The following is a 144,179-nucleotide window of genomic DNA, read 5'->3' as shown; positions in this document are numbered from 1 at the left end:
TCAACCCCGGAAAATTTGGAGAAGAAAGGAGTAGAAGATCAATCCCACTAAAAATCGAGGCGTGTGTGGTAGCTATTTCTTACACCAAAGAGAGCTACAAACCTTTTTTATGGAAATTTCCAATTTCCTTCTTGGCTAAATTCTCAGACATATACTTATTTATGCATTTGAATTATTTATTAATTTTTTTATAATAAGCTTTTTAATTTTAAAATAATTGTATTTTTTGAAAAAATATAATTTTATGTTTTTATGAAAATATTTATTTAAAATTTAAGCTATGTTATAAAAATTTTGGGTCAAGCCTAATCACAAAGGAAACATTCAACAATAAGCAAATCCAATAGACCGAGACAACACATATGACCAAAAATCATGTAAGTCAGTGCTCCATTGAATACGCCAAGTCATACGCCATGCTTATGGAATTAGGCATCAAAGCATGCGAGGAGCCTACAAGGGGTGTAGTGTGTTATATGTTAAAGAAATATATATGAAAGAATATATATAAACACTTTAAAACCTTTTCATTTGGCATATTTGAGATAATTGCCATATATGAACTAAAATAAAGCCCTTATAACCTTTAATGGAGGACATGGGCTGTCAGACATCAAGGACTCAAGTTCAATTTCGGCCCCCAGTGCTTGCCAAAGTTTAACAATTGGACGGCCTGACATCTTGTTTTGATAAAATTGTCTTGTCATACGTGGCATCATTTGGTGAATTTTGGCACCCCCCTCACAAAAACCATTTACAATGTGCAACCCACCCCCGCCCCCCTGAAATGTCATTATGGTTTGAGTAACAACGCAACGATTAATTCTACCAGGTAAGGTGATCGGTGGTAACAAATTTTTTTAGGTGGCCAGGTCCTAGATGTAGGGCATCTCATCCTCTTAATGGGAATGATAATTGTTTGAAAGGAGAAATCAGTGGCTAAGTCTATAGTTCCTATAATGTAGAGGGTTGTTATGTGTTTTTCTCATACTATGATTGTATAGAAATAAAAGCATGTACTCTTGTTGTTTCAAGAACTCGAGAAATATTCTTTTTAAAGACTAGATAAAATTCTAACAACAGTTGTGGAAAAGCTTTAGTTTTGATTTTCTTATGCATACCATCATTGCCCATGGTTTTGTAATTGTTTTGATAATAGCCTTTCTTTGGGTGTTAAATAATGTCAAAATTTGGAGAGAACTTAATATTCTGCTTTGATGCCATTAAAAAGAGGAGTTCAGTTATGAGGATATTACAAGGGTCCAAAAAATTTTGAAAGGTAAATTAATGAAATGATCTATTGGTTTTGATCCAAATTGCACAAAGATTCTACGAATGCGTGATAGACTTGGGTTAAAATTTTGTGGCTATTTTCACACAATGACTTTAGGCACAGATTCTATGCAAACGAAGGCGAATTTAAAAAAAATGGAACATGGGTTTTGTGCAGAATAGTGTTAGTTAGTTGCATCACTGGAAGTTTTGGAAAATTCTTAGTGATTTGGAAGATTTCCTTATATTTCTGAAAGGTATACATCTAGATTTTGTAATTGAAGAAATGCACTACCAAAATTTGAACGGATTCAACAAATTCGGGATTTTACGATGTATTGGAAACTCTGAAGAGCTCAAGGAAAGATATGAAGGATCATATATGTTAACCATAACTACAAAACCAACTAAGAATGAAGACATTATGAATTTTGTTCAAGATTTTTCTAGAAATGAAAAAAAAAGTTTACAGTCTCTTTGGAACAAAAATTCAAACTACAAAAATTGGACATATAAATTACAACAATCTATGTGACAAGTGAATATCTCGAGGATAGTTTTAAGCCTACCAATAGAAAAGTGAAAAAAAATCCATCTAAGAAGTCGCTTCAGCCTAAATTTCACCCTAAACCCATTCGAGCTTGCTTATGTACATCTAGGAACAAGTGTTCAATTTTGTTTGCAATAATACTTCTTACAATGTTACTTTCTATGTTTGGTTTCCTTTCTACTTCCAACCGTGGTGAGGTTGATGATGTTTATGGTTTTATTGTGACTATTCATAGGTTTATTGATTTGTTATTTTTCTATCCAATGATATAAAATGTTCAGGGGTGAAAAACGGAAGAAAACACACACTAAAGACTGCTTTTGTGTTTCTTTGAATCATTTTCTGCATTTTCTTTTTACTGAATGCATTGATTTGGGATGAGAAATTTTTCGTTGTAGTACCTTTTGGGATTATGTTTTTTATGGTCTTTTATGGTTTGGAATTTCTCTACCCTTGGTTATTATTGGAAGCTACATTAGCTACAAGAAATATGCAACTAAATATCTAGTGAAAACAAGCAAAATTCCCATGCAAATTCCTGTAGAGGGTTGATATTACTATTGTTCTCTACTACTTCCAACTATTTAGTGAAGATTATCACTGGTGATAGAAGATAGACAGAGGAAAAATAATGTTAGGAGGATAAAATATTTATAGGTTAGTGACCAACTTACTATGCATATTTGTGTGATGATGGTGATTATAACATTATAACAAATACATTGAGAAATTACAAAGAAATGTATTGTGCATATGATGAACACACTTCACAACATCTAGCCAATTACATGGAGGAAGATTTTATGACTCATTTTGGTGAGAAAGATACCACAAATGATGAGAAAGTTCTTGGTTCTAGCAGAACTGGTGATTTTAGTCCAAGCAGTGTAAATGATGTAGTGAGAGAAAATACTACAACGAAGAAGACTTTGATGAAAATCCTAATGGAAATTATAGTTTTGAGGAGGTTTCTTGTCTTTGGAAAATGTAGCTAATAAAAAGGGGATCAACATGAACAGTTGATATTTTCAGGATAAATATCATCAATCAAAGGAATAAATTCCAAATTCCAAGGTAGAAGAGTAGCATCAGTAAAACAGTTTCATATTTAAGGTAAAATTCTCAAGAAGCTAATAAGAAAATAGTTGAACACCTAGTAGTAGAGGTTAGAGAATGTTAAGCAATAAATCAACATTCCAATTTAAAGCTTAGGTATTTCTAAATAGGACATATGGCAGAGTGTATTAATTGTTAAATATTTCATTCCAAAGTTTCATGTGAGCAACAAAAATATCATCAGTTTTGAAATGCATCTAAACCAACAGTTTGAGACACATTAGAGGCTATTCAAGATTTGATTTATCTTTGGGGATTTTTTTATTTTGACTCCTAGAACTTAGTTTTTTGTTCCTAAATGTTAGAAAAAATTATTGATTGTAATACTCTATATATTATTATGTTTTGAATGTAAAAGGGTTGGATTTTGATGTTAAAACCTTGTCAATTTGTAAAACTTCTATTACAAAAGTCCTAATTGAAGTATTCTAGCTCCAGTTGTTGACATAAATTATTTTTCCTATTTTTTTCCATTACTTTCATATCTTATTTCGAGATTTGGGTAAGAATAGATTAAGTGTCAATCTCTCTGAAATCCCTTGTGAATTTATAATCATTTAAAGAGATTAATTTTATGAATTATTTGTCTTGTTTAATTCCTCTACGTCAGCTAATTGTTTCCTTTTGTCATTTGTTGAATGTGTTTTGTTTGGCTGTAGAAATATTTTATACGTATCTAATGTATAGTTGATTAAGTATTCAATATGGCTACTTAATTACCATGAATTCTCTTTTATTATTATGTCAAATTCTTTAAAAATTGTTTTATTCTATCAAATTGGACGTTGGCACTTTAACCAACGACTCTGCAAGAGAGGGATTTATTCATGCACAAAGATTGGACAATCATCAACAACCATCCAAAATAAATCATAAATCTAGTCCTTGTGCTCCATAGGTTGTTGTCCAATGAGAGTGAAGAATGTTAAAAAAGGCCTCGTAACTTTTGAGGGAGCCCCGTCTGGTTCAATGGCAATCTTGAAGCTAAGTATTAGTCAAGTTGGTTTCTTGGCATAGTTTTTGCAGCTAAGAAATGCCTATGGGAAACATATATAGCAATTGGCATGGTCTCAAGGGGAGCATATGGTTGCATTATGGATTGAATGTAAATCATTAAAGTGATGCCATATTAGAGGATTTGAATGATAATTATGTTGCATATGACTTCCATGATTTTGTAGCAATGGTAGTTATTATTATAGGATATGATTTAGAGATGACACATGTGTAGGGAGAGAATCTCACATGTTTTTAATTTCTAGTGGTTTATTGATGGAATCATGGTCCATGAGATTGTTTGGAGGAGGTTACAGGATCTAGTATAGGTTTGTGGAGAACTGTTTTGAGTTTGTATGTCTTATATGATTCTCCATAGTTTTGTACTAGTTAGCATGCAGTTGATTATTTGTAGACTGATGGTTGTTTTGATAATTCATCCAAAATTTCCTTTATATGAACAAGTTTTGTATGTTGTTAGTGAGAAAGTTCAACATTCATTAGTTCTAGTAATTAGAAGCCATGGTAAATTTGTAGATGAGATAATTTTGATACAACTATGTTGCTAGTGTTTATGCTCCATACGCATGCCTTTGGATTTTATACTACTGTTGGATTTTGTTACAAATGGCATGATGTTATTGCCATCATATATTGATTCATTGGTCACATGATTTCATACCTATGTTCATTGTCACCATTGAGGATATTGGTTGCTACTTGGCTTATGTGGCATTTAGTAGGTCTCTTTATAGTTCATTGTTATTACAAGTTTAGTGTTGTTCCAATTTGAAGATTATTCTTTGTTGCTTATGCTTGTACTAGTTGGAGGTTTTGCTGATTAAATTTGTTGTTTCATGGAGCCACGGTTCACTTCCATAATAGTCTTAGACTTATCTTTTGGTGTGAAATGTGTTTATTTGATTTATGCTACCTTGAGTGGATCATTGCCTCCTGTTATAAATGCTGCACGTATTTTTGACATTTTTATTATTGTTATCAGATAGTTGTGTTGTTTGGTGTATTATGGATGATATGAAATGATGGTCATATGTTGTTGTTGTAATTTCATGACCTATATTTATCTTTCTGCTACAAATTAGAGTTTTATGTTTCTCAGTTGATGTTCATGGATATATGTTACTGCTACTCATTATTTCATATCTCATGATGATTAGTTATTGCTCCCATCACTTCATTTGATGCTAGAAGATGGTGCCTTGGTATAGATGGATCTATCTTGTTCACATGGATGGTTGTATGCGTGATGATATTTATATGTTCATGATCATTCATCATCTTGTTGATTCAACTAAATTTTTATAGTGTTGGTCAAGGAGCTTATTTCGGTATGTCTTAGAGAGCCATGAGTTTTGGTCATATATTGAAAACTTTGAGTATTATGTAGCAACCACATGTTTGATAATGTAATTCATTAGTTCTAGTCATGTATCATATTTATGAAGCCATGCAATCAAGAGTTCAGGTATTTGAGTTCATGTTATCATGAGTTGGTGTTAGGAAGGTTATGAGTCATGTCAAGTTTAAGTTGTCATGAGTTGTTGTAGCCAACTTTGGGTTGTTGTATATCATGTCATGGTCATTTTGTAGCCTTGTATCTCATTATATAACAATGTACTACATTATATTGCATATCATTGGTCATGGTCATGTTAGAGAGATAGTTTTGGTGTCTAGTATCTATTGACGAGGGATGAGAAAACTATTCATGTTGGTTGATGGGTCATGTATTCTCTATCAATGATATTGTTTAGTCAATCCCTCAATCGTTGATTTATAGCCTTCAACTAGAAGGCATTGTTTATAGGATGATAATGATGCTCATGGGGAGAATGTCTAGTGTTTTGTTGTTGATTAGATATGGTTTGGTCTTTATGCTATGATATATCTATTTTTTGCCACTGAGTTGAGTGATGTTGTTTTTTTTGCTGCTTATGATGTGTTGCTGCTCATATTATATTACTAATGTTTTCAATGCTTATGCTATGTTGTTGATGGAGAGAGTGTTATTGCTCATGGTATTTTGTTGTTCTTTCTCAAGTTATTGATGAGTTGAGTATTGTTGTTGCTAGTTGAGAGTGGTGTTCATGGAGAGGTTTTTGTTGTTACTTTAGGGGGGGGGGGGGGGGAGTTATTCCTAATAAGTTTTTTTTTTATCATGCTAGCATGAGGAGTGTTGTTATCTGTTGTTGCATTATGATCTAACCCAACTATTGTCTAGGGGGAGTATTGTCTATTCAGCTATGGTTACTTGGATGAGATCAACCTTTTTGCATTGGCGTGAAAAGGAGAGTGAGTGAAGAGTTTTTTAGAGGATAGTTGGGTGGTTTAGCTGGGGTTGCCATCAATGCCAAAGGGGGATATTGTTAGCATTGTGGTTCAGTTGTTGGTTGGCATTGATGTCAACCTAGTAGCATTGGTGTGGTGTTGGTTGGAATTGATGTCAACATGGTAGCATGTGATGTAGAGTCTTGTTTATGCACATGGTTGGTGGCTACAAGTATTAGGCTTGATGATTGGTTGTATATTCTAGTGAGATGCCACTTGACTTGTGCATTGGCTGCAGACCTTTGTCCAATGGTTGAATATGTTAGTGCATGTATTTGGATTGTGTGTGGATGCCTTGGCAAGTTGTGGAGCTACTACACCTAGTTGACAATGATTGGAGACTGTCAACCTATGCTTATGGTACTTGGTGTCTGTATGGAATGTTTTTAACTTGTATTCTTAGGTGTACGAACTATCATTGGTGATTTGTAGTTTATGTAGGTGTTGGAGAAATTGTGGAGAAATTTGATGGCTCATGTGCATTCAAGTCAACCTAGTTGGCTTTTGACGATGTTATTGATGTGGAAGTGGTTTTCTAAAGTGTCGCAGAGGTTACAATGGCTTACTAAGGAATTAATGATGATGATCAATCTATGGAAGAAGTTTGGGTAGACTATGAGCAAAGGAACGTTGTTTTTGGTCATCCTTTTCCCTAGTTGCTTGCATGATGGTGTTGCGGGAGCGACTAAAAGTCCCAGACATTGCTTGGAAGTTTTATGTGAGTGACTGAAATCCCAGTCATTTGCTGGAAGTGTTTTGGGAGTGACTGTAATGTAATTCTCATAGGATTTGGCATGTGACAGAGAGAAATAATGAAATTTACTTTGCATTCCTTATGCACATAAGGTGTTTATTTCTTTTTCTAGCTTTTCTGTTAAGGAATCATCATGTAAAGGTCAAAAAAGGGACATTGACCTTCTAGAAGATGGTTAAAAGAGAATATTCATTATTAAGTGAAGTTAGTGGTAGGATTTAGTCAAAAAGAGATTAACCAAACCACTTCCATCATATGAACAAAGCTCCACTACAGAATTTCAATTATTGATTTAACCATTACGAAAGATTATAGATAGATGGAAATCATGAGGTTATTGGTTGGTTGTCTAGAAGAATAAAATTGTCGTAGCGTTTTGGAAAGCTAGTGGTGAGGAGAGTGAATTTGCTATAACAGAGTGTACATGGTGGTGTAGCTATAGAAAAGACATAAGTATGCATGGTTGAAGAATATTTGTATGTACAAGAAAAGTGATAGGGTTAGAAAGGAGTTTGCTAATCTGCTTTTGATTGTAGGGGCAGTATTTTATTTGATTTTATATATGTTGTTGATATGATTGTGATAGATTGGATGTAACCATGTCTCATGTTTTTAAATGGAAATATTATATTGCATGATGTAGTCTTTGGATCTAGATTATTTGCAGCTAATGTATTGAGGCTATGTGAGTTGACGATGATGAGAGGACTACGAGTTGAGTTTGATTAAGTGATTGATGTCTTGTATTGAGACAGATGATCATGCACTATGATGATATTGTTATTGTGATGTTCATGTTGTGCAGATGTAGGGTTCTAGATTGAAAATGCATGAAATGTGATCCATATAGACAAGTGGGGTGGGCGGTCTGACAAAAAAAATATCAAGAACATATTTATTCATAAGTCTATCTTGAGTTGGGAAAGGCTTGATGTTTGTGGAGGTTTCCAATGCATAGTGGTCCATAGATTCGTGTGATGGAGATCATAGTTCCTTTCATATATTTTCCATATTTTTCTCTTTGTGTAATGATTTGTTTTATAGATAACAAAATATATTGAGCAACGCAGCAACAACAAGGGTGGTTTTTGACCCAGAGGGGGTTTTCCACAAGAAATATCTTGTGTCCTCTTCTGCATGTTTCTTTGGTTATTTCATATGGTTCTCATGTGTTTTTATATATGGTTTATGTCTACTGATGTGTTAATGAATGTTGTGTTTCAGTTATTGGAATTCCCAGTACCAAACACATTTCCAACATAATTAATAATATTGTGTATAGATATATATATATATATATATATATATATATATATATATTCTCAGAGGAATCCCCTATTTGAAGTTGGCACATTAACTTTTTCACTAATTTTAGATTCCAATCATATGACTAAGAATTAAAGAGATTGGCATATTTTTGTCATATCCTTTAAGTGAATGGATATACTTTTAAATAATAACTTCCGTACAAGTCTAAATCAATCTTTAAAACGTACTTAAAATTAAAAATTTACAACACATAATTAAAAATATATTGTGCCGCTAGCAATTGACCGCATATAAATATTAATAAAAATTATATTCGCTTACAATGGAATGCAAATTGGATTGATAATAACTATATTCAGGGTATTGAATTATGTAACATCTTTGAAGGTAAAACATGTTTGTGCTTTGTCGTTCACATTCCTCTCTACGAGTGCATATGGTTAAAGAAACATTTTACTCACTCATTGGCATGTTGATGAAACTCAAGAGGAGTATCGCATTTAGTTTCATTTACAACAGTAACTCGTCACCCTGCAATTCTCACATAGCATTATTGTCCATTTGATAATATTAATAATGTTAGGTTACAAGGAAGTAATTTTATAATAATATTATGTTTTATTCATACTTTTGTTTGATAGAAATTTAGTTTTATAATATTTTTTATATTATATTAACTTTATTTTTTATATGCTGATAGGGCTTTGGATTGATAGTAAATGGGTGCATTGTTAATGCACTCCTTGTGATAGATCACCGGTTAAAATTCCCGTGGGTACTTAGGTTGGTCTTAACTAGAAAAAAAACCTTTAATTTTTATATTAAAATAATGTTTCATAATAATATTATTTATCTTATTAATAATATAATAATATATAACATTAAATAATGTTACTATTAATAATAAGTTTTATAATGATTTTATATTTTATTTATAAATTTGTTTTATTATACCGAAAACTTATAATAACTTTAAATTAATGATTATAACAATAATATTTTAACGTTAAATATTACTAATATTAATATTGACACTTATATAACATTAATAACAATATTACACTAATTATAACATATATTTTATTAATATAATAATAATATTCTATATAATAATTTATTTTATCTTAATATTAATGCTATTAAAATATTATTAATAACATTTAATAATATTAATATATACTAAATTATTAATCAAATTTATATTAATATTAAGATATCTTGATAATAATTATTTTCAATGTAATTATTAATGGATTCCAATATGTTTCAAAACCTGTTGTAAGTGTTTACTCCACTCCATTGGCCGCATGTTCCATTTATGCTTCATCCATTCCTTCCCTCAGTGTTTGTGACCTTGATCGATTGGAACAATGTATTAGGCCTAGATCAGTAGGTACGTGGTTTCCCATGAGTTCTGCATTCATTGGCCATTTAATGGTTATGTGGGTTCCCTACTAATGGTTGAATTGACGCAAGAGAATCAACAAAAGTTACACCATTTTCTTAAGCACCCAAAGGGGATATGTAGATTTTAGGTAGGTTTCTTATTTTCTCCTTCTAATTAGATAATTAGATAAATTGTAATATAGGTTTCTTATTTTCTTATTTTGTTTAGATAAATTGTAAAAGAGAAAAGTGTCCTCATTCTGGAGGAATCCAGGTGTATTTTCAGGAATTTTTCATGTATGCGTTTGTAAACATTAAGAAATGTGCAGGAAGTTTTTAGAGAGAGTTCTAGTTTTCTCTTTAACATTGTAGATATTACTTTAAGCCCATAGAATCATAGGTGTTGTGTATAAGGGTGAGACAAAAGGGGAGAGGAGCTAGAATAGTGAGAACTATATAATTTTCAATGTAGATATAGTTTTGTACGAGTTGTTAGAAATTAATGGAGAATAGGTTAGTAGTTATGATTTGCTCCTTATTTTACATTCAGTTCCTATTAATTAGGAATTTGTTTTATGTCTATGTATCTATTTAATTTCTGATGATTAATGAATAATGATGAAGTGAATGCATTTGCTGGAGGGAGCTCCTGGTGATCTGCACCTGTGAGCTCCCGTGTGTTTGGTCCAAACTTCTGTCTTCTGCATTTCTTATCATGGTATCAGAGCTTCAGGGTTGCTGATATTGTAAGCTGACTGATCTGGAGATCTGGTGTGAAGGAGGCCATAGTTGAGGCCGATTTTATTGTGTTGATCGGAGGAGATACGGAGGTCGGATCATCAAGAGGTGCGGAGGCTAGGAGCAAGTGAATCTTTGTTGAATCGCGCCAACCGTGAAAGGTGAAGGGACGACGAGAAATCTGAAGAGCTTGGAGCTGCGTGAGGAGATCGGAAGCATTTCGTTTGTAGATCGGCGTTTTCTTTTGAGACCTCTTCTGAAGTGCTCGTGGGAACTTGCAGACCAACAGAGAGCTCTGTAAGAGCACTGCATTCATCCTCTTGTTTTGGACAGTGAGGAAATTCTTGGGAGTCTGAGTGCTCTGTAACACATTCTACCGAACTAATTTGAGGCGCTTCTGCGATTTCATGATCTGCCATGCTGTAGAGGGCAGACGGTGGCCTCTCTGTTCATTCCCAACATATTCAAAGATTCGAGCTACAGGGCAGGGCACAAGGAATTTTATACATTTTCTACTACTATCCGTTGCCAGGTTTGATTGAGTTTCGATATCTGCGGATGTGGGTAAAGTTTTTCTCAGTGTGAGTCACCAGAAGGCAGGCCGGTTGGCTAGCCAACCTTGTCCAGTTGCCAGATTCGTCTTTAACAGTTAGGAAAGAACCAAGATTCAAGATAGACTCTTCTGCGTGACAGAGTGTACTCGCTGTTGCGGGCCAGCCAGAGGAGTTGCTGTTGATTGCCAAAGTGGGCCTTCGCCTCTGCCTTAAGATTTTTTTTCAAGATGAATTCTCAGATGGCAGATTATTTAAATGAAAGCAGCAAATTGGATGGTTCCAATTACATAAATTGGAAATTCAAGCTTCAGACTTTGCTTGAAGGTCAGAATACCTACAACATTGTCATCGGTGATGAAGGTAAGCCAACTGTTGCAAATGGTGGAACGAATGCAACAACTCAAGAATGGGAGAAAAGGGAGTTGAAGGCAAAGGTCCTACTAAAATTGTCAGTTAAAGATTGCATCATCCCTCATATTCGGGATTGCAAGACAGTGAATGAGATCTGGACAACTCTCAAAGACATGTATGAAATCAAGAACACCAGCCGAACCTTGTTCCTCAGGAAGAAAATCCTCTCAATCAAGATGGAGGAGAATCAGTCTGTTTCGTCATTCTTATCTCGGATAAAGGAAGTTAAAGATAAACTATCTGATATCGGTCAAACCGTGGCAGATGATGATCTGGTGACAATCACCATGAACGGTATGACAAATGACTATTAGATGTTTATAAATGGATTGAATGCAAGGGAAAAGCCTCCAAGTTTTGAAGAGCTTACTGGAATTTTGCTACATGAAGAGGAAAGGAGGTCGTCTCTCAAGCCTCAAGATCTAGATCTTGCATTGATAATAAATTTCAAGCCAAAAGGGAGAGCGATGGCTGATCAGAGGAGGGGCAACGCATCATAAATGACACCACAAGGTATGACCTCGTATATAAATGACTCTACTCCTGAATTTTTTTATTGTGGTAAGATAGGCCATATTGCTAAATTTTGTCGCAAGAAGAAGGCAAATCAAGAGAGGTACAATCAGAAAAGGCATGCAGGTCATTTGGCAGATGCAGATGTAGATACAGACCCAGATCAGAATCTGGATGTTAAACTATTTATGGCCGAGGGTGACACTGATACTGAGGAGGATGAATCAGATACTTGGATCGTGGATTCTGGAGCCTCCTCGCATATGTCAGGTAAAAAGCAATGTTTCAGAAATTTTAAAGAATCCAACACTGGAGTAAAAGTCTATCTTGGAGATAATAGTGGGTACGAGATCAAGGGACATGGAGATGTGCTTGTTACTCTTCCTGATGGTAAGATCAAGAATATATCTGATGTGTGGTATGTTCCTGGCATTAAGAAGAACCTGATTTCTGTGTCCAAGATTACAGATCAAAACCTCAAGGTAGAATTTTTTAAATCTTATTGCATTATTAAATATTTGTTGGATCAGATGAAGCCCATTGCTACAGGTATTCGCATAGGAGGACTCTACAAGTTGGATGTGAAAAGAACGCCTCAGCAAGCCTTGATGACTGACGTCAAATAAGTCTGCTGAAAGGAGCCGGGACAGCATGTATCCATCATCAATGGTACCTGCTGAGAAGGTAATTGGAGCGCTTCAAGTTGAAGGGAAAATTGTAGATGGTTTGAAAGATCCTGATAATGTACATGAAGCTGCAACATGGAGTAGTGAGAGAAATGAATCTGAAAAATTAGATACAGAACTGTTCGATTCTTTGAAGAACTCGACGGATGAGTTGTAGAGGCAAGTAGAAAATGCAACAGAGTCTCTAGCAGAAGCATCAAGAGGGGACACTGAAAAAGAAGAATATATGCCTCGAGCAACGGAAAGCAATTATCAAGGAACCAAGGCGGAGCTAAAGGGGTGCATGAACGATGTGAACAGAATGTACAAATGTCTCTTGGAGCGCTACGGGTTCGAAGAGGAGAACATAAGAGTACTCATAGACACCGATGACAGCTACCCTCAGCCCACGGGAGTCAACATCAGGAGGGCCTGGAAAACACTGGTCGAGGGCGCTCGGCCAGGAGACATAATCTTCTTTCACTACAGTGGCCATGGCACTCGCCTGCCTGCTGAAACAGGGGACCAAGATGATACCGGCTATCAAAATGATATCAAAATGATTAATGTGACAGATACCAAGGCTCTCTTGGCATTGCTCAGCGAGGATCGAACGCTGGAGAGCGTCATCCCCGAATTCTTTTCCAAATTCAAACGCCATGATCATTTCGATATCTACTGCACTCTTGTCCTCCTCATAGAGGATAAGAGAATCTTGAAGCAGTCTCAGCGCTTGGTAGCATTTTATATTCTGCATGATCTCTATTGTGGGGAGCAGTCATTTGTGAATCCATTTAATTCTTTCCTCATTGATGTTGCCTCTGATGACAGTGCTAACATTGTGGAGAGGGCATTTCCGCTTCGACAACCTCCAGCATCAGAGAATCCTATTACAGTTTTGAAATATCGTCTTCAACCCCGTTTTACTCCATTGCCTTTGAGGGTTCGTTTGGTCACGCGTCAAAGTGGGACCTTTCTTTCAATAATGATACAGTATGGATCCAATCCATTTTTACCCTCACCTCTTAAAGATGTGGCTTTTATTTTGACATTACCAGAGGATCCTACTTTATTGAAAGTGTCTCCAAAGGCTACTTTGAACCAGCATAGTCAAGAATTAAGATGGCATATTCCGGAGATCCAATCACAAGGTTGTCCTGGACGTTTAAGAGTTCAGATGCCAGTCAACTCTCCAACTCGGGATTCCACAGTTCGGGCTTCTCACAGGAAAGAACCAAATGTAAAAGCTTTAAGTGCTGAGGACCGTGCTGGTTTGGTCAATGCTTTGAAGGATAAGTTGCAACATCTTGCTGGACAGCAATCTGGTTTTCTTGATTCTCTTTCACCCGTTGTTAAAAACAGAGGGTCAGCTTTGCAAGAGATTCAGAGCAAGCATGATGAACTTGAAGCAAAATTCTTTGAGGAAAGAGCAGCGTTGGAAGCTAAATATCAGATGTTGTATGAACCACTATATGCAAAGCGTTTTGAAATTGTAAATGGTATCAATGATGTTGAAAGTAAGGATGAGTCTGAGAATAATGCTTCAACTGATGAGAACAGAGAAGAAGAAAAAGGAGTTCCTGAGTTTTTGGCTCACTGCAATGAAGACCAACGAAGTGCTTTCTGAAGTTGATGAATTCAGTACATATAGCAGACTATTTCAAAGTATTTGTCAATATGGACATGAGCCTGCACTCTATGGAGGTTGTTAATAGGCTTACAACTGTTGTTGATCTTCCCACACAGGAACCACAATTCACTAAGCCACTAGGAAGACTGAAGTTTGATTTGTTTAGGGACATTTTAGGTGTGTTTAAAAATCCCTTTCTCCATTAAGGGGGATGTTAGAAATTAATGGAGAATAGGTTAGTAGTTATGATTTTCTCCTTATTTTACATTCAGTTCCTATTAATTAGGAATCTGTTTTATGTCTATGTATCTATTTAATTTCTGATGATTAATGAATAATGATGAAGCGAATGCATTTGCTGGAGGGAGCTCCTGATGATCTGCACCTGTGAGCTCCCGTGTGTTTGGTCAAAGTTTTTAGAGAGAGTTCTAGTTTTCTCTTTAACATTGTAGATATTATTGTAAGCCCATAGAATTATAGGTGTTGTGTATAAGGGTGAGACAAAAGGGGAGAGGAGCTAGAGTAGTGAGAAGTATATAATTTTCAATATAGATATAGTTTTGTACGAGTTCATAGAACTTGCATTGTTGTGTTCATTCCTGTCCATATGTACACCAAAACTCCTGTTAAAGGAAAAGTATGTCTATGTTTATTTGAGTATGGAATATCACAACCGATGATGGTGAAGAGGACCGTGGGCTCGAGGTAATTCAAGAAGAATGAGAGTTGGGATATCTTGAGAAGTGAGATTGGTAATTTTTTGGGAAGTAAATCCCACCAAAATTCCATGTATGTATATCTCTTCTAAGCAAAAAAAAATATTAAAGAATTCGCCTTATGAAATATAATTTTCGCCATTAATTTTGTTTGGAGTTTTCGTTTGTGTGTGGTGTAATTATCCAAGACCCCACCGGTAATGAAATCAAACTCTGTGAAAAAGGGACCCGGTGTGAAGTCCGACGAAAGAACCAAAAGAAAATCCTGTGTTATGTCTTGATTGTTCGTTGTCCTTCTATGAATGGTGTATAAATAAATCCTCGTTTATGCTGATTCTTGGCACCTGAGCTATAATGTCCTATAGAAAGGTAGTTATGCTTGAGTAAGAACAAGGTAGTGTCTCATTTCTAACCAACATCAAACAATGGTAAGCGTTATGTGAGAAGAAACTTGAGTTAGGGTAGGAAATTAATTCGAAAATTTATTGAAAAGATTTTGGGACCTCGATTTCGAGGCCATATTTCTTATGCAGAAGCTGAGATAATTTTGTGTATGGTTCTCTGACCTTTCAATGCTAAATAGGAGGTGGATCCATTAGTCGGAGTCAACCTCTCCTGGCCCATTCAACGCATAAAAATTTGAGGTAAGTTGTCGACCTTGACCTCGCATTTTTTGAGCCCACCAATAAGTCAGCAGTTGGAGTAAGGGGGTGTAAATGCAGAAAGGAGAAGGCTGATCAACCCAAAATAAGTAAATTTTGATTTTAAGTCAAGAGCTGGGGCTGCCCTTTTTCATAAACTTCTACGTAAAAGTGTGTGAACCCTAGACAATATTACAGGGATGGAAGTAACACTTAGTAAAATCATGCTATTGACTTTTCTCACATGCATATGGGGCTCCAATCTATAATATAACGGATGGACGTTATATAATAATGTGGATAAAAATTTATAAATTATAAATTTGTTTTATATGGAGTCACGTCTAAATATAAAATGGTCCCCATAACATTATACAAGATTTGGGAGTTATTTTTTTTAAATAAGGAAATGTTTTTTCAAAGGGCTAAAGATTTTGTAGATTTGTTTCACACGTCTTGGAAGATAAAATTAAGAGGAACTCAGAAAAGAAAAGGGCATTGTCATGAGCAGAATGAAGGTCCTAGGAAAGAAAGAAGGCTTGCTGTCATTGTGCTATGGGAGCTCTACAAATTAAAGTAGCAGATTGAGGAAAAAAAATAATAAACAAATCCAACATGAGAAGGAAGAGCCACAAATTTAGGAAGACTACAAATCAAGGTGATTTTTTTAAAGGCTTCGAGGACAAGAAAGTAGGTCTTCCAACTAGTGAAGAGGGTTAAGGAAGAAAAACACGGAAGCATATAAAGACGATAAAAAACAGAAAGTTATTCTTAAAGAAGCAAGAGATATCAGAGGCAAGACAAACTCTAAAGAAGGATTATTGAAAGTAAGGGAGAATTCCAACCAAATGTAGAGCTGGAAATATACAAAAGAATTCCATCCAGAGGCAGAACTTGGAGAACTAAGAGATTGAAATGTCAGAGGAGGAGATGCAGATAGGTACAACATATTTTATGTTTTATGTTTGGCTAAATTATTTGTGAGTGTAGGTAGTAGCATATGCAATTAGAGATGTTGTGCAAAGCAAGGTGAGAATGAGAAGCTTTTCCCACAAAAAGAAGATGATATAGATTGACGAGAGAACCAGTTTTATTTCAAAGACTATGGCAAAAGAAAACCATCACAACATAAAAGCTAGACACAAAGAGAAACATTCCAACTGAGACTGGAAAGAATAGGGGGACAGGGAGAGTCCTAAATGAGATGAGAAGAAGAGGATTTCTCAAGAGGTAAGCAGAGGAGCAACCACCATAGAGGAGCTAGGAATTATCAAGATGTTCCAAAGTAGGGAACCAAGAGGAACATCAATAGCAAAGAGGAGGTGATGTGTTTAGGTAATAAGTAGGGTGAGGTTAGTTATAGGGCTAAATTTCATCCCACAAATGAACATGGAGAAGCTCATATAAAGGAAGAAGAAGGTGACAATTGCTGGTCATGATAAAGGTTCAAGTAAAATCCACATCAGAGGGTTGGAGGATGCCAAAAAAAATGGCATGAGAAGGCTTAGTGATGAAGAATGTGAAAGGGATATGACTAAGTTGAAGGCGTAAATTAAGGCATTCATGCAGCTTCCATAGAAGTGGGAAGAAAAGCGTAGATGAGAACTGATGATGAGGTTCACATTATGTTTCATACATAATAATTTTAAGAAGAAATACCCAAAATCCAAAGAGCTAAGGAAGAACAGGATGAGGCCATTAATGGAATCCTAGATGGAAGAAAAGAAGCTTAGAGCAGTTGAGCTTGTGGGAAGAGTAGCTCATCTCTTCAAACCACTTCTTAAAGAAAAAGAGAGGAAACTAGTGGAAAGTCTCATCAGATATGCAAAGAGTTCAAAAGAGAATGAGTTGTTTTTTATGGAAGGGGAGACCATAGAGCCATGTTTCTTTGAAACTAATGAATTATGTGTGGATTCGTCTTTCATAAGCAAGGAAGCTGAGGAGCAATTAAAGAATCTTGCGGATTGAAGGAATAAATAGATTTTCCAAAGGGAGAATGGGAAGATAATATTTCTCCAAGAAGCCGAGAGAGGTGGTTGGATGTTGAAAGAGATGAAGAATATGAAGTGGCATATATTGCAAATGAGGTTGAAGCACAACATGAATGTTTTTTTAGAAAATGTATATATCAGGTCTGCTGAGTATGAAGGATTTCGGGAGTTCACTTTTGGGAACAAGAGCAAGTAAAAGTCCTACGAGAGGATAATGCCGATTATGAAATGATGATGTGCTTAGTTCAGTGCAAGGAAATAATCCCAACAACATCAAATGAGGAGGAAGAAATTAATGTGTTTTTATCCAATTTTTTGGGTGGATTTGAATTTGCAAGTACATAACACCACGAAGCTCAACAACTTCATGAGATTATGGAGGAATTTAAACTCTAGAAGAGATAAATTATGTTGATAAAGAGTAGTAAGAGGAGGTTGATTCAGAAAGCGTACAACCTCAAGGAACTACAACAGGAGTAGGAGATGCAGATTTATCTCATAAATATAATGTGGATGAAGACCATAAATAATATTAGGCTGAAACTCTTCAAGCACATGAGACGAAGAGTGATTCCACAAGAATAATTAACTAGTTATGCCTTCTCTTATTGTTTGTTTATTGGATCATTTTTAAAATTGTTTTATCATTGGTTGAAGACCAAGGGAGATTGGGAAAGGAGAGGAAAATGCATGTTTCACATAATTGTGGATTGGTTCAGTATGAAGACATTGGTGGATGAGCTAGTGAGAAGCCCTCAGCTGAACATAATTTAGGTAACATAAGTGAGGTTGAACGAACACAAGGACAAAAAGACAACCAAGAGATTTTCATTGACAAAGAGGAGACAAGACTCTCTCATGCAAGAAAGGAGAGAAAAAGGTTGGATTATGAGAACAATTATGAAGCAAGGTACATAGAAGTACCTCAAGGAGAAGCATGTCGAGAGATGGATGAGAAAGCTTATGCAGAGGAAGTCGTGACTTTGTGGAACAATGACAAGAATGTAATCCGTGAATTTTTAGGAGATGGGGATAGGATTCGAGGAAGCACTCATTTTCCTAATGAAACAAAGACCCATAAATTTGTAGCAGAAATTCGAGAGATACAAAATGTTTTCCATAACATTATTTTTGTATGTGCAAATGTGACCAAAATTTTAAATTATTGAGAGAGAAATAGGGAGCCTTTCATAAGGCCAACAAAGGATTTGACATGGAAACCTTGTGTTTTGGAGATAAATGAATAGAAATGGGAGAAGACTCTCACAGTTCTTGTATAGAGTGTTGTTGAGGATGAGAATGAAGATAGAGGATATGAAGCTAGGTGATTAAAACATGAAAATATTTTTATGTAGAGCACACTATTGGCAGCATAGTCAAAGATCCAAAGGAGGAACAACAAATGTTGTCAACAAAATAAAATAGGAAGAATCATGATACAAGTTTGTCTCATGATAATCTATTTCACTTGCAAACAAGAAATATGGTGAAGAATTTTAGTTTTGAAGGAGACCAACGATTCACCATAGTGTATTTAGGCAACAATGAGGACACATTTTGCTATTATGGGTGCATTAAATATGTAGGAGGTTTTTTATATGGTGAAGAATGTAATGAGATGGAGAATGAAATCCTACATCTTTTGGAAATGTTCTTAGGGATGATGACTAGTAGCAATGATTTAAACTAGTAAGGGAGAGGCAATATGTCTTAAAACTAAGGGAGACTAAACACGAACATTGAGGAATTAATGATGTTGATAAAGGAAGTACCTAAAACATGGTAGAGTGGCAAGGAAAGAGTGATCAGTTATAGCACTTGGATGATTGGAAAAGACTACGTCAACATGGAAAAGGTAAGACAATTGTAGAGTAGAGTTTGGGATCAAGGAACGAACAGGACAACCAACATCAAGGTGATTGTGTAATATTGCATCAGTAAAGCAAGTGGCACATTGAAAAATGAGGTATGGGATCCTGGAATACAAATGTGATAGCTAAAATAATAACATTATCAGATGTGTGGGTAGTAACAACACTTTGTTTGGTACCATGGAGGATTTTTACAAACAATTGACGACGAGGTCAAAAAAATTTCACCTGGGGAGTTTGATGTAGGAGGATCAATGTCAGTTGCACCATTTTATGTAAGTCCCTAAAGGGGATATGTGAATTTTATATAAGTTTCATGTTTTCTCATTTTATTTAGATAAGTTGTAATCGGACCAAGTGTCCTCATTCTGGAGGAATCTAGACTATCAATATGTTAGGATCACTACTACATGAAGGGAAAATTTAAGACATTTTTTTAAGACAAAAGGAATATTTTCTCTTAAAAAATAACTTTTTACTTTAGTTATTTTACATTAAAATTTAATATCAATTAAATTATCCTAAATAGAAAATTTTAAGAGAAAAACAATTTGAGACAAAAAATTATATTTAAGACAAAAACAGTTTAAGAGAAAAATAGTTTAAGAGAAAACTTTATATTTAAGACAAAAAAGTTTGAGACAAATATATTTTAAGACAAAACTTTATATTTAAGACAATGACCACTTAAGACAATGGAAATTAAGATGCAACCCATTTAAGACACTGAATAATTAAGACAAAAACATATCAATTTAAAACAATATTAGCTAACACCTACAAAATTACTCTAATAGTGTGTCATAACTCAACGCGCTTGCAAGATTCTATTATCTCGTGCCTATATTGAGGTTGATATTTCACTTACCATTCATGTTATCTTATATACAAACAATTATTTGTTGGGCTCATCGTTTTGTGGGGGTAGATGACTATGAAGAATGCAACAACTTTTCCTAGCAAGATTTTCCAGACATCAATTCCTCTTCTATCCCTTCAATCTTTTCTGATATGATTAGAGGCAACTTGTTTGTCATTTCATTCAGGAATTTTGCACAAAGATTCCATGAGTGAATAGGGGATATTTATTATTTTAATTTTTCAAAATAGATATTCAAACCACATGAAATTTAACAATACCAATTTATTTATTTTTTATATTATATTTTTTCCTTCCCGATTAATCCTTTTTAATTAAATATAAAATTAGAATATGTTAATTATATTGATTTTTTAATTAATTATAAAATTAAAATAGGACACTTCGAAAGGTTACACTATTTTCAACTAATTTTGAAGTATTTAATTTAATGTATATTTATTTAAAAATTATATTAAAAAATACATAAAAGTAATAAATTAAAGATAATTTGATTTCAAAATAATTACAATATACATCACATTCTAAAAATACAATAAATAAATAGCGAAAAAATATTATTTTTTGTCTCGCCTAATGCACTAGGATTTGAACTTTGAATCTCATGCTTTTACATAATACTTCATGCTTTTACATAGTACTTCATGACAGGGTGATTGTCAGTTCAGTTACACGCCATGAGCTAATTTTTTTTTTTTTAAATATGTGAAATTTTTTTAAATGACTTCAAGTAAAACTTTGATATTAATTTGCAACAAATTAAATAAATATAACAATAAAAACAAAATCTCAATTGTTTTCTACTTTTATGGATACAATTAGGATGCCTTGGTGAATTTTCATTGTTATGAAGGTCTTTGGTTTGACAGATTTCCCCCAAATATATTATTTTCGGTCCTAAATTGGCCATGTTTCTTGTTTTGTGGATCAAAATTGTAAGAAAGAGGGTTCGTTGTGGTTTCCATAAAGAAATCATGGGAAGGTAATGCACTCAATGCCATCAATTTCCTTCTATCCATGTTGTTTGAAATGATTGATGGAGGTCTAAAGAAGGAATAGCCGAGATTTATTAAGGTTTTTTCAGGGAAACATCAACTCAGGTCCAGGGGGAATAATGCTCAGGGAAGAAGATCTGATTGGCCAACTTGTGGTACTAAAACTAATATGACTAGCAAACCATATTAGAATTCGGTTCCAGGCTATCACAATGGAAGATATTTATGGTTTTTTAGACTGGTCCTGTCAAACATCTCCTCCTTTCCACCCTATCACTAGTAGGACCTACTCATCTCACTAATAGCCAATGTTTTATTTTTTTCTGATTCTCCCAAATTTGTATGGTTGACCATATTCATGGAGCCTAGGCGACTTTGTTTTCTGATTTCTAATTGGTTCCACTGGTCCTGTTAATGTCGGGGGGAGGTCTCCCTTTACAAACAATTATATAGGCCCTATAAGCTTAAGTGCCATTGCTAATATTTCTCCCTAGTTATGTTTGATCATGTTGTTGCTTCTGGATATAATTGAAGAAGCCATATAATTGAAGAAACTAAATAAAAAACTACAAATCAAGGGAACTATCCCATCATATGAGAGTGTGAGCAGTGTGAGATCAAGATTCCAAAGGTTCATCATTGTAGAGGAAAGAAACTTTGATTGTGCAATGGTATAACTGTACATTTCCCTATACTTCACTTTCACACATAGTTTAGAATTTGGACTTTTGTGCTACGCATCATAATGGAGAGTCGGTCTCCTCTAGATGACTTTGACCTTAATGTGGATAAATTAATTGAGGTGGTGGTGGCAACAGGGTAGAATATTGGTTATGATTGCTGGGTAGAAAACCACCCTATGAGGTCCCTAGTTCACAAAGATGGATCCATTCAGAAAGAAAATACCAGAACAAATAGGGAAACAAAAAATCATATATCCAAACATTAGGAGGGTATGGACAAAGCTTCATCCCTCCCTGAATTTAACCTGACTGTGACCGATTCGCCCAGGAAAAATCAGCAAAGGAAGAGTGGAAAGTATAGAGACAGAGGAAAGAAACTAATTAGGGTGGAGGAGGAGATATAAAAGATGAACCTACGAGTTAACTTATACTAGGAAAATATGGTTAGGTTGCCAATAGAATTTTTGGTGGGTTGATCGAAGTTTATCAGGAGGAATGGGTGCAAATTAAAGAATGGATCTAACAAAGTTGGTCCTCTCTTCCTGGCTATAGTTATAAGGTTAGTGAAATGATAAATGGATGGTTCGGGTTCCATTTTTTGCATGATGAAAATGCTCCTAAAATTGCGGCCCTTCCATGGGTCAAGGGGAGAGGCCTCTTCGTTTCACAAAATTGGAAAATGTGCCTTGATATAGTGATGTAGATTCCTAAATGAAAAATCATATGCGCTAAGTTGCTAGGATTCCCCATTGAACTTTGGACAAAGGGAGTGATTCACGAAATAGCTAGGAAAATTGGAAAACTTTATTATGTTGCCAAAGGATGTATGGGGCTTCTTGAAAAAAAGGTCGCTCGGTTTCTAGTGGAGGTGGACCTCTCTAGTGATTTTCCTATATCTATTGACATTTATTGGGTCACCTTCTCCATCTAACAGAAAATTAAATATTGGGGAGTCCCCTTTAGGCGTTTTAGACATCATAAAATGAGACACGTATTGGTGAATTATCCATTTCACCAGAGTGTAGCCAAAGAGGCAACAAAGAGATGGAGCTCGATACAAATATTCCCTACTCGATAGAAATATATAGAGTTACAAGGGGAAAACACATAACCAAGGTTGGAGTTTGCAACCGAAGTAACTCAATTAAATATGAACTCGCCTTTCAATGACGTGGTCCTTGAATCACATTCCGAACCAAAAAATAAGAACAAAATTAATAGGACTAGCAAGGAAACGTCTCCGTTGTTAAATAAAACCCCTACTAAGAGGAAGGGTTCTACTGCCAACAATGAAGCAAACAAATCCATCAGACTCCCTGGTGTCCCTAATTTGCAATAGGAATATTCAGGAATCCAATATATATACTATCTCGATCGACAGAGATTTATTGGCTCTCGATGGTAACTCAATTTTAGGGTTAGGACTGTTAACCATCAGAAATAATATATTTCAAAATGGGAACATAGTTGAGGGTAGAGGAGAGGACAAGGCACTGTCAATCAGCAAAATGAAAAATGTGTCCAAATATAGGAAAATTACTCCTTATTGTTTTGAGTGAAGGAGACCTTAATTCTTGTTTTTATGAAGTGGTGGAGGAGATATTTCACCTGACCTTTGACCCTAAACCTTGTAATATATCAAATGAATCTCTTGGGACTGCATCTAACTGGGAGCTTAGAGCATCGATTACCATATAATCCACCATCTCTTGAGGATTATGTCCCTTAATGTTAGAGGGTTGGGATCTGCCAAAACAATCAAATCCCTCAAACACTACATCAAATCAAAAAATCCTTCTATTGTATTGCTACAAGAAACCATGGAATCTAAAAAGAAAGCACTGGAAATATTACTCAAAATTTGTCCACCCTGGTGTGCATGTGTCACTAGTTCAAATAGAAATTCAAGTGGACTAGGCTCAATCTGGAATTGATCGACCTTTTATTTTCAGGCCTATCAAACATGTGCAGGGATTCTTCTACTAGATATGGTCTAGGGACGAGTCAAAGAATTTGTACCATGAAGATATAAGCTCCTTAAAACATTAGAAAATCATTTTGATAAAAGCTACAATTATCTAGAATTCTTGATGTTCGGATGATTCTTCTTGTTGGAGATTTAAAATTCACTTTGAATTCAGGGTATATTTGGGGAAAAAAGGCTGCATCAAAACCTTTGGAAAATTACATTGCTGAGATCTTGCGGAGGAAAATTCGCATCGACATTGTGCCTTTCCCATTTTCTCGTACATGGCATAGCGACCAGATTGGCCATGAGGGAATTGTGAATCGACTTGACCATTTATTAGTGGATTCAATTTGGTATCACAAGATTATTCAGCCACATTCATGGAACTTCCACACGGGCATCTCTAACCATGTCGTGATTGTGCTGTAATCGGTTTATTATCAAGAACAACACAAGATTACTTTCAAATTTAATTATGCATGGTTGAGTGATTTTGAGTTTCAGTGTCTCTCAATGCCTCTTGTTCTTGTCTGATCTCTATACTAGAAATTTCTAATATGGTGCTTTAGGTGTAGTTCAATCTCAAAAGGTTGAAATCCGAAGTCAAAATCTAGATTGACAATCACAAAAGTAAAATCAAATAGGAATGAATGGAAATTGAGAAAGAAATAGAATTATTGATGGATCTGATTGTCCCTGGATTATTTTGTGCACACCAATAGAAGTATATCATATCATTGATGTTGAGAAAGGAGAAACTTCTCAGACACCAGGAAGAGGAATGGCACCAAAAAAGTAGAGTGGTTTGGATCAAAAGTGGAAATAGAAATACAAAATGTTTCCACCATGTTGCTACAGAGTGGAAGCATCAAAATTCCATTTGGGGTATAATTCATGGCATAATGGTCAAATTGGCGATGAGGGAATTGTGAATCGACTTGACCATTTATTAGTGGATTCAATTTGGTATCACAAGATTATTCAACCGCATTCATGGAACTTCCACACGGGCATATCTGACCCATGTCGCGATTGTGCTGTAATTGCTTTATTATTAGGAACAACACAAGATTACTTTCAAATTTAATTCTGCATGGTTGAGTGAATTTGAGTTTCAGTGTCTCGTTAATGCCTCTTGTTCTTGTCTGATCCCTATACTAGAAATTTCTAATATGGTGCTTTAGGTGTAGTTTAATCTCAAAAGGTTGAAATCTGAAGTCAAAATCTAGATTAACAATCGAAAAACAAAATCAAATAGGAATGAATGGAAATTGAGAAAGAAATAGAATTATTGATGGATCTGATTGTCCCTGGATTATTTTGTGCACACCAACATAAGTCTATCATATCATTGATGTTGAGAAAGGAAAAAATTCTCAGACACCAGGAAGAGGAATGGCACCAAAAAAGCAGAGTGGTTTGGATCAAAAGTGGAAATAGAAATACAAAATGTTTCCACCATGTTGCTAAAGAGTGGAAGCATCAAAATTCAATTTGGGGTATAGCTGAATATGGGTCAGTGTTTACATCCAATAGGGACATAAAACAATTGTCATTCAAACATTTCACGTCCCACTTTATTAATGATCATATATAAAGTCAGCTTTCCCCATATACATGTTTGGTGGATCAAATCATGCTTCTCTTTAGCTGCTATGGTTATCCTTATCAATGGTGAACCCATCCATTTATTAAAAATATATAGGGGGCTTTGTCAAGGATGCGTGTTGTCCCTATTTATCTTCATACTAGTTATGGAAGCTCTCAATAGGGATATAAAGGCCAAAATCAAGGGAGGTGACATATCAAGATGTAAATTAAATAGAAAGAATATTGTGCCCTACATTTTATTTATGGATGACATCTTATGTGCAGGGGAGTGAACATATGGGGTGTGAGAATATTTCCAATTGGTTCTTGAAAAATTTGGACATGCATCTGGTCTGCTAATTAATAAACATAAATCTAAAATTTTCTTACATAATGTGGATTCAGAATAGATTTTCCAAATTGCTTCCTTTTTTGGGTTGAAAATCAGCCCTATATATTTAGGTTTCAAGTACTTGGGTTTTTTAGCTCAAACCTAGTAATTATAACATCAGTGACTAGACATGGTTGTTAGACAAATTTGAAAAGAAGCTGACATGTTGGGATCAAAAGTGGCTCTTAATTGGGGGTAGGGTCACCAAGATTAAAGTTGTGCTGCAAATTATCCCGGTCTATTGGATACATCTATTATACATCCCTCAAGAAATCATTAACAAGGTTGATGCTCTTATCTCCAAATTACTTTGGTCCAGAACTAGACCTAATTACAAGATCCACCTCATTTGCCTAAACATGATTTCTAGGCCCATTCAGTTGGGAGGATGCGGTATTAAGGATTCTCAAAGGTTTTACTTTGATCTTTTAGCATCCAATTTATGGAGGGATTTCAAAGAAATAAGTCTTTGGCATAGTATAATTTTTAGGAAATATCTTCCCCATCACGAGATGGAGGAGGGGGTGTCTACAAGAACGCCAATCAACCCCTTCTCATCTGTCATCTGGAGAAGTTTCAAACATGTGACTTTGCGGTTTTTTAGTAATCTTCACTAGATGGTGGGTAATGGCTAGAGTTTTTATGTTGGTATGGACACTATCAAGAGCCTTTCTGGATCCCATATTCTCTCTCTTCACACTATTCACCAATAACAATGTAAACTTTGAAACGCGAACTAATACTGTTACCCGTTTCGTAGACATAGCAAAAAAGTGACCCGATATTGAAAAGGAGTGACGCATAACCCAAACGCTTTTTTAGAGCATAGTTTTTGGCACTTTAAATTTTTTTTATGTAAATCGCATTTTAGAATAGTAGTGATTTTCATGCTAATTTAAAAAAGTGGTAATTTTGCATCAAGCCCTTCTTTAAAAGACCTATCTTTTTACTTTAAATTTTCTAATGTATGAAATGTACGTAATTATTTTCTAAATTTAATAATATTTGAAGTGGTCTTCTTCTTCATATTTTCTTGTTTTTATTTTAATTTTTTTCCTTGAAGTGAGATTTTAATTGTTTTGCATATTTAAAGAAGAAGGTCCATATTTTGAATTTATGATATCCTACATACTTTTGTACATTGTTAACTAATTTTTAAATCCACATGAAATAATTGTCTCTAAAAAACAATAATTTTTAACAATTGACATAAAATTAACCATTTTTAACATAGATATAACTAAAAAACTACATGTTTTGATAATTTTTTGTAATTTTTTGCTAGAAATAAGATGTGAAAATCACAATTTTTATAGGAAAATTTTAACCAAAAATGGTTAAATAATAGTTTTTTTAATGAATTTCATGTCAAAATAATAATAATAATAATTTTTTTTCAAAAAAATAATGATTAACACAAAAATCTATGCGAAAATCACATAATAAAAATATTGAACGCATAACAACTTTAATTGAGTGCTTATTATTCTCATAAAATGTCAAAGTCAAAACTCTACAAGTATAACTGATTAATAGCTACAAAAAATGAGCTTGATTTCCAAGAATAACTTAAATTTAATAAAGAATGTCACGTAATCCAAACTCTTCATCCTCTAGAGTTTCATCACTGTCTTCTTCCACAATATTTTCTACTTCATTCTGCTAATTTTCCTCTTCTAATTGATTTTTGATGTCTGCAAATCTCCCAATGTATGCCTTTCCAATCATTCCATGTAATGGTGGTTGAGGTTCCTTTTCCTTTTTTTCCACATGTGATTCACCAAAGTCCCCTTTCTTCAACCCAATTTCTTGCATTGCATCTAGAAGAAATTGAAGAGCATTCTTTGCTAAATAAAATTGCACTGTATTGGATTTTTTCAATGGGAATGCAATTTCTTCCTTTTTGAAGGCAACATGCTAGTGTTGTACCTAATTATCAAGCACAAAAGAAATAATGAAGTAAATTAGTACAATGGCATATAAATTAAGAAATAACATATTGAAATTCAATTCCATATAATAAAACTTACTTGAGCTAGAAAATAAATCCAGAACCCAATCTCCTTCATTTGAACATATGTCTATTAGATAGTTCATTAATAACTGTGGTTTTTGATAAATGTTAACTATCTCTCTTTTTGTTTCTTTGTCTTCATATGTTAGTTTTCTCACAACAACATGATAAGTTAGTATTTGGCTATGACTCTTTCCATCTATCCGATTAAAAATCATAGACATATAACTATCATCTTTTGCCCAACAATCAATATGGATGAATTCACAATCATTTATAAATAGTTGATTTTCACGGTTAAGAAGATTTGACTTTTTCTTGTAACATGAAATAGTAAAAGTTCTATTAACTTGTACAAAAATTAATTTTTTAACGTTAATCAAATATAAATTTTAAACTACTTACCATGTAAGTTGCATCCTTGAATTTGTTTTCCCCTTCAAGCTTGACAATAACATTGCCAATTGTGTGTCTGAATGAAATGTCAGAAATCTCCATAAAGGTGATAATGTGATTTCTAAAAATCCCGCAACCACTTTAATAAGAGCTTGATAAGTAGAAGGGTCACTATCATAGTCAATATTTGGAATATTGAAACCATGGTGAATATCTGCAATAACTAGGGCATAATCCCTTTTAGGTATGAGTTTAGCAATGTCTTCATAGTCGCCTTGTATTACTTGATGTTGAATAGTGGCAATCCCATTCCAAATGAAATGAGTAAGAGTTGGATCAAGTTCAACATTCTTAAGGCATTACTTCTTTAGTCTTTCAATCTTAATTTTTTCAATAAAGGTTTTGAAACTATATGGTGTTCCATTTGCATCCTTCCTCACCTTTTATAAAGTAAAAAAATATAGGTGTAAGTTATAAATTAAAAATAGTATACAGATGAATAAAAATAAATGTATAAATCAACATAGCTTTTGAAATGCAAGAGAAAAAAAATTTAGTGTTGATGTAGAACTTGAATGTGGAAAGATGCGTACAACATCATCCCAACTATCTTCATTCAACAATTTAACCATTTGTTCTTGAATTTTCATGTAAACTTTGTGATTGCATAGATAAAGTAAAAGAAGTTAATATGATGATATGTATAACAAATACTACCAAGAACAATATGTTATATTTAAAAGAAAATTATAATCTAGAAATAAATAAAAATAATTCAACAAACTTACTTTTGAAATTCCTCAAACATTTCCTCCAATGATAATTCTCATGACTTCACGTGAGATAATATTGCTTTCACAAGTTTTTCATCCTTCACTCTTTGTAATGCTATCGAAGGTGTGATAGTCATATCTTCTAGAAGTTGCTTTATTTCAAAACTTGATTTATTGTTGCTACATATAAATGGTTTAGACCTTTTCATGTTCTGGTTTTTAATTCTAATGTTCTCCCACATGCTAGAAATCTCATTAATCAACTTTCATATTTCTCTAGTTCTAAATTCCACCTAGAAAATGTTATCAACACCTCTGTATAAATCACTAACTTTGTCACCTTTACTGCCTTTCGAATTGATTTTCTCTTCAATTTGATAGCCTATTTCCATACATCATTCCTTTTAGAAATCTATAGTAACATTTATCCTATCCCCACCACATTTTTCTTCAAATTCACTATGAATAAATCTAACCCTTTCAATGAAAGTCATAGACATCCCATATTCATTATCTAAATTATGATCCCATGCCACTAACGTTGCTTCCATATCTGATAAACCAACATAAATGATATATTTCATTATTTCAAAATGTGGATCATTGGGATACTCCTCCATCAATTGTCTTTGAGCTTCTACATAATGGTTCCCCCCAAGCACATAATAATTGTATTCAAAACATTTTTCCTTATCAAATGCTTCTTTGTGAGGAACCTGAACTAGATCAACAAGAAGCACATAATTAACCACATGAGCATATGGATTATACCTCATCAATGTCTTCAAGTTTTGAACATGCAGATGGTGTGGCTTTCTGATTTGATATTTAGTTTGTCCTTCACTTGCCTTATAGATTTGTCTGACATTAAGTCGAAATGTACGACCACCCTCAATTAAGTTTCTCTTTGTCAAGTTCTATCGAATGGAATTTTTTGTTTTGATAATGCCATCCTCTAGATCATCTCTTGGTGTAATGATTTCTCTACTTTCTTTTGAAGTTTCACAAGGTTCTTGACTATTGGTAATGACTACCTCAAAATGTTCAACTTTAATTTTCTTCCTCATAACATTCTCATCATTAATTGGAATAGATTTATTCTTGGGCATTGTTACTTTCGGTCTTTTATGAATCTTCTCAGTTCTAATGTCATCCTCAATAACGACAACATATTCTTCACTGCCAGTTTCAACTTCCTCGTCTTCAAAAGTAACTTGTATACCTTTGCTAGATTTATCCAGCAGAGGCTTTTTTCTGATCCCTTGGATGTAGTTTTGTAGCATCATGAATTACTACATTTTTCTTGTTTGCCATATCTTCTTCTGACACTGAGTATAAACTATTGACAACTTTCATAATATCATGCTCTATGAAATGAATGCCTCCCAACCTAATTGAACAACCTTCAACAAAATTCTGCCAAACAAAATATCATATGTCAATAAAAAAAAAGTTATAAAAATATAGTGAGACCATTACAAGAACACAAAACAAAAATATAAATAACAATACTTATGATATTTTGTGTCGTCTCATTTATGATTTCTTTACACGACTTTTTAGATACGTCTCTCATGTCATATAATGAATATGATAACTGGTATTTAATCCTTTCATGTGCCTTAGATGGTTTTGTAAGTATGTAAACAACTTCACTGTCTGGTACCGAACACATGTCTATGACCTTTCCCATCACCTTATAAATTCCATTATCATTAGGTATATCAACATATAGATATATCTGCACATTTTTTCTTTCTCTTTCTTCCACATACTAGACATTTGATGGAAGTTTCACTTCTTTTGATTTCTTCCAGTATGAAATCATCTTCTTATCATTTGAGGCACTTGAAAAATTTGTAGCCATTAGCTCAGGTGGGGTTCGTTCACCAATGGTTTTTGAAGATCCACCATTAAGAGCTTTTGGTCCAGAAAGATTCACAAAAATATTCTTTGATGCTATTTTCGTCAAAAAAAGACACATGTAAATTAGTAAATCACAAAAAATAATAACTTAAATTAACAATGAAAACAATAAATGATAATTAATTTTATAAACCATAAAAATTAAAAAAAAAAGAAATTTAGAAAATACATTGCCCTGCCACCACACCTTGAAAATTGACCAGCCAATCAAACCAGTCGTTGGGTCCGGCCCCCCTAGCCCACCCTGGCAACCCAACGACTACCCCCCCTCCCGAACCACAGCCACACCCCAACCCGGCGGCCCAACAAACAGCGGGAGTGACAGGGTGATTCCAAAAATTGACTGCCACCCCTTTGAGCCGTTGGGTCGCCAGGGTGGGGCAGGGGTCTGTGCACAGCCTTCGCCCCACCTTGGTAGCCCAACAGCCTGCGAAGGTGGCAGGTCAATTCCCAGAATCACCCTGCCACCCTCGCAAGCCATTGGGCCACCGAGGTGTGGCGGAGGCTATCCGCAGCTCGCCGCCCCAACCCTGTAGCCCAACAGCCTATGAGGGTCGTGGGGCGATTCTAGGAATCACCCAGTCACCCCCACGGGTTGTTGGGCCACCGAGGTTGGGTAGGGTGCCGGGTAGCTAGCCCCACCACCCCTAACCTACGGGACCGTTTGGCTGTCGTGAGCATTACCGGACCCACCATGCCCACTACAGACGTAGTGGGTAAATTTGGCCCACAAAAATTTTTATTTAAAAAAAATATATTTAAACTTCATTAAACTTATTTAACATTAAAATTTGCAAAGCAGAAAAATTAACTAACCTTTGAAATGTGAGAATCCTCCATTGAATATGTTGTTGATAGCAATATAGCTGCTCCACAAATTTGCTCCATGTCTTTTAATGATTCTCAAAAAACCTTGACGTGATGTGAGTAATAGTGATAATGAAATTTATTATATAGGTGAAATTATAGAAATGATTTACTGTACGGCTAATGTGAGATTAATTTGTTTTAAAAAAAAAATAGATTGTTAATTTTATTAAGGTGATATAGGGAACTATGATAAAGTGAATATTATGGAATTGTTTTACAGCGCAGTGAATGTGGGATTAATTTGTTTTAGAAGGTATTATAAAAATTAAGAAGAAACATTTAATTGTCTAGTACATATTATATAGTTTAACTATTAAAATACTTTAGTAAAATATTTAGTTTACAATATTAAATATAGAGATTTATTTCATAAAAAAAATTAGTTAAAATTTTTCAATAAATTATAGAATAAAAAATGGAGGGAAATATATGAAACAAAATTTTTGTGGGGAAAATTTCTGGCGAATTTTTTTGGAGGGATAATTTCATTCTTTAAGCTATATAATATCATTAGGAGTGTCTGCATTTGTATCATTTAACCTCTTCTATTTAAAAGGGATGGATTCTTCTAATAGTGAAGTTTCGCTTTGTGAAGCATCAACTTCTTCATCGCGTAACAACTCTATTAATATTGATGAATATAACAAAAATTCTTTGACTATGAATAGAAAGTCAATTCTTCCACTTAGTCCTAATCCTAAGGACTATGAGAGAAGCACTAATGAAAGAGGGGATGAAGAATAACAAATAAATAAAGAGTCACAATTTCCACTTAGTCCTAATCCCAAGGATTACAAGAGCAGCAGTGATGAAGAGCACGATGACGAATTTCAAAAGAATGGAGTGTCACGATGTCCACTTAGCCCTAATCCTATGGACTATGAGCACAATAGTGATGAAGAGCATGATGATGAATTTCAAAAGAATGGAGTGTCACGGTGTCCACTTAGTTCTAATCCTATAGACTATGAGAGTAGTAGTGATGAAAAACATGATGACGGATTTCAAAAGAATGGAGTGTCACAGTGTCCACTTAGTCCTAATCCTAAGAACTATGAGAGTAGTAGTGATGAAGAGCATGATGAAAATTTTCAAAAGGATGGAGTGTCACAATGTCCTCTTAGTCCTAATCCTATGGACTATGAGAGTAGCTGTGATGAAGAGCATGATGACAAATTTCAAAAGAATGGAGTGTCATGGTGTCCACTTAGTCCTAACCCTATGGACTATGAGAGCAGCAGTGACGAAAAACATGATGAAAAATTTCAAAAGAATGGAGTGTCACAATGTCCTCTTAGTCCTAATCCTATGGACTATGAAAGCAACAGTGATGAAGAATTTCAACTGAATAGAGTGCCATAGTGTCCACTTAGTCCTAATCTTATGGACTATGAAGGAATTACTGATGAAGAACATGATGAAGAATTTCAAAAGAATGAAGTGTCATGGTGTTCACTTAGTCCTAATCCTATGGACTATGAGAGCAGCAGTGATGAAGAGCATGATGAAAATTTTCAAAAGAATGGAGTGTCATTGTGTCATCTTAGTCCTAATCCAATGGACTATAAGAGCAGTTGGGATGAAGAGCATGATGATGAATTTCAAAAGAATGGAGTGTCACAGTGTCTACTTAGTCTTAATCCTATGGACTATGAGAACAATAATGATGAAGAGGATGATGAAAATTTTCAAATGAATGGAGTGTCACTGTTTCCTCTTAGTCCTAATCCTATGGATCATTGGATTTGTAGCGATGAAGGACATGATGAAGCACTTAGTCCTAATCCTAAGGACTACGAGAGTAGCAGTGACAAAGGACAGGATGTAGCATTTTCAGTAAGTAAACAGTCACATTTTCAATGTAGTCCTAATTCTATGGACTATGAGAGCAACACTCACAATGCACATGAGGAAGAATATCCAATAAACATCGAGTCAAATTTTCCATTTAGTCCCAATTCTAAGGAATATGACAGTAGCACTGAAGAAGGGGAAGATGAAGAATATCCTCCAAGCCAGTATTTGAAAAGCACATTTGATCATAATGTGGATAACATTCCTCAGAATGATGATGAAAATGCTTATACAAAGGATGATCCAATGATGGAGATGTTCCCAAGAAATATTTTATCGAGAAGTAGGAGCAGACCTTTTCGTATGAAGGAAATATGTTCTAGTTATACAAGGGGTAGAGTAGAATATCCAACGAGAAGAAGTTCTATCAGCGCTCTCATTTCAAGTGAATGTTGCCAAAAAGATTGCTTGAAACATAGGGATTTCAAATTTTCATTAGAGAAAAGGAAGAGATATTTGTGGATGAATAAAATCATCCAAAATTCATATTTAGTTGGGTGTATGCAATCTACATTGTTAGGTTATGATTATCATATTGGGTCTTTATTTATCTGTAGAAAGGCTTTCAAAATGTTTCATTTGATGGGTAATTTTCATCTCTCAAGAATCCAAGAAAATTTGGAAAAGGATCCCACATTTTATTCAAAAGTACATCATAAACGACCGTTTTGGCGATTATCAAATACTACAGTGTCATGGATGAAAGATTTCTTTTCAAAGCATGAAGAGTGTATCCCAAATAGAGAGACTACGTATTCCAGATAATTTTTCAATATGAGAAATCTACAACTTATACAAAGAATATGCAGAAGGTGCTGAGGGACATGGTCAGTTTATTACATATCAATATTTTGTGAAGGTATAGAAGTAAGAATTCAAGAATGTCTGTATTCCTTAGAAGACAAGAATGGAGATTTGCAGTACATGTGCTTCTCTTAAATAGAAAAGGGACAAATGTGAAGGGTAAGAAAGAGGTAAGAATTCATAACTTTAACTTTTAAAATTGTATAGTTATCAACTATGAAAATGTATTTCTCAATGGATTTCTTTTATGTTGTGTAGATTCAATTGTCAAAGAACTTCAAGAGCATCGCGAAGAACAAACAAGTGAAAGGAAAAAGTTGTAAAAGCATCGAAAGAAGTGTTATGATAATCCAAATAAATATATCGGTTTGATAATTGATGGTATGAACCATAAGAAAACAATTTTACCACATTTTGTTCGCGTGCCCAAAAATTTACAGGAGGAAAATTCTATTCAGTACCACTTGGTTAGTTGTATGGTCATCAATGGGAAGATGTTGCCAAGGGTGTACTTCACAGCTCCAAATAACCATAATGATGGAAATCTGACAATAACCATAATTCATGTTGTGCTTTCTCATTGGTTTGGTAATCTTCTTGAAGTTTTGTATGTACAATTGGACAACACTTGTTGTGAAAACAAAAGTCAGGTTGTTTTTGGATATCTAAGCATGCTTGTTGAATTGAGAATTTTTGAGAAGGTAAAGGTTGGTTTCCTTATTGTTGGGCACACTCATGAGCATATTGATCATATGTTCAGTCATTTTTCAGTCACATTGAGGAGGAAGGAAGTTGGGAGCTTGTGATGCAGGAGCATTCGACTCAGAAATATCATTGTATTTTAGTAGACATAGGGGGTCCTGTGTTCTAAGGAAGTTTGTTTCATGAATATTAAATTAATATAATTATTAAGGTTTTGAGTGATTTTAATGAGAGATATCTAGAATATGACTCAATTAAGTATTGTGAGGCATATTTATAAATGTTTGCTCGTGTTGGAGAACATGAGAGATTTAGACTAGTTAAGATTCCATAGGGATTGATAGGTGTGGAAATTAATTGTAAAAGCTTAGATTAGGAATTAGTTGATGATTTTGTGGATTAGAGAGGATCCTTAGAGATAAAGAAGAGATTTTAGGATTTTGTTGAGAAGGTTATGGATCTAAACTAGAAATTGGTTATAGAATCCTTTTATATAAATGTAAGCCTAAAAGGCATAGAAAATGGTTAGCTAGCTAGGAATTAGTTCGAGAGTTAGAGAGTTTGATTGTAGCCTATGGGAAGATAGGGAAACAAGGCCACTAATAAGAAAATCAGGCCAAAGAGAGATAGAGGCTCATGATGTAATTATTTGTTTATATATACACAGAGATTTCGATTCCTGAGTGTGTGATGTGTGTTGATTGATGGAATTATAGATTGTGTCTGAATTAGAAGTAATTCTGCATAATGTAGGGTCGTAGGTGTGCAGAACTAGACATCAAGTGTAGGGAAGAGTTTATCTTGTTTACACGCACATAGTCTTAGAGAAACTTTAATGTTATAGTGAAGGTATACTGTAAGGTTCTTTAAACTTGAGGAGTTATGCAACGAAAGTGTAAAACAACGAAGGAATAAAGAAAAAAGCTGAAGATCAAATCAGAATAATTGAAGACCGAAAGGAGAAAACTAATAGATAGGCAAAAACTTGAACAAATGGTCTATTACACATTAAGGAACAGAAAAGCGAAGCAGTAAAGTGTAGTCATTGGATCAGGAAAATCAACGAATGAGAGCGAAGGAGATAGACGACGAAGATTAAGTCACGCAAACAAAAGTGAAGAAGTTGAGCGGCGGAGATTAAGCCACATGATAGAAGAATAGAAGAGTGGTTTTTGTAAGCGGGAATCTTTTTATCATGCGGCCTCAAAGCCATAAAAGGTAATTAAAAAACGGAACCGAGAAAGTTATGAATTGTGACTAAATCCATTTGAAGTCTGGATAGATCAAAGTTGTCATTTGGGTGATTGATCGGATGGATATCGCATGTGTTAATTTGGAATTCAGGCACAATGAGGGTTTACACAACAAGTTTAAAACCTTGTTGAGTTCCAATAAACGTGACCATTCATTTAGTGATTAATCGGATGAAAATCATGCGAAAAAAGTGTGTGCGTGTTAACATTTCTGGCGGCCCAGATGAATTATTAGAAGAAGTTCAACTTCTTTGAGTTCTAGCAGAGGATGGGTTAAAGATTGGATATCATGTGATAATCGTTGAACTGTAGGAGTGGAATTGACAGTGGAGATTAAACGTGATATAGAGAACATCAATATATGTGCAAGGGTCATGAAAAGATGGAAATGTAAGGTTAAGTGCGGTTTATGTGTATTTCTACTATATGAGGGTTACAATAGAAATAAAGCGGGATTAATGAATCTGGGTTAAGTCGAGTTTAACCAAAGTCTGAAAGGCCATGGTATGGTTAAGACGAGCAGGTAGTGAAATCAACCAGAGGGTTAAGTTATAAGGTTTAAGAGAGAACTGAATATATTTTTGCTTAAAGAATTAAACTTTGATAAAGTGGGTTTTCGTCAAAAGTTGTATTTCCACATAGAGATTAAATAAGGGGCCTTAAACCTTTGTTTGTGAAAGTTATAACCATGGATCAAGTGATTAATTCCTGGGACTGATGACATGCAATTTTATTTGCATAATGTGGGTATTTACAACTTAGGCTATTATCAGCTTCCCATCATTAATTGAATGTATTAATAAATCATACATGCCAGAGCCTACTTTTGATGTGTTGGAAGAAATTGTTGACATGCGAAAGTTTATTCTAGGATCGCATGGTGAGGAGAAATGCATTGAACAACTTAATGACATTAGCTTCCAAAATCAATTTCATATCAAAAAAATTGATGGGAAAACACTAATATGGGGCAAGAAGTATTCAACTACTATAGAATGGGAACCGTCATCAGGTTTGGAATTTTTGAAGTTCATTCTAGATCATCCAATATTTGCATCAAAAATATTGTTATTACAATCAGTTGGTGAAGTTCATAATGCATGCAGATAGAATAGAGATATACATTATTCTAAGTTCCTAGAAGAAATTAAAAAATGTATTAGATATACATATGAGTACTTTGACATTGTTGATTTAGTTTGGTGGGAGTCATTTTTCAATAATCAAAGTAATGTCATTTCAATGCCAACAAATGAAGATATACCTTTGAAAAACCCATTTACTTGGCCACAAAATGTGTCAAATGAACATGAGGAAATAAACATTATTGAACATCAACAATCTCAAGGTATTATTAGTTCTTCATAGGAAGAGGAAGGAGATATGTATATTGGTTCCAGAAGGTCTCATGCACAACATGAAGCCATGGGAGACCTTTACAAGTGTTTAGTATGGGATATTAAGGAGGGTTGCATGATCGCGGTGCTAGCAGATGGAGATCCCAATGGCTATCCATCTTGGGTTGCTAAGGTTATAAAGGTCTTTACAAAAAATGAGGATGTTACAGGTGTTGAAGTATACTGGTATGCCACAATTACACACTCATTCAATGGTGTGTATAACGTAGAGATGGTAGTTGACAAAAAAGATGAGGCAAAGAGAAAATGAAGGGTACAAATATAAATTGCCGCTGGATAGGTGTCTTAAAATTGGAGGATGTTGACATACTTGTTTATGACTTCAATTTAACAAAAAGAGGAACTCTGCACTTCAAGATGATAGAGATTCTGAAAAGGTTGTTACCAGAAGGAACAATGTTGAGATGAGAGTCTACTGAAACCAGTCATAGATCTAGAAGAATTTTGAAACCTGAAATTATGGGCATGCATGTGGACTCCGATGGGGCACTAGTTGATGAAAGAGAAGAATATGGAACATCTTCATCTCCATCAAGTCATTCATCTGAAGATGTGAATTTTGATGGTGTGCAAGAAAATATGAGTGATTTTGAGCAATTTTCTAAGACAATTTATATAACTGATGTTTGCATCGTATCCTAAAATAAAAATTTTGATTTCCATATGGGGTTAAATTAGAAGTTATGAGTCATTTTTATGTTGTTGGATTATATGCCTTAATTATGATTATTTTTATTGTTTAGAATATCTACAATGCAACATTAAATTAGAGATATAATGTATGTTTCATTCAATATACAAATAATGACATTTTGATTAATTTAGTCATGTAATTTGTTCATAATGTCATGGTTTTTTAATTTTATGGTTGAAAAAATTCCAAGTTTTTTTTGTATCTTTAATGTTATGGTTGAGAACAATTAGAATTTTAGCAATCTTTAGTGTGATGCTATTATATGTTTAACAACATGGATGAAAACTAAGAGAATTTTCATGTATTTCAGATCCCATTATTTTATCTTTATGGTCATTACTAAAACATGTTGATTGTATACTTAGTAAAGAAAAATGTTATTCTACGAAAAACGTTAGTGTGCTTTCTTCATCATAAACCAATGTTTTTTTGCACATAAAAATTCAATTTTACTAGCATTTTTTAAAAAATGTTGAAAAATTACGCTAAAAAAAAAACCATCGTTCAAGTATCAACACTTTTCGTTTTCAAGGTGTTTTTTGCACGAAAAATTTCTTTTCATTGCAATTTTTAAATCATGTTCAAAATTGACCTTAAAAAAAACCATTGTTCCAGCATACACACTTTTCGTTTTTAGAACTGTTTTTGATGTTTTTTCGGGCTTTTTTGGCGAGAGTTCGCATTTTGAGTTTATAGTTCCCGTTTCAAAGTTTACATTCTTCTTTTAAATTGGCAACTAATCTTCACACTTGACCATCTGGCTAGGGTGTATCCCTTCCCTCTTGCCTCTTCCTCTTGCGCTCATGCTTGGCATTTGGGCCTCCCTCAACATTTGGAAGGGGAATGGGATTCTTACTACAATATTCTATGTCAACCCGAGATCACTCTATCACAGAACATAAACCTCTTGGTATGGGATAGTTAGATACTAAATTGTCAGACCTCAGTTAAGGATGTATACTCTTACATTTCCTCCTCCATTCAGTCTTTACCTTATTCTGATTAGTCTACTAGAATCTCGGGTTGGGATGCTCCATTGAAGATCAAATGTTTTGCTTAGATTACAATCCATAATTGCATTCTCACTTGGGATATATTAATGAACAAGGGCTTCATTGGTCATGCTAGGTGCATTCTATGTAAATTGGCTTTTGAAGACTACTCTCACTTATTTTTACACCATCCCTTTGGTTTTGCTATTTGAGTGGAGGTTTCTCACTTGCTGGGAATTTCTGTCACTCAACATGACTCTTCCATTGTGGCCAGCCTAATTTCTTAGGCTCACAGTGGATCTCCTTACAGGTTTTTTCCATTATATGTCTTGTGGGGGTTATGGAGGGATCAGAATGATCTTATCTTTGAAGGAAAATTCCTTGATTCAAATAAGGTTTCCTACAAAAGTGTTGCCTACTTCATGGAATTGGTCCTTGGCTACCTAACCTCTCCTCCCATTCTATTTCCATGCTTGATTTGTATGGAATATTTCCCATTTGCTTCTTTCATGGGATTGCCTTAGGAGGCATATGTGGTTGTGGACCTTTCCTAAGAATTGACCCCTCTTCTCATTATATGTTTCGCTAGCCTGGTGACAAGAGAGACAACATTAGGGCTGATATTATTGCATTATGGGGTGCTATAAAATGTTCCTCGTGGCTAGGCATATAGAAGATTTCAATTTTTGGGGATTACCTTACTCTGATTCAATGGATTTTGGGTCACTCCAACCTTGGGGTGCCCTCCCTCTGCAATTTGGTGAATCGTATCAGGGATTTAAAGGATGCTTATTTCGACATCTCCTTCCAGCAAATTTTATGTGAATAAAACCTTGTTGTTAATTCCCTCTTGAAGTAGGACTTGTCTCTTTCTCGTCATTTTATTCATTTTGAGTACTTTGCTTCAAGTTTGTTATGTGGACATGGATTTTTTGAATTTTCGTGGTTTACTTTTTGCACGTTTTTTCTTTCTTTGGAGCCTTGTCCTTGGCTTGTTCTATGCTTAAATGTCTATATTTATATACCATTTTGGTTTTTATGTCATCTTAGTATGCTCACTGCTATGTTCCTTGAGCGCTTCTTTGTTTTGTATTTTAGATATGATTTTGGTCTTCTAGGTTCGATCCTGGGCAGAACTAATGAATTGAATATGATCCAAGAAAATGTAAAACTCTTGCTCGCTTTTAATGAAGAATGGTTTTGTTTTTTCCTCTTCATATATATATATATATATATATATATATATATATATATAAAGAAATCCAAACAAAATAAAATACAAATTCATCAATATATGCATTTTAAACCTTAATTTTTTTCTTTCTAAATGAAAAGTTGTTTCTTGCATATGTTTTATACTCACATCTCAATTTTCTCTTCACTATTAATCAAATATACCAAATAGATAAATAACAATAATTTAATTATTTGTTAAATAATATTTTTGTATTTTATTTTTTTCTTATTGTAAAAAAAATCTACTAATATTATAAAAAACAAAATACAAAATACAATTTAGTATTTTTTGATATTAATTTATTGTTAGGTATTCAAATTTAGGTAAATAATTTCATCTAGTAATTAGAAAACCATGAATACATTATTAAAAAATCAAGTAATATTAGTAATTGATACCCTTTCAAGCTAGTGAATAATGACTATGTGATTTATTTTCCTCACTTAATAGAGATATATATAAGAAAATTATGAATGAGGTTGAAGGAGGACCTCTAGCACAAAATTTAAATTAATTATAGTGTGTCCAAAGGAGTTACTGGGTTGGATAAGACTGTTACAAGGGAATATGCCAGTAGAAATATCACAATTAATTTCTGAAGTTTGTGAATTTTTATATGCATTATAATTTTAAATGAAGAGTTTAGGTTGGCGTTATGAGGCCTTATCGTAATTGTTGATCCTTTTGTGGGAAATATAAAGGGATGCTTTTAAACTGTAGACAAGGCAATGTCTTAGCTCCTTGGATTTATTATTTTAGACGTGAATGCAAAACTTGGTGATGAAATTGGGAAGGAAATTCTCCAGACCATAGCTCTAGGTAATTATTTCATGCATGTTTTTATTATATTACTCTTACTAATAAAGAAACTAAGAATTCTTAATATTTTGGGCATGCCATGTATTGGTGTTTTGTTTCATAGTGCATACAAGCCAATCTTACGATGTTCTATTTGCTAGTGCAAAAAATATGGATTGAGTAATTTATATTAAATTGAAAGGGAATGGATAAAAGACTATACTCATGAGACGGGAAAAATCAAGTTATATTTTCATTCAAAATCATCTCTTCTTAAATTCAATGAAGAGGAGAAGGATGTATGTAAATTCTTCATAATTATTTATTGTAAACACTAAAGTAATTAATATACTATGTATTTATGTAAATTAAATGCTAATTACTCATAAATGACCATTATTAATAATCACAACAACATCCTCCCTTAATGGTCTTGTTGGAAAATACACCAAAAAATTTGACAGATGCCTTGTTCATTGCGAACAAGTCATTTTAATTTCAGCAAACTATAATACTGTCATTTTCAGTCCAACAGGTTGTAACTTATGTGGCTTGGTATGGTAATATCAGAGTGGGAGAAGTGAACATTTGCAATCTCTCGATGCAATTTTCCAGCACTTCTTTATCCATTTAGGGTCATAAATAAATTAACTGGATTTTGGTAACTAGTTGGAAGGAGCCATACACAATTTTCGGGTATACTTCACCAACATTTAATCCTATATTCTTATTTGGAAGGAGCCATACACAATTTTTGGGTATACTTCACCAACATTTAATCCTGTATTCTTATTGTTCAAAGCATCAATTATGAGTGTCCATCTGCTAGTTCCATATGTCATTTATGGAGTATGATAGTGATAGGATCTTTTTGGAGGACCATATAAACTAATATTGGTAAATGGGATGGATGCAGCAGTGTCAGCTAGATCGAAGCACCTTTGATTTTTTTTTAATGGGTATCTGTTGGAATGATGGTGATGGTGGTTGAGTCTAAAACAAATAAATTTTACAGTGTTAACTATTTTTCCTCTTAATTTTTATATTATATATGTAATTTCAAGGACAACTATAATTCCTCACATAATTATTTAAAAGGAACTGGCTCAATGAAAGAGCACCTTCTTTAAGAAGAAGTTGGTGCACTTCTACCCAACAAGGTATTTTAAGACTATAACTCAAGACAAATGACAATTTCATCTCAATATGTGGTTTTGTCCTTCTTCTTTGATTTAATTAATATTTATTTATTTCATTTTTGTCTCTTTAGCAATGAAAGAATTCTTGAGGTATTTTCTATTTAAAAAAATTAAAAAATAAAAATAGTGGGAAAATCATCTAGTTATCATATGCTGGTCAATGTTACCAAACAGAAATTCTTGAACTAATTCTTTGTAGCTGGTGTGCATAAATTTCTGCCCAAACTTGCCGAAATCAACTATAATTTTTAACTTGACGCAGGTGACAATGCCCAGTGGGGCTATTTACTAGTGAAAACGGTGACAAAATATTTGTTGCATATGGATTTTGAGAAATCATAACCAACATTCAACAACAAGCTATTTACTTGTGAAAATGGAGGATTTTTTTTTCGGCATGGATTTTGAGAAATCAATGGAACTCTGATGTTAAACTTGAAATTGTTATTGGAGAATCTAATCCCAACCACATGTTAAGTGTCAAAACTGTTTCTCCAAGTGTCTAGTTCAGTTTCAGTCAAGTCCAGTTTATTCGAGTTTGACTCCAGTCATTTATTAGTCATTTTTCCAATGTAATCTTATTTAAGTGATATGTAATAGTAAATAGAGAAAGTCTTCTACTCCATCATTTTGTTCTCTTCAATTTTTCTCATGGTATGACGTGTGTAAGACTCCGTGAGAGAAACAGAGGGAGTTTCCATAAGACTCCCTGAGAGAGCAGCAATGTGAGTGAAAAGAAAGCATAAACCTGTTTGAGAGAGCAACAGAAGTTTGAAGAGTGAAGTGAAAGTATAAGCCTCTTTGAAAGAGAAGCAGAAATTTGGAGTCTACCAAGAAGCAGCATAGAGAGTGCAAATTCTGAAAATAAAAATAAAAATTCAAGATCTTTTTTTAAATCGAAATGCGTCCACAATAACGCGTTAGAGATGTTAATCCAGTGTGTACTAGCGTAGTCCAGAAATTCAGCAAACGCGTTAACGTTACCAACACTCAACACAACAATCAGAAAACACGTTATTGTCATTTTACTTGCACTGTTTCCGCTCTAACGCGACCTCTGCTCATCCCACGGAGCGATAGCGTTACCCGTAATATTTAAAAAAGGTTCCAGAAGGCACAAGAAGACAAAGGTGAGGCACGAAGCGGTTGGGACTGCGATTCACTGGAAAACTCAAGGTAATGGCTCCTGCAAAGCTCATGAAGACAGTAGCAACGAAGCCCGTTGGTTGCATAAGCACGAAATGTGCATAATGCCGAAGCTTCATCATCGTGAAAAGGAAAAGCGGCACCCTCCAAACCGCTGACAGTGCGTTATAGTAATTCTTAAAAAAAAGAAAAGCGGCTGCAGAGTCTATGGACTCAATGGTCAACATAGTCTTCGAATTTTGAAGCCGAATCTTCATACGGAAGGAGCATTCCAATCGGGAGCACAAAAAAAGGTCAAACGAGTATGATGGTATGAGATAAGATTCATATTATTTATAAAGTGCCCATGTAATCTTTTAAATAGGCTCCACGTGATTTGGAAAAGGGACTATATTTTAATATAAAGGAGGTGCATGTAATGTTTAAAAGGGCATTATAATGTGTAAAAGAAGTTTTTTTTAAAAGAGAGAATTAAAAAAATGGGAGTTACATTATTTTTTTTTTCTTAAAAATTGATTCAGTAATGGGAAAAGTCAAGAGGTTGAGAAAGTCAAAACAACACCACGAGATGTTTGAGATCTTTTTAGATATGGTAGTGAAGAGGGAAAATGATGCCTTTGAATTGAAATGCATAAAAGAATATGTCGGTGACAACATTCTACCATTAATTTCACAAGCCAAAATAGCCAAGGAGGTTTGAGATACCCATGAAAAGTGTTTTGGTCCAAGGGGGAGTATTGAAGTTGAAGTTGATAGTGGATCTATAGCAACAGATCTACATGGAGATAAAAAGTCTCATGAACCCCATTGTGCACAACCACAGGTGCAGAAAAATTTGGAGATTCTAGCAACAGAACTCCCTGATGAAAGTTTGATGATTCCAACAACAGAGCTTGCTGATGAAAGTTTGGTGAATCGAGCAACAAAGCTTGTCGATGACAATGAAACTGCCATTGGAGTAGTTGATACTATGGTGAATCCAACAATTAATATTGCTGATGTAAAATTTGATGGAGAATTGTTGGCTAATAATGAATGGTGGCAGGTGATGCAACAGAAACATCATATTGACATGATGTTATTTGGTGAGACAGTTGAAGGCAACTTGTTTGCAGTAGCACAGGTTAGTAAAGAAGTCGAAGTGAGAGAGACAGAAACAAAGGAAGAGACAAAGAATGAAGCTCAGAAAGAGAAAACAGAGACAGATGTAGAAGAAGCAGCTGAGAAAGAAGTGTAACAAGAAAAAGCCCTCATTGCAGAGTAGAAGGAACAGACCCAATGTGGTTCTACAAATACTTTTAATTCTAATGTTGATTTCCAGTGTGCAGGTACACAAAATGACTATGAAGAAGAGTTAAATTTTCTTGAAGCATGGCTTGTAAGACCATGTCTTGACGAAGTCTACATAGAAGGTGCAGAAATGAATTTTGAAGACAACATCGATGAAGAACAAATTAATGAAATTTTCACGTTTTCGAGTCTTGAAGAAATATTATTTTATTATAATCTTATGTTGCAGTATATTGATGATGAAAAGAACATTAGATAAAATAATATGCGGCAGTCACCCACATACAAGCTAGTTTTTGAAGAAGTCCAGGATATGCTAAGAAAACCCGGAAGAATGGAAGACCTGCACTAGAAAATGAAGAAACTGAGGTTTGAAGGATACGACAAGAAGAAAGAGATAAAACAATTTAGAGGCTATAGGATATGGAAGAAGAGAGGAAGAAAATTAATTTATTTTTAAATTGTAAACCTAGCTGAGGCAAAGACCAGCAGGTATCTTAATTGAATTTTTTATGTGGTTGTAATTAAGGGGGAGTGTTGGAGAATCTAATCCCAACCACATGTTAGGTGTCAAAATCGTCCCTCCAAGTGTCTAGTTCAGTTTCAGTTAAGTCCAGTTTAGTCGAGTTTGACTGCAATCATTTATTAGTGATGTTTCCAATGTAATCTTATTTAAGTGATTTGTAATAGTAAGAAGAGAAAGTCCTCTGCTCCATCACTTTGTTGTCTTCAATTTTTGTCAACTACTAAAACTCTATAATTTATAATCGAAACATTAGGGCTAGGGTTTTGAATAAATGCTTGATGGTTCAAATGTGCACAAAATAGATTCCTATGATATGTTGTAGTCGTAATAGTAAATGGAGTTTCTTCTAGGTTTTACATGAGAAGGATTCTCGTGGATACTTTTACATTTTGGATCATGTCGATGTGAGCTCTAATGGTGTTTTTGATGTCTTGACTCGTCAGGTTAGGGTTTTCGCAATTGGCCATAATTTATGTGCTTGATGTAAAAGGAAAAAATATTGGTGGAAGGAAATTAGCATGCACGACACTCAAAAAATATTAGTGGAAGTGCTTGGATCTTTTGAAGGTTATGTTGCTGAGTGGAATCTCTAGAAAATGGTTTGTCAGGCATGGCCATGACTAGTAATATGGGAGAGGATATTGATGATTTGTTCTATATTATTTCAACAAAGATAAATTAGTCGCTTCTAAGCCCTTCTCTATCTTTTTTCAAAGATGTAAATAATTTTTGTTAAAGTTATTAAGTTGAGTATTTTAGTGTTTTTTCCTAGTGTTGAGCCTAAATATGGGTGATCTTGTTTGATATTTTTTAGTAAAATTGAAATTTAAGGGGTGGTTTCATTGGCTAGACCTATTCAATCCAACCAATGTACCTCCATGGTAAAGGAAGGATGTAGGACAGATCAATCTTGGAGTTACTTAAGAAGGTTGAAGACCATAACTAGAACATAGGCCACTCTATGTGAAGGATGGCCAGAGACGCTAAGGTCCTCACCAACTAAAGGTGAGCCATGTCGAAGGCTCTACCGGCTTCGTTACATCATATCCTTTTACTGCCACCATTTTCTTTTCATGCTAGAGTCTTAGAGACTTGAAAATATGGCACTAACATTGTGTTCATCCAAAATTCCTTTTGGTAGCTTGAACTAATTGCTTGACAGTTGGAAAAAAGATAGATAAAGCCTCTCGATAGCCTTTATGAGCATCTTGTTGTATTTCCAGTGGTGTTATATGTTTGTTGTAAGCCTGTATTGACTAAGGTTAAGTAGAGTTTTAATTCAGTGAGAGGCTTTAGTGTCTAGAATAAATTCCAATTTTGGTACCTTTGCACGTAGAGTTTCTACTACACTATGGAATAATCACCACTCTTGGGACCGTAAATGTTTGTTGTTTGGTTTTCTATAAATTTGAATCATTTATTATTCCTTTAACCATTGTTGGTGTCATGAGAATTCCCCTTTTTGTGAGGTAGTTGTATTATGTTAACTACAATAGAAATTATTTGACAAATGTCCATGAATAGGCAAAAAAATGGAAATCAAAGTATCATTTTTCTTTTGCAATATACATCATGAATTCCCATTTCGGAACAAAGAAAGCCTTTTAGAAAAAATTCATAAGAACCATGTATTTTAGTTTAACAGTGATTGTAGAGGGTTTCCATCACATATGGAGATGAGTTTCTCTTTGGGGTTTTCTTCTCTATATATGATGCAAGTTTCTTAGGAAATATTGGATTAATTTCAGTAAAAGCATTATTCACTAATACAAGTTGACTGTATGAATCAATAACTTCAAACAACTGGTTATATCCAATATTCTTGACATCAAGAAATTTCTTGATCTGATACTTAAATTTCTAAGGAATATGGGACATCAGAAGACCCTTTGGGAATTATCCCACCTCCAACATTTGATAGATAATTTCCCTAAATTCAACTGCTCAAGCCATTGGATTTTGTTCTATATCTATTTTTGTTTTGGGACCTAAGTCTAATTTTTTTATTCTAATTTAGATTCATTGCACCTAGTGAAGACACAAATTTATACTATTTACTCAATTTAAGTGGGAAAGTGATATGAGATACTTGTTTGACCTCATTCAGCATTGTAACATCCTTGCATTTTTCAACGAGATTGACTATCCTTGAAAATCATAGTCACATGATTTAGACTATTTTTGGTTGCTTCCTTGAAGTCCACGAAAATGCATGAAATATCAAATCCAATTTTTGCTTATTCCTTGTTGTTTGATACTTCATCCAGCCATGAATTGAATCCCTCCAACGAACGTAATGATTTCTTGCGATCAATTTTTAGAGGCGGAGATTCGATTCTGTTTGGAGTTTTCTTCTCTATAGATGATGCATGACACCTAGAGAATATGGAACTGATTTTAGTGTTAGATTTGTTCACTAAGACATAACCATATTATGCAAAAAGTTTATACAACTTGTATCCAAGATGAGGGCAGATGAAATAGTGCAATGTCTAGTGAAGATACACATCATGCCTTGACTAAAGGTCTTTATTATTAGCTCTATGGTTGTGATATGCTATTTAAATGTGAAGGGTTTAGTATCAACTCCAATACAAAGCATTACGCTTGAAAATAAATTGTAAACTTATTGACGAGAAGTTTAAAGGATCTCACAAACACACATTTCATTGTTTTACTAAGAAATAAAAACATAAAATAAAAATCATATTTATATCTTCACCCGTAGAGGTGAAATCCTATGTGATACAAAGGATTTGCATATTATTCATTATTACCATCACAAATATGAGTCCAAGAAGCATACATCACATATATGAGTCCAATAAAGAGACAAAAGACTGATAAGCCTCAATTTATTTTCCATTTAACAAACCATTCAAGAATAAGAGGGAGGCCCATTGTCATGGAAAATAAAAAAAGGGGCTTTTATAGTTTTTAATACTAGTCTTTTTGGCTGACAAAGACAAAAAAATACTTGATCTTTAGGATTCATATTAATAGAGAGAGGAGATACATCAATAACTAATTGAAGTGTAAACTTATCTGGAAGTAGATGGGATAGTTGATAAAAAATTGAGTATCAACTTTTCCTATCAAGCTATTCTGCGTGTGAATAGCAGAGAAATTTCCCGCAAACATAGTCTCCATTAGTAGTTCCATCATCATTTGAAATCAAAGCCTTCAAATTTTCCAAAGCCTTTACGTATACAATGTCCCTCGATATTTATTCTATCCTTGATCAATTAAAATCTAGTGAAGCATGTTAGTGATGAGAAAGGTTTAATTTTGAACACTAGCTTCCAATTTTCTGAGATTCACCTTTTCATATTTTCAGAACTCTTCTTGACAAGTTTGTTTAGGATTGTTTCCTTTAAGATCCAGGTTCTACAAGACTAGCATCATTTATTATCTACTGCATATTCTCCTTTATTGGTTGCAAGCCATCATCTATTGTGTCCTTGTTTTTTCCTAACAAGCATTCAATAACTTCCTAAGATCAACTTCTCCCAACACTATGTTTCTTTTCTTACTACTAGTTGAGCAAGATTGTTGGTGGTTTGTATTCTTTCCAATTTCATGTAATATAGGTAGAAATTACAATTATAGTTAGGTTTATGATCATATTTATATTGGATTATTTCATGATGCATCTCCATGCACATGTGTACCTCATTTCCAAAATTGGTGTCCCTGTATTCGTATAAATTCCCATCCCTATACAGGCTTGTATCTATTGTTGCAACAATGTATATTGATAACCTAGATCTTAACAATTAATTTATCTTTATTATATGTTTGATGAAAGTAAATTTTGTTCTCATGAGGTGCACTATAAAAATCTAGCTTTGTTTTGGTTGTAGTTCAATTGTTAAATTCCATGATGCATATTTTCTTGTAGTTCATTTATCCACATTTGGACACAATTATTTAATTGTGTGGCATCCCAAAGCTTCATTTTTATGAAACCAACTCATAAAATAGAAGAAGATATATATAAAAGACTTAAAAATTAGCCTCTTCGAGGGGGCAACCTCCTTTACATTACATAAATGAACAATTCTTAGATGATAAAAATGACAAGACATCCTTTCTATATATAGAAATCTAAGGGGTCACAATAATAACAATATGGGGACTACATGGGTACAACAATACAATAAGGGGGTTGCACTAATAACAATAAGGGGCTACACTAGTATTATAGGGACTTAACATGATCCTCTCATTTGAAAAAGTGTCATCCTCCATGCTTGAATAGTTATGGATGCTTCTATATAAAATTCTCATCCTCCCATGTAGAATCTCTAGCAGTTAAGCTCTTCCACTTGATGAGATACTCTGAAATTGATCGATTTCGTATCTGTCGGGTTCATGTTTCCATGAATACTTCAGGTTCCATTATTATTTTCCTTCCTTGTTAAGTTTTGGCAGTATTGATTGAATTGGGAGCTTGTCGCCTATAACCTTCTTTAAGCATGAAACGTGGAAAACTAGGTGCACTCAGTGTTGGCATTATGGCTAAAGTGTTGTCCTTGATGGCAACCCATTCAGGTGATAGATCACAGTACTTCAAGTCAGCAGCAGAGATTGATGATCAGCTATCAAATATTGAAGAAAATAAGGGGTACGCAGGTACACCTTACATAAGGTGCGTACACGCAGGTCGGTGTTACATAAAGTGCGTACATACCCGCAGTTATCCCGTTCAGGAGGTGCGTACCCCCAGTGCACACATCTCAAGGCAGAGAAAAGCACACGTGGGGTTTCTTATGTTTAACCTTTGGTATTTAGCCGACGGTTTTGTGTTATTATGGTGTCGGCCCGTGGTATTGATCCATGATTTAAGGAAGAGCTTTCCTATATAAAGCAAAGGAGATCATTTGGCTTGAGTATGTTTTTGGTTGAATATCTTATGAGGGCTAGATCTGAAATATTATGATCTCTTGGGAGTATGTCTAGATCTAAATAAGGCGAATCTACTGATGGATTGAGATCTTTTCGGCGCATGTTCAGATCTGTAGATCTGACTGTCTGGGTTATTTCTGAAGTCTTGAAATCATCTATGACCAAAGGTACGCAGGTACAGTGAAAGAAAAGTGCGTACATACGCAGGAAACGAAGCTTTTCGGGTGTGTACATACGCAGGCACAGAAGGGTTGCAGGTGCGTACATACGCAGGCACAGAAGGGTTGCAGGTGTGTACATACGCAGGCACAGAAGGGTTGTAGGTGCGTACATACGCAGGCACAGAAGGGTTGCAGGTGCGGAGGTCCGCAGGCAGTTCAATGGATACAGTGCGCATGTAAGCAGGCGAGCAGTTGAGCAGGGTGCGTACGTAAGCAGGCGAGCAGTTGAGTAGGGTGCATACGTAAGCAGGCGAGCAGTTGAGCAGGGTGCTTACGTAAGTAGGCGATCAGTTGAGTAGGGTGCTTACTTCTCTTAAAATCTTTGTTTATCATTGCTGTGTTCTGGGTTTGGTCCTATTATTGTTGATCTGGTTACTACAGTTGACTGGGTGATTCTCTTATACTTGATGATCATTTGATGCTTATGGATCCAGTTTGAAAATTTTGTAAGAAAAGAAGTAGGGGGTTGTAGCTCCCTTCCAGGAGAGACTGGAAAACGAGAGAGAGAGTTGTAGCTCTCTGCAGGTTTGCCTGCGTACTGGTAAATGACTGCACCAGTACATAACCATTGTAAAAGGAGTTTCTAATTTGAAAGAAGAAAGAGACATATTGCAGCAGGTGGTTTTCACCCACATTGGGTTTCCACCTTACATCTTGTGTTCTTTGGTGTGACTATCTGTTTTCTTTGTTCATGTTCATTATTTTATGGTACTGACATGCAAAAATAATTCAAGGAACAAATAAGGAAGATTTATTAAAAGAGTTAGATAATACTGATTCACCCCCCCTCTCAGTATTATTTCCAACACTCAGGAAGATGCAGCAAGCTCCAATTTGTATGCCATAGTACCAATATTTTCCAACACATTGTAAGGACCATAGTACTTTGGCGATAATTTATTATCCTTCTTAGATTGCTTGAGGGATATTTTTTTGTATGGTTGTAGCCATCAAAATACCCAATCGCCTACATTAAAACTTATCTTGCTACAATGTTGATATGCCTGTTGTTTCATTCGATTTTGCACCAAATGGATGTTATCTTTTAAGAGTTGGAGAACATTTTGTCGATGCTTGATATGATCTTCCATTGCTTGAATGTTAGAATTTTGTCTTAAAGATGATGTGATGTATGGTGGATGATATCCATAAAGTGCAATAAATGGGGTCTTTTTTTCTATAGTACGGAAGGAAGTGTTATACCACCATTCAGCCAGAGCTAACCACTTGACCCATTGTGTTTAATGTTTATCAGATACAAAGAAATGAAGATACCCTTCCAAGCATTCATTCATTAACTTCGTTTGTCCATCAGATCAAGGATGATAAGATGACCTATGAGCTAATTGAGTACCAAGATAAGAAAAAAATTTCGTCCAAAAATTTCTAGTTAAAATGGGATCTCTATCACTACTCGAACTAATCAATACTATTATCTTTTTCTGATTGATATGTCCTTCTATCTCGAGAGTTTGGAGGTTGGTAATTCTTAACAATGCATTAAAATATATGGTCTTCATCCTCTTCACAATCTATGTAAAATAATTTCTTCTCAACACACTTATAACCTTTAGTGTATTTGTTATCACAGTTTAAAAAAATCCCTTTTTATCTTCTTTCCTTCAACTGTTGTGGTGTCAACCTTATAGGTTGTGGAAGGCTAGGAGAAAAAATACTTTCATCTCTATAGTTGTGAGTGGTAGAGTTCGTTGTTTCCATAATTTTTCTTTCCACTTTTCTTGCCACTTTGAATGCCTTCTTCAATGAATCAGGTTCCCAAAGAAAAACCTCATGTTGGATGTTATCCTTTAAGGTACCTATGAATACATCAATCCTATGCTCCTTTGAAATATCATTTACCCCGATATTCAATTTTTGGAAGTCCTCAATGTGCTATGCCATTGAACCATTTTGTTTGATATTTATCAATTGGCTAAAGAATATATTTCTCTTTGTATGCTCCTAATGTGATATCATTTCCTCCATAAAAAATGACCAAGTGAAAATTTGTTTATGAGAGAAAATCCATCGATACCTTACAAACTGATTGGGTTATAAATATAAAGTTGCAATACGTACCTTTTGTGTGTTTTGCACATTGTGGAGATCAAAATATTGCTCCATCTGTAGTATCCATGTTATGGGATCCTTGCCATCAAACTTCCTCATATCGATCTTTGGAATATGGTGGGTTTTTAATCTCATGTTAGATTCTACAAAATGATGATTAACATTTCTTTTGTTCTAATCATGACTTTCCTCTACTACCTTTTCACCATTAGGAAGTCTTTCTTGTAGCAATGTTGTCCCACCATCTTTCAAACCTTCCATGTATTTCTTCAAATATTGGATTTCTCCTTTCAAATTTGCTTCTATACCATCAATCTTAGCTTCCATTCCATTATTAAAACCATTTATCGTAGCTTCAATAGCTTCTATTACTTTTTGTGAGAGCGAAATTTGTTGCAGTTGGTCTCGTAGTTGTGATATATCATGTTTCATTTCTTCCTCTTCTTCAAGTGTCTTGGTAGAGATTTCAGGTTTCTTACTAGGAATTTATATTTTTTTGCTTCCATTAATTTTTAAATCAAACAATTATATCTATGCTTCACTATGCCATTTTAATCACTTCAAACTATATTTCAAACAAAATTCATGCAAATTTGTTTTTTGAAACACACACCTTTCTCTTCTTTTTAGGAGATCGACCTTGAAATGATTGTAACTTTGAAATTTCAGATCTTCAATTTCAGAAATTTCATCCTATGGTAGCACATTGATTCCTCTTTCAAACCCCATAATTCTGATTGAGATTGGATTATTAAAGAAAGATTTATTCCCAATAACCCAAGATGATTATAGACTCATTCAGTAGAGTGAACTTGTACTAAGTGCCACGTGTCATTGTTTCAACCTTCGGTCCTAAAATGCATAACCTAAGAAATACATTCCATCCTATTGTTGTGAATTTTTACAAATTTAAATTGATGCTCAGAGAGAAAGTTATGATGATTTTTCCAAGGTCACATGTTTGAGATGGAATTATGGAGTCTACAAAAACCCTAACTTCTGAGGATCATATCTCCGAAAATATAGCGAGTCAAGATCCAAAATTTACACATGAGGTTCAACATGAGTTCAGCTCCATGGGGTTTCATTTTCACCCTTTGAAGCTTCATAGAAACAAAGTTATAGTGATAATTCCATGATGACCTGTTTGAAGCAGTGAAACCCTAGAATCCAAAGCTCTGATACTGAATGTTAGGCAACTAACTCACAAAATGGAAGAAGAGATAGATCTGTTAGCGCTGGAATCTGCCTTAGGCTGAGGGAAGGTGAGACTCAAGGCCACATCAAACCAAGATCAACCTCGTAGCTATCCCTATGAGGACAGGAGAGGGCTCTCTCTGGGTCTATGTCGGCAAAAGGTCTTCAAAGGAGTTGAGATGACTTATAATGAATATTGATTTTAGGCTAGTAAATCGATAGGAAGGTTTGATTTAAAATTTTTTTGAGGTTTTATGGAGAAAAGGGAAAGGCAATTTTGGGTGCGGGGATGAGACACAGTTTTTGCAGAGGTCTACTTGGGGCAAGGTAGGCGATTGTCTTGATGATTTTAAATAGAATGAATGGCTAGATCTGACTGGTGAGAAGTTAAGGAGAGCAAGAAGCTTTCAAGGATTCTCCTTAAACAGATGAAAACATGGAAATTCAAACAAATTCGAAGGGAGAGCATAACAATCTATGGATTCTACCTTAACACTTCATTTGTTTAATTGCAGAAGATGAGAGAAGGAAAATGACACACATAAAAACTTACAATACTGAAAGAAGCACACCATCAACACATAAAGCCACATGGATCCCAAACAGTGCTGCAAAACCCTAGTCTTTCCTTTGCCTAAAATGCAGAGATAGAATGTACAATGGAGAGCCAAGCTTTTCCCAATAGTCCAACCTTAGCTACTGACTGAAAATCTACCTAATATAGACCATGCCAACCCATCTCCTAGCCTCTAGGGGTCGAGCTCCTCCTTCTAGGAGCAGTTTGAACTAATTCCAAACATAGAGCTGAAAACTAGGCATCCAAACAAATTGCCTCTAAAAGAAGCGAAACTGATTCATTGCATTAAATTTTTGCTATTTTGTGAATGAATCATCTAGAGTATGTAAATAAGTGCCAAATTTACATCATGTACATCAAATTACATCAAGATAAGTCAAATATTACATCAGAAGGTGAAACTGGTGAAAACTGGCTAAATTTCTGAGCTAGAGGATGAAAATGTGACCAAAAACCTCTATGCGTAGCGCGCTTGAGCTCTATTCATAGCGCGCATTTCATCCTGTTTTGGGGGCATTTCTCGGCATCGAAATCAAGCTCGCGATAGCTTTCTGGAAAGCCATGAATGTCTGTTATCCAGCCCTAGTGGAATTTCCCAATTTGGAGCTCATTTTCCCCTCCAAAACTTCATTCTCCCACAAGTACTTCCTGCTGGTGCAAAAGGTGATAGAAAGGTGATTTTCTTGGTGTTTTTGACCCTTTTGATCATCCAGAACTTGATGAAATGCCTTGGCCATACTAGAGCATGCATAACTTACCATGAAAAATCCAAAAATATAAAGTTTTCCTCCAACAAGTATCCCAATTATAAGCGCACGCGTCGATGCACTACATGTTGGGCTGAAAAATCTGTTTTTCAAGCCAAAAATTTCTAAATGACAAAAATTTCTCCAAATTTGCTCAAATTCTGAGTGAAGACCCTCCATTATGTATCATGCCTAGCCAATGAAGCCTCGGCCAAAATTGGGAGTCTATGCTCCCTTTTTCGACGTTTTAGTGTCCTTCTGGTGCATGCAGTTCAGTGGTGGAAATCACTGTCTTGTTCATAAGATGGTTTCAATGTCTCTCTCCATAATGTCCATGCAAGGTGTATGTTTTACCCCCCAAATGCATCACATATGTATCAAAGTATCAGAGGAAAGCCACAATGAGAATAGCTTTGTCAAATGAGTTTGCATGAAAAAACAGTCATTGCTTTGATTATGAAGGGATTTGACAAGTGTGTAGAAAAGAGGTGGAAATGACAATGGCCATAACACTGACAGAAGGTTAATAAGGTTTTCAATGAAACCTATGTGAAAAGTGAAGAAGGGTTTTCTTCCTTGGCCTGTTATGGACAAAAACCTCTCCCAGTTTTTCAAAATTCATCTTTTATTTCTCAGAAACATCATTTTAGTGAAACCTATCTCGATGTGTGGAACAAGGGATTTGTCGAAATGAAGCGAAATGAAGGGGATAAGGGGCTTCTAAATTCTTGAAAAAAAATTTGGAAGTGGGGAGGGATGTTAGGAAGTAGGGGAAAGCGGAATCTCAGAAATTGAGTGAGGGGAAGTGGTCCAAAAGGGCTAAACACAGGCCTAGCCTTGAAAATAGGGTTTGTAGCAAGAAACTAGGGTTTGTGCGAAAATGAGGAATTTGGGGGATATCAGTGATGGTAAATGTTTAATAAGGAAAATTAAGGATAGGGGAAGGTGTATGAACATTAGGATACAAGTTTTTCTGATGATTTGGCATCCAAGAGAAATTACCTCCAAAACCCTAGGAGAGGGAAATGGATCTTACCTAGGCTCAACTGAAGCACGAACAAGGTTTAAAATGACCCATTGGAACTTGATATGATGATGAAAACCCCCTGTATGATGGTACACTCAGTTGAATGGTGACATGGAACGTCATTTGGACAACTGTGACAAGAGCGAAAACAAACCCTAGATGACCAAATTTTGCTTGAAGGCTCACCAAAATGACAAAATTTGACCTTGACACCTTAAAATCATTTTGTAAGAGCATGTTTGATCACTAGAGGAAGGCTGCAAAGACTGACACTAACAAGATCAACGACTTCAAAATTAGCCTGTTTGAGTGGGAAACCTCCTTTACATTACAAAAATGAATAGTTCTTCGATGATACAAATGTCAAGGGCTCCTTTCTATATATATGAGTCTAAGGGGCCACAATAATAACAATATTCGGACTACATGGGTACAACAATACAATAAGGGGTTACACTAGTATTATAGGGACCTAGAATTCATGATGGGATCATGAGATACTAGTGAATTTTTGAACATGTAGGAATGTACTAGAAACGCTAGGAAATTTACAAGAGATTCTTTTTAATTGTATAACGATGCATATATGCAAGAATTTTGTTGGGAAAAGAAAGGACTTGAATTCATATATTTTATTAACACACTTCCTTCCATACTAAATCATGGAGGTGGTTTTTTTTTTTACCTTATGCTCAAATTGAAGTTATTATAATGGGGTTTAACAATATTGCCCCCTTTTATCTTTTACTTTTTTTTTCTTTATTTATTTATTTATTATGAACCCAAAGCTCTTATTCTGGAAGTTTGTCAAATCTTCCAATATATTCCAACATACTCAAATGACAAGCACAACCATGTATACAAATATCTTATTCTATAGGAAAAATTAACATAGTCACACCACCAATGCAGTGAATCATGTAACCTTCTAAGATGGAAAGTTGTATTCACAAGCAACCAATTGAGTTTGCTCACTAAAGCTCAGGACCTAGTATGCTGCTAGTGATCAAAACTAAAGTGGAAGTGCCAACTCTCTTCTTTTATTCCTCTTGAATCACCTTCCATCATCATCAAAATTTGTTCTTTAGGGAGTTCCTATGATTGTTTCTTTGACATTAGGATTAGCTCACTAGCAAATTGTTCAAAATATCATCTCTAATTGAAGTGAAATTTGTTAACCCTAAAATAGTGATATTTCAATGAACTATTCTAGAACCATCATTAGGAATCACAATAATAAAGTCTCCTATTATGCTCTGTAAACAAGGGACTTATATCCCACTCACTTCATCAACACAAACTCATTATGGAATTGACTTCTAGTATCTTTTCTCTATTTAGTGTCAAGTTCTCTACCTTTATAATTGATTTCAAGGCCTCTTTTATTCATGCAAGTCTACATGCAAAACCACTCTTTATAGGTATGGCCTATTCTCTAGTGTACCCTACACACCTCAACTAGTTAATAACAAAATAGTAATCAAGATTGATATTCAATCGAACTAGATGTCTTAGTATTCTTAAGGTTGAGACATTATCATGGTTTTATGTGCATGTTTAGTTCCAATTGTAGTGTTCTATTTCTAGCATAGTGTTGGAACTAAAAGAACCCATTCTAGAAGAGAGGAAAAACCCTACCGATACTAGGATGGCTGGAAATTACAAATTCTGATAGTAATCATCACATTGTTAGAAATTTGATCAGCCTTGCATTTTTCATCCACTATTTACACTAAGAGAAGTGATGTGTATTCTAGAGCCAAAGTCATATTGCTGTGATTTTAATTTATCAACTCCTTTTCTATGTGCTACTGTGTGTAATGATGCATTTAGTCTATAGAGAGTATTGCGACCCCATCCAAACTTGATCATATATGGTCCTCGAGATTCTTGAGCTCAATAGTGCATATATCAAGGTCACAAGAATAACTTGGAACTCAAGGTACATGACCTCAAGCTTATCTTTCTCAAGGTGCATATGAAACCCAGGTTTACGTGGGTTTGTGCCAGTGGAAAAACATTGCGTATGTGAACATGATGTTGTATTTTGTGTTCCATCACTAACTCGGATCGCATAAAAATCCTTTGGATGAAACCAATGTATGTATATTCCATACAAAATGTATAGGCATCTAAGTACAAACACAAAAATTGGGCTTATCACACCTGTAAAGTATCAATAAGTTTGGCTTGATCATTCTCAACCATTGGGGGTGTTTAAAAGATAGTTGAAGAAATCCAACCATTCTCTTTAAAGTGCCAACACATTTTGGGCTTTCTGCCACCAATATGCTTCTATAGTTGATCGTAGAATTCTGCCTCACAATCCATCAGTGTTGATGAAGGAAAACATGTATTGAAGTGGGTGAATATTGCATTATATGAATTTCTATAGAGATTTTCAGACTCCATTATCATGCTATCACAGTCGAAAAATAGAGTCTCCAACACCCCCTTTACTTTATAGGAGATGTTCTGTAGCAGCAGTAACATGAATTATTCGTGTTTTTTATTTTATATGGTTTGAATTTTTTATGTAGATAGGAAGTTGGTTATGTTTTTGTGGGAAAATACCTGAATTAGGATGGCAGACTGTAAATGAGATTTGAATGGAAGGATATGGATGAATAGTGGGAATAGGATTGAAGAAATTATAGTATTGAAGCTCAGCGTAGGAAGGAAACCCATCTAATTAGTGTTGTTTATGTTGGTGTAAGTATTTAAGGCCATCGTGACTGGAAATGTATTGCCGCCATTTTACGAATGCATGCATAATTGCTAACATGTCTTTGTAATAAGTTGATTTCAATTTCTCACTAAAATTATGCTTCTTGTTATAGTGTCTTTCTTCCATTAGTATTGCCCTAATTCCAAATAATGCTACGTCACATTAAATTGTGAAGGCCTTGGAAAATTCGGGATGGCAAACAGAGAGCTAACTACATAATTTTATTAATTTTGTATTTTCTCATTTTTGTAAGAAGATGTTTACAACCATTAGTTAATATATATTTTTTGTTACTGCAAAAAATTATTCACTATTTCCCCGTTTAATTTAATTTTCTATGAGAGGCATACATTTTCATTATTTTGAAATCCTTGAAGGTTTTTGATTATGAACTTTCTAATTGGTTCAATGGAAGAACATGGAAGGATCAAGTGAGGATGAGGATGAATCTCATGATGAAGAGGGTGATCCAGAATATGATAGTAATAAGGATAAGAACCAAAATACACCCAAGGTATGAGTGATGATAAAGTTGAAACATTTCCTCATATCAATATTTTATTCTGCTTTATCGGCAATACATTACTTCTTTTGAAAAAGGTTGCGACGTTTGGGAAGAATATACCTTTACTATATTTTTCTTATAACTCTCTTAGTAGTGATAAGAAAGAAAATGTGACACCTGGTGGAGCAGAAAATCAAGCTCAACCTTTAAATAAAAAATTTGAAGTTTTATTATATTGGTGAAGTGGAATATTTTCACTACTTAATTGTTGATGGTGTGTACATGTTTGAGAATTCTATTGGGGTTTTATACAATGTATTCTTTCCTTGAATGTAAAATTAAGATAGTGATATTATTATTAAATATGTTTGAATTGGTTTTAGGCATAATAATGTTTTCCGTGAGATTGATGGTGTTGGTTTTGAGTTGAATATTAGAAGAAGTATTTGTTCTGTAAAGTGGATTTTATGATGTTGCATTTGATAGTTAACAACTTCTCTTTCTATTGATATTTTTATCTACTTCTGAATTTATCATATTGATCCTTCCTTTTAGGTACATCATGGAGGGAAAAAGAGTGCACTTAACACATTTGTGCCCTTGGAGCAAACTCCTAGTAACAAAGGGTAGAATCCTAAAGCTAAAATATTAGTAGATGACATAAAGGTATTTATGTTTCTTTCCCCTTGGAATAAGTAACAACTATACAATTATTAGGTTTTGTATTTTGGCTAATATTCATGATCAACATTTTATGTAGTCATTGAAGCCCATTACTGCACCTGGATTAGGAAAGAAAATTGGCTATCATGTTAGTGATCACTAGTCAGGGTCGGTTTTATTATTTGATTTATTGTATTTATAAGAGTCACAAGTGAAGAATGCCTTAAATATTGATCAAATCTATTTGATTTGTTTCTTTTTCATTTTAATCTTTTATATGCAAATTCTTAGTGTAACAGTGCTAGTGAAAAGCTTATGTAATAAAAGTTAATAAAGGAAAAATAAGAGCATGGTTGAGGGACATGCATTCCAAGTTGAATGTTGGGTAGGACATCGTGGTGTGGGTGCTCATTTCATTTTATTATGGCTAAGAAAATTGGAAAAAGCATTAAATGGAAAAAGGAATTTTTGGCACATTTATTTATGGAAATAAGGAAAATTAGGAGAAAAGTAAGGTGAAAGGTCACAGGTTACATGTGAGGAGGAAATTAAAGGAAAATGATGGAAAATTAAGAAAATAGAGGCCTCATTTATAAAAAGGCTTCCGAGAATTAGTTGACAAGATCTTCGCTCAAATTTTTTATTAGGTTTTGCAGCAAGGAAGGGAAAAGAAACAAGGGAAGGACAAGGAAAGAAAAGGAACAAAAGCAAGGATCAAGTAGGGAAAAGTAGGATCAAGTAACTTCAGTAGGAATACTTGCACGTAACATATTGCATGTGTGATTTCCTAGCTGGTTCTGACATGCATGGATTTGCATGTTGGTGTATGATTATCTTGTTGTCAGTGGCATGATTTTGTCAATTTATGATAGTGATTTTCAGGCTAACCTTTCCTTTTTCCAGATGCCATGGTGTGTTGGGATGTTTATCTTAGTTTTCAGCTTTGGATGGTTTCAGAATCTAGGGTGGAGGTTGTCTCAAGGTTCATTTCCAAAGGCCTAGGAATCCCTTGACTAATTTTGGCAAGATACATGGTAAACCTGAGGGAGGAGTCTTGATTTAGCGCCTAGTGATTAGAATTTGGATTGCAGTAAATCCTGAGAGTCTCTTATCGATTAAGGGCCTAGTTATCCAATATTGGATTGCGGTAAATCCTAAGAGACATGGAGATGGAAAATTCCTCAAGGATAGTGATGAATTTTAGATGGCATTACAAGTTTGGTTTGGTTTTGTTATCGAAGCACTGATGTTGGTACTATCATGGTTTGGTGAGGGTGGAAGTGGTTTAACCTATGGATTCCCTTGGTTTTTATTGTATTAGTTTATCCATGAGATCTCACATTCATGCTTGGAATATGGCATAGGGGAGACTAGCTGAAAGAAATATTTGGTTTAGCCATGTCTACAGTTGGGTGGTACATGAAAGTGTCAGACCTAGTCAGATTTGCCTATGATTAATGAAAGATAAGTTCTCTTCTTTGGTACTTATTAATATGTGGATTTAATGGCTTTTATTTCAATTTTATTTTCATGGTTTTATGATGGTTATGAGCATCATTAATTGATTAGTTCATGTCATGGTTATTTCATTTATTTACTTGTAATGGTTAAATTATGGATGAAATACCTAATCGATGTCATAAAAGTTCAAGGTAGAAGGGGGTGATCCTTCCTATCATGTCTCATTAGAGTTTTCAATCATTCATGCTCTTTCTTGTATCTTAGACCTATAGATTGCATTGATGCAAAGTGTTTGACAGAATGTTTATCCCAGTTGGGGATGGTCAAGCCTAGTCCTAGAGTTAGTTTTTGGTTTATTAGTCTTGTCATCATGTGTTTAATGGATTCCATAAGTTACAACAAGTTATGGGAAGTGGCCAGAATTTTGGGCTTGAAAAGTGCCTTAAATTCCATAGACGCTGGCATAGATATGCTGGAAAAAGTCCCTCGACGCTAGCTTGCAGGCCTGTGAGAGCATCCATATGTCCCTGGATGCTAGAATGCCCATGGCATGAGAGCATCTGGTGGCCAAGAGGTTTATAATATCAATGGGACCTAGGGGTAGGATTCCTGAGTGGCTGAGATGTCTCATGGGGGTGTTGTCATTGATGTGGAATGCATCATTGATGTGTTCCACCGATTCCATTTCCTTAAGGTCACCAAGGAGCTTGAATCCCTTCATAGTGGCCTCTTATCACATGTTTACCCTAGTTGGCCAGTTAGTTGGGTAGATGTGGGAGGAGGGTGGTTTCACTAAGAGTTTTGTGGTTAAATTAAGTTATTGTCGTGTTTTGGCTGTAAAATTAATTTGGTATGCGCTCACACATATCACCATAGGACGATTTTGGTGTTAGATGTTAAAGATATGAGTGTCCATGATCAATGATAACACATTCTTCAACATGTACTGCAAGCGATGTGCTAAAATTTTAAATTCCTAGCGTAGTAACTTTGATAATAATTAATTTTGTTGTAAGGCACATGTTTATATAATTCTTTATACATAGAGGATTGGGTTGGGTCGAGATGAATGTGTAGAGGGACATGAGGTTTATGGTGAAATGGCGGTATTTATTCATATATGTTTTTATAACTTCTAAAGTTCTTAGTGGCATGTATGTTAATGAAAGTCATAGTAAAGTGCATGACCTCTCCTCTAGTGGAAAATATTATAGCTTGCAACCCTTTAGATAATAACATCATTGCCATTGTAATGAAGGATTCAACAATTTGAATTTTCAATGTTGCCAACAATAGGTTCAGTGGATTTACAATTTTTCGGCTAGTGTCTAGTACTTTTTCCTACCAATTTATGTAAATATTAGAATTCCATTGAATGGGTTCTTATTACATGTAACATCATAATTGAAGGGGCACGAGAAGATAATAACTAGTTTGGTATTTTCTAAACATTTAAATGTGTTTGTATCCTTTAGAGTTGATGCACAACGAGATATTCATATTCATTTATAATTAACCATATAATATACTCATCCATATAAGATATTGCTTTAATTTTTTTTTGCTAGAATCAATTTGTATTGACATCTTTGTGTTTGGGGAAAAATGGATGGGAGAGACAAATTTGAATTTGTGCATACAAAGGAAGGAGGATCATCATCACCACTTGTGGATACCAAAATAAAATTTCATAATGACCAAGTTCACTTTCTATTTGTGCAGGAGAGAAAAATTCTGATTTATAATCCCTCCAAGTCCAAATTCGAATGTGTATGCTATGTGACATCCTATTATTTGTCACATTCTGGTTCCTAACCCCTCAATTTATGTTGTAGTCATATTATAATAAAAAATTGAAGTATTTTATCTTCAGATTGGAGGACATGATAGTGAAAATTTGAATAATTTCATTGCATTGATACCTCAAGATCCTTTTCTTGCACTTATTTATAGTGACACATACTTTTCACATCGTACAAATCTATGTCATTTTCTATGGCGGTTCAATTTCTGTATTCTATGCTCAAGTGTTGAGACCATGTTGTCATATTTCCCCTTCTACATTTATACAAAGTACCTTAAATCATTCCTCACTAAAAGGGGAAGGATTAGAGTAGTATGCATTACGATAGGAAATAATGTTTCTATTGTAATTTAATCCCACTTAATGAAAAAATTGTTTTCCCCGTACGTAATTGTTGTGCATCCATGTAAACCTAATCATTTTGTTGTAGGATGACTGATGGAGTTGTTCATGTGATTGACCCCACCGAATTGGAAGGTAAATGTTATTTTTGGATTCTTAGATAATGTATATGCTCATTGAAATCATACAATAAAAAAGTAAGGTTCTGAATAGCCTCCATGGTAGCATCGAAATGGAGTAAATAATTTCCTAATAGCTAATTGTGAAATTTTGTCCCACATTCTTTTTAGAGTCATGAGCCCAATAGTAGTAGTGTATTTTCATAGGTTTTACATCTGTAACTTCAATTATCTATCAATATAGGCTCTATCATGTTTTTTGCAAAACGGATTTTGGAAGGCAGTTAAATTGGCAGTTAAGAGAGTTCAGATGTAAGAGGATTTTGATGTCTTCTACCCTTTAAGGGTAGGATATAACAATGACTGCAATAATAATTCAATTATTGTATTGAGGGAAACTCCATTAGATAAAAAGGGAAGGAGTTGAAGTTTTTTGAGTAAATATACTTTTTTATTGCTTATAACATCTTGCAAAGCTTATGATGTGTGATTGCTAGTTTAAGAAGTTTATTATCATAAATGTCATGTTATGTTTTTTTTCTTCCATTTTAGTTCCTTGTTAGTAAATTAAGATAAAGAAAAGTTAAAAATTTATCTTAGAGGCAGCATAGATCATTCTAATTCAGACTCATCATGCCTTCTGCTTTTCTTGTTACTTGCATGGTAATGTGACATGTTTAACTCTGGGCCTCTTCATAGCATGTTTAAACACTAGTTCTATTTCCAAAGTGGGTGTCATTCCAGTGGCACTCATATCATTCCATTCCCAGTTTTTATTACGTGGCCACATGTTTTTTGTGAATGAAAATACAAACCCAACCACATTCGTGAATATCAATCATTTGATTTTTCTATCAATCACATCATGAATCTTAATTCGGTAATTTAATTGTTGCATCAATGGCATCATATATCTTCACTTTGTTACAAGTTATTTAATACCTATCTAGTGGCTGATAACAAAGCCAATTTTTTTTTTGGATGTTTATTAGTTTGGCTATTTCTTAGTAGTTGGTAGCAAAAAATGTGCCCACCACATCCTTGACATTTAAAAAATAAAATTGTAATCATTCTAACAGTTATCACCACACTTAAATTTTGACAATCTCTAGTCCTTCTCAATATTCCACAGCCTTTTAAAAAAACCCATCATATTATCCCAACCACCATCTAGATTTGCTTCATAGTATCATATGCCTTTGTAGTGGTATCCTATTCATTTTCCATCATAGACACATGATTTCTATCTAAATAGTCATTGAGATTTTTTTTTACACATCTTTATTAAATGCAAATACAAAATGAAAAGTAGTTCTCAACCCATTAAATAGGAATTTCCCATAAAATGCCTCGCTATAAAACTTTCTTGTAAAAACAACTTGATATTATTATCCCATACTATGGAAAAACCACCTTATTCCAAACTTCATTCATATCTTCAATTTCATTAGATGACACACCAATCTATTCCAAAATTCCCAAAATGGAGCAATGTTGCTCCTCTGTCACTTCTAAAGTTGCGTGAAATTATTTTACTATCCAAACTAGTAGATCATATATTAATCCAACTACATTACTTAGAAGTTCCTTATGCCCAAAAGGAAGAAAGGGAGTTTCCACCATTGATGAATTCCCAACATTTATGTATCCATCAATTTTTGAAATAGGAAATCCATGAGATTTTCCACTATTATGAGATGAACATAAAGCATAACAAAGCCACAAGCCCATCAATAAAATCACTTACCCATCAAATACAAGCCATATTTTTACACTGGGAAACTTGGGAAATGAAAGAGAAATCCACTAAAGACACTCTCTTCACTATCAAATGTGTGTTACATAGTTGGACCATGTAACTACTCTATCCACTCAGTCATATGTCCTATTCTACATTCCATCTTAGAATTTTACACTTCCCTAGAGACAATTTAAGACAGTCTATCAGGCGTTCAAGAGATTCATGTTGCATGAACAATTCCTTCCAATCCCTTCTCTCTTAAATTCACTTCTACAAAAATGACATAATTAATAATTAGGTCAACCCCTAGTGCAGCCATCCAAGTTAGCTTACAATCATTTAATTAACCTTATAGTGAATCTTTTAACTAATTTAGTCCTTAGACTATGTAACAACCAAATTTACATGTAATACATCACAACACTATGTCAAACTTTACCACTAACTAAAAATCCTATACCACAATACTTCAGTTTAGATTATGACAATGAGGGTATTTATTATGCGAAAGTATCACATGACTTGTATCTAGCTTAATTTGATAAAGCCACAATGAGAATGGAATCATGGCCAATGGCTTAACATTTAGCGAACCCCCTTATTGGTAAGTCATCCCTATTTTATAGGATAAAAACTTTTAATATTACAACAAAAAATATATGTACTTACAAAAAATCAGTTAATTAAAATGATTGAAATAATAATATTTATATCTCAAATTGACTTACACTATAACAACTCGAGTAACTAACAAATTCAAGTTCCAAGAATTTGAAATGAGTTTCTCAATGTGCCTTAGGAGTAATTTTTCACTAAAAATTGCAATTCAAGTTTATGTGATTTTTGCATTGATAAAAAGAATTCTTAAGTGCCACAAATGGACAATGCATGAGTCATTTTAATTTTCTCACCTAATTGAGATGCTCCCCACTAAAATGACACATTTACTTTTATAATTCCTCCTATTTTATGCTAGTAATGATATGAAGTAGGATATCTCATAACTTCAGGTGATCATTTTATTTTATATATTATTAAATAGGACATAGTTTTAAATATTCCTCTATTTTGCAACAAGACAATTAAGTACTTGTTGTGGTGAATTCAATATGTTAGTTCCCAGATTATGCTGCCTATTGATTTGTATTTGTTAACGTGTGTTGCCCTGATTTGCATGTTGTTTGATATCATAAGGTGGAAAGAAGTAGTTGTTAAAAACCTCAGATCCCTTCCACATTTATTACCGTAATACTAAGCTTTGGTGTAGATAAAATCTCCACTTAGACCATCATATTATAGGAAAATATGGTGATGAGATGAAGACTACTTTTTTCAACATTATAAGGATTCTATGAATGGAAATTCAATCCTTTTAACATAAAAAATGCTCCAAACTTCTAGGCATATGGATTCGATTTTTTGGAGTCATTTATAATTTCTTCTTATATATAGATTCTATTTTCATAGCTAGTGAAAATGAAGAAGAGCATGTATAAAACTCTCTTCACAGACAAAGCGAAAAAACATGGCATTCGCTTAGATGATAGTCCTAACAATTTCATCTAGTTTCAAAAAATATTAAATTACTGACATGGAAATACTCCATAAACAACTCAAGAACAAGAGTACAGGATGGGATGAAAATTGTACAATAGTTGTAAGGATTATAAAACAAAAGGCACATAATTTCCCTCCCTTTAAAATACCTGGTAATGGTAAGTGAATCCTTTAAATTGATGTTTCATATGAGTTTTGGGAGGCATGAGCATTTTTGGATGTGGTAGAGTAGGTCCCTCTATCTTGTGGCTAACAATCCTTTATACCTTACTATATCTATATGGTATTGTAAGACCTACAAGTGTTAGTCTGCTTATATCACTCCCAAATTTATAAGAGTCTGTCTGCCAATACTTCATCTTAGTGGCTAATCTTTGTACATATGTCTTAGTTGCAGCTAAATCTAACCAAATGTAATAAATCTACATATCCCTTTTAATTATCACTATTGTTAGCTAAGCTAGATCTAGATCATAATGTTTATTGTATCGTCTCTCTACCTCATCTTATGTATTTGTATCCCCTGTGGTATCTTCTCTATATTGGGAAATTATAGAGACGTTATGTCTATGATTGGCCCTGTATTAATACCCTAATTTGGACCTACCATGAGCTTCTATGTGACTAACTATGCCGCATGATCCTATTATCATTGCAACTAGATGCACCATGGCTATAATTAGTATCTCTCTAGTGAGAGATGGATTAGATATGTGGTAAGTGTTCAAATCATAGAATATTTCATATCCAACTCATGTTTAAGATCGTGTACATTAATATCTCTCTATTATACCACAATTGCCACCATTACAAGATCACTTAGCCTTGTACTAGCCTTTTTCTCTGCCTCCAACTAAGTCACTCTATCTTGTAGTGTCCTGGCCGCTTACTTAGTTAGTTATGCCTTATAAGCCAACCTAAATTGTTGGGTCCTTCATTTTGAATTTTTATGTTTTGCAGGAACTAATATGAAGAATAGGTGGCGAGAGCAATGGTTGAGTTGTGGAGATGATAGTTGGGGATGGAGGCAAGGAGATACATCAAATAGGAAGTTATGGTAAGGTGGCAAGAGAAAACAAGAAAAACTAAGTGGGAAAGAGGGAGGGCATAAATTAGTCGAGGAAAGGGCAGCCAAATAGAACTGGAAGTGGGGATGATGTAAGAAAAGATAAAAGAAAAATATAGAAAGGGAAAGGGGTTGGTATCCGACAGATTTCAAAAGTTTGGAAGAACGGGGTCTCGAGGACTTGAGCAGTCGTGGAAGGGCCAGTGCTAGCCTCGGCAAGAGTTCTAAGGTATCCTATTGATTATGTCATTCCATGTATTTGATGTAAGGATTTGTGACTTATGTATTTTCTATTGGCCCTTCCTTATGTTGATGTCAGTGAATGAATGAGATAGTTTTGATGTTATATTATGGTTAGGTGTATTGCTTGAATTTATGGACATACTCAAAATTTTAATTAATGGGAACTTTCTTGATGACTATAGTGATTGTAATACTATGATGTGGTGATGAATGATCTCTTTAAGATATTGATGGTTGATGTTTGGATATCCCTTGATACGCCCTACAACCCTTCCTATCTTTGGTCGCGGCATGCCTCGAGTGAGACTCCTTACCCCTTCGGTAAGGTGAAAATGTCGGCATTGTCCTAGACTATAGAGGAGCCTTGTTGGCCCCTTTTGCCTGAACCCAAGGTCTCTTCCATGATAAATTTTTGGTGCCAACAAATGGCTCCATTGCTAGGACCAAAAATCACAAGAAGTGGTTCAAAATATGGTATCGAGGATCTTTAAGAAGGAAATACGGGACTAGTGGGATAATCGGGTGGATCAATTCATGTCAGAGTAGGCCACCCTTAGAAACTGATATACCTCTAAGGTGAACAAAGAAATATTTAACTCAAAGGCTGTAAGTGATTAGTATGAGATGTTCTGGAGTAAATTCCCAAAGGAGCTGTAGAATTGGTTACGGAGACTAAAAGTAAAAAACCAGCAAGAAGGACCAACACCAGTATGTCGCGAATGGGTCCCCGCAAATCTTGTAATGCTCAAATTCTTGGATAATGACCAATGAGGGCAGTAGATTTTTGGTTGTAGACTACCATAGAGGGGTATGTGGTTGAGCTCATAACAGAGAGCTACTAATCCTTCTCGAAAGTAGATGCAGTGTTCAAAATGGGGTTGAGAGGAAAACTACTAAAAGAGGTAACCCTTTGGATTAAGATGTTGATGGTGGAGAAAGGTTTGATACCTTTCCAATGAGTGAGTATGGTAGAGTGAAACCCCAGTTCTGGGGGAAGGATCTAAGGGGAGAATTCTACGATTTGGGGAATTGGGACGCTACTCAAGGAATGGATATAGAAGGATCATGAGGAGCTAAAGATGTCAGAGGGCAAAGGAGAGCGATGATAGTGGAAAAATGGTAGGAAAGAGCGGTACAGGCACTGAAAGGGAGAGTCGAGGGACCCCACCAAGTAAGAGTGGTGTCAGAGGGTCCAAACGAGAGAAGTAAGATGGTAAAGGACCTCAAGAAAGAGAGGAATAATGACAGGACAAATGAAAGTTTAGAGAACAACAACAGTTCTCCCTCCTGGGTTGTGGGGAAGGTGCCAAAAGGAAGTGATTACACCAACCCCAAGGAAGAAATGGAAGATGAGATGTTCAATGTGATGGGGAAACTGTTTGTGGAGAAATATACACTAGGTAAAATTCAGTAGTCAAATCCCCAAAGTTTAGGTGTTGTTCACCCCGACCTTCCCTTGGTTCTTTGAAATAGACCTAGTACATTTATTGCTAAGTTACTTAAAGTGATACGTGCACAAAGTGTGCATGTTAGATATAAGACAAGTTTTGGCACATCTAACAGTAGTGGGACTAACAATATTAGTAACTTGGGATTGCAAGGATCTATGCAGCCCAAAGCCCTAGGATTTGTTCTCCTAGCACATACTTGAACCAACATGGCAAGATCCTTTACCAAATATCTTAAGTTTTCTAGTCGGGGGAACGAGGATGTGGAACAACATTGGTACCTATGCGAAGAAACATGGAGATCTCGCCAAACCCTAAACAAGGTGAAGATGATTGAGTTCTAGATTACCCTGAGGGAGAGAAATTTAAGGTGGTTCTTCAAATGGGTAGAGTTGAATCAGAATCCCTCCATAGCCATCATCAAGAAGAGCTTTCTGTAGGAGTTCAAACTACTGCTAACAAACCAGAAAGGACTATTGGAACTATGGGATATCAAGTAGAAGGAAGGGGAGACTTCTTGGCAATTAATGTAGAGGTTCAAAGATGCAATCAAAAAGTTAAGTTATACAATAGACCCCAATCACCAAAGGGAATGGTTTATTAAGTTGCTCCTACCCCTTACTTGGACCCTGTTGATAGTACAAAAGATACAAACTCTCTAAGATTCTCTACAGTAAGAAACATGCATAGAGGATATGACATGGTACCCACATGAGTGTCAAGAAGGAATGGGACCTCAGGATCCATCGATCATGGGCCTCCAAAACCAGATCACCAGTCTGACTGAGAAGGTAAAATAATTACAGTCGGTTTGGTCAGTGAGACCCAATGTATGTTGCACTCACTACCTAATGGAGGGTCATGGAGTGACTAAATACCCAAGACTAAGAGGTACAAGTAGTCTAGCATGCCTTGCAAGATAATCGGGGTCCCCACCAACAGAAAGTGTTGTGATAGTAGGATTGCGAGGAGCCTTTCCAAGCCGAAATCCACCAGACTATTGTGAGCTCTGTAGAAGCTATGGCCACCTACTGCAACTATATCCAATATTGCAGAAGTACTCCAATGTACCCAAAAAAATCTAGTTTCAGTTTTGTGCATCCATGACTCACCACACCGTCTAGTGTAGGGCGTTTGATGTACTCGCAAAGTGATTCGACCATTTGAAATTTAGGATTAATGAAACTCATCGTGGAGGATGAGGAGGAGCTATGCAAGGATGAAGAATAGGGGGTAGAGGACTTGTTAGGTGATAAAAAAGTGACCAAGAGGGAGATGTCGCAAGGGACTTCCTGCTCCCAAGAAGGCCTTGATGCTCTCAATGTCGAGTCAATGCACATGCCACAAAAGATTGGCCCAAGCTGATTGCAATATGGGAAGAAAGGATCAGGCAATGGGGAACTAACTTAATCAATGTAGAGCCATGGACTACTAACATCGTTCCAATATCCAATATAAACAAGTCACCAAAGGAGGTAAGAAGACAGGGATGATGGGGGAGCATGAGACCGGCACTCAATTATTCTAGCCATGTCCATGGAGTGATCATACAAACCTACACAATAGAACAAATAATTTTAAGAAGTAGCCAAGTTGTTTGAAAACTTAACAGAGTCTCAAGAGGAAAAGGTGTCGAACTCAGTCGTATCCACGAGTTCTCAACCAATTGAGGAATGGTTCAGGCTATTTCTATAAATTTTTGATAACAAACAAATGCTAGGGGAGTTGTGGAGGAGTCTAAAATAAGTATTACTAGAAGAAGAAGTAAGAGAAGGAGCAATCTCAGCAAATATGCCTGAAGGACATACAAGGAGAGTACAGAGGAACAAGAAAAGGACCAGTAGGGAATTCCATATCAACAATCAAGTTGCGGGATTTTAGATTAAAGACATAATGCTAGATCTAGGGTCAAATGTTAACATCCTACCCAAAAAAACATGGGAAGAGTTAGGGAAGCCACAATTCAAGTAATCATGAATTCAAATACTGATGAAAAACGAGTACTGATTACTCGTTGGGATGCTAGAAGATGCTGAGGTAGACGTGGTAGGGGTAACGACACATGCTGAATTTGAAGTGATAGACATAATGGGCAACAAAGACTCCTAACCATCACTTCTTGGTATCGAATATGGATACAAAACTACGCCATCATTGAACTTAAAAAGGAGTTGATGATTTTTGAGGTAAAAGTGGTGTGGGTAATACAACCACTATATCCATACCAAGGGCCAAGATTAACTAAACCTGTAGATGATCGAGATGACCCTGTACCACTAGATCAGTTGTATCGACTAACTATAGAAAAAAGAGAAGACTACATCAATCCCCTGATAGGAGAATCAATCAGTTGGAGAAGCATACCGATCACAGAAGTCGGCTTGGAAGTTGCTCAGGATGCTTGGAAACAAGGAGGATATGAGGTTGATACCATATGATATGCCAATATTTTTCGATTGAAATATATTGGAACATAGGTAAGTAATTATCTCACCTTCCATGACATAGAATCAGTAGATGTTTTTCTGAATAAAGTCGAAAGAACTATCAGGGAAATACACAAGGTCTCATTGTTGGAAATTGCATTGCAAGCCAACCTAACATGATGGTGGGGAGCACATAGCAACACCCTTCTTGACTGGGATAAGATCGAGCGGGTCATGAGGGAAAGGTTTAGGCAAGAAGGAGACCACGTGCAAGAGATTATGAAGTATAGGTGGAACTCTAATCCTAAGAAACATCTAGAGAACTGCATAGAGAGATGGAGAAAGTAGTGGGTCCCAAAGGATTTATGGGTACACATGCTAATACATACCTTCGGTACAGTTCCCCAAGCATGGTATATATAGGAAGAACTTCGAAGGAAGATTGAAGACTGGGAAACTATGGCTAAATAGTTCAGTAGCAGTTTCTCATTGAGAGAAAGTGACCAAAGACTGACTGAAGCCCTGCATGCCATCAAAATAATTATTTTCACTCCAGGATAGTTGTGGGAAGGGTGCATCGACGAGAGATTCTTACAATACTTCTATGAATCAGGGTATCTAGAGTTCATGGCATGTGCAAAGTTAACGCAGAGCCAAAGGAGGATGACTTGGAATGACTCACACACTTGATGTTTCAAGAGATTGAAGTAGAACAGGACATTCAAGAGTGACCTAGAACAGATGCCCCTCACTTCCTCGCAATAAAGCTGCGGAAGAAAAACATTGGCTCCAAAGATAGAGCTAATATGGTGTCCATTGGGGATTATTGGATTGAGAAATGAACTAAATAAATTTTTTATTTTTTGCATGAGCATGAGAACTTATTCCCAGCTTCGGTCGCTAAGTTGAAACGAATAAAAGGCGACATTGGAAAAATGAAGATTATGTTTAAGCTAGATGCACGACTTGTAAAGCATATACCATATAGGCTCAACCCAAGGGTAAAAGAGAAGGTCAAGAAGGAGATTGATAATATGTTAGAAGTAGAACTTTATTCTCAGTACATGAGGTAGAATGGATCAGTCCCATTGTAATACAAAATAAGAAGGATGCCACAGAAATCAGGGTCTGCGTAGATTACACGAGCCTAAAAAATTCATGTGTACACAAACCATTCCTAATGCCTTTTAGCGATGAGGTCTTGAATAAAATTGTGAAGAATGAATAATACTCATTCACTAATGGGTTCTCACGATACCATCAAGTCTGCATAGTAGAAGAATATAAGAAGAAAACAATGTTTACCACAGAATGGGGGTCTTACAGATATCATGTAATGTCATTTGATTTGAAGAATTCCCCTGTTGTTTTCTCTCGGTTTTTCATAACTGCCTTCAAGGTCTACATCCAATAATTCCTAGAAGTATACATGGATGATTAGATAGTTTATAGCTTGTTGAATAAGCATACCATCCTACTTCGAGTGATGTTTGATCAATGTAGACAACTGCTAATCTATTTAAAATTTAAGAAATTCATCTTTGAAGTTCCATTTGGAACATTGCTAGGCCATATCATTTGCAAGGATGGTGTTTTCTTGGACCCCACAAAGGTTGCAAAAATCATAAATATGGACCCACCAACCAATGTGAATCAATTATGATTAACACTAGGCCATGCACAATATTACCATTGATTCATCAAAAACTATGCATCCATTACCGTTGCCATGGAGAGGCTGCTAAAAAATATGGAAGCATTCAACTAGACAAAGGCCTATCAAATAATGCTAAACATGCTAAAGGAAAAGTTGTTCAGTGCTCCCATTTTGGTATATCTAGATTGGAATAAACAATTCCTTGTACACATTGATGCATCAAGAATTGCACTAGGGTTGTATTAGTGCAACAACGAGAAGGGAACTTAAATCACCCAATCTACTTCTCCAGTCAGAAGCTATCAACTGTATAAAAGAAGCATACAACAATGGAAAGAGAAGCATTGGCCATGGTATACTCGTTACAAAAGTTTAGGCATTATCTACGTGGAGTTCCATTCAAGTTCTTCACAAACCATTCGTCTTTGAAATATTTGGTTAATAAGCTAGTGATGGAAGGAAGCACCTGTAGATGGTTTTTGTTGTTCCAAGAGTTCACATTCGAAGTTGTTATCGAATTGGGAAGATTAAATGTGGGGCTAGACCACCTTTCAATATTGGAGTCAGGGGAGAATGAAGGATCAATGGATGACCAAATACTAGATGTTGACTTGTTCTTCGTAGAGGTCATACTAGATTAATTGGGGGAGATCATTGATTTCCTCTCGATAGGGCAGTGACTGGAAGGATAAAAAGCAACACATAAAAGGCACCTAGTAGTATGAGCACCAGACTATCAGTTAGTTGTTGAGCATCTATACAAGCTAGGACTTAGTCAAGTCCTATGAAGGTGTCTCCTTCAGCTCAAAAGGCATGAGGTACTATGGGAATGTCATGCTGGGTTTGCGGGGTCGCATGTCGATGGAAAGGCTACCACAAGGAAAGTCCTACAGGTAGAGTTGTGGTGCCCCAACCTCGACAAGGATGTTAAGGAATATGCAAAGGGATGTGATCTTTGTTACAGGGTTAGAAAGCCATCACATCGAGATGATTTATCTCTGAATCTCATACATATAGAATAGATTTTTTTAAAATAGGGAGTAGACCTCATCGGTCTGATTAGGCCGCCAACACATCATGCTCATGAAAGATACATTATCACAGCTACCAATTACCTCACTTAGTGGGTAGAGGTAGTGCCATTAAAGGAATCTACAGCTGATACATCTGCAAGGCTCATATTTGAAAACATAATATCTAGGTTCGGGTGTTTGAAGAGCCTAATCAACGATTAAGGGAATCACTTCATAAATGAAACAGTTGCATCTTTCTTGAATAATTTATTGTTCCAACATCATAAGAGTTTCCCTTACCATCCTCAGGCTAATGGAGCAGATGAGGCTTTCAACAATATACTTTAGAAGGGGCTAACAAAGATTGTTTCAAAAAATTGAGATGACCAGGATGAGCGTGTGCCAACCACGTTGTGGGCATACAAGACAATTGTAAAGTGGTCACACAAACAATCGCACTTCCAATTCATGTACAAGAGAGAAGCGGTAGTGCCAGTGGCATTCACTGTACCAAGCATCTTCATTTTTTAGGCTACTAGAATGACAGGCAATGCATACTTACAAAAGAGGTTGGAGGAGCTAATGGAGTTAGATGAATTAAGGTTTTTAGCTAAATTCCACCATTCAGTTGAGCAATGGAGACAGAAGGCTTGGTATCATAGGCACATTAAGAAAAAGGCTTTCATAGCTCGAGATCATGTTTTTCTATATGACAACTAATTTTAGAAGTTCTCGGGCAAGTTGTAAATGCATTAGTTGGGCCTATTTATAGTTGCAGAGATCAAGTCATCTCATGCAGTGAAGCTAGCAAAACTAGCCAGAATATTGTTGCTATGATGGGAGAATGGTTCACGGCTAAAACCTTTCCACAAATCCAGAGTCATATCATCAAATTTAAGGGGTCTCAAAAATGGGCCCATAGGCAGGTTTAGAGTCAATAACACTTAGTCAGTTTCATATTCAGGCACATTTCCATTCCTTTTCTACCAAATAAATCACGAATGTCAGTTCGGTGGAGGCATCAATGTTATGATACCACAACCCACTTGAGGTCAACGTAGGTGGTCACACAATTTATGAGTCTTATCCATCGTACTCTGAGTATTTTCCATAATAAGTAGGCAATAATACCCTGTTAGATAAATTTCTGCATGACCCTTTCTTGTTATGGAAAAAATGAACTAATAAGCGTCTAACATTATGGAAACTTTATTACCCATTTGCTCCACTTTGTCATTTCCAGTGCTATGTCATCTGAGTTAGGTCTAGGTCAGTCGATGGGGGAGTAACACGATTGATTCTGCATAGGGAAATTTTTTATAGTAATTACTTAGCTAGTCTAGTAAAAAATGTCATGTCGAAGTTGGTCTACTTAATATCCATGGCTACACAGGAAGTTCCAGAGTTTCAAACATAGGTAGTAGAAGAGTATAAATTTCTATTTGAGCATTAGCAACAGTAGAAGCGCAATAGATATCAACTTCCAGTAACCATAATCTATTAGATGTGCTGAACAATGACAAAGGGAATCATATCAGTCCCTAAGGAAAAATTGGATAAACGAATTGCAGTTCTCGAAAATCTATATGGCAAGTATGATAAGGCAATGGTAGCAGATAAAGATATTTCTTACTATTTCCAAATCCCATCCTCAAAATTATAAGTATAGATAGAGGAGGTTCCCAAGGGGGATGGTATCAAGGTCACAAGAGTTAAATCTACATTCAAGGGCCTTCAATGCTCTACATTGATCAACCTCAGAAGTTTACTAGTTTTTAGGACATAATTGGCTACTATGAAGTGTACCAAGCTCCTTGCAAGAAGGATGCATGGTGGGTCATTTTGGTGAGATAAGGAAACCCAATTCATGTAGATGACATCAAGCACTTAAAATGACTCTCAATGATAGAGGATGCGATTTCTTCCACATTCTAGGCAGGAATGAAATGTGCGAAGAAATAATGTGACAACCGCTACTACGAAAAGTATAAAAAAAAGTGCGGAGGCTGTTGGTGTCCATGTATGAATCGCGGAATTCACCCAAACCACATTTAATTGTTTGCCCAAGTCTCTACAAGTTATTTCAAGACTATCATGAACTGTATGTGCAGGCTGCAATTTCCCTACCCAAAAGTGAACATTAGCTATAAAGTCATCAATGTGTAACTGCAACCAATACTGTAACAACAAATAAGAGTGTATGAATTTACGTGTAAGTTCCTCAGACAGAACACCAAAGGACACTACTCACAAATAGATCACAGATCAATACACTAGTATTCTTGACGTGGTTAAAACCCTCAATGTTGGCATTATGATGAATGTGTTGTACTTGATGGCAACCCTCTTGTAGCAGAACAACTCACTTATACATGGTAAGTAGATGAATCTTCACAAGAGATATTAGATGTGACATTAATACATGGTAGTTGTGTTAACAGATGTGATGAAGGGCAGTTCAAAGGAAATGATAGTTCACAGTGTAGCAAGTTAACATTATGATACAGGTGTTGTCCTTAATGATGAAGATCAAGGTAATACAGGTTAATAGTACTGAATCACAGTTCAGTCTCATAGAATGAAAGAAAAAGATTTATACTCAGGTTTACCTTGACCAAGTTGTGTATATATATAGGTTCATTGAGCAGAAGACGCGTATGCGTATACATGCACTTTCACTCACGGAAAAGTGTGTACATGTTGGAAACTAAGTTTTTGGGTCCATGGTATTTTGGTATTGGTCCATGGTATTTGGTCTGAGGGATTGAACCCAGGTATTTAGACCAAGGTATTGGTTCTAAGTAGTTTTGGACCATTGTATTGAGTAAGGCCTAAGACTATAAAAGGAGGAGAAGATAAGGCAAAGGCACTGAGAAAGTATTGAATATCTGATGAAGTGTAAGATCCAGTATGCAGGTTATGGGTTTATGATGCTTTGCTTTTTTTGAACCAAGGAGGAATCTCAACGGTTGATGGAGGACAAGGTCTAATGATGGATCGGGATCTTATGGCTTGGAAAGAATCATATCTATATGGTTTGATCATGCTTATTCTATATCTGTATAGCGATGCATGTAATGTTCTGTAAATATTATGATCTAACTCAAGTCTAGAATAGCTACAAATTATGAATGAATATTTACAAATCTATATGCTCGTTGACTTTGATAAAAGTGTGTATATACGCAGGTTAGATACATATAAGTAGTGTATACCATATGAACTATGATATTTGAAGTTACAGGTGGTTATAATTGTTGATGCAAAGTTCTGAGTTTTGGTGATTGTTTACTAGTGTCTGTATTCTACATATTCAGATTGGTTGATTGTGTTGAGCTTCAGTGTTGATGGATGAGATCTAATAATGGATCAGGATCATAATGACTTATCTTTATGTGATCTAATAGGCTGGATCTAGTTGCTAACACATTTATTATCCTTTTGTATGTAATCATATGGGTATGTCTGAAGTTGGGAAGTGCAGTCAAGTAATAGGTAAGTATTTGATGACATATACATTAGTTTGCTTTGGTCAAGTTGCGTATACACACTGGTTCGGCTCTTCCAAGTAGCATACGCACTCTTATGCATGATTTTTGATGATATAGATGGCTCTGAATATTATTGCATAGTTCTGTGATATTCTCTGTGTTCTAGTGACTGTGTTTCTGTTGACAAGGTTTCAATGATTCAATGTTGGGTGATTCAGATATTGATGATTGGTTGTATCATAGTGTTATTTGATTTTGAGCTTCAATGTTGTTGATGGGTCCCGTATGAAAATTGGATGAGATGTGGCCTTCAAATTATGGTGTTGTGCTTCAGGAGTATCCAGTATGAAAATTTATGAAACGTGGTCCCTGAAGAAGAGTGAAGGTTGGAGCCTTCAGTAGGCCGGCGCCTATGTGCTAGTAAACGGATTGGCTAGTACAAAAGCAAAGGGGGTTGTAACTCCCTTCCAAGAGAAGTTGGACAATGAGAGGAGGTTGTATCCTTCTACAGGTAGAAGCCTGCATACTGGTATAAGACTGCCCCAGTACAGAAATATTGTAAAAAGAAGTTTATTATTAAAAGAAGATAGAGACGAATTGCAACAGGTGGTTTTCACCCACATTGGGTTTCCACCTTACATCATGGTGTTCATGTGTGCTTCTTGTGTGTGATGATCTGTTCTATTTTACTACCCCTGTTTACTGTTCATATGGTTAATGAAGTTCTGATGCACCAATTAAAGATAAACATTTAATGGATTAACTGAATCATAAGTTTACTGGATATACGCTAGTTGCATTAGACACAGTTGCGTGTACATGTGGGTTATCTTAACTGGAGTAGCGTATATGAATATGAGTATGGAAATGAAAAATTTATTGATTTGATAATATTGATTCACCCCCCTTCCCTCTCAGTGTTATTTCCAACAATTGGTATCAGAGCAGGTCTTTTGGTAGAAGCTTGATCGCTTGAAGGAGATCTGTAGGACAATGGCAAAGAAGCAAAAGAAGAAAGCACCTCAAAAGAAGAATACATCTCAGAGGAACTATGACAGTGGAAGAATTGATTGGGGAATATGTCGAAGTAACACTTCAGGTTTATAATCACCTCAGAATGAAAACGAACAAGCAAAAGAATTATCAGGTATGAGTTTATTATCTTCTAGTGATACATTTCTCCATCCACTTGAAGATGATGAAAGTGGTCACGAAACAATTGAACTTGCTCTTATGGGTGAGGATGAAAGATATCAAATAGAGACAGAATTTAAAAGGCTTACGAACAAAATTAAAGATCAACAAGATCTATTGGACAAAAGGGAACGTGCCTCCAAAGAAGAAGCTACCAAACTAAAGGCTCAACTAGAGGAAGGAAACAAAGTAAGGAAGCTATTCAAGGAAAAGGAAGATCAATGTCAAAAGCTACAAGATGAAGTGACATCATTAAGAAATGAAGTAAATGAAAGGAGCACAATAATCAAGAAACTCATAGTAAGATCTAGTTACTATGAAAGTCTTGAAGCTAAGATCCACTCACTAAAAGAAGATCTTGAAGAATCAAATAAGCAGAATAAAGAACTACTCCAAGCTCTTTAAAAACAAGAAAATGAAGTTCTTGAATTAAGACATCAGTTGGAAGAAGGAAGAAAACAAGAAAACAAAGTTCCTGAATTAAGACATTAGTTGGAATAAGGAAGAAAAGTTGAAGGAATCATGAAGAAGCAGTATCTTGTAAAGGAAGAACAACATCAGGTTGAGGTAAATATTCTAAATGATAAATTAGAAGAAAAGGATAAGCTCTTGCGATTTCAAGATAGTACTAAGACCTTGGATGATATTCTTAGTAATCAAAGGTCTCCTGCTATCAAAATTGGTCTTGGTTTTCATGAATCTGTTGAAGGTGAATCTAGTTCATAAAGTAAGACAAGGGACTCTAATGCAAAATCTGAAATGCTCAACAAGGAGATGAGAGTTCAATCCCATCAACAACCAAGAAAAGAAATTATTCAAAGAAAACCTTTTACTCCTAACTATGGAAGTGATAGTCGGTCATATCCTCAATTGAATAATGTTGAAAGTTATGTATGTCATAATTCTGGACATGTTGTAGCCAGATGCAGAAGAAGAATGGTTCAAGAACATCACACAAAAGGATGATCACGTTCCAGGTACTTTAAGGGATATTGTTTTTCTTGCAATATGTTTGGTCACAAAGCCATTGACTGCTATAGAAGGAATATGAAACATATGTGATTTTATGCATGTAACAAGCTTCGACTATAGAAAAGGAATGAAGGAACAAAGTATGGGCACCATACCAAAAGGAGAAAAAATCATCACACTTGAAGATATGGAAGAAGAAGGAAGTACAATCAGAAAGATGTGGCATAGCACAATGTATAGACATAACAGACTCAGAGGGAGCTAAAAGTGTGAAACTTCAGTGTTCTAAATCTCGTACGCACGTTTCATGAAGTGAAGTCACGTATATACGCAATTTAGTCACTGCACAATCACGTATATGTTAGTTTGAGGAAAAGCAGTGGGACAAGCTCAGGAAAAAAGGGTCTGATATGATTCAGTCCATTATTTGCTCTGTTTGATAATGGTTACAATCTGTTGATGATGTGTGGAATTGTCTTGATACTCATAGGATGTTCAGAAGTGTTTTTCATCCTAACTTGACGATGATGATGCCTTGATACTTCTTGCTGATATATGCATGATCAAATCTGACAATAAACAGATGACACAGGTTCAAGGGGAGCTTCTACTTTTAACAATGCATTGTTGGCATTATGGTTAGAATTCCTTGGTGATGAGGCTTATATGGCTAAGTGATACATCTTGCTATGATATGGTTATGAGTTGTCCATGACAAAATCTCACATGATTCTTGGGGTTACATAGTTGGTGTTCATATTAGATTTGTGGTTGATTCTCTGATGATGCATTTATGTTGCTTACATGGTAATATTCATAAGGATAAGGAGAAGTACAAAGCTTGAATACACAACTTCATTAATTGATGATGAGTCACTAATATGCTACTGCGGTCATATGCATAAAGATCATATAATACAGTTATGATGCAGGATTCCTATAGTTCTTATCAAGAAGTCTTGACAAAAGATCTTGAGCTCAAGGTTTGCTAGATACATAGTGATATATATAGTATGCTAGATACATGAAGTTGCATTGTTTGTTGGCCAAGATAATGGAGTTATTGCAGATCACATGAATACATAACTATTTGAAGACATGATGATGATGAGTTCTGACCTATATAATGATAGGTTGATAATCACATATGTTGATTGATGCTTATCAGATGTGGGATGTTTCCGAGTAATGATACATGGATGGTATAAAAGATCATGTAGATCTTGATGATGATGTGATAACTATGATGTTTTTAACATATGATATGATGTGAATGATTTTGTATGACATATTCAGAATTGGTTCATGGAAGGTTATGACAATGCTCAAGATCAAGAAGTTGAATTGATGTAGACATACCTTGTCACAAGTTGATGTTATCTACACTAATGGACATATACATGTTGCTAGTATGGATGATGTTGATAGATGCTTATGGAACAGATCATACATTGTGTATGATAGTTGCTGATGATTATCATGGTTTTGTTTAGGTATTTGGTCTCTGTTATAAATGACATCTATCTCATTCAATGTAAAGGTCATATCAAGACCCATGATGTAATCATGTGTTGAATATCTTTTGCTCATATGATGTAATTTCTACCCCCACTATGCCTGGGATGGATGATGTAATGTTCTTGTTTTATCATGTATAAGCTATTGGTATATCCCCACTTGGTTGGGTGAATGAGTCAAGTGTATCCCCACTCGATTGGGAATTAATGTATGTATGAGTCATTGGTGATAGAAAGGTCATACTCAATTGGTTAAGTTGTAGAGTCATCTTATTCTCTTGAAAAATATTTTTGCAGACTTAGCATGTGCTCAGGGGGAGCATGGATGGATTGGTACATCTTGGCATGTACAAAGGGAGAGCTCAATCAGAGATTTCAGCATTTACTCTGGAGGAGTATGGACAACAAAATGTATATCAAGGGAGAGAACATCTTGGTCGGGCATTTGCCCTTGATGTCAAAGGGGGAGAGTGACTTGGTGTTGGTGTTGCCATCAAATCCAAAGGGTGAGATTGTTGGCATTATGATGAATGTGTTGTACTTGATGGCAACCCTCTTGTAGCAGAACAACTCACTTATACATCATAACTAGATGAATCTTCACAAGAGATATTAGATGTGACATTAATACATGGTAGTTGTGTTAACAGATGTGATTAAGGGCAGTTCAAAGGAAATGATAGTTCACAGTGTAGCAAGTTAACATTATGATACAGGTGTTGTCCTTGATGATGAAGATCAAAGTACTAAAGGTTAATAGTATTGAATCATAATTCAGGCTCATAAAATGAAAGAAAAAGACTTATACGCAGGTTTACCTTGACCAAGTTGCGTATATACACAGGTTCATTGAGCAGAAGATGCGTATGTGTATACACCCACTTTCATGAAGGAAAAAGTGCGTACATGTCAGAAACTATGTTTTTGGGTCCATGGTATTTTGGTATTGGTCCATGGTATTTGGTCCGAGGTATTGACCCCACGTATTTAGACCAAAGTATTGGTTCTAAGTGGTTTTGGACCACGATATTGAGTAGGGCCTAAGACTATAAAAGGAGGAGAATATCATTAAGCAAAGGCACTAAGAAAGTCTTGAATATCTAATGAAGTGTGAGATTCAGTATGAAAGTTATGGCTTTATCATGCTTGGCTTGATCTTAGCGAAGGAGGAATCTCAACAGTTGATGGAAGACAAGATCTAATGATGGATCGGGATCTTATGGCTTGGAATGAATCATCTCTATATGGTTTGATCATGCTTATTCTAGATCTGTATACTGAAGCATGTAATGTTCTGTAAATATTATGATGTAACTCAAGTCTGGAATAACTACAAATTATGAATGAATATTTACAGATGTATACGCTGGTTGATGTTGATAAAAGCACGTATATACACAAGTTAGATACATCTAAGTAGCGTATACCATATGAACTATGATATTTGAAGTTAGAGGTGGTTTTGGTTGTTGATGCAGACTTTTGAGTTCTGGTGACTATTTACTGGTGTCTGTATTCGGCATATTCAGATTGGTTGATTGTGTTGAGCTTCAGTGTTGATGGATGAGATCTAATAGTGGATCACGATCATAATGACTTATATTTATGTGATCTAATAGACTGGATCTAGTTGCTAACACACGTATTATCCTTTTGTATGTAATGATATGGGTATGTCTAAAGATGGGAAGTGTAGTCAAGTAATAGGTAAGTATTCAATGACATATACATGGGTTCGCTTTAGTGAAGTTGCATATAAACATTGGTTCGGCTCTTCCAAGTAGCATATGCCCTTCAATGCATCATTTTTTATGATGCAACTAGCTCTGAATATTATTGCATAGTTCTGTGATCTACTATGTGTTCTGGTGACTGTGTTTTTGTTGACAGGGTTTCAGTGATTCAATGTTGGGTGATTCAAGGATTGATGATTGGTTGTATCATAGTGCTAATTTATTTTCAGCCTCAATGTTGTTGATGGGTCCAGTATGAAAATTGGATGAAACGTGGCGTTCAGATTATGGTGTTGTGCTTCAGGAGTATCCAGTATGAAAATTTATGAAATGTGGTCCCTGGAAGAAGAGTGAAGGTTGGAGCCTTCAGTAGGCCTACACCTACAAGCTAGTAAACGGATCGGCTAGTACAAAAGCAAAGGGGGTTGTAGCTCCCTTCCAGGAGAAGCTAGAGAATGAGAGGAGGCTGTAGCCTTCTGCATGTAGAAGCCTGCGTACTGGTATAAGACTGCTCCAATACAGAAATATTGTGAAAAAAAATTCTTATTAAAAGAAGATAGAGACGAATTGCAACAGGTGGTTTTAACCCACATTGGGTTTCCACCTTACATCATGGTGTTCATGTGTGCTTCTTGTGTGTGATGATCTGTTCTATTTTACTGCACCTATTTACTATTCATATGGTTAATGAAGTTCTGATGCATTAATAAAAGATAAACATTTAATGGATTAACTGAATCATAAGTTTACTGGATATACGCTAGTTGCATTAGACATAGTTGCATGTACATGTGGGTTCCCTTAACTGAGGTAGTGTATAGGAATCTGAGTATGGAAATGAAAAATTTATTGATTTGATAACACTGATTCACCCCCCCCCCCCCCCCCCCCCCTCTCAGTATTATTTCCAACACTCCAAGAGGGAAACAGTCCACGACTTGAGCCAATGTGGCCACTTCAGGCAATTTATTAATAAAAGAATGAAAATGTACATAAGCTTATCTCATGAACAGTTACCCTACAAATGACCCTCCATTCTCTTTAAATAGAGATGATGGACCAATCGGGCGTTAAGCCATGGATCAAGTGTCAGTAATACCGAGGAGAGAATGGACCATCAAATCACTTCATGTCTAGAACATATCATGACCATCAGATTGTAAGTTACAAAAGTACATAGTAAAGAAACACACTTTACCTAACTCCACACTAGAGCAAGTTATACTGAAATATTTCCTATGTGTCTGAATATCCTAACATCCACCCTTAAGAACAACTTGGGATATGATTGAAGGATGCACAAATATGACATAATAGGAGAAGGAAGGAGGCATTAGAGCCTACCCCCATAGTGACAAATTCCTAAACTCCAACCATAAATCGAAGTTGAGTAAACTTCACCTCTGTGAGAGCCTTTGTAAAGATGTCTGCAACTTGATCATCTGTTGAACCATATTGCGCTTCAAGAACATGGTCATGAATGAGCTTTCTAATGAATTGCATGTGCAGTTCAATGTGTTTTCTGTGCTGATGTTGGACTGGATCTTTGCATATCTGAATGGTACTTTGATTATCACACCCAAGTGTAGTCGGATGTTGCTACTGAAAGCCAAACTCTGACAGGATCTGACGAAGCTATAGGGCTTCCTTACTAGCTTCTACAGTGCCACGATACTCTGCTTTTGCTGAAGAAAGAGAAATGTCACTTTGTTTCTTGCAAGCCCATGTAATAGGTCCTGAACCGAGAGTGAACAATAACCTACAGTAGACTTTTGATCATCTGGGTCACCAACCCAATCGGAATTAGTGAAACCAACTAGTAGAGGAGATGCTTATGCACTGTAATGAATCCCAAACTAAACTATACCTTGAACATAATGAAGTATTCTTTTAGCTTCTTTCTAATGACTTTCAAGTGGGTTTTGCATAAACTGAGCAATAACACCAAGAACAAAGGAAAGGTCAGGACGAGTATCGGTCATATACAAAAGTTTTCATACAAGTTGACAGTATAAGGTAGCAACAACTTCAGGGGAAGTGCAAGTGACTGAAAGTTTGGATCCAGATTGAAAGGCAGAAGGGGTTGGCTTACAATCTTCCATGTGAAAATTTTGTAGAATATCACAGGCATACTTGGACTGGGAAAGGGAAATACCTTCCTTAGATTGCAAGACTTGAAGACCAATAAAATAATGCAAGTGTCCTAAGTCTATCATTTCAAACATCTTTTTAAGGTTGGACTTCACATGGTTTATAAGCTTGGATAACTACCATTAAAGATAATATCATCAACATAAAGAACAATAATGATAAGAGACTTGCCCACTTTCTTTGTGTAGACAGTATTGTCAGAATGACACCTAGAAAAGTTAGTTTCTAAAAGAAAGCTATCCATTTTGGCATACCAAGCTTGAGGGGCTTGCCTGAGACCATAAAGGGATTTCTTAAGCTGACATACAAGGCTACAGTTTGTTTGTATACAGCCATTAGGTTGTTCCATATAGATTTATTCATGCAAGTCCCTGTGCAAGAAGGCAGATTTAACATCCATCTGATGGAATTCCCATTTGAAACAGGTAGCAAGGGAAAGAATAAAGAGGATAAAGTTCATTTTGGAAAGGGCAACCACACACACAAAGTGTTATTCCTGAAGATTAAGTTGAAGTTGAAGAGTGCTCCAAATGGATGTTATGCTTCTTCATTACCGCTTCCAAGGCTTCCATATTCTTAAAGCATTTGCATTCTAAGTGGCCATCTCGATTACAAAAGTGGCAATGTCTATCAATTTTATTCCCTTTTTTTTTATTTGCCTTATCATTTTGCTGAAATGATTTTTCATTTTGAGACTAGAATTGCTTAGGACCCTTGTTTGCTTTAGGACCATTCTTTTTATGATACTACTTCTTAGGATTCTTTGAATTTGGTTGGTGCTGGGGGGCTAAGGTTTTCTTAGAAGAGTTTCCAAGATTAAGAAGACCAACATATAAGATATTTTCTTGTTCTCTTAATAAAGAATCACAAAAGGCATCAAAAGAGGGGGGCATGTAGTCTTGTGCTTGAGAAATAAAGGCTTATCTAGTAGAATGGAAGGTTGAATACAAACACAGAGTAGGCTGGTCCCAACCTAGTAAGAATGGAATAGATAAGGCTACCATCTTCTTTGTTAACCTTAACACCTTCCAAGAGAAGGCTAAGGGTCTTGAATTTGGACAAAAAATCTTCAATGGAAGAAAATTTATTTTGGTCCAATGTAAGCAACTTATTTTCTAGCTGATGGGCTATAATTTCATTTTTAATTCCAGAAACTTTAGTGAATTGTTCCATTTCTTCATTAGGAGTATCAAGTTCCATGATATGGAATCTAAGGTCTAGAGAAATAGACATCCCTATCAACCCACGTGCTTGATCTTAACTATTTTCCCATTTAGCTGCCTTATCTTCACCTTGAGGTTTGGTTTCTTGCCCTGAGGCTATTCTGTAAAGACCTTTACTTCTAAGTGAAGCCACAACGTAGGACCTCCATTAGAACTAGTTGGTGCTGTTAATAATAACCTGGCATGGTATTTCCATTTTAATAGAAACTAAAGCTGTAGATGCTAAAACTAAGTGTTCCAATGGAAAGATCTTGATAAATTAGGTTGATTAAAAAAAAAAAAAAAAGCTCTAAAAACAGCTTGCAGATGAAGAAATTATGGCTTTTTGAAGAAAAGTTATTGAAGATGCTGACGATGTGCGTGAATGTGTGGAAATGAATGATAATGTTATATTTAAAATAATCCCCCTCCCCCTTTCCAAACTTAATCTAATTAGCTCACTTAAAAAAAATAAAAAATTATGTGACACACTTTTATAAATAAGTGAAAGTCACTTTTACAATGGTACTTTATGAGCTACCCACTAAATTGTAACTTAAATAAAAGATTAAGAGACTTTAGAATTATAAGTGACTCACTTTTTATAATGGGGGAGAACACTTTTACATAAAGTAACTTTAAAACATAATTTACATGTGCTGTTTGAAAAAGTAACTCAAAAAAAAGAAAAACTTGAACTCAAGACCTCTATTCTCATAAAGTAACTTTGGACCCAGTGAGCTAGTTTGAAAAGTTAGTAATTTTTGGAAAAGAGGAAGGGGTGTTTTTTTTTTTTTAATCACTGAAGCTTTGGGGTGCATGCTTACTTGAAAAAGCTCTTTTTTGCCTACAAAACAAAAACCACAAAACCCAACATAGACATACAAAAAAAAAAACAAACCTTACGGCTTGAAGTTAGATTTAGCCGGAAACTAAATATTTTCGTCGATGTTTTCGGTTTCCCGAGATCGCCCTAAGGCGCGATGGAAAATAACATACGCATGAGAAGAATTCTTCCTTTCTGTTTTTGATTTTCCTAGATCATACAAAGTCATGGGGCAAAGAGCATACATAGAAATGAAAGGTATAGACCTAGTAATAAAAAAACATAAAGATAAATAAACTGAAATAAAGAGAGAGAAAATAAATAAAAACTGCAAATAGACATTGTATAGTACCTCCAAACCTTAAAAATGATGTAGCTAGGGCTACCAGAAACCTTTTCATGTGAAACGAAAGGGGTTCCTCACTAGAACAGATGCTCCTAACACAATAGAGTAGTCCTCTCAACCCGAAAGTAGTCAGAAACAGTAGATTTAGGAAATGACAGTCGGATGCAATTGTGTTGGCTTCAGATTTAGATCACCAATGGATGTGGCCCTCAAATAGCTCTGGTACCATGTAGGAATTTACGAGGTAAGTTCCTCAGATAGAACACCAAGGAAATTGCTCACAAATAGATCACAGATCAATACAGTAGTATTCTTGATGTGGTTAAAACCCTCAAAGAGGGAAACAGTCCACGGCCTGAGCCAACGTGGCCACTCAGGAAATTTATTAATAAAAGAATGAACATTTACATCAGCTTCTCTCATGAATGGTTACCCTAAAAATGACCCTACATGATAGAGATCATGGACCAATCGGATGGTAAGCCACAAATCGGGGGTTAGTAATACCGAGGAGAGAATGAACTGTCGGATCATTTCATGTCTAGAATGTATCGTAACCGTCAGATTGTAAGTTACAAAAGTACATAGTAAAGAAACACACTTTACCTAACTCTACACTAGACCAAGTTATACTTAACTATTTCCTATGTGCCGGAATATCCTAAAAAAGAGTAACAACAGGTAATAACTCTAACAAAAATTATGCGTAACAACAATAAGGACTCACACCAACACACCGATAAAGATTCATAGCAATAGTAAACTTACATAAATAAACTTAACACGCATTTAATCCAGTAGCACCTGGTCAGGAGAGTGGGTGCAACTCCCTAATCATGGCTATGGTGTGATCAAGGAATCAAGATATGCTTAGAAGATGAATCTATAATTAATAAAAAGAATAATCCAGTTATGATGTTACAAACTCAAAGTTAGAGTATTCTCTTGCAAACTTTATGGCTCTTAACAAAGTTGGATTTCACAGTCCACAACCCTACTTTATACAAATGATCAATGATATAGCTCCTAGAATTACAACATGGTCTACCCTTAATTCGATGGTGGTTTCCAAAATGAAACAAAATGTTAAAACATAGTAGTGTGTCAATCGAAGAGCTAATTCACCATTGCATCCAAAATTCATGGATAGCGTTACCACTTTGATAACGTCGTCCATTGAATCATGGTCTTGGTCATTCTCCCTTTAAATCTATAGAAATAACTGAATTATCAAGTCACTTTGGTAATAATCCCCTACGACTATGCTTCGTTAACCAATAGTCCATAGATACATGACGATAGGTATACCTGTGCACTTTAACATATCGATTAACCACTACTTGTGTGAAATGGATAAAGCAATAAGGTAAAAACAGTGAGTAAAAGTATGAAAATATAGCCACCAACAACTCCCCCCAACTGGCCTTATTGCATGTCCTCATGCAATTCGTCGCCTACGCAAGTCTAGTTTCAAGTTGTGATGGTCAGGTGAAGCTGTGCAAGATCATGTTTTACAAACATCTCTGTCCCTGGAGGTTTATACCCATCTGTTTGGATGACTTCTTTCCACCAATCTTTGCTTACCTCATAATATTAAGTGTATTGATCAGATGGAATCCAAATGATGGGAAATCAAATCCTCAAAACCATCCATCTGACCCCATGTGGCATGAAGTCACATCCAAAAAATGTACCAGGGTACCCTGTTTAGGGCTCAACTGAAATTTGGGGCCTCGAAAGGCTCATGTATCCTGACAGCTGATGACGAAAGAATCCACCTTTTTTGGCAGCTGTCAGGAGCCTCCTCCTGACAAGTGATTATCTATTTTTTGCATATATCATCACACCATTTTTGAGTTTCCAACACCTGTTCTTTCCATCCCTCCATTCCCAAAAGGGTTTCATGTCTGATATAAACATTCACATACTGACAATTCTCCATCCTGATGACAAGTGGCCTATTTACCTGACTTTCTTCAAAAGTGTCAAAATCATTTTTACATTGAACATGGTTGAGAGTGTATGAGGTAAAATCTCTAAGTTGAATATCTGCTACATATGGCACTGGGTTAAATGATTGATCATTGCCTACGAAGTAGTCATGCATGTACAATTCGCACATCCAATGTTGATCTAAATTGTTGTGCAATCTCATGATGCATAAAAAATGCATTGAATGTTCTATGTCATGACTAAGCTCCTAATAGATGCCCTCTAAAGAAAAGAATAGATATTGTTCATTGAGGAATAAGGCATAGTAATGACCCTGGGGATGGAAAGCCATTGCCTGTTGAGTTAAGGTAAACATTTCTTCCTTATCAATCTTTAGTAGCTTTACCTATTCTTATAGCCCCTCAATTTCCTTTTGCTACTTCTCCTACTTTCATTTTTCCTTTTCTAGTTGTTCTATGTAACCAGAAACTATTTTTTTAGCTTTCTCACAAGTTTTCCTCATTCCTTCCTGGTGTGCCTCTATAGGAATGGAACATCGTTGAAAGAGAGATGTTGTAGCTTGCCACTTCTAAATCTCTGTAGACATGAAATACTGTCATGCCTCAATCATATGAAAGAATGATTATTTCTTTGTAGTTGCTGAAGTCATTAGCCTATTTTTAGTCTGTGTTGCCACTGAAATAGTTTCGGGTTGGGGCTTCATAGTGTTTTTCTTATGCTTTCTCACTTTTCTTTGTAGGTGCCACATCTGTTTCCTCAATTTCATGACCTCCATTTTTAGGTGCATATTATCTCTAAATTATGCATCATATCATTCCTGAAGAGGGGATCTCCTTCTCGCAAATTTCTTAATAAATTCTTGTTTCATAGCTATGTCTTCCATAGGCCTCACAGCTAGTCTAGGGCCCAGCGGATTAACATTGATGAAATCATCAATCGGCTCTTGTTTGACTCTTATTTCTTTCATTTGTTTCTCAACATATGGAATAGTCCCACCATATATTTCTTTAGATCGCAATACCTCTACATCTTGCCTCTGCACTTCTGGATTCACTGCATGGTCTTATGTATCAGTTTCTTTGACACCCTTCTCTTGTAATTTCTCTACTCCCTGACCATCCTCCTCCACTTTTGGGAATGGTTCTTAACCCTTGTGGGTTTTTTACATCTGCAAAATATTCTCCATCTTTGTAGAAGTAGCCTCTAATCCTTCAATTTGCTTGATTCTTTCACCAATCGACACTATTGTTTTTAATGACCATATCAATAATGGTACCCTTAGATTTACCTTGATAAATTTTAGAATCATAGGAGAAGCTTCTTAATTCTCCATATGTCTATAGGAATGAGTTTTCCTTGCCCCTCTTTGAAAGGATGCAAGAAAAAGAGAATGAGTAATGATTTCATCAATTTATCTTCTCTCAATGCATGTTAACGTGAGACCTCCTCCCTCTTCTTCTATATCCACCAATTGTTCTATGCTCCCTTTTTCTCTTCCTACCTATGCTTTTTCCAAAATCATCCTTCTGCCCAGTACCCAACACTATTTCTTGTGGAGTGGTATGATCTTTGACCTTTGTTTCTCCCAAAAGTTCCACAGTCAATTGAACAGGTGGTGCTGGTTCTTGTGTGATAGCACCACCTAAATTTCCAATCATGGGTTCTTCAACTATTTGAACAGGTGGTGTTGGTTCTTGTATAACAGCACCATCTATATCCTCAACCAAGAGATTTTCAATTGTCTGTACTGGTGTAATGATTCTTGTGTAATAGTACCACCTACATTCTTCGTTAGAGGTTCTTCAATTCTTCGGACATGTGATGTTGGTTCTTTAACGCACCCATGGGTGATGATTTTTATCCTTGATTGTCAGTCGATGCTGGTTCTTGTGGAACAACTTCGACTGCACTCTCTTTTACCTCCATTACATCCATATTTGTTGGGCCAACAAGCGACGTTGGAACATCATCGTATGTGGCCTCTTCTTCCATTTCTACATCTTCTTCCTCTTCTCTTGTAGGCAACATGTCCACAATTTCTTCCTCCGCCAATTCGGTGAATTTTGACTAGGTCACAGAGGTCCGAGACAGAGCATGCATCATCAGTAATCTCACCAACACATGATTGGTAAGAACTTCTAATGGTTTTTGATATTGTCAGGTAGATTGCACAATTAAGTGTAGGCTTCTCCATAGGAGGTATGCCATGTTCAAAGCATGAACTTGTGCATGTCAAAACTGAAGGCATGCAAGAAGTTTGAAGTGATATTAAAATAATGTAGAAAAATGGACTTCACTGGTAACATACCTCGTTACAAAATATGCCACCTCACCCCATGGATATAGCAATGATTTATGGTCATACCCTCTTCCTTTGTAGACCACTATCTCCCTAGCCTACAAAAATAATTTTGGAAACTCTGGCAAAGGGGACTTCCGAGAGAACCATTTATGACCTCTTTGTTGTAATCCACTAACAATTGAAATAACTTCCTCTGTGACAGAAAACTCCAATCCACAAACTCTAGAGTGATTTCCTTCCAAGTTTAACACAAATTCCATTGTGATGACTTCATCAAATCCTTTCTATCAAAATATGCATGCCACCCTACATTCGAGAAAACTTGCCAAAGATTTGGATTGTGTCAAACCTGCTCTGTATTCTTTGGCTCGTGTCTCACATTTTGTCCACCCATTATGCAATGGCTTGTAACGACACTATGGACTAACAACATACCATCAGGAAGGATTGCTGCTAGGTAGATTTGCAGTGAGATCTTGTGATAGGGATGGAATGCAGTGAAAATTTGTCACAAGGATGGAGTGTAGTGAGAGTAAAAATCGAAAGGATAAGGAAAATTATGACGAATAATGGATAGTAATGGAAATAAATAATAGTAATTATTTATCAACATCAAAGAGGATTGTCCATTAGTAGAAGAGTACTAACATCAAGTCCCAACGCATATGCACATCATGGGAAATATGGTGGAGAATCATGCTTAGAAAAAGGCTTAATAAAATTAATAATGAGCCATCATTGTAGTACCTCCCCCCAACTAAATGGATGACCATCCGTGGTCATGTCCATTCATTTCATATGAATTATTTAATCAAATCCATAAAGTCTATCAGGGACATACCTAGGTTCCTTAACCTTGACCCAGTAACAACAGTGGGTAAGTGACATCAGGGGAGTAACAACATCCAGGGAGTAAAAGCACCACTTGAACACTTAGTCGAAATCACGATGGAGTAACAGGGGAGTAACAGCATTAGGGGAGTAACAACACCGAAATACTTAGATGAAATTGTGATAGAGTAACAACACCGAAATACTTAGGAAAAATTATCATTTCCATGGAGTAACATCACCAACAGAGTAACAACAACAAAGGAGTAATAGAACTAGTAAAGTACTTAGTCAAGATTACCATGGTCATAGTAACAACACTGGAGGAGTAACAACACTAGAGGAGTAATAGTGCTAGTGAGGTACTTGCAAGAAAAAGATTGATAGAGTAGTAACATCATTATATATATATGAATTCAGGGGTGTAGGGGAGGAATTCCCTACCTTAATAATTTCAAAACCAGATTTATCAAAGAGGTATTTGATAAAGGAGTCTCTTGAAGGTGGGCAATGATATAATTTGAGGTGATTTCCATTCATGATCAAAGGAGTATGTGCCTCATGAGATAAGTCTAAAAGTCCAATTATCAAACACTGTATCAACTTCATATGGTCCCATCCACCTGGACTAGAGTTTTCCTTTAAAATCCTTGAACTGAGAGTCATAAAGTATTGCCCAATACCCTCTTTGACACCTTTTTCTTAATGAATTTATCTAGCTACCAAACGAATTTCATCCAACTCATTCAGCTATTCTAGGTGGTGTTTCTGGGCTTCTAAAATATATAAACCTACTTCAAGGGTTGTCTTGAGAATCTTAATTTTTAATTCCACTGGAAACAAAGGGGATTTCCCATAGACAAGTTCATACAATGAAATCTCTGTTGTGCTCACCATGTTGTTCTATAAGCCCATAGTGCCACAGGAAGTTTTCAAGCCCAATTCTGGTGATGGCTTGCAACAGTCTTTGTAAGAATATTATCTAGTACATTGTTTGTGCTCTCGATTTGACCATTTTCCTAAGCGTGATATGGTGATGTTACCCTATGCTTGATTCCATATTTATTCAAAATTCATGCTATCAGATGTGATGTAAACTGTGCCCCTCCATCTAAAGCTATATCTCTATGAGCTCTATACCGTGCAAGAATTTCTTCAGTTAAAAAGTCCAAGACAAGCCATTCTATTGCTTTTGTAACATCCTTGGCCTCTACCCACTTTGTCATGTAATCCGTGCAAACTAGAATGTGAGTTTTCTATTGTGAAGGTGAACTAAATGGCCCAACAAAATCAATAGCGCATTTTTCAAACAGCTGAAGAGCTAGTTGAGGCCGTAATGGCATTTCATTTTCCTGACTAGGCTGACCCATCTATTGGAAACTATCACACCCTCTCATGTATTTCCTTGCACCAAGAAAAATAGAAGGCCAATGGTATCACATTTGCAACACCTTATGACTTGTCCGCTTGTCTATAAAATATCCCCCATAGGGGACATCATGAGAAGCTCTCAGAACATCATAGATGTCATCTCCACTTATTCAGTGCCGAATTTGCTGATCAGATCCTGTATATAAGAGATATCACTCTATACATGAATAACAAGCACTGTAATGGATAATCCTTCATTGTTCTCTATAAGACAAGTGTTGAGGCACTTTTCCTATAGAAAGAAAGTTAGCAATATCTACATACCACAAAATGTGAGTAGAAATTAAAAAAATATGTTCATCTAGGAGACTATCTTCTATAGGTGTACCTTCATCACTAGTATCCATCCTAGAGAAGAAATCTATGACTACTTTATCCTTTCTTGATTTGTCTACAATGGTAATATCAAATTCTTGAATTACTAGCAACCATCATGTAACATGACTAGGGGTTATTTGTTTGTTCATCAGATACCTGATATTTGTATGATTAGTGTTCACGAAATTAGGATATCCTATGTTTTAGTGCCAAAATTTATTAACAACATAAATAACAGCCAAGAAATCCTTTTTAGTTACCGTATAATTTAATTCACCAGTGGTCAAATTCTTGCTGACATAGTAAATTTCTTATGACCTCTTGTCCTCCTGTTACCCCAAAAGTGCCCCTACTATTGCTTGAGAAGCATTAGTAGAGATGTGGAATGGGAGCCTCCAATCAGGACTACATAATATTAGAGCTTTGCAAACTAGTTCTTTGATTTCTACAAAAGCTGGTTCACATTCATTTGTCCACACAAATTCTGCATCTTTAGGAAACAATTGAAAAAGCAGGAATGTTATTTAAAAAAAAATTCTATGAAATGCATATAATAGCCCAATAGAGTTGCGTATCTATGTCAGTGTATCACGTGTAGGAAATTTTAAAATTACCTCTACCTTTGCAGGATCAACTTGAATTCCTGTAGCTAAAAGCAAGTGTCCCAAAACTATCCCTTCCTTCATCATCATATGGAATTTGACTGTTCTTAGAGAAACGTGTGTCTGCCTACATATTTCAAGTACTTTCTCTAAGTTTTCCAAAGATTCTGTAAAGGAATACCCATATGGGGTGAAGTCATCCATGTAAATCTCAACGCCGTCATTAACTAAATTAGAGAAAAATCCTAATATTTCCCTTTGAAAAGTAGCAGGTGCATTATAGAGGCCAAATGGATGGACTCAGTAGGTGAAGGTTCCCCAAGGGAATATGAAGGTAGTTTTTTCCTGATCCTTAGGAGCTATTTTTATCTAGTTGTGTCCACTAAATCCATTGAAAAAGGAGAAAAGGTCCTTCCAGTCTAATGTATTAAGAACTTGGTCAATAAAGGGTAAGGGAAAATGGTGTTTCTGAGTTACTTTGTTTAGTTCCTATAATCAACACAATTCTTCCACTTGCCATTCTTCTTGGGAACAATGACCAGTGGCAAAATCCATGGACTTTCCAATATCAGATAAATAAAGACCACATCTAATAGCTTTTGCAATTCATATTTGACAGTGTTTCTTAAGGTAGGATTAATTCTTCGTTGTGGTTGTCGAATAGGTCAACATTCCTCTTTAATGTATATATGATGATTACATAGATCAACATGGACGCCTTTCATGTTGGTGTACTCATGGGAAAGAGATTATTTATGCTACAAAAAGACTTTTAACAGTTGTTCAGATTGGGAGTGTTAAAGGTCAGGATTAATATTCAATGTTTTCGCCAGTTCGATTTCCACAGGAACACTATTATGAGGCACAATTTTAGGAATATTTTCTATTTTTGTTTCTGGTTGGATATCTTCCTGAATATTGCGGCTCATGACAATTTCTAATAGTTGAGTAGTTGAATCAGAAATAGAGTCAGGATCGCTGAGAAAGGTGCTAATGGCATCGTCCTCTGTTTCATCTTTAAAACAGAGAGCCTTGCTGATGGTGAGGATGAGTCTAATTTCATCATCTTCAGATTTAGGCTCTTTGACAGGTAGATACTTTTGAATCAAGGTAAATTCGAGTTTATTTGATGAAGTTGGTTCTATAGGGGGGTAAAGGATAAGGTTATTTATAACTTCCCCATTGGATATTACGATGTTTCCAGACTGACATCCAATGTAAGCATATGTGGTTTTGAGCTAAGGTCTTCCTAAAATCAAAGGGTGCCCACCTACTAGGGATTGAGTATTTAGAACCAGAAGGTCAACGGGGTACTTCCATGAATCTACTGAAATAATGATATCTTCCAACATCCCTACTGGTCTAATAGTAGAGCAATCTGCCAATTCTAGGACAGTGGGAGTTGGTTTAAGGTTCCATAGACCCAAGGTAATTAGTGTAACAGAAGTTATAACATTAATCACTACCCCCAAATTTACCAGTACATTTGGGATATCCACCCCATTAATCTGCACCGCCAGAATTGGATTCCAAGGATCCCTGTATTTGATAGGTATAGATTTCTCAAGGATTATATCTGATAATTTTCTTGTGACATGAATAGTAAGTGGGTCTTTTGGTTTTCTACCAGATCTCTTAGAATATTATTCTTTAATTGTCTTAGCATAAATTGGTACATCCTTCATAGCATGAAGTAATGGAATTTTGATGAATCAATTCTGCAATTCTCTCAAAAAGTTGAATTCAGGTTGAGGACTTTGTTTGCTCAAAGATAGTCTTTCAAGATAGGGTGGACCAGTCTAACACACTCTAGCAGCAATGGTTTCTGTAGGGGTTTTTTACTTTATATGAATTTTTTTTTCCTCTTCCCCTATGGTTCTATTTTCTATTTTTGAGACTTCATCATCAGTATTCTCAACAATTATAGGTGAAGTCTGACTATTGACCAGCCAACCAGATCAAAGACTTAATTCATTACATTCTATAGTGGCAATACTATATGTAGGGAGGTTGAGTGTCCCAACCTATTAAGCCCCTCTATTATTAGGATTCGGATTGGGTTGGATAGGAAATTGAGGATGAAGAGGAGGACCATCTCAAAGTTGTAGCTACTATTGTGGCACAGTTTGGGAAAATTTTCCTAAAGGAGGAGGAGGAGGTCTAGGCCAGTTATGGAACGATGAAGAATTCTGACTAGATTGAGGATACCAGGGTTTGCATGGCATTGGATACTAGTATGACTATGACTAAGAGGGTGAAAAAGCTATAAACTATTGACCAAAATTCATATTATTAAAATACTAAGACAGGTCTTGAGGCATACCTTGATTCATACTCACCAACCATGGTTGCCATAAAATAGAGTTGTTATGCTTCGGCATTTCTCCTCTGATAAACTACCTTTAATCCAAGAAGAGATGGGAAAGTGCTCATGGAATGACTTTTTTCACATATAGCGCAAGCCTCCATGGAATTTAATGAACATTCCTTCAACGGGTGCTTCTTCCTGCATTGAGGGAAAAAAATAGACAGAGCCTTCTCTGCTTCTATATTATTTTTCTTCGCCTACAACATGTCTAGCTACGATGACAATGTACTCAAGGTATTGGTTCTTAGATTATCGAGTAGATTCCCAATTTCAGCCTTTGTAACTCCATCGTTGGATGTTTTGAGAGTTTGGATTCCTTCCTCTGTCTCACAACCCCCCATGAGCACTTGATGCATAATTCATAGATGGTATCCAATTCCTCCTTTGATATATCTCCTTTCAAAACTACATTTAATAGCTCCAGATATTCCTCCCTCAGTGCCTTGAGAAAAATTATCTTCATGATATACTTGTCTAGGTCATTGTGGACGGATTTGTGCAAGCTATGTTGAAAACGTTCCACAAAATATTTCATATTCTCATCCTCTTTCTACATGATCTTAAAAAATTCTTCCTTTACATCCCGAGATTTTCATTAATCCTGATATTTCTTAAGAAAAATTGTCTTCATATCTTCCCATGTAGTAATCAATTTTCCTCCCAAACCCATAAACCATCTCAAAGTTGTGCCCTTCAAAGTGGCAGGAAATATCTTCAATTTCTAAGCATTAGAAATGTAATCATACCGCCGAAAAACAATGTTGAATTTGAAAAGTAATGTGTTCGGATCCTCAGAGGTAAGACCATGGAAACTGGATAGTGTTGTTAAGGGAATAAGCTTCATAAGTCTAACACCTGTGATATCTCCAATTGGAAATTCAATTGAAGAAGTTGTAGGAGCCATGAATATCTGCTAATGCTCACTTGGAATTTCAACAGCTTCTGGTTCTAGCTATTCTATAATAGGTGATGGAAGTTTTTTAACAACACTCCCTTGATCCAATGGTGCCAAACATTCCTTAAATTCTTCTTCCTCTGAACTTCCAATAGGAAACTCCTGAGATCCTCTGCTTGCTACTTCTTCTTCCCCAAATTGTACTTCTTCTCTTGGAGGTGGTTATGGTTGTGAAACTAATTTCCCTTTAGATCGCACATGAGATCTTACCTTAGATGCATCTTGTGACGATTATCTAGACTCATCCCTTGAGATAATCCCATGGATGTGACTTTTCCTGCCCAAAAAGACCTCGTTTCTTTTGAGGGGTCTCCCTCTGCCCCCTTTATTGGTGTCTTTGTTCATACAATTAGGAAATAAAATGGAAACATTCAAACAAATTAAAATATCAATACTTTCGAAGGATAATAACTCCATTCCCCAAGACAAGAGAGTGGCCACTAAAAGAAAACAAAAGAAAATAAGAAAATCACAGAAATCAAGCTTAGGACTTGAAACCGGGTGAAAATTAAAAATTCCCTTCCAACGATGAGAGAACAATACTCATGAAAACAAAACAAAACAATCTAAAGCTCCAAACATGGAGCAAGGTGATAAAAAATACTTCCTTCCCCAGGATGAGAGAACAACCCTACAAAAACAAGAAAAGAAGAGAACCAAACAACCAAATGATCTAATGCTCAAGACCTAGAGCAAGGTGTAAATTTCCTTCCCTGGGATGAGAGATCAATGATATGGTCAATGCTGGTTGTACTTTTTCACCTTTGATAACCTCCTCGGAAATGGTGCAAAAATGTTGGTGTTCAAGTATTAATCATGTAATTTACCCAAACCACATTTAATTGTCAACCCAGGGCTCTACAACTCAATTCAAGGCTATCGTGCATTGTATGTGTAGGCCACAATTTCCCTACCCAACAATGAACATTAACTATACATTCATCAATGTGTAACTGCAAGCAATACTCTAACAGTAAATAAGAGTAAAAACAGGTAATAATTGTAACATGAATTATGAGTAACAACAATAAGGAATCACAGCAACACACTGATAAACATTCACAACAATAATAAACCGATAGAAATAAACCTAAAAGACATCTAATCTATTAGCACCTGGTCAAGAGAGTGGGCCCAATTCCCTGATCAGAGGTGTGACAAGATCAAGGAATCACAATATGCTCAGAAGATAAATTTATCATTAATAAAATAGTACAACTGTGTTGTTACAAACTCGAAGTTAGAGTGTTCTCTTGCAAAATTTACACCTAGTAACAGTGTTGGATTTCACAACCGACAACTCTACTTTATAGAAATTATCTATGATACAACTCCTAGAAATATGGCACTATCTGTCGTTAATTACACGGTGGTTTCCAGAATGAAACAAAATATTAAAATATAATAGTGTGTCAATCAAAGAGTTGATTCGTGTTGCATCCAAAATTCAAGAATAGCACTGCCAATTTGATAACATCATTCATTGTATCACTGTCCTTGTCATTCTCCATTAAATATGTAGAAATAACTGAATTACCAAGTCACTTTGGTAACAATCCCATACGACTATGCTTCATTGACCAATAATCCATAGAGACATGACGAGAGTTATACCTGTGCACTTTAAGATAACAATTAACTAATATTGACATGAAATTGCTAAAAGAATAGGGTAAAAAGGGCGAGTAAAAGTGTGAAAATCTTGCCACCAACAGAGGAAAAGGAGCCAATATTGACCTGATCAATAAGGAAGATATTAAATTCGCTCATTACATCATAGTAGGGAAGATGATGAGACACTTTTCCAAAAATGAATGTACTTTGGACACCATTTCGGTTCTGTAACACTGTTGCAAAGGAATTTTGCTAAACTAGTACACCTTCCCACTCAACGAAATCTTTGAGGATTGTGAAGACCTATACAACAGAAGCACCAACTTTATCTTCACATTTTTTCTCATGACATTGGCAATGTAGAAGTGGCGTCTGCCAAGAGGTAGGGAGATTGCACCAATCCGAGAAGACCAAACCGTGCCACTGAGTTAAGATCCCTGGAGGACATTAGGAGACCTAAGTAATAAAGAGGTCTATGAGGCAGCCTTCACTGACTGGTATTCAACGATTCTTGCCACAATGATAGAGGCAAAGAGGATCCCCAGAGTGTTGTTGGATGAGTTTTCAAAAGATGTTTGCTTCTGGGTCACCCATGGACATAATTATATAAGGCCACAGTGTCTCTAGCCAGAGACATTTCAGATGAGGCCACAACAATTTTATTTTGTCGATGCAGTGTTCCAAACTGAAGTTGGCTCATTGCAAAGGGTTGCATGTGAGATTATGGAGGGCCGATAGAAGTACATGTTTGGAGCCATCCAACCACAACCATCATCAAGAGAAGCACCAAGGAGGAACAAGAAGAGAGACCGAAAATGAGCTACATCCCATGGTTTCCCAAATGCAGAAACAAATGTCTTTGCTCAAGCAGACAATTGCAAGTTTCGAGGGATCCTCAGGTAAGAGCACCTAGTCTATCACTTTTCAAGGGTTCACATTGTTCAGTCTAATTGTCACTAACCTGCTCTCTGTAGAAATCCCTCACATCGGCCCTCATGCACAACCTAAACCAATCATACCTAAGCCAAAATAGTGAAGAGGAGCGAAAAATCCCCCTGCCAAGAAGCCTAATATAGCCCTTGTAGTCCAAATTGTTGACCTCATTGGCGAGGCAACTCAATCATTGTCTTCCTCACTTGTAATTGAAGAAAATCCCCCATCCACATCTACAGTTTCACCTAGGTCGCGGGATCCATTGTCTCATACTCCCTACACCTCTGCAACCCTATTAGAAACCATCCCCCTCGGGTACCCGAGTGGCCACAAAATAAATGGAAGTCAACTTAGTAGAGTGGTACACCGGGTCACTCGAGGATAAAAACACTCAAACCTCCTCAGTGGTATCCTTTCTCCTAGGGCCAGGTGCACTTATAGGAAAGGATTTGATTGCATGCACATTGTAGTCTATGGAAATTGAACCCTACCAACCCACTTTTCATATAAATTTCTCTCTCATCCTAGACCCCATTATTATTGATCTCACCCCTTGGTTCACCATAACTTCCTAGACAACCACTTTGCCCCGTTCCCACTCCGAAAAATCCATCACAAATGCCTACCGCTTCATAGTAACTTCCCAGATCTAAACACCATATAGACAGAGACTCTCCAACACTGGTCGTCCTTGTAGTTGTTTGGATTCATCCATCAAGCTACGCAATGAGAAAAGAGAATACATGATGACTTCATCCAAGAGAATCAACAACAAAACAACAATTGTAGGTGCTCACAGAGGAAAGTGATCAACTTAGACAGGTAAACCAGGACCCCTAGTCATGAGTAAACCAAGTCACTGATAAGCTTCAAGCTAATTATTTGGGGTTTTTGCAGTAGTATTGTGCCTACTGGAAATGGTGATAGATGAATGACTTACTTAACGCAGTTGAATCCTAAAAAAAAAATATGAAATCTTTCAGCTCTTTGGTCAATAGCTTCTGACCTTATTATCGAATCTAGCGAAGATTTTTCATCCTACATAAATGTCAACTATTGTGACCACATTCAAGAAGCATACTTGGGCTTTCTAGCCACAAAACCTGAGCTAAAGAAGAACTCTGAAAGAGTCAAATCAGTGTTGCCTAATCCAACTGTGAGCTACACCAAGGAAATTGACCAAGATCTCACCATCGCTATCATAATAAAGTAGTCCCTTACTAAATCCCTCGCTGATAGATACACCTTAATGGGTCGTGTACATGATTGGTGAGGCAACCTAGCTCAAAATAATTAATCAGTGTAGCCTCTTCATGATCATTTACAAAAATACAAAGCGGGCAACAAAATTTGCACGAACTGAGTTCGACTAGAGCAGATTGATGAAGAGATCGCCTTCAACGAGGCCCGAATCTAGCAAATAGAGGAAGAATTTGTGAAGACCAAAAAAAAGATTCTTGACCTCCAGCCACTGGTCCACCATTATGTTCTTTCTCTACATAGCCGCAACAACATTGAAGTGCAGAGGAGAACACTACATAGCGGTAGTGCAGATCATCCAACCTCCACTGTGGCAGATGATTTCATTAAAATGGTTGACTCCATTATGACTACATGGTAAGAAACGCTCAATTATTACACCCCTTTCTCGTAAGAAATGACCATGATTGTCCCTGAATTGGGGCCTTCATTTGGAAGACTAGCATTCGATCGAAAAAGGAGGCCAGCATGTAGTAGAAGTAGCTAAAGAAGTAGCCCTGCAGAAGGAAGGATTAGCACAATAGCAGGGAGGAATAGAGAAAACATCAGTAGGACTAGAGACTGGACGCACAATGTTCGAGATATATTGACTTGGCGAGAAGTCAAAGAACTGTGTTCGGGGCCTATTAGGACCTTCGTTTTAAATTTTGAAGTTTTGTGGGAACCAAGGTAGAGAACAGGTGGCCAGAGAAATGGTTAGGTTGCAAAGATGACAGTCAGGGATGGAAGCAAGGACATACAAAAAATAGGCAGTTGTGGCAAGGTGGCAAGAGAAAACTAAAACAACCAAGTGGACAAGAGGGAGGGAAGAAAGTAGTTGAGGGCAAGGGAAGTCAAACAGAACTGGTGGTGGGGACAACAGAAGAAAATATAAAAGAAGAATACAACAAGGGAAAGGGGTTGGTATCTCATACAAGTCAAGAGTTTGGAAGAACAGGGTCTCGAGGACCTGAGCAATTAGAAAAGGGCCAAATCTAGACTCGGCTAGAGGTCTGGCACATCCTATGTTTATGTCATCCCATGTATTTGATGAAAGGCTTTCTCCCTTATGCATTTGTATTGAACCTTCCTTACGTTGATGTTAATGAATGAATGGAGCAATTTGGATGTTATATTATGGTTATGTGTATTGTTCTAATTTATGGACTTGCTCAAAATTTTAATTAATGGGTGTTTGCCTGATGAATATAGTGATTGTATTACTATGATGTGGTGATGAATGATCTCATTAAGCTATTGATGGTTTATGCTTGGATCTCCATTGATACCCCCTCCAACCCTTCCTATATTCGCTCGTGGCACACCTCGAGTGAGTCTCCTTACCCCTTGGGTAAGGTGAAAATAGCGGTGTTGTCCTAGACTATAATGGAGCCTTCTTCGCTTTGTGTGCCTGAACCCAGGGTCTCTTCCCTCATAACATTTTTGTGCCAACATAAACTCTATACCATCTATGTAAATTCTCAGTTTCCTCCAGGCCTCTCGAAAAAATTCATATCACATTCACATACCATAAGTTAGCACTTTTGACTACCTTGGGCCTATGTATGTGATTTTGTATGGGAGTGTTATTTTCTCATGCCTTATCTATATCTACATATCTTCTACATGAATCTCTCCCTCTCTAGTAGATCTAAAACACTCTCGATGGTTTCATATCTTCATCTCATCTAATTTACTATGCATACAACCATAAGCTCTATAGGTGTGATATTATGTGTATAACCTATGCTAGCTATGTTGATATAATAGCTAGAGGATTTGCACCATTTGTAGCTTCCTATGGGGCATCCTAAGTTTGAGCACCTACTCACCTCTACTCCTTTATTACCTCTTATACTTGAGCTTTCCATATATCAACTACATACTCTTATTATAACTCACCCCATAGCCTTTAAGCCCTTGCTAGAAGCCATATGAGCTTGGTTTTTACTGTAAGCCACCACTAAATGTAATCATCATTCTTTCAAAATATTCCCCACTATTACCACATGATGGAATCTATGTTATGTCTCATTTCCAGTTTGGTTGATCATTTGAAAAAACTAGTAAGATATCATTGGCTTGGTCAACTTCTACCTAAGCAACTACTTGATACCACGTCGGCTCATCGAACAACGTGAGCTAGCTTGCTTTATGAATTATTCAATATTTGGAGTGAACTATGCTTTATGTATTATTCGGGATTTAGAGTGAACTATTCAACAGATTCCCACACCTAACAAACACGTTCACCAATTTTATTGTTTTTCGCCACGCCTAATGCTCCATGTTTTATGCATTAAATTGTTTATTTTTGTCTTTTTACACACTCCCATTTACACCAAGTCACCTCCCTCAGTGAGTATGGTTCAAGTACAAGTATGGTAACTTGGATTGAGTCATGGGTGCATCAGGCATGAATTTTATTCTTTTATTTGAATCAATGTTTGAAGTCACTAGTCATTTGGTTCAATTTGTAGCTGAACATATGTGATATGAAAAATGGGTAGATGAATGAATTTGCATTGTATGTTGCTCATTTTAACTTATTTGTAAATTCATGTGAGATTGATTGCATAATGTGTTATAGATCTATTTTTCAAGCACGTTTCTTATCCTCCTCTCTTTTGTAAACATATTAACATATCTGCTTTATATTGCATAGGCATGTCTACATTTGTTCATCATTTTTCTCATTTAAGAAAAAATCCATGTCACATATGATTACTCTTATGGATTCCAAACATCATGCATTTGATTTGGTATTACTCTAAAATTAAAAAAATATGGTCTAGCATTTTGGCTTTCTTAAGTGGTATCATTTTTGAGGCATTTTTCTCACTCCGCTGAGACTAAATTCATAGGTTTTTTAGACGGATGTATGTGTAAGGCAATTCTTCTTTTTTATTCTGGCATTCAAGCCACATTACCTTTTTTTATTTTTGGGTTATCTTTATGGATCAATCTACAAGGTATCATTAGTTAAATTATGTTTCCTACGTTATAGTAGAACATTATAAATATATTTGTAATGTTCTTTCTCTGTAGGTCAATTTTAATTAGATTCAAAATTTCTCCAAATTTTTGTTGTGGTCGTGAAAATTGAACTCACATATGCTTGTTGGGTGTACCAAAAAACATTAAGGGGGTTTTGAGGTCTAAAATGGGCCTCCTAAGGAAATTATAAAATAATAGTGGAAATAATAAAATAATATTATATTACATCATCAAATTTTAGAGGGAAAAAAGAAAAAAATATTTTATCAACTTGTATTTTCAACCTATCTCTCTATGTGTTTACACAAATTTCATGTAGAAACAGTCGTTGGATGTAGAATGTGATTCCTTATCCAAGGAGTACCCATGTTGCATACTTTCGATGGACCTTGGTACACGAAAAATTAGAAATACATGAAAAACATGATTGCAATCATGTTTCTTCATGTATTTCTCATATTTCATGTACCAATGTCCATTAAAAATATTAAACATGGGTACTGCTTCAACGAGGAATTAAATTTTTCATCCAACGAGTACTACTACTCAGAATTTGAGTAAAATGTTAGGGAGATAAGTTGAAAATATGAGTTGAAAAAATAGTTTTATTATTTTATTACTTGTTAAATTTTTTACCTTTTTACTGCAAAAATGGTGAATCATCCCCCATGGTTGGCATCATCATCTTCAATCCTATTGGATCTTATAAAGTTTATTTTGGGAGGCCCATTCTAAACCTCAAAATTCCCCTAATGAGAGTTTCAAGGATGTTGAGAATGTAGTTGTAGGTATTTTGTGTGAAGTGGTGAGATTAATATAGTTTATAACAGGGTCAATGATGAATTCAAAGGTAGAAGAAAAAAATTTCATCCTTCTTCCATAGGAAGTACTGCTTGCTTCACTTGATGCTTTTGGTAAGGTTGACTTATACTCTTTAGAATTTCATAACCTTTCATGTTAGTTGTGCAACCTAGGGAATCTTATGGGTTACAATTTTATCTTTTCTTTTCATGTGTGGTTGGTGGAAACAATCTTCTATTTCTTTTAGTAACACCCTCCCCCCCTGCACAACCCCCCCCCCCCCCCATTGATTTCTTGATCTATAAAATAGTTTTTTAATTTAAGTAATATGTAAGTCCCAGGAAAAGGTTAAAATAAGGATGAAATTTTCTACAAGAATGCAGAACCTCTTATTAAAGCAATGCTTACATTTCAATCTATCGTTATGCTAAGTTGCCTTATATCAATGTGAGACTCTTCTTTGACTTTTACAATTCATAATTGTAAGTTATTCACATCATTTTATAGATTTAATCCTTCGTACATGTAGAGTATAGAGCAGTTTGGTTTATTATTCTAAGAATGCAGTCTTATAGGGAGCTTAAACTTAAGGAGATGGTGTTACACTCTAAATGGAAATGAAATGACATGATGTTAGGGTATGTCAACCAAATATTATTCCTTTCAACTCGTAAAAATTTAACCAACATCAAAAGCCACCTAAGTCTCTAGTTTAGATTTATTAAAAAAAAATTGTGTTAACTCAAAGCTAAAATAAATTGTGTCACACAGAGAGTTCTATCCATTTTCATATTCCATTGATGTAGCCATTAGATGGTAAAAGAAATTTGGAGCAACTATAAGAAATATGACTTTGTTTACACTCAAATAGACTCTGTTTTCGTTAGTGGTAATTAAATTAATGAATTAATCAAGTTTGAAGAAGGCTAAGATAAGATCTCAAGCCTTAGCTAAAGTGACTTTGGCTACTATTTTGTAAATTGCACTTGTGATTAGTTGAGGAGGAAAATGAAGGCTGGAGTAAGATTTATGAGGCATGTATTTTTATTATTTTATAAATTTATATGGAATTGATTCTCTAAGCCTGAGTAAAGAGAATGATAAGCTACAAATCACAGATACTAAAATATGCAAGCAATGCAAATTTTTATGCTTGGGAATTGTTTGGTACTATTTTCCATGCAATTCACATCTATTGAAGTGTTGCTGACCAATTATGTCTTGCAACTCAAAGGAGTCTATAATACCTTGAATTTTCTAAGTACTTTGAATTCAATAATGGCATAAAGATAGCTGGGGGGAATCCTTCTCCACTGCTTATACTACCATTTATGATCTTGGGCTCTTATGTTAGAAAACATCAATCCCCTTTGATCATTCAGAAATATGCAAATATCCCAAGCCATTAGAGGAACTCAGGCTTTGACCTCCTTGTGTTTGCACCAAATAAAACTTCTAATTCTGAGGAATTTCTCTAGCATTTTATAAGATGATTGAGAAGAGAAAAGAAAATAACAATTATAGGGACTTTCTCTAGTATTTTATAGGTTTCTTGAGAAGGAAAAGTTGAGGAATACTAAATGTTCTTGTTGCATGTACTCTATTAGTGTCTTCAACCTTACCCAACAAATAAAACATGGAGCTACCTCCATGCTTGAATTATTTATCCAATCGGGCCATTATCCACTTCTTATGATCAACAAGAGAGAGTTATGTATAAAAGGGGATACCCAAATGATGAATGATCCCTCTATAATTTATAATATTCTATTTATGATCCAACCAATTAAGGGGTTCATCTTGAACAAAAAGGAAAATATTTGTTTCGTTCTCACAAAATCTACTGTTAACAGATTTTTCTGTGTCCAGGAAAATATTAATACCTTCCATAATATACTTAGTCAATTTAGCAGTTAAATCCAAGTCACTTGTGAAATGAACATTGAGAATTTGGTTGTCATTAGGGAAAGTAATTTCGTTTGACTTTCACGTGTACTCTAGTAGCCTCCAATAACTAACCTAGAGCATCTACTATGATCACATACAAATGAAGAAGAGACAAAAACCTAGCTGAATAAATTATGGTGAGTATTATGAATAAAGTTGTATAGATTAACTTTCAAGAGGAAAATATATGAAAGTTTAAATATAAATTTCAGGCCATAGACAAGCTCATAGTGTGTGAAGGATACAAAAAAGGATCATACTTCTATCAAAACAATTATAATATTTAAAGCAGGTTTGACCTTTTTGATCTCTATGGCATGATTCTTGGATCTAGTTTCAAGATATTTAACTAAGATGACCTGGATAGATTCAAAAAGGCACAAAAATAGCACCATTTTCAATCAGTGTCAACTAATTTTCAAATTCCATTGTGGAACAGTGGTAGCAATCTTAGCCTTTTCAATCATAGGTTTCTCAAACACTGTTAGAACACCAGCAACATCGTCGAGTACCAAGGACTATAGCTCCCAAAACTACTCTAGCATCAATAATTGTGCATCAAGTGAATGAAATAGGGAGTGGGCAATCAAATTGGCAACCACTAGAATGGGTTGTGAATCCTAAACTAGGTGTCTTTCATTTAGAGGTTGTGAAGGATGGTGAAGTATTAGATTAGATAAATTTGGATAAGCAAAGGCACACATTTAGGAGACAGGTTTTTATTTATGATTTTGTGTTGGATCATCCATTTGTCTCTTGACAACATGTTTTCCTTGTGCAACATAGAAACGTCATGTTTGCATACTCCACGAGAGAAGGTTACTTGGTAGCTAACTAAATTTTAATTGATTTTGTATGAAGATCAAAACTACAACTCAATAAGAAGGAACAATATGCTTTTGCTGTAAGGCCTAGTTTGGTCAGAGTTATTTCTTGGACTATTCACTGTACCCCTTAATTGTGGATTGGTTACTAGCCCAATATAATATTCTCTCCCAAGAACCTGTACACTCAATTTCAAGCTTTTGGTATAGTGTGCGAATTTCATGTGGGTATACATATTTTTTATCCTAGACTCTTGTGGCCCTCAGTACAACACCATGGTGCTCTAAAAGTGCTTCCTTTGGTTTGTGGTTTACCTTTGGATTACCTAGGCTGAGTTAAAATGAGTGCTCTTTTGTTTCTCTTTGTGAGTGCTTATTAATTTGATATTTCCCTTAATATGTATATTTTCTTCAACTTCCTGCAGTGTATATTTTTTTGTTCATTGGATGGGAACTTCTTTCTTTATTTTCTCAAGTAATTTAGAGCCATGCAGTTAATAAACCCATATTTATTTTGTTTAGAAAATATATCGGTTTTTGCAATCTTAAATTTGTAACGAAGCATTGCTTATATGTGCAACATCTACATGAGTGATCTGGGCTCAATGCATGACAATTTTGTTGCAAATGAGCATATGGTAAAGGATAACCCTGGAGAACTTTAAATAGGATAGTCTCTGTGTTTTGTTGCATTGTCCAGAGGTTATATCTTGAGAAAGAAATACAACTTCCATTTTGGCTATGTAACAACTTTATCCACAGTTCACCCTTTCAGATCCTCTAGATCCTTCTAATGAGGATGTGGTTGTGGCATATATTACTATTTTGAACCATTTTGGGGCAAGAAAAATATACTTGGTGCCAAAAAACATTAAGGATTTAGGAGCATTTTTTGTTGTTGGTAAAGAGGAGGAGTCCAAAGTTGAAAGGCCTTCCAAGCGACCACAGAAAGAGAGAGGTTCTTTTAAGGATCAACATGGTGAAGAGTAAGTGGATGTAGTTGGAATATTAGATGGTGCAGATGTTAGAATTGAGCTTGGGCCCATCGAGGTAAGGGAAGGTACTCTTGTTGGAAAGTGCGAGTCTCTTATGCAGGTTACAGTGATAAGGTACTCTTGTTGGAAAATATGAGTCTCTTATGCAGGTTATAGTGATAGCTAAACGCCAGGACGAGGCTATGCCAAAGGAAGAGAGTGATGCACCAAAAGGGGTCACTCACAAGTTACTACATGTAATCATGTCAACTTGATTACAGGTAATGATACATTTGACAAAGAATTATTTAAATTTAGGGAAAGATTTCTTCTAATTGTTTTTGTTGTGTTTCAAACACTGAGATAAATTACATTTACTAGTTCCTTAACATGTATTAATAATATTAATATTAATATTAAATTATCAAAATAGTATTAATTTTAAATTATAATATAAATAGATATTTAATTATATATATAATTTTTTTATTAATACTAGTCTAGTTTTAAAGTTAGAATCGTTTATATTTTTAGTACTATATTTTTATGTACTAAATTCAACAGTTAAAAAAGAAAAGAAAAGAAAGACTATTTTTTTTCTTAGCCTCTTTCTCTTTTACTCTATTAATCTGACCTAGTCTATATATCTTCCAAAACACTCCTAATATAGTTGCATACTTACATTACACGATTTAACAAAAAACAATTACACTAGCCTGCACCAATTAACCCAGATTTAGGGTTGGATTCTTCTTTTTTTCTTTTCCGGCTACATTAGATGTAGTGGAACAATTTCCTAGTCTTCTTCTGCCAGCTTACCTTCCTTTTGTTGTTTCTCTTCACCCCCATCCGTAGGAGCCATCAACTTGACGGCCTCAATCAAAGCCGGCCTGAACTCAACAGCCACAGTCCCTCTCAAAGTTTCCAAATTTGACAGACGTCACTCCATAGATTCAACGTTTATTTGCAGCGTTCCTGCCTTGTTCTATAGGAGACTAATTTTCTGGTTGATAAGCACTAATTGAGCCTAGACCTCGGAGGGCCACATTCCCCCTGTGTGGTAAGTAAAGTCAGTACATATTTTGTGGAAGTCATGAAAAATTCTAAATATTTTGCAAATTCTTCCTTCTCAAAGACGGGTGATTGAGCCATGACGAAACCAATTCCACAATATACTTTGCTTGCATGCGACTTGATATACTGGTAACAACATATTTATGATTGAACGCCTCGTATCACCCAAGCGCTACTTCGAGTTCTTTGATGCGATCTCCAAAGTCTATGTCATTAACTACTCTACACAGGCGTACGACCAAACATTTGAATTTTGAATTTAATTCGCTACACATTCCTACCTTTTCCATTATAAATATGTACCTTTTCCATTACAAATATGGAAGAACTCGACTCTCTCAATTTTTTTTACTTGAAGATTTATTTTATGTAGGATGGAGGAAAGAGCTTGTATTCTCTTAAGTTTTTTCACTTACCAGATGAAAATCAAAGGATCTCCATAAATTTATAAATGTCATACTCTTTAAAGATCTACCTTTCTAACCAGACTAAAAAAATTTCTTGATTATTTGTAGAGATCTACCCTTTCAACAAAACTAAAAATTTTGCTTGATTATTTGCAGTTTTTGCCAAGCCCAGTACATATTAGATATATTGAATTTGTATTTATTCAGTGGAGCACAAGATAACCCCTCCCACTTCCACTTTCCTATATATTATTAATAATATTAATATTCGCCCACATTATATTTAATATTCAATTATATTCTCCTAATTAAAACTTTAATTGCATTAAATATTCTATTTAAAGTCTCCATAGTATTAATATAAGAAAAATTGTTATACTGATAAATATAATTTAGTATTAATATTAATCTCTTGTTTTGAATATTAGAATATTAGAAAATTATGTTCATATATTAATCAACATATATGAACCACATTTTCTAATGTAGTTGTGACATATATCGACCAAATTTACTAATATAGTTGTGCTAGTTGTGAAATTGTTTAAAATCTCTTTTTTTAATCAAATATAAATCTAAATTGGAGTTTTCTTATTATATTGTTTGTTGGAGAAGGCTTCAAATACACTGGACAAGGCAGAGTCTCATTCATGTACATGAGAGAGATACATCAAAGGGTGATCTAGGTGTGGCTACTTGTTTGCATTTTTAAAAGGGATTTTTTGATGTGTCGATTATATGCATGAGTGGCATGTCATACTGTAAACTATACATGTCATGCCACTATGAGGTGTTTTGATGTCGTGTGTGTGAAATTTTTAGCCCAGAAGGATTTACATTCAACTTTCTAAATGCTTCAGTTGGCATTAGATTTTTAGTTGGTACTTAGATTTTTTAACCTCCATAACAAAAATTCTTTGAAAGATAGTTTACAGGTCTAAGACTCCATAAGAACAAGATATATTTAGGAAAAGCTTTTAGATATTCAAAGTGTGGTGAAGAATTTTTTTCATTTACTTTAGGAAAATTTAAGGAGAACTATAGGAAGTTGTATCAAAGATTGCACAATAAGAAAGCTTCTATTTTGCATTACCAAATTTGTTAATTTATAAACAGAGCAGAACATTCTCAACCAAAACTTCGCCAACTACCTAGAGACACATACCTTCCACTAACTACCTGGAGACATTTATATTCTAGAAATGGTTTTCACTGCATGTTTAGAATAGTCATGATTATTCTAACACCTCCCCTTAAATATGGCCTCTATATTACCTTGCCTACTGACATATGTCTCAACTAGGCTTACAACATGATTTGGATTTTGTACAACTCGTAACTTCTAAAAATTTCAAATTTAGCCTTTCCAAGAGGCTTGGTGAATATTTCAGCCATATTTTAATCTATATTAAAATACATTATGTCAATTTATTTTGATTGTAATTTTTCTCTTACAAAATGATGTTGTGTTTCTATACAATTTTACCTTCATTATATATAGTATTTTTTTTCCAATTTGATGGTTCTTTGATTATCACATTTGATCACTTTATGTTCTTTTTGTTTATCTCCAACCTCTTCAAAAATACTTCTAAGCCATATTTATTTGCAGATTGCACTACCTAGTGCTCTATACTCATCTTCAATTGATAACAGAGAAACAAATAGGTTTTTCTTACTGCTCCATGATATTGCTTCTAATCCTATATTGAACACATATCTCGTTGAGGGCATGTAATCTACATGTCATGAATGTATATTGAAAAATAGGGGTCTGATACTTATTTGAGAATCTCCAAGAAGGTCTAATGCTCTCTCATAATATTTGCAATAACATCTATTATCTAATGCATTCATTAACCATTCATCAACAAGAAAAACATATCAAAAGTAATAGCTAGAACCTATTATGGAGCCATAATTATAGCCAAAATAGTAGGCATGGTAGAAAAACCATCAAAGCTACATAATAAAAAGTACAATTACTCCTAAAAATACAACAGTAAAAGAGATATTATTAACATATGCAAAATCTAGCCAAGTCATGGACTTCCCCGTACCACTCGACCATAAATTGGGCTGAACCAAATCTCTTTTCGCCAATAACCCTCGTGCCATATTCGAAGCATGAATATGGGATATCATTGAATACACCAAGAAAAAATAAACCAGGGCTTCCAAAGGCCAAACCACCTCAACCTCAACCAATGGTTCCACCTCACGGTTTGACATCACTAACACCAACTAGATAGATCTCTAACCAAGTTGTCTAGGGTTTGAGAGTGTTTTTCCCAACCATAGCTCCAGGAAATAATAACTCAATCCACACCCTTCCAACGGTCTAGAGAATTTTTCTAACCCGACGCTAAGGCTAATAACTCAACCTAGCAAGGGCTCAAAGGAATTTGTCGAACCAAGGCTCCAGGACTAGTAAGTCAACCCAAGTTGTTCCAGAGCTCTAGAGCATATGTTCCAACCAACATATCCAGGAATTAGTAACTCAACCCACACTCATAAAGAACCTAAGAACTAATTAAAAACAACGAGTGGAAAAACCAACAACACCATGTGGCTATCCAGGAAAAGGAAAGGCTAGGAAAAAACATTCCCAATCCAGGCAATCCTTCATGCCACGGACATACCATAACCAAATAATAACATGTATATACCATGCATCCATAATCAATGAGTAAAATCACACATGCAACCTGTTACCTGTAAATCAATCCATATGTAGTTGTTGATCCACTTGTTCTCCTGTGATTTCCCACTTTCCGTTTCCTTCTTTATCAAAATCCAATGAAAACTAGAGTACTCTAAGCATGCTCCAACAATGCTCCAAGATTTTTCTAAGTGTGCACGAGTATGAGGGAGACAGAATAGAGAAACATTTCCAAGCTAAAACTTACAAAATCTTCAATTGACAAAAGTTTTGAATTGATCCTCATAATCATTTTTTATCATTAAGGCCTTTGTTTTCTTCAATTTTCCTTCAATTTCCTCATGCAATCGTTTAACCTTTCATCTCTGTTTTCTCTTATTTTCCTTATTTTCATAAATAAAATATCAATTAATGGAACTTTTCTTTGGAAGTACCCTTTTCATTTTCCATAGCCATAAATTAGTCATAAGTGGCCCCATCATTACAATTTTTCCCAACATCTATCTTCGAATATGTGTTCCATGACATTGGTCTTATTTTTATTTATTTACATATGAAATGAACCCAGGGTTGTTCCAAACCCATCCCCCTTGGGGGAACACCATGCTCGGTGTTCAATGACGCTTATGAACAAGAAAAACACGTGCTTCTCATAGAGTTTTATAACTCAACTCGATACAACAGTCACATCATACCATACTTCTAAATACATAGCCAACATACCATGAACACCATACTGCTTATTGGAGCTTTATAGAACATCTTAATGGAATATTTACATACATACGCATATACATATATATATATATATATATACATAATCAAAATAAAACATAAAAAAATATACCATAGTACATCCGATTAACCACTAAATAGAGAAGTATACACATACCACATCTGATAATTCATCTCCCATGTAGTTTCATTAGGCCCAAGTTGCTTCCACTACAATTTCACTTGCTTGATTTCTCAATTTTGGAGCATGAGTATTTTTCACTGTAAAATGCACTTAGGTTACCACTAGAGTTACCCTTCTGGCTCCACCTACAATATATACCAATCAATCACATGATCAACATATTTCACATACTTCTTAAGCAATGACACAAGGAAAACATCATGTGCTTTCGCTATCAGAGGCAGTGCAAGTCGGTACGAAACTGGTCCAATCTTTTCAAGAATATTGAAAGGCTCGCAATACTTATGTGCCATATTGGCACATGATCCAATCCTCATGTAGATCCTTTTGGGATTGACATGCAAGTACTCTTATTCCAAACCTAAAACTCCTTAAAGACCTTGTGATGATTTTCATAACTCTTTTGTCTATCCTGTGCTACCTTTAGGTTCTTCTTCATAAATTGCATTTTATGTTCAATCTCTTTGAACATGTATGGTCCAATCAATAAATCTTTTACTGGACCACTCCATCTGATAGGAGTATTAAAAATCTATCCACAAAGTGATTCAAACAGACTCATCTTTAAATATTTTGATACCCATTGTTATACACAAACTCTAGCATTCGAAGATACTCCTCCAACCTCCTATGTTGATGCATAATATAGATTCTCAACATGTCCTCTAGAATCTTGCTAACCCTCTCTATATTTCCATTTCTATGCCACTGATAAGCTTTATTTAAATCCAACTATGTCCCTAAATATAAAAATAAATCTTTCCCAAAATTGGTAGTGAACTTGGCATCTTCTTGTGACATAATATTCCTAGGAATACCATGCAACCTCACCATCTCCCTTATGAAGACCTAAGCTAGTTTGGTAGCTGAATTTATAGACTTCACTAGAATGAAGTGAGCTACCTTAGTCAACTTGTCAACCAAAACCATAATAAAATCATGTTTTCTATATGTCCTCAGAAAACTTGTAATACATTCCATGGAAATGACCTCCCATTTCTACTCTCGAATCAGATTCGATTGTAATAAACCATTGGGATGCTTACACTTTAATTTTGCATGTTGAAAATCCAAGCATCTCACGATAATATATTATGAAACTTGTTGAGAATGCAACAAGACTATGGAGCTTAGTGGAAAGGAGTCACCTTCACTAAGTGGACCCACGGGAAAATTATGGCACAAAGTCTATTTTTAGACTATGTCTATTTTTAGACACATGGATCATGGTTTATGAGTTGCAGGATGTTGTTTATGGATGATTGGTCATGTTGGGAAAAATAGATGGACTTCTATTTTTGGATCACAGCAGGAGTGATCAGAGTCTGTTTTTAGATTGCTAGTCAAAAATAGAAAAGTAAAATATTATTTTCTCATAATAATATTTAGACTATAAAATTTATCTTATTCTCTTGGAGCACTTCAGTTTGAGCTACAGATGTGGCACATGCAGCTGTCAGAAGGAAATATGTTTTCTTTGTGGGTCGGTTGAGCTATTGCATGCAAGACATCAATTAGAACTCATGTGGTTGAGTTCTGTGGAGTTGGATGTGGAGTTGATGGAGTTGTGTTCAGTTTGACTTGGTTAAACTAGTTGTAATTAGTCTAACTACAAATAGACTAGTGGTGAGTGATGTACAGTTCAGTGGAGACAGGTGTTAGAGGTTGAGATTGCTATTAGTTGTGACTATAGTTGTGCATGAGATCTTGCATAATCGATGGATTGAGTATGCCCATGAGAATTGCATAGTATATGCCCAATATTATAGCCTGTTCTCACGTGATTTTCAGTGTGAGTGATTTTCATAGGGTATTGTGCAATAGAGGCAGGCAAAGTAGCAGAGAAGATTTGAACCTATGACTTGTTCGAATCTGAGCTAGTTTTGGGTGTAATAGGTGTAGATAATGCTGGATACTTGAGAGGAGTATTGTACTATGTAATGTTACATGTTCTCAATCATTAATATATAGATAGTGTGGGGTTTTCAGCTGTAAGCTTTCCCCAGGTTACATACTTTGTTAATGTGTGCATGCTATTGATGTTTTCATTATTTTTGGTACTGCTAAATTGATGATCAATGTAGAGGAGGTTATGCATTATGCATGTATTCCACAATAGTGTATAATCGGGATAATCTCTGTGAATAAGTTTCATATTATTCAAACTTTCTATATGGTATCAGAGCTGTTGATCATCAGATCTACTATTCAGGAAGTGTTTACATCTTATTTCTTTAGGTAGAGTCTGTAATCGGGTCAAGTAACCTTTGGATTCATCCTTCCTTTGGAAGGTGAGATATCCGGTAAAATCCCATACAGTAAACCTCTATACGAGAAATACTTCATTCTCACAAATCCTAGATTAGAGGCGGTTGAGTTTGGAACTGGTGGAATTCGAATTTGCAGCAGTGTTTTCCTGGTATCAACGTGGCAATGTCTTTCAATGGATTGCAATTGTAGTATGCTCTTGAGGGCATCTCAAACTATATTGCATGGAAGGACAGGATGGAGGTAGTGTTGGATGATAATGGGCTGAAGGATTTCATAGAGGCTGATGTCCCAAAGCCTACTGATGCTACTGAAGTTGATGCTTGGTAAAAGAAGACAGCAAAGTGTCGAAGGATTCTGTTGGAGGGCGTGAAGGATCACATTGTGTCCAGCCTACATGGAAAGGCTTCTCCATACATGATGTAGAAAGTGTTGACAGATCTATTCCAAAACAAGAGTGATCAGAGGAAGCTGGCGCTTAAGGATAAACTCAGAAACATCAAATGTGAGAAGGGAGACAATATGCCGAAGTACCTCACGAAGTTCACTCAGTGCAGAAATGAGCTGGAAAGTGTGGGGGTGATTGTTGATGATGAGGACTTGGTGAGCTTGTCTCTCCTTGGAATTCTGAGGAGTTGGCATTCCTATCAGGACTCTGTTAATGGTCGGGAGAAATTGCGAAGATGGGAGAGACTGTGGTTAGATCTTGTGTAGGAGGAGATCAGGCGAAATACCAGGAATGGATCTTCATCAAAGGGAACTAATGAAGAAAATTGCGCTTTGGATACCAACGCAAAGAAGGGGAAGATCAAGAAAGCTTCTCAATCTGGTGCAAAAGGTAAGAAGTAGGACATTTCCAAGGTGAAGTGTTTTCACTATCACTAGCACGGACACTATGCCACTAATTGTCTGCGGAAGAAGAAGAACAAGCAAGCTGCTGGATATTCAGTAGGAGAGGCTCTAGCCTCGTAGTTTGAGCTTGATTTCTCATTGATTGCATGCTTGGTTTCAAGTGTGATGGGATCGGTGTGGTTCTTGTACAGTGGTGCATCTTTTCACATGACAGGAGATCAAGATTTGTTTTCTGATCTGGAGGACAAAGATCTTGGAGTGCGCATTGAGATGGGCAATGATGGTAGATACAGTACGACCGATATCAGTACCATTTCCTTTGAGATGGAGTCTGGTAAACCCTTCGTATTGAAGGAAGTGATGCATGTTCCAAAATTGAAGAAGAATCTCATCTCTGTGGCAATGTTAGAAGACAAGGGATATGATGTTGTTTTCAGCGAGGGAAAGGCTTTATTGCATAGCAAGACAACTGGAGAAACCCAGGAGATAGGGGTTTGAGTGAGGAACCTATATCAATTGCATGTAGATGGATGCGCAGTGATGGCATGCAAGGTGTTATGAAACCAGCTCAAGAAAAGATAGAAAAGATAGATCAACGCCTTAGAATTTAGCCTCTTCGAGGTGGCAACCTCCTTTACATTACGTAAATGAACAATTCTTGGATGATTCAAATGACAAAACCTCCTTTCTATATATAGGAGTCTAAGGAGTCACAATATAATCCAGCCGACCTAACAATAATAATATAAAGCCACAAAAATAATAATAGAGGGATTCTATGGGGCACAGTAGTAACAATATGGGGGTAATAGGGGCACAACAATATTAATAAGGGGTATAACTACAATAGTAATGGGGTAATCACTAGTATTATAGGGACCCAACATGCCCCTCTCCTTCAAAAAAGTGTTGTCCTCAACGCTTGAGTAGTTCTGGATACTTCTGCATAAAATTCTCATCCTCCCATGTGGAATCTTCAGTGGATAAGTTCTTCCACTTGATAAGATACTCTGAAATTGAACGATTTCGTAGTTGTCGAGTTCTTGTTTCTGTGACTGCTTCCGGTTCCAATATAATTTTTCCTTCCTCGTCAAGTTCTGGCAATATTGTTTGAACTGGGAGCTTGTCACCTATAACCTTCTTTAAACATGAAACATGGAAAACTGGGTGCAATCGAGAAGCTGTAGGAAGCTCCAATTTGTATGCCATAGTACCAATCTTTTGCAACACCTTGTACGGACCATAATACTTTGGTGATAATTTATTATCCTTCTTAGCTTGCTTGAGGGACATTTGCTTATATGGTTGTAGCCGTAGGAATACCCAATCACCTACATCAAAACTTCTTTCACTGCGATGTTGATCTGCCTGTTGTTTCATTCTATTCTGTGCCAACACGAGGTTATCCTTTAAGAGTTGGAGGACTTGTTGTTGATGTTCGATGTGATGTTCCACTGCCTGAACCTTAGAATTTTCTCTTAAATATGATGTGATGGATGGTGGTTGATACCCATAAAGTGCCATAAATGGGGTCATTTTTGTTGCTGTATGGAAGGAAGTGTTATACCACCATTCAGCCAGAGGCAACCATTTGACCCATTGTGTCTGTTTATCAGATACAAAGCAACGAAGATATCCTTCCAAACATTTGTTTACTATCTCAGTTTGCCCATCAGATTGAGGATGATAAGATGAGCTATGAGCTAACTGAGTACCAAGACAAGAAAATAATTCTGTCCAAAAATTTCCAGTGAAAATGGGATCTCTGTCACTTACAATAATCTTTGGGTTTCCATGTAGCTTTTGAATTGTTTCCATAAATGCAGTAGAAACTGTACTGGCTTTAAATGGATGTGATAATGCACAAAAGTGTGCATACTTGGTAAGTCTGTCAACTACCACCATGATGACACTCTTTCCCTCAGACTTGGGTAAACCTGTGATAAAATCCATTGAAACCTCCTCCCAACGTTGGCTTGGAATGGATAAAGGTTGTAATAGACCTGGTGTCTTAATTGTTTCAACTTTATTTTGTTGGCAAACCAAACATTCCGCCACAAAATTTTGAATATCTGATTTAAGGCCATCCCAAAAAAATTCCTTCTTAACCCTGTGGTAAGTTTTTAAAAATCCTGAGTGCCCTCCTAAAGGAGAAGTGTGCAATTCCATAAGAATATTTTGTTTTAGCTGGGAATTCTTACAGAGGTATAAGCGATCTTTGTACCATAACAAATCATTTTTCCAGCTAAATGTATCAGACGTACTGGAATCTTGTTGTAACTTTTGAATAAGTGCCCACACTTCTTCATCATTCTTCCATTCCTCCCTTGCTTCGTTTATCCAATCTGGTTGGATAATAGAAATGACGCACAACAATGCTTCCACATCCTCATCCTTTCTTGAGAGTGCATCTGCCACCACATTTTGCTTCCCTTTTTTGTAGATGATTTCAAAGTCATAACCAAACATCTTTGTGACCCACTTTTGTTGCTCTTCAGAGGATAATCTTTGTTCTAAAAAGTATTTAAGGCTATCATGATCTGTTTTTACCTTGAAGTGTCTTCCCATTAGGTAGGGTCACCATTTCTTAAGTGCATGGAGTATTGCCAACATTTCCTTCTCATAAATAGCTTTGCTTAAAAACTTTCCCTTGATTGGACGACTTTCAAAAGCAATGGGTCTTTCATCTTGCATTAGAACAACACCAATTCCATTTCCTGAAGCATCACATTCCACAATAAAGGTTTTTGTGAAGTCCGGTGTAGCTAAGACCGGTGCTTGGCACATTGCCTCTTTAAGATGTTCAAAGGCCTTTGTTGCTTCCGGAGTCCATGAAAATGAATCTTTCTTCAATAATGTTGTTAGAGGTGCTGCTATTCTCCCATAATTCTTAACAAACTTGCGATAATACCCTGTCAACCCGAGAAATCCTCGCAGATGCTTTATGGATGTGGGGATTTTCCATTCCTTAATGGCTTTAATTTTGCTAGGGTCTACCTTAACTCCTTCATGAGATACAATATGACCCAAATATTCCACCTCCTGGACTCCAAAGAAACATTTGGATCTTTTTGCATATAATTGTTTCTCTTTCAATAGTTGTAGCACCCTATCAACATGTTCAACATGATCCTTCCAAGACTTGTTGTAGATTAGTATATCATCAAAAAATACTAACACAAATTTTCTAAGGAATGGTTTGAAAATTGAATTCATCAAACCTTGAAATGTTGAAGGTGCATTGGTAAGGCCAAAAGGCATGACCAAAAATTCATAATGACCCTCATGAGTTCTAAATGCTATTTTTGGAATGTCTTCAATCTTCATTCTGATTTGATGATACCCTGAACGAAGATCCAACTTGGTGAAGTAAATTGATCCATGCAATTCATCCAGTAATTCATCAATGACAGGAATGGGGAACTTATCTTTAATAGTGAGCTTGTTGAGCTCCCTATAATCCGGACACATGCACCATGATCCATCCTTCTTGTGCACCAATACTACTGGAGTAGAGAAAGAACTTTGACTTGGTTGAATTATACCAGCCTCTAGCATTTCTGCAACCATACGTTCAATTTCACTCTTTTGGACATAGGGATATCTGTACGGCCTGATGTTTGGAGGAACACTTCCTGGAATCAGATGAATAGCATGATCATGATCACGCATAGGTGGGAGACCTTTGGGAGTCTCAAATACCTTGGAATGATTGTCCAAGACATTTTGGAGATCTGGAGAAATAGATGATTCCGATGTGGAAACATCTAGCGAGCATAATTGTGCAATTACACCTCTTTTCTCCTTTTTAAGAAGCTTTGTCATACCATTAGAGCTGATTATCTTTCCTGGTTTCCCTGCAATACCCCTTAATTCAACTTCCTTTCCTTCCACAGAAAATTTCATGAAAAGTTCTTGAAAATTAAAGGCTATTGTACCCAAGGATTGTAGCCATTGGACTCCTAGTACAACATCACACCTCCCATTGGAATAGAAAGCATTGGGCTAGTCAATACATATTCTCCCATGGATAGCTTGATATTATGGCACTTTCAAGAGCAATTTATTGTTCCTCCATTTGCAATCATCACTTGACACTCTGGTGTTGGATATAGGAAGCAATTCAATTCTTTTGCTACCTTACAATGAATAAAATTGTGGGTGCTTCCTGAATCAATCAAAACTATTACCTTTTTCTTCTTGATTTGTCCTTCTATCTTGATGGTTTGAGGAGTGGTAATTCCCGCCAATGCATTACAAGATATGGTCGGATTTATTTGTTCTTCATCTAAGCTTTGTTCCTGGAGTATATCCTCTTCTTTTGACCTTTCTTGCTCCTTTTCTTCTTCCTCTTCACAATCTGTGTAGAATAATTTCTTCTCAGCACACTTATGACCTTTAGTGTATTTGCTATCACAACTGTAACAAAGCCCTTTTGCTCTTTTTTCTTCCAATTGTTGTGGTGTCAACCTTATAGGTTGTGGAAGACTAGGGGCAACAACACTTCCGTCTTTATAGTTGTGAGTGGTATGCTTCCTGGTTGCCATAATTTTGCTTTCCATTTTTCTTGCTAACCTGAATGCCTTCTCTAATGAATCAGGTTCCCAAAGGTGAACATCATGTTGGATATTATCCTTTAAAGACCCTATGAACACATCAATCCTATGCTCCTCTGGAATATCTTTTACCCTTATGTTCAATTTTTGGAACTCCTCAATGTGCTCCATTATTGAACCCTTTTGTTTGAGACTTATCAATTGGCTAAAAAAGGTGTTGCTTTTTGTATCCTCATAATGTGCTACCAATATTCTGTAAAAATTGCCCAAGTGATAAATTGTTTATGGGAGCAAAGCCATTGATACCATACAAACTGATTTGGTTCCAAATATAAAGTTGCCATACGTACCTTTTGTGTGTTTTGCACATTATTGAGATCAATGAATTGCTCCATCTGTAATATCCATGTGGCAGGATCCTTGCCATCAAACTTCCTCATATCTATTTTTGGAATATGGTGAGTCTTCGATCCAACATTAGCATCTATGGAATCATGATTAACATTTTTTTTATTCTCATCATGAGTTTCCTTTAGTACCCTTTCACCCTTAGTGCCCATTTCTTGTAGCAACTTATTCACATTTATCTTCAATTCGTCCATGTCTGTCTTCAAATCTATCTTCAAATCATCCATCTTAGCTTCCACGTCAACAATCTTAGCTTCTACGCCTTTCTTTAAACAATCCATCTTAGCTTCTACTCCTTTCTTTAAACCATCCATCTTAGATTTTGTTCCTTTTTGTGTAAGGGACAGTTGTTGCACTTGGTCTTGTAATTTTGATATATCATGTTGCATTTCCTCCTCTTCTTCGTGAGTCATGCTAGAGCTTCCAGGTTCCTTACTAGGTGTTTGCATTTTCTTTCGAGGCATCAGTTACCGATAATAATGCTCTACTATGCCCTTTGAATTCCTTCAAAATAAATTTTCAAACCAAGCTTAAGCAAAAATTTAAGAAAATCTACACACCTTTTTTCACTTTGTAGGAGCTCTATATTGTCTCTAATGTATCTTTGTACCTTCCAATCCTCTAGTTCTGAATTCGTGAGCTGTAGTAGCCCTCTATGTTCTCTTTCCAATGCCACAAGTCTGACCCAAATTGGATTCTCCAAGGAAGAGTTATGCGAAATCTCCCACAGTGACTTGATTATAGACTAGTTGAGTAGAGCGAACTTGTACGACGTTCCACGAGTCACTTTTTCGACCTTTGGATCTGAAAAACGCATACAAGAAACTACAGTCCGTCCTCTTTCTGTACCTTCTTACAAAATTTCAATCCGATCCCCAGAGAGAAAGTTATGATGATTTTCCCCAGGTCACCTGTTTGGAATGTAATTCAGGAGTCTCCAAAAAGACCAACTTCCGTAGATCATAACTCCGAAAATATAGCGCAAAAAGCTTTGAAATTTGGACCTGAGGTTCAGCACGATGCTTTCTCAAATGGGTTTTTCTTGCAATGACTGAAACGTCACAGAAAATAGTTATAGCGAAAATGCCACGATGACCTGTTTGGAGCAGCGAAACCCTAGAATCCAAAGCTCTGATACCAAATGTTATGAAACCAGCTCAAGAAAAGATAGAAAAGATAGATCAACGCCTTAGAATTCAGCCTCTTCGAGGGGGCAACCTCCTTTACATTACATAAATGAACAATTCTTGGATGATTCAAATGACAAAACCTCCTTTCTATATATAGGAGTCTAAGGAGTCACAATATAATCCAGTCGACCTAACAATAATAATATAAAGCCACAAAAATAATAATAGAGGGATTCTATGGGGCACAGTAGTAACAATATGGGGGTAATAGGGGCACAACAATATTAATAAGGGGTATAACTACAATAGTAATGGGGTAATCACTAGTATTATAGGGACCCAACACAAGGCACAAGGATTGGTGAGTCAGGATGATGGCAAGCTGTGGCATAGGAGATTGGGTCACCTTCACCATGGAGCCTTGAAGATACTACAGGAGATCACTATAGGGCTTCCTAAAGGCAATCTTCGCAGTCAAATCAGTACAAGGGGTGTACCTTGGGAAATTTTGTGAAAGCCACCCTTAACGAGAAGGATAGTCGCACCAGGACGATCCTTGAGAGAATTCATACAGACGTGTGTGGGCTTTTCTCTGTAGCTTTGACAACAAAACATAGGTATTATGTGATCTATGTTGATGATTTCTCTCGTAAGTGTTGGATCTTCTTCATGTAGAAGAAGAGCGAAACATACTCAAAGTTTTGTGAGTTCAAAGCATTGATCGAGGAGGAGTCAAAGAAGAAGGTGAAGGCTCTTAGGAGTGATAATGGTGGTGAATACATCTCTGGTGAGTTCAAGGAATTTTGCAATGCAGAAGGGATTCGAAGAGAGCTCATAGCTCCCCATAACCCACTGCAGAATGGGGTTGCTGAGCGGAAGAACAGAACAACCGTGGGTGTTGCACGGGCAATGTTGCATGATCAGGGTGTACCCCTTCACTTGTGGGTGGAAGCATGCAATACTGCAATATATGTGCAGAACCATTGTCCTCGCAAGATACTTGGCATGAGTACACCCAAGGAGGCTTATTCTGGTAAGAAGCGTGATCTTTCTCACTTGAGGATTTTCGGTGCTAACGTTTACATGCATGTGATGAAGGATTCCAGGAAGAAGTTGGAGCCGACCGCAGAGGTTGGGATATTTGTGGGGTACACTGATACGCCCCACATCTATCATATGTATTTTCCAGAAAGTGGTATAACTGATGTGCGATGTGATATAAAATTTCAGGAGGAGAAAGCCATGAAGTGTTCGCTTGAGAGGGAGCTACACTTGCATGCAGATGAGGAGCTATTAGTTCCTAAGGATGAGATTCAGGACGTGGATCAGCCACAAGACGAGGTTCATGGAGTGGAAGAGACCACTCATGCAGCACCAACCATTAGAGGGTGAAAGTGCTTGACAGAAGATGAGCGACTGGCTCAAGATGCAGAGAAAGTTGTAGGACCACCTACAACCCAACAAAAGCAGAGATAGTCACCTGATCGGTACACTAGATACATTGCTCTTATGAGCAAATGTGTTGTGACTAAGGCATCCTCTTTCGAGGAAGTTGTGGAGGATCCCACATGGGTAGACGCCATGGTGGAAGAGTATGATTTGATTGTCAGAAACAATGCATGGGAGATTGTTCCTAGACTGGAAGGGAAATCAGTGGTGGGTTTGAGATGGATCTACAAAGTTAAGTAGGTGGCTGACGGGAATGTGGAGAAGTACAAGGCAAGATTTGTTGCATGAGGCTTTTCACAGATAGAGGGGATCGATTATGAGAATACCTTTGCACCTGTCGCAAGGTGTTCTTCCATACAGACGATTCTTTCTCTCTCAATGCAGATGGGATGGCACATTCACCAGATGGATGTGAAGACTGCGTTACTCAACGGACTCATTGAGGAGGAGGTGTACATTGAGCATCCTGAAGGTTTTGAGATCTTCAGTAGCGAGTTGCATGTGTGTAGGCTCAAGAGAGCACTGTATGGGTTGAAACAAGCACCACGTGCTTGGTACACACAGATAGATAGTTATTTCACCAGACTTGGATTCTCCAAGAGTGAGGTGGATCCTAACCTATACCAGATTGTGGTGGAGGGTAAGTTGCTTATCATTGTACTCTATGTAGATGATTTGATTCTAATGGGTGATGAGCTGTTGATACTTTCATGTAAGGATGATCTTGCTAAGGAATTTGAGATGAAGGACTTGGGCCTTCTTCATTATTTCCTGGGATTGGAAATTTGGCAGCGCAGTGATGGACTATTTGTTTCTCAGGGTAAGTATACTCAGGAGATACTAGAGAAGTTCAACATGCATGGCTGCAAGCCTGTTGATACTCCTCTTCCTGGAGGTTGGAGGAAGGAGGATTCCACTTCAGCAAAAGAAGTGGATGCCATTGTTTATCGACAGTTGGTGGGGTCACTTATGTATCTGGTCAATACACGACCCAATATATGCTATGTTGTTAACCAGCTTTCACAAGCTATGGTTAAGCCAACCAAGATCTTCTAGAAGGCAGGAAAGCATGTATTGTGTTATTTGAGAGGCACATCAAGATATGGACAGTGGTACAGACAGGAAGATGAGGTGAAGCTATGTGGCTTCATGGATGTAGATTGGACAGGGAGCCCAACAGACAAAAATAGAACATCAAGAGGGGTCTTCAGTATCGGTTCAATAACAGTTTCTTGGTATAGCAAGAAGCAGAGATCCGTGGCACTCAGTTCAGTAGACGTCGAGTATATGGTAGCAAATTTCACTACATGCAAGGTTATATGGATGAGGAAGATCCTGGTCGGGTTGTTCGATTCTCACTTGGATCCTACTGTGATTTACTATGATAACTAGGGTTGCATTAAACTCTCAGCTAATCCTATATTTCATGATAGATCTAAGCACATTGACATCAGGTACCATCATATCAGAGATTGTATGTAGCAGAGAATCATGTTACTTTCATACATTCCAATGGAGGATCAGGATGCTGATATCTTCACGAAGGCACTCACCAGGAGCAAATTCGAATACCACCGAGGCAGGATGGGGGTTGCTGATAATCCATATCTTTTTGAGAGGGAGTGCTAATAATGCAACAAGTTGATGGAGCTTAGTGGAAAGGAGTTGCCTTCACAAAGTGGTCCCGTAGGCACATTATGGTGCAAAGTCTATTTTTAGATTATGTCTATTTTAAGACATATGGATCATGGTCTATGAGTTGCAAGATGTTGTTTATGGATGATTGGTCATGTTGGGAAAAATAGATGGACTTCTATTTTTGGATCACATCAGGAGTGATCAAAGTCTATTTTTAGACTGCTAGTCAAAAATAGAAAAGTCAAATATTATTGTCTCATAATAATATTTAGACTATAAACTTTGTCTTATCCTCTTGGAGCACTTCAGTTTGAGCTACAAATGTGGCACATGCAGCTTTCAGAAGGAAATATGCTTTCTTTGTGGGTTAGTTGAGCTATTGCATGTAGGACATCAGTTAGAACTCATGTGGTTGAGTTCTGTGGAGTTGGATGGGAGTTGATGGAGTTGTGTTCAGTTTGACTTGGTTAAACTAGTTGTAATTAGTCTAACTACAAATAGACTAGTGATGAGTGATGTGAATTAATTGATTAAATTAATTCATTAATTATTAACTCATAATGCAACTGAAGAATACATCAGTTAACTCAGTGTGTCTACAGTTCAGTGGAGATAGGTGTTAGAGGTTGAGATTGCTATCAGTTGTGACTATAGTTGTGCATGAGATCTTGCACAATCAATGGATTGAGTATGCCCATGAGAATTGCGTAGTATATGCCCAGTATTATAGCCTATGCTCATGTGATTTTCAATGTGAGTGATTTTCATAGGGTATTGTGCAATAGAGGTAGGCAAAGCAGCAGAGAAGATTTGAACCTGTGACTTGTTCGGATCTGAGCTAGTTTTGTTTGTAACATGTGGAGATAGTGTTGGATAATTGAGAGGATTATTGTACTATGTAATGTTACATGTTCTCAATCATTAATATATAGATAGTGTAGAGTTTTCAGCTGTAAGCTTTCCCTGGGTTACATATTGTGTTAATGTGTGCATGCTATTGATGTTTTCATTGTTTTTGATACTGCTAAATTGATGATCAACATAGAGGAGGTTATGTATTATGCATGTATTCTGCAATAGTGTATAATGTGGATAACCTCTATGAATAAGTGTCATATTATTCAAAATTTCTACAAAACCAGCTCACAAAAAGATAGCAAAGATAGATCAACACCTTAGAATTTAGCCTCTTCGAGGGGGAAACCTCCTTTACATTATACAAATGAATGATTTTTGTATGATTCAAAAGAGAAAACATCTTTTCTATATACAGGAGTCTAAGGAGTCACAATATAACCAAGCCAACTTAACAATAATAATATAAAGGCACAAAAATAACAATAGAGGGATTCTATGGGGCACAATAATAACAATATGGGGACAATAGGGGCACAACAATATTAATAAGGGATACAACTACAATAGTAATGGGGTAATCACTAGTATTATAGGGACCTAACATGCCCCTCTCATTCAAAAAATTGTTGTCCTGAACACTTGAGTAGTTATGGATACTTTTGTATAAAATTGTCATCCTCCCATGTGGAGTCTTCAGCGGATAAGTTCTTCCACTTGATGAGATACTCTGAAATTGATCTATTTCGTAGCTGTTGAGTTCTTGTTTCTGTGACTACTTCCGGTTCTAATATAATTTTTCCTTCCTCATCAAGTTCTGGCAATATTGTTTGAACTGGGAACTTGTCGCCTATAACCTTCTTTAAACATGAAACATGGAAAACTCGGTGCACTCGAGAAGCTGCAGGAAGCTCCAATTTGTATGCCATAGTACCACTCCTTTGTAACACCTTGTCTGGACCATAATACTTTGGTGATAATTTATTATCCTTCTTAGCTTGCTTGAGGGACATTTGTTTATATGGTTGTAGTCGTAGGATTACCCAGTGACCTACATCAAAACTTCTTTTGTTGCAATGTTGATCTGCCTGTTGTTTCATTCTATTCTGCACCAACACGAGGTTATCCTTTAAGAGTTGGAGGACTTGTTGTTGATGCTCGATGTGATGTTCCACTGCTTGAACCCTAGAATTTTCTCTTAAATATGATGTGATGGATGGTGGCTGATATCCATAAAGTGCCATAAATGTGGTCATTTTTGTTGCTATATGGAAGGAATTGTTATACCACCATTCAGCCAGAGGTAACCATTTGACCCATTGTGTCTATTTATCAGATAAAAAGCAACGAAGATATCCTTCCAAACATTTGTTTACTATCTCAGTTTTCCCATCATATTGAGGATGATAAGATGAGCTATGAGCTAACTGAGTACCAAGACAAGAAAATAATTATGTCCAAAAATTTCCAGTGAAAATGGGATCTTTGTCACTTACAATAATCTTTGGGTTTCCATGTAGCTTTTGAATTGCTTCCATAAATGGAGTAGAAACTATATTGGCTTTAAATGGATGTGATAATGCACAAAAGTGTGCACACTTGGTAAGTTTGTCAACTACCACCATGATGACACTCTTTCCCTCAGACTTGGGTAAACCTGTGATAAAATCCATTGAAACCTCCTCCCAACGTTGGCTTGAATGGATAAAGGTTGTAATAGACCTGGGGTCTTAATTGTTTCAACTTTGTTTTGTTGGCAAACCCAACATTCCACCAAAAAATTTTGAATATCTGACTTAAGGCCATCTCAAAGGAAATTCCTTCATAACCTTGTGGTAAGTTTTTAAAAATCATGAATGCCCTCCTAAGGGAGAAGTGTGCAATTCCATAAGAATCTTTTGTTTGAGTTGGTAATTCTTATAGAGGTATAAGTGATCTTTGTACCATAATGAATCATTTTTCTAGCTAAATGTATCAGATGTACTGGAATCTTGTTGTAAATTTCGAATAAGTGCCCACACTTCTTCGTCATTCTTCCATTCCTCCCTTGCTTCGTTTATCCAATCTAATTGGATAATAGAAATGGTGCACAACAATGCTTCCACATCCTCATCCTTTCTTGAGAGTGCATCTGCAACCACATTTTGCTTCCCTTTTTTGTAGATGATTTCAAAGTCATAACCCAACATCTTTGTGACCCACTTTTGTTGCTCTTCAAAGGATAATCTTTGTTCTAAAAATTATTTAAGGCTATCATGATCTATTTTTACCTTGAAGTGTCTTCCCATTAGGTAGGGTCGCCATTTCTTAAGTGCATGTAGTATTGCCAACATTTCCTTCTCATAAATAGCTTTGTGTAAAAACTTTCCCTTGATTGGACGACTTTCAAAAGAAATGGGTCGTTCATCTTGCATTAAAACAACACCAATTCCATTGCCTGAAGCATCACATTCCACAATAAAGGTTTTTTTGAAGTCTGGTGCAGCTAAGACCGATGCTTGGCACATTGCCTCTTTAAGATGTTCGAAGGCCTTTGTTGCTTCTGGAGTCCATGAAAATGCATCTTTCTTCAATAATGTTGTTAGAGGTGCTACTATTCTCCCATAATTCTTAACAAACTTTTGATAATACCCTATCAACCCAAGAAATCCTGACAAATTCTTTATGGATTAGGGTCTACCTTATTTCCTTCATGAGATATAATATGACCCAAATATTCCACCTCTTGTACTCCAAAGAAACATTTGGATATTTTTGCATATAATTGTTTCTCATCCAATAGTTGTAGCACCCTGTCAACATGTTCAACATGATCTTTCGAAGACTTGTTGTAGATTGGTATATCATCGAAAAATACTAACACAAATTTTCTAAGGAAGGGTTTGAAAATGGAATTCATCAAACCTTGAAATGTAGAAGGTGCATTGGTAAGGCCAAAATGCATGACCAAAAATTCATAATGACCCTCATGAGTTCTAAATGTTGTTTATGGAATGTCTTTAATCTTCATTTTGATTTGATGATATCCTGAACAACTTGGTGAAGTAAATTGATCCATGCAATTCATCCAGTAATTCATCAATGACAAGAATGGGAAACTTATCTTTAATAGTGTGCTTGTTGAGCTCCCTATAATCTAGACACATGCACCATGATCCATCCTTCTTGTGCACCAATACTACTAGAGCAGAGAAAGAACTTTGACTAGGTTGAATTATACCAGCCTCTAGCATTTCTGCAACCATACATTCAATTTCACTCTTTTGGGCATAGGGATATCTCTACGGCTTGATGTTTGGAGGACCAGTTCCTGGAATCAAATGAATAGCATGATCATGATCATGAATAGGTGGGAGACCTTTGGGAGTCTCAAATACCTTGGAATGATTGTCTAAAACTTTTTGGAGATTTGGACAAATAGATGATTTCGATGTGGAAACATCTAGCGAACATAATTGTGCAATTACATCTCGTTGTTCTTTTTTTAGAAGATTTGTCATACCGTTAGAGCCGATTATCTTTCCTGGTTTTCCTACAATACCCCTTAATTCAACTTCCTTTCCTTCCGTAGAAAATTTCATGAAAAGGTCTTGAAAATTAAAACTATTATACCAAAGGATTGTAGCCATTAGACTCCTAGTACAAAATCAACAGCTCCCATTGGAATGGAAAGCATTGGGCTATTCAATACATATTCTCCCATGGATATCTTGATATTATGGCACTTTCCAAAGCAATTTATCATTCCTCCACTTGCAACCATCACTTGACACTCTGGTGCTGGATATAGGAAGCAATTCAATTCTTTTGCTATCTTACAATGAATAAAATTGTGGGTACTTCCTAAATCAATCAACACTATTACCTTTTTCTTCTTGATATGTCCTTCTATATTGATAGTTTAAGGGGTGGTAATTCCAACCAATGCATTACAAGATATGGTTGGATTCATTACTTCTTTATCTAGGGTTTTTTCCTCGAGTATATCCTCTTCTTTTGACATTTCTTGTTCATTTTCTTCCTCCTCTTCACAATCTATGTAGAATAATTTCTTCTCAGCACACTTATGACCTTTAGTGTATTTTCTATCACAACTGTAACAAAGCCCTTTTGCTCTTTTTTCTTCCAACTTTTGTGGTGTCAACCTTATAGGTTGTGGAAGGCTAGGGGAAACAACACTTCCATCTTTATAGTTGTGAGTGGTAGGCTTTCTGGTTTCCATAATTTTCCTTTCCATTTTTCTTGCTAACCTGAATGCCTTCTCCAATGAATCAGGTTCCCAAAGGTGAACCTCACTTTGGATATTATCCTTTAAAGTCCCTATTAACACATCAATCATATGATCCTCTGGAATATTTTTTACCCTTATGTTCAATTTTTGGAAGTCCCCAATGTGATCCATCATTGAACCCTTTTGTTTGAGACTTATCAGTTGGCTAAAAAAAGTGTTGCTTTTTGTATCCTCATAATGTTTTGTCATTTCTTCTGTAAAAATTGCCCAACTGACAATTTGTTTATGAGAGCAAAGCCATTGATACCATACAAACTGATTTGGTTCCAAATATAAAGTGGCAATACATACCTTTTGTGTGTTTTTCACATTATTGAGATCAAAAAATTGCTCCATCTGTAGTATCCATGTTGTGGGATCCTTGCCATCAAACTTCCTCATATCGATTTTTGGAATATGGTTGTTCTTAGATCCAACATTAGAGTCTATGAAATCATGATTACCATTTATTTTTTTCTCATCACGAGTTTCCTTTACTACCCTTTCACCATTAGTAAGTATTTCTTGTCGAAAATTTGTCAAATTTGTCTTCAAATCTTCCATGCCTATCTTCAAATCTGTTTTCAAATCTATCTTCAAATCATCCATCTTAGCTTCCACGTTATTCATCTTAGCTTCCACGCCATATATATTAGCTTCTACATCTTTCTTTAAACCGTCCATCTTAGATCTATTACCTTTTGTGCGAGTGACATTTGTTGCACTTGGTCTCGTAATTTTGATATATCATGTTGCATTTCTTCCTCTTCTTCATGATTCATGCTAGAGCTTTCAGGTTTCTTACTAGGTGTTTTCATTGTCTTTCCTTAGGGCATCAGTTACTGATAATACTGCTTTACTATACTCTTTGAATTCTTTCAAAATAACTTTTCAAACCAAGTTTAAGTAAAAATTTACACACATTTTTTCACTTTGTAGGAGCTCGATATTGCATCTGATGTATCTCTGTAATTTCAGATCTTCCAGTTCTAAAATTGAAACCTGTGATAACTCTCTACACCCTCCTTCCATTGCCACAGTTTTGGTCTAGTTTAGATTCTCCAAGAAATAGTTATGCACAATCTCCCAAGATGATCTGATTATATACCTTTTCAGAAGAGCGAACTTGTATGAAGTGTCACGTGTCACTGTTTCGACCTTAGGATATAAAAAATATACACAAAAGCCTAAAGTTCATCCTCTATCTGTAACTTCTTACGAAATTTCAATCTGATGCTCAAAAAGAAAGTTATGACTATTTTCCCCAAGTCACCTATTTGGAATGTAATTCAGGAGTCTGCAAAAATTCCAACTTCCCTAGATCATATCTCCACAAATATAGTGCGAAAAGCTTTGAAATTTGGACCTGTGGTTTAGAAAAATTTCGGCCCAAATGGGTTGTTTTTTTAGCATCTAAAACATTACATAAAAAAGTTATAGTGCAAATGCCACGATGACTTGTTTGGAGCAGCGAAACCCTAGAATTCAAAGCTCTAATACCAAATGTTATGGAACCAGCTCACATGAAGATAGATAAGATAGATCAATGCCTTATAATTCAGCCTCTTCAAGGGGGCAACCTAATTTACATTGTTGACACTTAATCCTCATGATTGGGTGAATTTATGTAAATAATTAAATTAGAAATGTGAACAGTAATTAGGAGATGAACTGAACAGTCTCTCCCTATTGTATATAAAAAAGACCTACCTGATGGAATAACATACGAATCAGTTTTTGCTTTGTGGAGTTACTGCCTGGCCTGACATGGTATTAGAGACAAGTTCCATAAATAGTTGTAACTCCCTTCACTGTTGCTGCTATGGGTTGTACGCCTGTCTGTCATATGCATTTTTATTTCTGAATGCTAGACCTTTCTGTCATATGCGTTTTTTTCTAAACATAGGCCCTATCACAAGCATTGGTCCTTTGTGTATGAAGCTATGTTGGTTTTGATTCTTGAAAGAATTACAAAATAATTATTATTGGAAGTCTTGCGTACATTGGAACCTCTGTTGAGCATTGTTTATTGTATTCGTTGTGTGTGAGTTCCATTTTTTTGTATGTTATACGCATGGATTCATTGTGAGTTTCAACCCACAACATGCGCTCTACTATTACTTCGCCATTACCATTGTTTACCATAGTTTTGTTCTTCCATATAAACGTCGATTTATGCTACTCCCTCCTAACACAGAGCATTTAGTACAAATATACCACATTTGATTTTGCATCTTGGACTCGTGGCTTTGTCCCCTATCTGCGACAAGATCATGCTGCATTTGATATGGAATTTCTAGGTTGTAACTCAAATCACATTTCTGCAAAATTGGCACATTCCCGTAAATGTTAGTCAATGCATTTTCCCACAGAACTAGAGCATCCTTGTGCATGTTGGCCATTTCATTTTGTGGGGGACCACTGAGATTGTAAGGGCTTGGATAGCCCACCAGAGGATTTCTGTGAGGGGAGCTCTCGTCCATTGCCATCCCTCGTTTAATTGCAAAAATCTACCACATCTACTACCTCAGTTTGATTCCCATGGTCCCCTATGTTTATAAGGGGTCTGAATATGGACATAATTTTCTTGTCAAATAAATGTTCAATGAATCTTCTATCCTGATAATTGTGACCAGCATGTGCGGCTCCTATACATGACCGTGGTCTATCTTCACCTTGGATGTATGCCAACACGATTTCTTTATTGACATAAACAACGTGGAGAATTCATTCTAGAAGCTTCTCGGCTCAGCCTCTCCTTTGTACATATATCTGGCCGGTCCATACCTTGATGAGCACATTGATCAGTATTTGATACAATGTTAATGACTCTATACTCATTGATTGGTCAGAGAATGGTTTTAAATATTGTCAATCTGAGATTTTGCAAATAATTTGTTATGTATTAAAAGCTCAAAATAGTGGATACAATGGTTATTCTACCCATGTTTATACATATTTTCCATACCACTTCTCCATATAATACCTTTGTCCTATTTCTACCATAATTTCATTTTTCAGAATATTGCTACTATAGTGCATTTTTTTCGGCAGAAGTATTTTTCTATCAGTAGAAATAATTTTTTTACAGAATGCATTCAGTTATATCCATGGCAGGAATAGTTCTCACTAGCAAGCAAAACTATCCTGAATGGTCCCGGATGATAAAACATACCCTCATTTTCAATGAGTTGTGGAAAGGAGTGTGTGTCAGAGATGGGGACAATGAACCAGTACAGCCTACCTCAGATAAAGAGCTCGTTATTTGGGAAAACAAGAACAACAAAGCTTATGCATTAATCACAGCATCTGTAAATGAAGAGGTGAGTCACCATATTTTGTCATATTCAGCTACCTTTGAAGCCTTACAAAAGCTAAATGAACTCTATGACTCACATTCTACACACGAAGTTATTCAACTCATGGTTAAACTCTTCACTCTTGAACTGCAAAATAATGATCCTCTTGCCCTCGCATCTGAAGTAAAGTCTATAATGCATGATATCAAATCCACTAAAGTTGAATTGGATATTCCTCTTATTTCTCTTCTTAAGGCACTTTATCATACTTACTCCAATTATCTTGAGTCATTGCAAGAAAATGGAAATCTCAAAGATATAACCTTTGACTCTCTTGTGAAAAAGTTTGCTGAAAGAGAGAAAGCTTTTGGAAAGAAGACAACCCCTGAATATTCTGAAGGGGCTGTGTGCCTTTCTCGTAAAGAAAAGCATACTGCACAATATTCTACAAGAGGAAGAGGTGGTCGAAGAGGAAGAGGAAGATATGTCAGAGGTACGGGGGGTAGACATTCTCAAGGAGAAAAGGCATATTTTCACTGCATACGCTGCAAAATAAGATGATCACATGATGGTTCTACATGCAAGCTACCATGGGACAAAATTGAGCAGAAAAGAAACCAATAGAAAGGCAAAAATAACGATACAGACAAAGGTAAAGCACTTGAATCTACTCACTATGTTGTGGCACAATGTAACATTGGAGTAAATGAAGATTTATTTAATGCTTCACTTGCTTCTTGGAAAAATGATTGGTTGCTTGATTCAGGAGAAACTTGCCACATGACTCAAAGAAAAGATTTTTTTTGAAGATTTCACTGACAATGTTGATGGAGCAGTATAATTTGCAAATCAATCAAAAATAAATCCATTGGGGCTTGGCACAATCAGGCTTAAACTACCTAGTCTTCCAGACTTTCTTCTACATCATGTTCTATATCACCCACAACTCAAGGGAAACTTGTTGTCCCTGGTCCACATCTGCCAACAAGGTCACTCCATTCATATGTTTGATGGCAAGCTTGAGGTAAGAAAAGCATCTGACCACTCACTTGTCATGAGGGGAATAGAAGAAGAAAGGCTTCTCAAGATGCAAGGAACATCTGGCCATGCACAACATTTCTCATACAATTCTCATCATGAAGAAGGTACACTTCCATCAAGTTTGTTATGGCATGCTAGATTTGGACATTTGAACTATGACAGTCTCCGCTTATTGAAGAAAAATAGTATTGTTGGTTTTCCCACAATTCCTAAGAAACTTAAGCAATGTGATGCTTGCATTCTAGGAAAGCATAGAAAATAGTCTTTTCATGATTCACATTCAAGAGCATATAGAAAACTTGAACTCATTCATTCAGATTTATGTGGTCCAATGCCTGTTCCTTCTGCAAATAGAAATAAATATATCATGACATTTATTGATGACTACACCAGAATGTGTTGGGTTTATTTATTGAAGAACAAATCTAATTCTTTTCAAACATTCAAGAATTTTCATAAATGGATTGAAAATTATGGACAATCTCATATTGGGTTTATTCACACTGATAATGGAAAAGAATACACACCAAATGTATTTGAAAACTATCTTCGCCAACATGGGATCAAACATCAAACAACTATGCCTTATAATCCCCAACAGAATGGTGTAGCTAAAAGAATGAATAGGACAATCTTAAATATGGTACGATCCATGCTCATCTTCAAAACTGTAAAGATAATGTTTTGGGATGATGTTGTTCTATGTGCTGCATATATAAATAATAGATGTCCATCTAATTCTATAAGAAACAAGACTCCATATGAAATGTGGTATGGACATGTTCCTTTGGTAAAGCATCTCAAGGTCTTTGGTTCCACTTGTTATGCCTTGATACCAAAGGTACATAGAAACAAACTTGGCGCTAGAAGTCATAAGTGTATCTTCCTGGGGTATTCAAACACCTCCAAAGCATACCATCTCTATGATGAAGTATATAAGAAGTTTGTTGTATCTAGAAATGTAATTTTTCTTGAATCATCCAAAACTGTCAATGTTGTTGAGCGGCAACTTGATCGCTTGGATAGATTCACAAAAGCAAAAGAATTTCAAGAATTTGATAATCAGATTCAGCATCTTGAAGGGGGGGTTCCTATACAAGATCAACATGTGGAATCTTCTTCTGAAGAACACTCTCGCTGGCATGAAACTCCAACAACGAATGATTCTTTAAGTGATGTAATTGATAGAATTGGGAGACTCAATATTGACTCATTCCTAACTCAATCAATGGAGCAGCCTAGACCATCTAAAAAAAATCCCCCAAAGTGGGTGACAAAGGCACTTGAAAATGTTCATCCTGATGAAGTTGGAAAGACAGGAACTAGAAATTCAAACCAGCAAAATGGAGGTGATGTAGACGACTCTAATTCACCTATTGATATGGATGTTTCTTATGATTGTGAATTAAACTTGTCTACAGATTTTGAACCAACTTCCTTCAAAGAAGTTTCTTCTCATGATGAATGGAAAGAAGTGATGCAAAAGGAGTATGATGCCCTCATAAAGAACAACACTTGGAAGGTAGTTGATCCTCCATTAGGAACCAAACCATTTGGCTACAGGTGGGTCTATAAGAATAGGTATAAAGTTGATGGCTCACTTGACAAGCACAAAGCTAGGCTTATGGAAAAAGGTTTTGCGTAGAAGGAAGGGGTCAATTATGAGGAGACTTTTGACCCCACAACAAAATGGACTACCATCGGGACACTCTTTGCACTAGTAGCTCAGAATGGTTGGAAAGTCCATCAAATGGATTGAAAAACTGCTTTCTTGAATGGAGATCTAAAAGAGAATGTTTTTATGTCCCAGCCTAAAGGATTTGCTGTGAAAGGACATGAACATAAAGTATGCAAACTTGTGAAGTCCTTGTATGGCCTCAAACAAGCATCGTGAGCCTGGTATGAAAATATAACTGAGCATCTTCTGAAACTCAATTTCAAAAATTTTGATCTTGATGATGCAACTTTATTTGTCAAGAAAGTTGGCAAAACAGTTGTATATCTTGTGGTATATGTAGATGATCTTTTGATGACAGGGAACAATGAAAACTACATTGCATCCATAAAGAAGGAATTGGGGAAAAGTTTTGAAATAACTGATTCGGGCTATGTTCATTACCATCTTGGCATTGAAGTAACCCAACATCCAAAATCCATATTTCTTTCTCAAAAGAAACATGTTGGAGATCTGTTGAACAGGTTTGGCATGACAGAGTGCAATCCCCTTACTACTCCAATGGAACAAAACTTAAATCTCACATCTATTGAAGGAAAAGAATTTTAGGATGCAACAAAGTATACACAACTTGTAGGAAGTCTCAACTACCTAATTACTACCAGACCAGACATTTCATTTGTTATTGGAATCCTCTCCAAGTTTATGCAAAAGCCTTGTGAGGGAAATTGGTCTGCTGCAAAAAGGGTTCTAAGGTACTTGAAGGGAACTCAAGACTTTTGAATCAAGTATACACAACTGGACGACTTCATCTTGATTGGATACTATGATTCAGACTTTGATGGAGACAAAGAAACTGGGTTATCTACTTCAAGATATGTTATGAGTCTTGGATCAGGAGCTGTCTCCTGGAGATCACGCAAATAATCAGTTCCAAAAGATTCCACAATAGAAGTAGAATACATGGCAGCAGCTGAAGCAACAAAAGAAATTATGTGGCTCAGGAAAATTCTTGAATATTTTCAAGTAAAACAAGTACAATCAACTCCACTCATGATTAACAATACCTCTGCAATAAAGTTGGCCAAGAACCCAAAGTTCCATGATCGAATGAAGCACATCAATACTAAATATCATCTGATTCGACATCATGTTGAGGCCAAAACAATCCATCTCCGTCATTGTTCCACAAATGAGCAAATTGCAGACATCTTCACCAAAGCGCTTGGAAGAGAAAAGCTTGAACGATTCAGAATAATGCTTGGACTCACCAACACCCTTCAGATTAAGGGGCACAATGTTGACACCTAATCCTCATGATTGGGTGAATTTATGTAAATAATTAAATTAGAAATGTGAACAGTCATCGGGAGATGAACTAAATAGTCTCTCCCTGTTGTATATAACAAAGACCTACCTGATGGAATAACATACGAATCAGGTTTTGCTTTGTGGAGTTACTACCTGGCCTGACATAAATTACACAAATGAATGATTCTTGGATGAATCAAATGACATAACCTCCTTTCTATATATAGGATCTAAGGAGTCACAATATAACCAAGCCAACCTAACAATAATAATACAAAGGCACAAAAATAACAATAGAGGGATTCTATGGGGCACAGTAATAACAATATGGGGACAATAGGGGCACAACAATATTAATAAGGGATACAACTGCAATAGTAATGGGGTAATCACTAGTATTATAGGGATCTAACATAATCTTTGCCACCTCTTTCTTCAAATTAAACCAATGGTAAAACTTCTTAACCGTTTTCAATGTCTTCTGATATCCCAGGTGACTTGAATATGGATTGAAATGAAATTACCTCAAGGTAAGCTTCTTCAGATCATTGTTGTCTATAACATAGATCCTATCCCTAAATTTGAGCAAATCATATCTCGTGAGAGGATAATCCACATCCTATTCACCTTTATCCTGTTGTTGTAACCTATTCTTAATTTGTTGGTACCTATCATCTTGCTGACTTGCTTAAAAGATCTGATTGTGTAAATTTGTCCCATGTGAAATCATAGTTTCTATGTGATTTACTTATACCCTTCTTTTAAGAGCATCTGCAATCCTGTTCTCTTTACACTTGATATACCTAATCTCAAATTGAAAATCCACTAGTACAAAATGGACAATTAATTACTAAAAAAACGACTAAAATTGGCATATAAACGATGATTTTTCATTCGGTGACCAATAGTGACTAATTTAAAGTATCTTATAGAGTGACCAACTTTTAGTCATATTTTCTTAGTCATTAATTGGGTGTCTCAATTTTATCATAAAGTAGTATATTTAGTCATAAATTTGGTCATTAATTTAGTCATTAGTTGTCACAATTAATGACAAAATACACAAAAAAAATATACTATGACATGATCACCCAAGAAAATAAATTAATGACCAAGAAAATATAACCAAAATGTTAGTCGTGTTATAAGATACTATAAATTAGCTACTAATAGTCATATATATGAAAAATTTAGTCATTGTTTGAAACCAATTAATGACCAAAGAAATATGACTAAATTTCAATCGTGTTATAAGATAATGTAAATTAGCCACTAATAGTCATATATATGCAAAATTTAGTCGTCGTTTGTAATCATAAATTTATCATTTGCAACATTCATTTATCTTTTTTTGGTAGTTCCATATTCATTATATACATGACTCATTTATTAGTTTATATTCATTCCATTTACTTTCGTTAATAATCATTATAAATGACTATTTTAGTCGTATATTCCTTTTATTTGTATTCATCATTAATCAATATGAACTACTGATTTAGTAGTTTTAGATTGATTTTATGTGTTCATTATCAATCAACATAAATTAATTAGTATGATTTTGTGACCAAATTAAAAAAAAATGGCATACAATGTGCATGTTCATACAATATGAAATGAAAAAGTTACTTATGTTAATTACAGTACTAAATGATATCAACTACAACTATAAATAATTTCAACCACAAATTATATTATATGAAATGTCAAGTATTACAATATGAGTTTCCAATTTAATATTGGTTGGACAACAATTTACACAGGAAATATTGTTTCATCACTTCAAAACATTATCATTATGTTGCCAAGGCATTTCAGGTGAATTCACCAACTCTAAATAATTGACCATCAGTCTCTATGTGTGTGTCTTATGTGGGATATTGGCTTTAAGGGTATCACTAGAATAGTTCTCTTCTCTCTCTCTTTCTATATTTGTCACTCTAGTGCTATTGTTCTCCTCTTTCTTCGATTCTCACTTACCATCAACATTAAGTTCCTCTCCTGAAAATGAGAGAAGATACAATGCAGAGTATAAGATATAACGAGATGAATGAAGAAATATAAACCAAAGTAGACTATATAGTATTTATACAAATATACATCAACATCAGAAATGTTTGCCATTTCCCCCCAGAAATGTAAGAAATTTGAACATGTTTCTTTAGTTGGGTAATAGTGATGACCATGTGACCAGATCGCATGTATAAACAAAGAAAATAAACTCCACCATAGAAAATAACACCTTATGAAATTAGTATTCAACCTTTAATGAACTCCTAGGAACAATAATCCCAACTAAGTTACATGTTAAAAAACTCAAGATGTAAATAACTTGTGAAAAACAATGGAAAGAAAAAGACAACATATAATAAATAATGTATGACAACTAGCTAGCAAATTGCACCATAGAAGAAAAAATCTCTTATGGTTACCCGTACATATTGGTGGGTAACACACCCAATATGCCATGATCCTTAGGGTCTAGAGCAAGTAAATCTCCTACTAACATAAAGATAAAGCTTGGAAATATTACATGGTGCACAGGGCCTTGTAGTCCCTTTGAGAAACACAGTACACTCTCACAAAACTTTCCAATACTAACATACTAGATAGGGGCTTGTAGCTTGGACAAGGAACAATAATAGGGAACACAATCTCAATAAGCGCATGTCAAGATCAATTCCTATCACATTGTTAAAAATATTACACAATTTATCAGTTGGTATATAGAACTACCCAACAATTTGATCATTAATCAATACAAGAAACTTATTTGTCATCTCACCTTAAACAATAACAATAAACATTCATCAATATAGCATATTTATTGGCTTTAAATGTATATCATTTTAACAATTTGATCGAATTAGGCTACAATAAACAAAATCGTAGAACACAATTCTCATTCAATGAATGTACCACATGGGAATAAGTAGTTGAAAAAGAACAATCCAAAAAAGGCATAGAAAGAATAAAAATTCTAGAATCACCCTAGATTATAATGCAACTTACTACATGATCCCAAATATTTTCACAATAGCTTGGATTGGGAAAGTGAAGATATATTGCTCCATCACCCCTCATCATTACTTCATATTTTTCCTGACTATCTATTCTAACTGATGTTTCTTTTACACCTAAGATCTGTCAAGGTTATTTTCATACGAATCGCACATTTTATTAGCAAATAAATTCCTAAACTCTATATTAAAACAAATTGAATAAAACTACTCAACATCCTCTCAAGAGGGTTGTCATCAAGTGGTTAAATCAAATAACTTTTAGTGCACAAATCTAGGTTCAAAACTACCTGAAGACATGTTACTAAATTAATGTGACCAATGGAGTTATCTACCCCATCTAAAAGTGGGTGGAAGTCATAGAAACTTTGATGGCCCATGGTTGTGGCCTATCTCAATAGAAGAGAAAAGATGCAAGTATTGGATGAATTTAGTGGAAGAGATACCCCTTGGTCATGGCCTCTAAGAAAAGGTAAATCCCAA

At 35.7% G+C, this 144,179-nt stretch overlaps 2 pseudogenes; one reads left to right on the top strand and one right to left on the bottom strand.

Annotated features, from left to right (window-relative positions):
* Nucleotides 1–58,728: 58,728 nt before the first annotated feature.
* LOC149189279 (haloacid dehalogenase-like hydrolase domain-containing protein At4g39970) lies at nt 58,729–59,256 on the bottom strand (annotated as a pseudogene).
* Nucleotides 59,257–70,007: 10,751 nt separating this feature from the next.
* On the top strand, nt 70,008–111,137 carry LOC149189278 (protein phosphatase 1 regulatory inhibitor subunit PPP1R8 homolog; annotated as a pseudogene).
* The last annotated feature ends 33,042 nt before the right edge of the window (nt 111,138–144,179 follow it).

This window comes from Pinus tabuliformis, chromosome 3_1, assembly GCF_031772625.1.
Source record: "Pinus tabuliformis cultivar Carrire ecotype Pingquan chromosome 3_1, CPIR1, whole genome shotgun sequence".
In the NCBI taxonomy this organism is placed as follows: Eukaryota; Viridiplantae; Streptophyta; class Pinopsida; order Pinales; family Pinaceae; genus Pinus; species Pinus tabuliformis.
Note: the sequence above shows the minus strand (reverse complement) of the source record. Positions and strands in the feature narration are given on the sequence as shown.